General features: G+C 42.8%; 7 protein-coding genes and 1 long non-coding RNA gene across 13 annotated transcripts in view; 3 read left to right on the forward strand and 5 right to left on the reverse strand.

Annotated features, from left to right (window-relative positions):
• Window positions 1-19,727: 19,727 nt before the first annotated feature.
• LOC110493627 (keratin, type I cytoskeletal 13-like) lies at window positions 19,728-24,866 on the reverse strand. Its single transcript, XM_021568007.2, has 8 exons — window positions 24,362-24,866; window positions 23,413-23,495; window positions 22,911-23,067; window positions 22,044-22,208; window positions 21,633-21,758; window positions 20,811-21,031; window positions 20,336-20,382; window positions 19,728-20,130 (listed from the first exon to the last, which is right to left on the reverse strand). Exons 1-8 carry the CDS (start codon window positions 24,770-24,772, stop codon window positions 20,024-20,026), a joined length of 1,317 nt encoding a protein of 438 aa, XP_021423682.1. The 5' UTR covers window positions 24,773-24,866; the 3' UTR covers window positions 19,728-20,023.
• Window positions 24,867-51,412: 26,546 nt separating this feature from the next.
• Window positions 51,413-74,347, forward strand: LOC110493632 (keratin, type I cytoskeletal 18-A-like). Its single transcript, XM_036949618.1, has 10 exons — window positions 51,413-51,456; window positions 51,749-51,953; window positions 54,623-54,705; window positions 56,578-56,731; window positions 58,919-59,200; window positions 62,385-62,519; window positions 63,855-64,075; window positions 66,205-66,464; window positions 67,805-67,907; window positions 72,163-74,347. Exons 2-10 carry the CDS (start codon window positions 51,756-51,758, stop codon window positions 72,392-72,394), a joined length of 1,668 nt encoding a protein of 555 aa, XP_036805513.1. The 5' UTR covers window positions 51,413-51,456; window positions 51,749-51,755; the 3' UTR covers window positions 72,395-74,347.
• A 211-nt stretch (window positions 74,348-74,558) lies between these two features.
• LOC110493630 (tensin-4) lies at window positions 74,559-86,405 on the reverse strand. Its single transcript, XM_021568009.2, has 13 exons — window positions 86,276-86,405; window positions 82,960-83,229; window positions 80,659-81,010; window positions 80,092-80,438; window positions 79,875-79,958; window positions 79,491-79,622; window positions 78,875-78,967; window positions 78,226-78,303; window positions 78,002-78,064; window positions 76,074-76,245; window positions 75,879-75,947; window positions 75,673-75,699; window positions 74,559-75,544 (listed from the first exon to the last, which is right to left on the reverse strand). Exons 2-13 carry the CDS (start codon window positions 83,216-83,218, stop codon window positions 75,412-75,414), a joined length of 1,809 nt encoding a protein of 602 aa, XP_021423684.1. The 5' UTR covers window positions 83,219-83,229; window positions 86,276-86,405; the 3' UTR covers window positions 74,559-75,411.
• Window positions 76,965-82,558, forward strand: LOC118940391. Its single transcript, XR_005036939.1, has 4 exons — window positions 76,965-77,191; window positions 78,627-78,801; window positions 79,453-79,636; window positions 81,633-82,558. It is a non-coding gene; the product is annotated as an uncharacterized LOC118940391 (long non-coding RNA).
• Window positions 86,406-88,413: 2,008 nt separating the features above from the next.
• Window positions 88,414-91,121, reverse strand: LOC101268960 (CC chemokine receptor 7; the record flags this gene model as incomplete). The annotated part of the gene is given in 3 exon segments (NM_001281396.1): window positions 88,414-89,403; window positions 89,983-90,407; window positions 90,835-91,121. Coding segments are annotated over 2 exon segments (1,056 nt in total). The 3' UTR covers window positions 88,414-88,748.
• A 10,064-nt stretch (window positions 91,122-101,185) lies between these two features.
• On the reverse strand, window positions 101,186-109,729 carry LOC110493634 (SWI/SNF-related matrix-associated actin-dependent regulator of chromatin subfamily E member 1). 5 transcript variants are annotated; one of them, XM_021568014.2, is made up of 11 exons: window positions 109,537-109,726; window positions 108,419-108,472; window positions 108,025-108,077; window positions 107,403-107,507; window positions 106,441-106,521; window positions 105,976-106,107; window positions 105,601-105,772; window positions 103,952-104,124; window positions 103,617-103,745; window positions 102,684-102,924; window positions 101,186-102,460 (listed from the first exon to the last, which is right to left on the reverse strand). In XM_021568014.2, exons 2-11 carry the CDS (start codon window positions 108,423-108,425, stop codon window positions 102,237-102,239), a joined length of 1,317 nt encoding a protein of 438 aa, XP_021423689.2. In that variant the 5' UTR covers window positions 108,426-108,472; window positions 109,537-109,726; the 3' UTR covers window positions 101,186-102,236. The 5 variants fall into 5 exon arrangements, with proteins under 5 accessions (XP_021423689.2, XP_021423693.2, XP_021423692.2 ...); XM_021568018.2 differs by having other exon boundaries at window positions 103,617-103,718; window positions 109,537-109,724; XM_021568017.2 differs by lacking the exon at window positions 109,537-109,726 and adding an exon at window positions 109,219-109,472.
• A 5,448-nt stretch (window positions 109,730-115,177) lies between these two features.
• LOC110493635 (insulin-like growth factor-binding protein 4) lies at window positions 115,178-135,094 on the reverse strand. The gene is made up of 4 exons (XM_036949621.1): window positions 133,977-135,094; window positions 123,844-124,007; window positions 123,143-123,268; window positions 115,178-119,316 (listed from the first exon to the last, which is right to left on the reverse strand). Exons 1-4 carry the CDS (start codon window positions 134,335-134,337, stop codon window positions 119,179-119,181), a joined length of 789 nt encoding a protein of 262 aa, XP_036805516.1. The 5' UTR covers window positions 134,338-135,094; the 3' UTR covers window positions 115,178-119,178.
• Window positions 135,095-138,605: 3,511 nt separating this feature from the next.
• Window positions 138,606-144,179, forward strand: part of LOC110493636 (zinc finger protein Aiolos) — a 13,693-nt gene continuing 8,119 nt past the window's right edge. Inside the window, exons 1-3 of one of the 2 annotated variants that reach the window (XM_021568021.2) lie at window positions 138,606-138,752; window positions 139,493-139,557; window positions 139,746-139,904. In XM_021568021.2, coding sequence (XP_021423696.2) covers window positions 138,616-138,752; window positions 139,493-139,557; window positions 139,746-139,904 — 361 coding nt within the window. In that variant the 5' untranslated portion in view covers window positions 138,606-138,615. Of the gene's footprint in view, window positions 138,753-139,211; window positions 139,316-139,492; window positions 139,558-139,745; window positions 139,905-144,179 lie in introns of those variants that run through there. The other variant, XM_036949623.1, reaches the window with a different exon arrangement.

The raw sequence follows: 144,179 nt of genomic DNA on the forward strand, positions 1-144,179 counted from the left end.
TGAGAGCATCCTGTCGGGCTGTATCACCGCCTGGTGCAGCAACTGCACCACCCTCAACTGCAGGGCTCTCCAGAGGGTGGTGCGGTCAGCCCAACGCATAACCGGGGACACATTGCCTGCACTCCAGGGCACCTACAGCACCCGATGCCACAGGAAGGCCAAAAAGATCATCAAGGACATCAACCACCCAAGCCACGGCCTGTTCACCCAGCTACCATCCAGAAGGCGAGATCAGTACAGGTGCATCAAAGCTGGGACCGAGAGACTGAAAAACAGCTTCTATCTCAAGGCCATCAGACTGTTAAACAGCCATCACCACCAGGTTACTCAACCCTGCACCTTAGAGGCTGCTGCCCTATATACATAGACATCTGTCCAAAAATGATGCAGAAAAATGAATCCATGCTTTTGTCACTTCTAGGTTAGAAGTGCTCTACAATGCTCTACCTTCCGGCTACTCGGATAAAGCACTAAATAAACTTCAGTTAGTGCTAAATACAGCTGCTAGAATCCTGACTAGAACCCCAAAATTTGATCATATTACTCTAATGCTAGCCTCCTTACACTGGCTTCCTGTTAATGCAAGGGCTGATTTCAAGGTTTTACTGCTAACTTACAAAGCATTACATGGGTTTGCTCCTACCTACCTATCTTTCCGATTACATACCTACACGTACACTACGGTCCCAAGACGCAGGCCTCCTAACTGTCCCTATAATTTCTAAGCAAACAGCTGGAGGCAGGACTTTCTCCTATAGAGCTCCATTTTTATGGAATGGTCTGTCTACCCATGTGAGAGACGCAGACTCGGTCTCAACCTTTAAGTCTTTACTAAAGACTCATCTCTTCAGTAGGTCCTATGATTGAGTGTATTCTGGCCCAGGAGTGTGAAAGTGAACGGAAAGGCACTGGAGCAACGAACCGCCCTTGCTGTCTGTGCCTGGCCGGTTCCCCTCTCTCCACTGGGATTCTCTGCCTCTAACCCTATTACAGGGACTGAGTCACTGGCTTACTGGTGCTCTTTCATGCCGTCCCTAGGAGGGGTGCGTCACTTGAGTGGGTTGAGTCGCTGACGTAATCTTCCTGTCTGGGTTGGCGAGCATTCATTAAGAGACCATTCATTAAGCTGAAACTGATTAAAAAATACTTGAGGCCCACTTTGTCCCAGAACAGGCTTTGCAGTCTTGCCCTGCTTTTCATGGAGCCCAAAATGCCCTGGCGGCACCCCTGCCTAGTAAACAGTATCTATGCACACCAAAGAAATTGAAATATAACCATTAAACTTCCACCTGAGGTAATGCTTTCATTTTCTATAGTACCCCTCATGTTCAGGGTGTTAAACAGTAGGTAGGTATTTGAGTACTCACAGGAGGGGCATCCATGATGGGCAGTGTCCTTTGTAAGGCCTTAATCCCTTAGCGGACAATATATTGGTCCACAATAGACATCCAAAGACAGTCCACAATAGACATTCAACTGACTTTGGTCATAGGCCTGGATAATGAGACAGTACTGGTTGCTATAGTTCATGAAAGCCATGTCATAGTTAACGATATAGTTTATGTCATAGTTCATGTCATAATGATGTATCATCAGGGCCGCCGGAAAACGTGTGGCGAGGCGACATTTGCCACACCACTTTTCAATCAGGTGTGGCGGCACATCACTTTTCATTTAGTTTAATAAAAATATATTGGCGCAAAGCGTTAAGAGGGGAAAAGTGACGTAATTTCATCATTTCTCTGTCCTTCACATGGGAGTGCTGTTGCAGGTTCTTCGCATGTTGTGCGGGATGGGCACAACGCACAAAGCTCAAGGCGCGCTCTGTAACTTTCCTCTGTTATTTATTTAGCAAGCTGACAACACATACAGTGGGGCAAAAAAGTATTTAGTCAGTCACCAGTTGTGCAAGTTCTCCCACTTAAAAAGATGAGAGGCCTGTCATCACATTGTAGGATTTTTTATGAATTTATTTGCAAATTATGGTGAAAAATAAGTATTTGGTCACCTACAAACAAGCAAGATTTCTGGCTCTCACAGACCTATAACTTCTTCTTTAAGAGGCTCCTCTGTCCTCCACTCATTACCTGTATTAATGGCACCTGTTTGAACTTGTTGTCAGTATAAAAGACACCTGTTCCTGCGATTGTCTCCACCCCCTCCAGGTGTCGCTTATTTTCCCAGTGTATTTATCCCTGTGTTTCCTGTCTCTCTGTGCCAGTTCCTCTTGTATGTTTAGTCAAGTCAACCAACGTGTTTTGCCCGTACTCCTTTTGCTATTATCCTTTTTCTAGTCCTCCCGGTTTTGACCCTTGCCTGTTTCTGGACTCTGTACCCGCCTGCCTGACCATTCTGCCTGCCATGACCATGAGCCTGTCTGCCACTCTGTACCTCCTGGACTCTGCCACTCTGTACCTCCGGGTTTTGACATTTTTGCCTGTCCACGACCATTCTCTTGCCTACCCCTTTGGATTATTAAACATTGTAAGACTCCAACCATCTGCATCTGGGTCTCACATTGTGCCTTGATAAAACCTGCATAAAGCAAGCTCAGCTTTGAGTTTTATTGTCCAATTATATTGCTTTCTCTGTGTATTTGAAACCTCTGTAGTCCTTCTTTAAAATTTAATTAATATGAACAAGCACAAGGTTGCTGCAGTTTGACAGGGTTTTCATCATCCCCAAGGCCAGGAGTTTTTCCATTAGTTATTTACTTATTTAAACCAACTGACCTGATAAAAACAACTCTGGTCCAATCATAGCCCATATTAAATATGTTTCCAACCCAAGGCGCAAAATAAATCAGGGAGATGGACCTGGAGGAGCGAAGAGTGCGTGTGGAGCAGGAGGGTAGAATGAGGTCAGACAGGTACTTGGGTCCAGAGTTGTGGATAGCTTGGTAGGTGTGAAGCAGGATATTGTAGTCGATGCGTGAACATATGGAGAGACAGTGGTTGAACAGCCCTGGAATGATGTGCTCGCAGGAGAAGGTGTGGGTGTGGGCACATGCAGCACAGTTCTGGACATTTTGTAGCCTGTTCAGGCACTTGGCAGATGCGGCAACAAAAAAGGTGTTACAATAGTCTAGACGGATGAAATAAAGGTGTGGATGAGTCACTCAGCTGCAGGTTGTGGCAGCATAAGTCGTAACTTGGAAATGTTCCGTAGATTAAGACATTTTACTTTGGTCATACTCTTGATGTGCGCTTCAAACGAGAGCCGACTGTCAAATATCTCACGCAGGTTGCGAACCTCAAAGGAGGGGAGGACCTTGGCACCATCAATATTGAGGCTGTAGCTTCTGGTGTGGTTTATGATAGTTCGAGAGCCAATCAGGATGACCCTCTGTCTTTTTGCAGTTTACAGTGTATTCAGAAAGTTCTGACTTTTTCCACATTTTCCACATTTTGTTACGTTACAGCCTTATTCTAAAATGGATGAAAATGTTTTTTCCCTCAATCTACACACAATACCCCATAATGACAAAGCAAAAACAGGTTTTTAGACATTTTTGCAAATGTATTAAATATAAAAAACAGAAATATCACATTTACATAAGTATTCAGACCCTTTACGCAGTACTTTGTTGAAACACCTTTGGCAGCGTTTACAGCCTCGATTCTTCTTGGGTATGACGCTACAGTACAGTACAAGCTTGACACACCTGTATTTGGGGAGTTTCTCCCATTCTTCTCTGCATATCCTCTCAAGCTCTGTCAGGTTGGATGGGGTGCGTCACTGCTTGAGATTTTCTACAACTTGATTGGAGTCCACCTGTGGTAAATGTAATTGATTGGACATGATTTGCAAAGGCACACACATGACTATATAAGGTCCTACAGTAATAAGGTCCTACAGAAATTGTCCATAGAGCTCCGAGGCAGAGTTGTGTCGAGCCACAGATCTGGGGAAGGGTACCAAAACATTTCTGAAGCATTGAAGGTCCCCAATAACACAGTGGCCTCTATCATTATTAAATGGAAGAAGTTTGGAACCAACAAGACTCTTCCTAGAGCTGGCCACCTGGCCAAACTGAGCAATCGGGTGAGAAGGGCCTTGGTCAGGGAGGTGACCAAGAACCCGATGGTCACTCTGACAGAGGTCCAGAGTTCTTCTGTGGAGATGGGAGAACATTCCAGAAGGACAACCATCTCGGCAGGACTCCACCAATAAGGCCTTTATGGTAGATTGGCCAGACAAAAGCCACTCCTTAGTAAAAGCCACATGACAGCCAGCTTGGAGTTTTCCAAAAGGCACCTAAAGACTCTCAAACCATGAGAAACAAGATTATCTGGTCTGATGAAAGCAAGATTGAACTCTTTGGCCTGAATGACAAGCGTCACGTCTGGAGGAAACCAGGCACCACTCATCACCTGACCAAAATCATTCCTACAGTGAAGCATGATAGTGACAGCATCATGCTGTGGGGATATTTTTCAGTGGCAGGGACTGGGGGACTAGTCAGGATCAAGGGAAAGATGAATGAAGCAAAGTACAGAGAGATCCTTGATGAAAACATGATCCAGAGCGCTCAGGACCTCAGACTGGGGGCGAAGGTTCACCTTCCAACAGGACAATGACCCTAAGCACACAGTCAAGACAACACAGGAGTGGCTTCAGAACAAGTCTCTCAATGTCCTTGAGTGGCCCAGCCAGAACCCCGACTTGAACCAGATCAAACATCTCTGGAGAGACCTGAAAATAGCTGTGCAGCGACGTTCGCCATTCAACCTGACAGAGCTTGAGAGGATATGCAGAGAAGAATGGGAGAAACTCCCTAAATACAGGTGTGCCAAGCTTGTAGCGTCATACCCAAGAAGTCTTGAGGCTGTAATTGCTGCCAAAGGTGCTTCAACAAAGTGCTGAGTAAAGGGTCTGAATTCTTATGTAAATGTGATATTCCCGTTTTCTTTTCTAAAAACATGTTAGATTGTTGAGGGAAAAAAATATTTAAACCATTATAGAATAAGGCTGTAACATAACAAAATGTGGAAAAAGTTAAATGTCTGAATACTTTAAGAATGCACTGTATAGCCTATTAGCTATGCAATTGTAATGTTATACCCCTGAAAGGGGGGAAATATGAGAAATTATTCATTCTGACACGTAGCATCAGCGAAAGTTCAATCAGATGTAATGATGAATTGCATAAAATAATCAACTGTTTACATAGGTATCTCTTTTTTCAAACTACGTAGCGTTCACATTTTGTATTCCTAGGCATTACCAATAAAACTCTGCACAAACAGACATAAATGGAGCACACATGATTGGATTATCACATTCACATGAATTACTAGAATATTACTTACGATTTTGTATTAATATAATAAACTATAAAGTCCAGTGAGCAAATCGAGATATGATGAACAATCACGGTATAAACGAAAACATGTCACATTTTAGAACTGTATTGTTTGCATTCTGATTGCAATTTAATGGAGGCCGAAAATAAATACGCCATGTGGAGATGTTCATATTGAAACATATCTTCTTTTTTTTCGGTTCCTTACTTGTTTGATAAGATTAGTACAGATTTTCTTAGTGGACCCTGCATGGAGACCAGACTCCAAGTTTGTGAACCACTGTACTAACCTCTCTCTGATTGCTTCCTCTCTCTCTCTCTCTCTCTCTCTCTGTCTCCTCTGTTTCCTTCTGCATGCATTGCAGGCTGCTTCAGCCTCACCACTGACCGCCAAATCACTGTCTGTCTCAGTAGCCTGCTCTCTGTAAAGCAAAGTTATGAGAACTTAGAAGCCTATTTTTTTGCTCCTGCTAAGGTAGGCTCGGTTTAAAGTTAGCTTATTACTTCATCCTTCTAGCTGGCTAAGTAGTAAGAGCCCTTCAACGTTACTGCAATAGATGTAAAAAATAAATAAACACATTTCAAAGCCATGCCTGTGCACGTGACTTTCCCCACTTTAGGATGATTTCTCCTCTTCTCAGCTGTCTATCACAGCCTCCTGGTTTCCACCAATCAGAGTGCCCGAATGCACATTTGGACTCTGACCCCTCCCACTCAAGGTCAGAGTTGTTATCGTTGTCTGCAGACAATGATGCAAATTTGGCTGCCGACCAAGTTATCAGTGTGTTTATTTTAGGAAGAAGTGAGTTGTCGGGTTTATTGTCAGGTGGGTTAATGCTACTTTATGGTGATTGGCTGGAAGCAAGGCCTCATTATCTTGTTACATCTGTAGCTGAATAATACTGCTGCATATTATGTATACTGAACAACAGAAATATATATTTCTGAATGTAATAAAACCCTTTTGTGGGGAAAAATTCATTCTGATTAGCTGGGCCTGGCTCCCCAGTGGGTACATATACAGTACAGCTGTTATGTGAATATCCCTTCGTAGATGCCATGCCTCTATTTCCTGTGTAGATATTCCTTTTGCATAGCTTACAACATTGTATATTTAAGCAATAAGGCATGAGGGGGTGTGGTATATGGAAAATATACCCCGGCTAAGGGCTGATCTTAAGCAAGACGCATCGCAGAGTGCCTGGACACAGCCCTTAGCCGTTGTATATTGGCCATATACCACAAACCCCTGAGGTGCATGATTGCTATTATAAACTGGTTACCAAAGTAATTAGAGCAGTAAAAATACATGTTTTGTCATACTCGTGGTATGCGGTCTGATATACCACGGCTGTCAGCCAATCAGCATTCAGGGCTCAAACCAGACAGATTATAATTGAACCACAAGTTCATCCTATGTAAACTGATGATTTCTGTCTGTGAGTGTGAATACTATAGTGTGTGGTGGTGATGAAGATAATAAAAGTCCTGGTCTAAGAAGCATCCGTACTGTTCTGGCCGGACAGTCTGTAGCGAGTCAGAACCAATTATATCAGCATTAAGTACTAGCGTGTGAGGGTATTCACAGCCAACCACTCAGACAAGCTCCAGCTAGCCATTTTTACAATAGAAGTCTCCTAACTGACTGACGTAAAATATCTACAAGCGACTATTTACCTGTTCTGTACTCATTCTCCGAGTCGTTTTTATTTTTAATTAGAGCTCAGTCAGATCAAGAATAGCTTATAATTTTTCTGAGCTTTGATCAGTGTTGGGAGCAATATTTAGATTTTGACCCATCATTTAATTTCTTTATTGTGTACAAAATATACAGTACCAGTCAAAAGTTTGGACACATCTAGTCATTGCAAGTTTAAAAAAATAACTATTTTCTACATTGTAGAATAAAAGTGAAGAAACCAAAACTATGAAATAACACATATGGAATCATGTAGTAACCAAAAAAGTGTTAAACAAATTACAACAGATTTGAGATGTGAGATTCGCCTTGATGACAGCTTTGCACACTTTTGGCATCATCTCAACCAGCTTCATGAGGTAGTCACCTGGAATGCATTTCAATTAACAGGTGTGCCTTGTTAAAAGTTAATTTGTGGAATTTATTTCTGTCTTAATGCGTTTGAGGCAATCAGTTGTGTTGTGACAAGGTAGGTGGGTATACAGAAGATTTGGTAAAAGACCAAGTCCATATTATGTCAAGAACAACTCAAATAAGCAAAGATAAATGATAGTCCATCATTACTTTAAGAAATGAAGGTCAGTCAATACGGAAAATGTCAAGAACTTTGAAATTTCTTCAAGTGCAGTCACAAAAAACATCAAGCACTATGATGAAACTGGCTCTCATGAGGACCACCACAGGAATGGAAGACCCAGAGTTACCTCTGCTGAAGAGGATAAGTTTATTAGAGTTACCAGCCCCAGAAATTGCAGCCCAAATAAATGCTTCACAGAGTTCAAGTAACAGACACATCCCAACATCAACCATTCAGAGGGGACTGTGTGAATCAGACCTTCATGGTCGAATTGCTGCAGAGAAACCACTATTAAAGTACATCAATAAGAAGAAGAGACTTGCTTGGGTCAAGAAACACGAGCAATGGACATTAGACCAGTGGAAATGATTGCTTTGGTCTGATGAGTCCAAATTTGAGATTTTTGTTTCGAACTGCCATGTCTTTGTAAGACGCAGAGGATGATCTCTGCATGTGTGGTTCAAACTATGAAGTATGGAGGAGGAGGTGTGATGGTTTGTGAGTACTTTGCTGGTGACACTGTCTGTGATTTATTTAGAATTCAAGGCACACTTAACCAGCATGGCTTCCACAGCATTTTGCAGCGACTATCATGTGGGAGTATCATTTGTTTTTCAACAGGACAATGACTGCTGCTCCAGTTTCAACTGTTCTGCCTTATTATTATTCGACCATGCTGGTCATTTATGAACATCTTGGCCATGTTCTGTTATAATCTCCACCCGGCACAGCCAGAAGAGGACTAGCCACCTCACATAGCCTGGTTCCTCTCTAGGTTTCTTCCTAGGTTTTGGCCTTTCTAGGTAGTTTTTCCTAGCCACCGTGCTTCTACACCTGCATTGCTTGCTGTTTGGGGTTTTAGGCTGGGTTTCTGTACAGCACTTTGAGATATCAGCTGATGTACGAAGGGCTATATAAATACATTTGATTTGATTTGATTTGACCCAACACACCCCTAGGCTGTGTAAGGGCTATTTGACCAAGGAGAGTGATGGAGTGCTGCATCAGATGACCTGACCTCAACCCAATTGTGATGGTTTGGGATGAGTTGGACCGCAGAGTGAAGGAAAAGCAGCCAACAAGTGCTCAGAATATGTGGGAACTCCTTCAAGACAGTTGGAAAAGCATTCCTCATGAAGCTGGTTGAGAGAATGCCAAGTGTGCAAAGCGGTCATCAAGGCAAAGGGTGGATAAATCTAAAATATGTTCTGATTTGTTTAACACTTTTTTGCTTAGTACATTATTCCATATGAGTTATTTCATGATTTTGATGTCTTTGCTACATTTCTACATTGAAGAAAATATTAAAAAGTAAAGAACAACCCTTTAACTATTAGGTATGTCCAAACTTTTGACTGGTACTGTATATATTTTATTGTTATTTTTTATTTTTAAATTAGAAAAAATGACCAAGGTCCGGACCTCGGTGTCCTCATATGTAGTTACGGCCCTGATGTTTGTCTAAGGTTGGTGAGGTTGTGATTATGTGAATTTCTATGTGGATGTAGATATGAAAACACGTTTTCCCCTACAAAGATGACAACCACATTTTGTTAAAAGGAAAACACTTATTTTAGTGCAGGTCCCATAAATATTTGCCTTGATGATGACAGAGTTCTCTAAAGCCCTCTCAAAATGATACCATTTGATACTTGGCACCATTGAAAATCAAAGCCAAGACCAAATCATACAGTAGGAAGTGCTTGCTGCCATCTGGTGGAACACAGCTGAATGAGAGGAGAAACTATTTGAGAGATCATGTTCAAAACAAATACACAATGATCAAATACAGTAGATACTGAAACACATCTTTTATTGTGTATTTTGGGACAATTCAACCAAACATCATACATGATCATTTGATCAACACTGAAATATGGTAAAGCATGTTTGTTTTGTCAACTTAAATATGCTAAATTTATCAATCACTACTTTCACATCCCTATCTCACACTCACTTTGTTTTCTCATCCAATATACACTGCTCAAAAAAATAATGGGAACACGAAAATAACACATCCTAGATCTGAATGAATGAAATATTCTTATTAAATACTTTTTTCTGTACATAGTACATAGTTGAATGTGCTTTATCAACCCATGGAGGTCTGGATTTGGAATCACACTCAAAAGTGGAAAAGCACACTACAGGCTGATCCAACTTTGATGTAATGTCCTTAAAACAAGTCAAAATGAGGCTCAGTAGTGTGTGTGGCCTCCATGTGCCTGTATGACCTCCCTACAACGCCTGGGCATACAGTGCCTTGCGAAAGTATTCGGCCCCCTTGAACTTTGCGACCTTTTGCCACATTTCAGGCTTCAAACATAAAGATATAAAACTGTATTTTTTTGTGAAGAATCAACAACAAGTGGGACACAATCATGAAGTGGAACGACATTTATTGGATATTTCAAACTTTTTTAACAAATCAAAAACTGAAAAATTGGGCGTGCAAAATTATTCAGCCCCCTTAAGTTAATACTTTGTAGCGCCACCTTTTGCTGCGATTACAGCTGTAAGTCGCTTGGGGTATGTCTCTATCAGTTTTGCACATCGAGAGACTGACATTTTTTCCCATTCCTCCTTGCAAAACAGCTCGAGCTCAGTGAGGTTGGATGGAGAGCATTTGTGAACAGCAGTTTTCAGTTCTTTCCACAGATTCTCGATTGGATTCAGGTCTGGACTTTGACTTGGCCATTCTAACACCAGGATATGTTTATTTTTTAACCATTCCAATGTAGATTTTGCTTTATGTTTTGGATCATTGTCTTGTTGGAAGACAAATCTCCGCCCCAGTCTCAGGTCTTTTGCAGACTCCATCAGGTTTTCTTCCAGAATGGTCCTGTATTTGGCTCCATCCATCTTCCCATCAATTTTAACCATCTTCCCTGTCCCTGCTGAAGAAAAGCAGGCCCAAACCATGATGCTGCCACCACCATGTTTGACAGTGGGGATGGTGTGTTCAGCTGTGTTGCTTTTACGCCAAACATAACGTTTTGCTTTGTTGCCAAAAAGTTCAATTTTGGTTTAATCTGACCAGAGCACCTTCTTCCACATGTTTGGTGTGTCTCCCAGGTGGCTTGTGGCAAACTTTAAACAACACTTTTTATGGATATCTTTAAGAAATGGCTTTCTTCTTGCCACTCTTCCATAAAGGCCAGATTTGTGCAATATACGACTGATTGTTGTCCTATGGACAGAGTCTCCCACCTCAGCTGTAGATCTCTGCAGTTCATCCAGAGTGATCATGGGCCTCTTGGCTGCATCTCTGATCAGTCTTCTCCTTGTATGAGCTGAAAGTTTAGAGGGACGGCCAGGTCTTGGTAGATTTGCAGTGGTCTGATACCCCTTCCATTTCAATATTATCGCTTGCACAGTGCTCCTTGGGATGTTTAAAGCTTGGGAAATCTTTTTGTATCCAAATCCGGCTTTAAACTTCTTTACAACAGTATCTCGGACCTGCCTGGTGTGTTCCTTGTTCTTCATGATACTCTCTGCGGTTTTAACGGACCTCTGAGACTATCACAGTGCAGGTGCATTTATACAGAGACTTGATTACACACAGGTGGATTGCATTTATCATCATTAGTCATTTAGGTCAACATTGGTTCATTCAGAGATCCTCACTGAACTTCTGGAGAGAGTTTGCTGCACTGAAAGTAAAGGGGCTGAATAATTTTGCACGCCCAATTTTTCAGTTTTTGATTTGTTAAAAAAGTTTGAAATATCCAATAAATGTCGTTCCACTTCATGATTGTGTCCCACTTGTTGTTGATTCTTCACAAAAAAATACAGTTTTATATCTTTATGTTTGAAGCCTGAAATGTGGCAAAAGGTCGCAAAGTTCAAGGGGGCCGAATACTTTCGCAAGGCACTGTATTCCTGATGAGATCCTTAGGGATCTCCTCCCAGACCTGGACAAAAGCATCCGCCAACTCCTGGACAGTCTGTGGTGCAACGTGGCGTTGGTGGATGGAGCGAGACATGATGTCCCAGATGTGCTCAATTGGATTCAGGTCTGGGGAACAGGCGGGCCAGTCCATAGCAGCAATGCCTTCCTCTTGCAGGAACTGCTGACACACTCCAGCCACATGAGGTCTAGCATTGTCTTGCATTAGGAGGAACCCAGGGCCAACAGCACCAGTATATGGTCTCACAAGGGGTCTGAGGATCTCCTCTTGGTATCTAATGGCAGTCAGGCTACCTCTGGCGAGCACATGGAGGGCTGTGCAGCCCCCCAAAGAAATGCCACCCCACACCATGACTGACCCACCGCCAAACCAGTCATGCTGGAGGATGTTGCAGGCAGCAGAACGTTCTCCACGGCGTCTCCAGACTGTCACGTCTGTCACATGTGCTCAGTGTGAACCTGCTTTCATCTGTGAAGATCACAGGGCGCCAGTGGCAAATTTGCCAATCTTGGTGTTCTCTGGCAAATGCCAAACGTCCTGCACATTGTTGGGCTGTAAGCACAACCCCTACCTGTGGACGTCGGGCCCTCATTACCACCCTCATGGAGTCTGTTTCTGACCGTTTGAGTAGACACATGCACATTTGTGGCCTGCTGGAAGTCAGGCACAAAGGCGGAGGTAGCGGTCTTGCTGCTGGGTTGTTGCCCTCCTACGGCCTCCTCCACGTCTCCTGATGTACTGGCCTGTCTCCTGGCAGCGCCTCCATGCTCTAGACACTACGCTGACAGACACAGCAAACCTTCTTGCCACTGCCCGCATTGATGTGTCATCCTGGATGAGCTGCACTACCTGAGCCACTTGTGTGGGTTGTAGACTCCGTCTCGTGCTACCACTAGAGTGAAAGCACCGCCAGCATTCAAAAGTGACCAAAACATCAGACAGGAAGCATAGGAACTGAGAAGTGGTCTGTGGTTATCACCTGCAGAACCACTCCTTTATTGGGGGTGTCTTGCTAATTGCCTATAATTTCCACCTATTGTCTATTCCATTTGCACAACAGCATGTGACATTTATTGTCAATCAGTGTTGCTTCCTAAGTGGACAGTTTGATTTCACAGAAGTGTGATTGACTTGGAGTTACAGTGTGTTGTTTAAGTGTTTCCTTTATTTTTTTTGAGCAGTGTATACATATTTTAGGCATTTAGCAGATTCTTATTTAGAGCAACTTACAGGAGCAATTAGGGTTAAGTGCCTTGCTCAAGGGCACATCGGCATATTTTTCACGTAGTTGGCTCAGGGATTCAAAAGAGCGACCTTTCAGTTACTGGCCCAACGCTCTTAACCACTCGACTACCTGTAGGCCCGTTCTTCACTGTCTCCAATCTCACTCCTAACTCAATAACAGGCCGGCTCAAGCATGAACCATTACATAGAGTACTGTTTATGCCATAGCTCTGAGTCTTACTCAACTGTCCTCAGTCACACTGTTTATATTGGTCTTGTCCCACCCTGTCCCAATAAGAATTCACCATTACAATGCTTTTATTACCCCAGTTCCTTCCCACCCTTGGAACTTGAAACCGTTCAATTGAGTTATTCACCTCCCTGTTTATTGACTCCAGTATCTTTATAATCGTCTGTAATTAAAGTAATTTGTTTGGGGAATTTAGACCGTGACCTCAAATCATATATTTTATTGGAGCTGTCTGACTGCTTCAGTGTCGTCAGCCGAGATCAAACTTTATAGATTATCTCAACCTTATAGATGCAAAAGGTGCTACATGTACAGGGCTGTGATCCACACCCATTAGACTAACTGTCCTTTGACAATGGCCGTCGAAAGAAGTGGACCAAAGTGCAGCGTGGTGAGCGTACATTTTTATTTTATTTAAAATGTCGCCAACAAAACAACAAACGAAGAAACAACCATGAAGCTTACAGGGCTAAAGTGCCACTAACAAAAGTCAACTATCCACACTGAAGGAGGGGAAAAAGGGCTACCTAAGTATGATTCCCAATCAGAGACAACGATTGACAGCTGTCCTCGATTGTGAACCATACCCGGCCAAAACATAGAAATAAAGAAACATAGAAAACAAAACATAGAATGTCCACCCAAATCACACCCTGACCAAACCAAAATAGAGACATAAAAAGGCTCTCTCGGGTCAGGGCGTGACAGTCCCAGGATTATGTTTCTTTAAAGGAATCGCATAAAGAGTTCGCAGCCTATTTATTTGTCCGTGTTGATTTGTTAATGACATCATACTGAATCATACTATCATCTAATGTGCATTTGTTGAAAGAGCATGTTAAATGGTTGGGTGAAATTGAATGATATCAAATATAAACAAAATGTTATTATGAAGATAACATTATTACACTACAGAATGTGTCAAACTCATTCCATGGAGGGCCGAGCATCTGTGGGATTTCGCTCCTCCCTTGTACCTGATTGATGAATTAAGGTCACTAATTAGTAAAGAACCCCCTTCACCTGGTTATCTAGGTCTTGATTGAAAGGAAAAACCCGCAGACACTAGGCCCTCCATGGAATGATTTTGACACCCCTGACCTATAGTATAAAATAAACTGATGTGTTTATATATTTATTTTTTATTTCACCTTTATTTAACCAGGTAGGCAAGTTGAGAACAAGTTCTCACTTACAATTGTGACCTGGCCAAGATCAAGCGAAGCAGTTCGACACATACAACAACACAGAGTTAAACATGGAGTAAAACAAACATACAGTCAATAATACAGTAGAAAAATAAGTCTATATACAATGTGAGCAAATGAGGTGAGATAAGGGAGGTAAAGTAAAAAAAAGGCCATGGTGGCAAAGTAAATATAATATAGCAAGTAAAAATTGTAGATTTGCAGTGGAAGAATGTGCAAAGTAGAGATAGAAATAATGGGGTGCAAAGGAGCAACAAAAAAAAAACATTAGGGGGAAAGGTAGTTGTTTGGGCTAAAATATAGATAGGCTATGTACAGGTGCAGTAATTGGTGAGCTGCTCTGACAGCTGGTGCTTAAAGCTAGTGAGGGAGATAAGTGTTTCTGTTACTTCCCTGAAAAAGGGGAGAAATAATCACGAGAGTGATACGGTATCATTTCCTCAATAATAACTTTTAGTGCAATCATTTTACAAAAGTAACACATTTTACAGAACACCAGATCTACAGGAAATAGATAGTTTTTAGGGTGCAAGGCTTATTCAAGTCACAACAGTATACACTAATTCACTGAAACAGTTACTAATGTCAATATAACTGTCAAGCACAAAGCTTTAACTCAGTAAACCATAACTCAATTTATCAAAAGGCAATAAAGTATTTGAAAAACCATTATACAAATAACACCGCAAAATATCTTATTAACAACGCACATGTTCATTCACAATCGACATAAAATGGCAGCTACTCTCTGTACGAAGCTATTCTTCGCTACAACCGAGCAGGGCTCATATTACTCTCTGCAAACTTAATTCTAACTTCCTCAAGATGCTACTAAGACACACCTTAAACACTCTTGACATGTTAGCGAGTTATTGCATTTAAATTACTATTTTTTTATCATCAATAACGTACCTGAAAAGGGGAGAAATAATCACGAGTGATACGGTTTGTTTCCTCATGGGTGGAGACCAGAGCAATCGATTTTAGGCTTATAAATTAAGAGCATTTAGTAGATCACAGATTAACACTTTTACCCTTCCATTAGGCACCACAAAATAAAGTAATCAATATAACGTTTACACATTCCTCTCACAATTTGTACCCTTTGTACGCTTGACGGATTTGAACTTCAACACAATTATATGAATGTTATCAATCTCTATCCACTAATACTGAATGCATTATATTTTTAACCTTAGATGTTTTAAGATCCTTACATACTATGAACTTACTAATACTTTTTAATGTATAACAGGCTATGAATATTTTCTTTAACCTGTCACATTTCCAGTTTCAGAGATTTTTGCAGTTCGTTCCAGTCATTGGCAGCAGAGAACTGGAAGATGAAGTGGCCAAAGGAAGAATTGATTTTCAGGGTGACCAGAGAGATATACCTGCTGGAGCGGGTGCTACAGGTGGGTGCTGCTATGGTGACCAGCGAGCTGAGATAAGGGGGGACTTTACCTAGCAGGGTCTTGTAGATGACCTGGAGCCAGTGGGTTTGGCGAGGAGTATGAAGCGAGGGCCAGCCAACGAGAGCGTACAGGTCGCAGTGCTAGGTAGTATATGTGGCTTTGGTGACAAAACGGATGGCACTGTGATAGACTGCATCCAATTTATTGAGTAGGGTATTGGAGGCTATTTTGTAAATTACATCGCCAAAGTCGAGGATCGGTAGGATGGCCAGTTTTACAAGGTTATGTTTGCATGAGCCGCAGGAGTGAGGGATGCTTTGCTGCGAAATAAGAAGGCAATTCTAGATTTAACTTTGGATTGGAGATGGTTGATGTGAGTTTGGAAGGAGAGTTTACAGTCTAACCAGACACCTAGGTATTTGTAGTTGTCCACATATTTTAAGTCAGAACCGTCCAGAGTAGTGATGTGGGACGGGCGGGCAGGTGCGGGCAGCAATCGGTTGAAGAGTATGCATTTAGTTTAACTTGTATTTAAGAACAATTGGAGGCCACGGAAGGAGAGTTGTATGGCATTGACGCTCGTCTGGAGTGTTGTTAACACAGTATCCAAAGAAGGCCCAGAAGTGTACAGAATGATGTCGTCTGCGTAGAGGTGGATCAGAGACTCACCAGCAGCAAGAGCGACATCATTGATGTATACAGAGAAGAGAGTCGGTCCAAGAATTGAACCCTGTGGCATCCCCATAGAGACTGCCAGAGGCCCGGACAACAGGCCCTCCGATTTGACACACTGAACTCTATCAGAGAAGTAGTTGATGAACCAGGCGAGGCAATCATTTGAGAAACCAAGGCTATCGAGTCTGCCAATGAGGATGTGGTGGTTGACAAAGTCGAAAGCCTTGGCCAGGTCAATGAATATGGCTGCACAGTATTGTTTCTTATCAATGGAGGTTAAGATATCGTTTAGGACTTTGAGCGTGGCTGAGGTGCACCCATGACCAGCTCTGAAACCAGACTGCATAGCGGAGAAGGTATGGTGGGATTCTAAATGGTCGGTAATCTCTTTGTTGACTTGGCTTTCGAAGACCTTAGAAAGGCAGGGTAGGATAGATATAGGTCTGTAGCAATTTGGGTCAAGAGTGTGTCCTCCCCCTTTGAAGAGGGGGATAACCGCAGCTGCTTTCTAATCTTTGTAATCTCAGATGACACGAAAGAGAGGTTGAACAGGCTAGTAATAGGGGTTGCAACAATTTCGGCAGATCATTTTAGAAAGAAAGGGTCCAGATTGTAGCCCGGCTGATTTGTAGGAGTCCAGATTTTGCAGCTCTTTCAGAACATCAGCTGACTGGATTTGGGAGAAGGAGAAATGGGGAAGGCTTGGGCGAGTTGCTGTGGGGAGTGCAGTGCTGTTGACCGGGGTAGGGGTAGCCAGGTGGAAAGCATGGCCAGCCGTAGAAAAATGCTTATTGAAATTCTCAAATATTGTGGATTTATCGGTGGTGACAGAGTTTCCTATCCTCAGTGCAGTGGGCAGCAGAGGAGGTGTTCTTATTCTTCATGGACTTTACAGTGTGCCAGAAATGTTTTGAGTTTGTGTTGCAGGATGCAAATTTCTGCTTGAAAAAGCTAGCCTTGGCTTTTCTTTTACCTGTGTATATTGGGTTCTAGCTTCCCTGAAAAGTTGCATATCACGGGGGCTGTTCGATGCTAATGCAGAACACCATAGGATGTTTTTGTGTTGGTTAAGGGCAGTCAGGTCTGGAGAGAACCAAGGGCTATATCTGTTCCCGGTTCTACATTTCTTGAATGGGGCATGCTTATTTAAGATGGTGAGGAAGGCATTTAAAAAAAATAATCAGGCATCCTCTACTGAAGGGATGAGATCAATATCCTTCCAGGTCGATCAGAAAGGCCTGCTCGCTGAAGTGTTTCAGGGAGCATTTGACAGTGATGAGTGGAGGTCGTTTGACAGCTGACCCATTATGGATGCAAGCAATGAGGCAGTGATCGCTGAGATCGTGGTTGAAAACAGCAGAGGTGTATTTAGAGGGCAAGTTGGTTAGGATGATATCTATGAGGGTGCCCATGTTTACGACTTTGGGGTGGTACCTGGTAGGTTCATTGATAATTTGTGTAAGATTGAGGGCATCAAGCTTAGATTGTAGGATGGCTGGGGTGTTAAGCATGTTCCAGTTTAGGTGTCCTAGCAGCACGAGCTCTGAGGATAGATGGAGGGCAATCAGTTCACAAATGGTGTACAGAGCACAGCTGGGGGCAGAGTGTGGTCTCTAGCAGGCGGCAGCGGTGAGAGAATTGTTTTTAGAGAGGTGGATTTTTAAAAGTAGAAGTTCGAATTGTTTGGTACAGACCTGGATAGTAGGACAGAACTCTGCAGGCTATCTCTGCAGTGGGTTGCAACAGCGCCCGCCTTTGGTCGTTCTATCTTGTAGGAAAATGTTATAGTTAGGGATGGAGATTTCAAGATTTTTTGGTGGTCTTCCTAAGCTAGGATTCAGACACGGCTAGAACATCCGGGTTGGCAGAGTGTGCTAAAGTAGTGAATAAAACAAACTTAGAGAGGAGGCTTCCAATGTTAACATGCATGAAACCAAGGCTATTACGGTTACAGAAGTCATCAAAAGAGAGCGCCTGGGGAATAGGAGTGGAGCTAGGCACTGAAGGGCCTGGATTCACCTCTACATCACCAGAGGAATAGAGGAGGAGTAGGATAAGGGTACGGCTAAAAACTATGAGAATTGGTCGTCTAGAACAACCGGAACAGAGAGTAAAAGGAGGTTTCTGGGGGCGATAAAATAGCTTCAAGGTATAATGTACAGACAAAGGTATGGTAGGATGTGAATACAGTGGAGGTAAACCTAGGTATTGAGTGATGATGAGAGAGATATTGTCTCTAGAAAGGTTGGATAAGGTATAATGAGCAGGGCTAGAGGCTCTACAGTGAAATAAGCCAATAAACACTAACCAGAACAGCAATGGACAAGGCATATTGACATTAAGGAGAGGCATGCTTAGTCGAGTGATCATAAGGGTCCAGTGAGTAGTGAGGTTGGTTGGGGTAACGGCAATTCAGACAGCTAGCCGGGCCATCGGTAGCAAGCTAGCATAGGATGGAGGTCTGTTTTTAGCCACCTCATGCGTTTCCGTCGGTAGATTAGTGGGGTTCCGTGTGGTAGAGGGGATCAATCCAATTGGCAAAATAGATATAGTTATAGTGACCCAAGAACAATTGTCCGATAGACCTATTCAGATAGCAGCCGATGAGACAGCTAACGATTAACGGGCCGCAGATGGGCATTCAGGTAGCGTCGCGACGGAGTGGCCAGTTGGATAACTCCCTCGGGCAGATAACGTCGGTAGTCCAGTGAAGAAAGGCCCGGTGGGGCTCCGCATCGGCAGTAAAACACGGGTCCAGATAGGTGATTGTAGCTCAGGAGTGGCTGATGGAACTCTTCAGCTGGCTAGCTCCGGAATAATTGATGTTTGCTCCGGGATCGACGTAAACCAATAGTCACACGGATAGCAGCTAGCTAGCTGCGAGATCCAGCTGTAAATGTCCAGAGCTTGTGGTTGAAATCCGGGGATATGCAAAGAAAAATAGGTCCGGTGTGTTCTGGTCTGAGTAGCGTTGTACAAAACTGGTGATAGCTTTTCGAGCTAAAGGATAGCTGATGACCACAAACCGTGGTTAGCTGAATACTAACGTTAGCCAGTAAACTGGCTAGCTTCTGGCTAGCTTCTGGTTAGCTTCTGGCTAGCTTCTGGCTAGCTTCTATTGTGGATTTCAGATCAATTCTTATTTTATTTTTTTAATTGGTGAGGCGGGTTGCAGGAGAGTGTTTTGAAGTTGAATTTTTGGAAAATAAAATATATAATGATATGCGAAGAAAGATGTAAATATATATATATATACACGGGACACGACAAGACGAGGACGTCTGACTGCTATGCCATCTTGGTAAGAAAATATAAGAAAAAAGTTATAAGATAATCTCTTTAAATGTTCCTTGATATTTTATCATCCCCTTTTGAACAATGTTATTTTCCAATGATAAGACAGTGGACTGAGAGGAAAAATTATTTGAGAGATCATGCTCAAAACAAATAGACATTGATCAAATACAGTAGATACTGAAACATCTTTTATTATGTATTTTGGGACAATTCAACCAAACCTCATACATTATCATTTGATCAACAATGATATTCAAAAGCATGTTTGTTTTGTCAATTTAAATATCAAATATGGTCAATTTATCAAAGATTGCACAGTGCTGTACATTCACCGAGCATACAGGCAACACCAAAGCGATGCCATCCAGAGGAGATTAAAACATTTTAACATTCCTGGTATTCCTTTTAGCTGTAGGCGGAACCAGGCTTTTAATGACAGGTTGGTTTGGATGGGCAAGGGATCTATTTTTTCGGGACCTCCATCTCCACATCCTCTGTACGGGAGACCACCTTTCCATCAACCATCTCCTCAATCACCGTCCTCACTCTCTTTGTCACCACTGGCTCAGCTACAAAGTAGGGACAAATAACATTTGGTACACTTAGGGTTGGGCATAGCTAAAGAGGAGAAGCACAGAGCTATGAGAACACATAGCAGCTTAACACATTCAAATCAACCAAATCCTTTGTGTTCTAGAGTGCTTCACAATTACTACCGCTGGGTTCAATCAATATGGAATTTGATATGATAGAAAATGGTCTCGCTCTACTTACGTTTTTTGACCTCAACAATCTCAACCTTCTTGGTGATGACAGCTCTCCTGGTGTGAAGAAGATATTTTAAGTGTTAAGTACCTTCATACTGAACAACTCTACATTAATCTCTCTACTCTGTAACACAGTCTCTATTGCCCAGTTCCAAATTGACCCATGGCCCCTTCCCCTGTGCACTTCTTGTAGATCTGTAATGATCAGATAGGCTGCTGTAGGTCATTTGCGTAATGATGATTGCTCCATCTTGCTCTCTAGTAATATTCCCACCATAGTTCTTGCATGTATCCAATCCTTTTAGATTCAAAGTGCCTACAGCAGGTGTTGTGTCAAAGGGATAGGGGAGGGGTTGATTTGTAATTGGGTATGTAAAATGCACATTTATAATTTACATTGGGGATGTGAAGCCCATGTAAATCCCATTGGGTATGTAACTTAGGGATCTGCAGCCTTCTCTTCTCTCCTCTCCTCTCCTTACCCGACATCCTCTCCGTCCAGCAGCCTCCTGTACTCTGCGATCTCCATCTCCAGCCTGGTCTTGATGTCCAGGAGCATGCGGTATTCGCCGGCCTGCCTCTCGATGTCCGTCTTCATGCGACCCAACTCCTGCTCCAGGCTGTTGACCATGCCCTGGAGCTGGTTCAGCTGCATGCTGTAGCGGGACTCTGTCTCATTCAGCTGTCCCTCCAAGGCTGATTTCTATAGGGAGAGGGGGAGGAAGAGGAAGGGTTAAAGACTTCAGACGATTCAACAAGTAGTGTTGATTTAGGCTACCCACACTGACATCAGTGAATGATTGAGGTGAAGTTCCTGGTGAGCACGTGTTTTTAGAACTGAGTTTTGAGGATCCCAGCTGTGGTATAACAAAAACTGTTATCCTCAACTTAACTTCATATATCCATCAATCAAAGAGCTTGTCAAAAATGAAATGTAATATTATTATAGTTAGTGATCATTACAAAGCTCGGAGTTGACTGGTTGCTTCTCTCTTCTCTCTCTGCAACTAATCCATAATCTTCAGTTTCTAAAAGGTAAACCTGAGGACTCATATGTAACCCGTAGGGTAGGAATGTATTTATGAGGTCTAAATTATCATATTTTTACTGTGAGGTGTCAGTTGTACTGTACTGTTCAACTGAAGGTGGAATCTTGTAAATGTCATGTATTTCCGAATTCCGAGTAATCTTCTACAGTAATTACACCTAGTCTAGCTCTAACTCAAACTCATACGTGTAGCATCAACTAGGAGGCAGAGAGGGGTGTGACGTTAGGGGGGTTGAGGAGGCTTTTGTTTCCTCACCAGGCTGAGCTGGGACTGCAGCTCGATCTGCAGGGCCTGAAAGGTCCTCTTGAGCTCGTTGATCTCACTGCGGGACGTCTGGAGGGTCTCTGTGCTGCTGGTCACCACCTTGTTCAGCTCATCAAACTGGGACGTACACAAGGAACACGGTAAGGGTTGTGTAACTCCACTTGTTCTGGTAATATGCACAAAAGTCATTCTCCGTGGTCTGATATCTCTATATTGACATGATCAAACTAGTATAAGATAGCTTCAAGTATGTGATCACAGTAATTGGTTGTTTATAAGCACTTTAAATACTGCCCTCATAGGACATAGTGCTTTTAAGATGTGCATTTTCATATTTTCTAAAACAGAACAGATGGATCAAGAGTTTCTCCCTAGACAAGGTTGGGCTCTTCTTCTCCTCACCTTGCCCTTGTACCAGGTTTCCATTTCGCGGCGATTCTTCTCGGCAATGCCCTCATACTGAGTTCGGATCTCCTCCATCATCAACGCCATGTCCTGCTGGGGTGCTGCATCCACCTCTACGTTCACTGAGCTGACGTTCATGTGAGCCCGCATGGCAGCAATCTCCTATAAGGGGCACAGAGTGATGACAGAGGTCAACACCAGATGAGAGGCCAATGGAGGTTGCCACTGGGTAGGCTGTCACTGGGTAAGATAAGATACAACTTGACTGTCCCAGACAGGGAAACTGTCTAGCACAATTACATAGGGGTGTGGGGTAAAATTGGGTCACAGACAGGTGGTGTCTCAGGTTCAACCCCATCTTTCATAACCTAGTTACAGTGTTCATGGTCAGCTTCTCTGACATTCTGTATAACCGTCCTAAAGTAAGTATATGATAACTTACACTCAAGGTACTCCAACATGAAATAATACTTGTGACCATGTGATCTCAAGTGTGGTTTTAACATCTATGCCATACTGCTGCAGTGCTTGTGACAAATTTGCTGACAGCTTTAATGCTACCCAAACAGAGACAGCACAGACACTTCAAACAAAGTCTGTTTGATCTCTTGTTTGCATTGTCATTGATACAGCCAAAGACAACACTGCTTGGCATGCGATGAGAATGAATTATGTCTCTGACAACTCCATTTGACTCTCACAAACCACATTGTTTTCATCTAGGTAAAATGTATAAGAATTTTGAACTGTGGGGAGGTCTTGCTATTGACAGTGCTGTGCCATGACTCTTGGGGATATGGTATGATAAAAGAGGGGCTTTGTAGGGGCTTACAAGGCCCCTACAGTGCCCTGAGGAACACCCACCTCCTCATGGTTCTTCCTGAGGTAGACCAGCTCCTCCTTCAGCCCCTCAATCTGCATTTCCAGGTCTGACCGGGACATGGTCAACTCGTCCAGAACCTTCCTCAGTCCAGCAATGTCTGCCTCCACTGACTGACGCATAACCATTTCATTCTCAAACCTTTCCAGAGGGAAATGGAGTTAACCAGCATTATTAACAGTTGCCGCCAACAGTAAACATACCAAATGGCACAAATCCAGTCAGACCAGTTTTATGTGCAGTTGACCGCTGATGATGTATCTAAGGTGTACAGTAATGTGACATTTAACATCACGTCATGGGCTCATTGACCTTGAGTAATGTTATAGTAGGTGTGGCTTCATACTGTAATAATGGTATAAAAGTTGCATGACTCAAGTTTACATATGACGTATAGTTCCCATTCCAATCCTGATTTAAAGTATTATTCTAAGATGAATTCAACAGTTGTTTGCTGCTTCCATCTTATAGACCCTTTGTACTCACTTGACTTTGAAGTCCTCTGCTGCCAGTTTGGCATTGTCTATCTGCAGGAGGATACTGGCATTGCTCAGAGTGGCAGCACTGATCTGAGAACAGGACAACAAAAAATGGTTGGTACATGGTACATAAAAAAGGAAGACAACTACACACAGTCAGGCTTATCACAATGATTACATCATTTGCTTGCGTGCTAAGGAGACGCCTATCAGAGCTATAATAGTGTGTTAGTAACTTATTGATTAGCCTCCTACCCACGCATATAAATACTGTAGCCTATCTATGACAAAGGCCACACCGTTATGTATGGGAAATGAAAATAATCAGCATGACTTGGATCACATCAGATGAAATAATACAAGATGCTATTGAACAGTGGTATGATTCAATCCGTGTCATCATCACGCTCACGGCTCTCCCGCTTGAAAGAAGTAATGTAGGCGGCGTGAGTGTGAGTGTGAATGTAAATGTTGACAGGGAGATAAGTTGAACAGAAGTGGTTTCACCTGCCAAGCCCTTTTTTTGGTAATTGCTTTCTTTCAATAGAGACAAATATACTAAACAACACTCATGACATGTAAGTCCTATAATCCATCACTACTGTAAACGTGGTATGATTCCTCTATTAAAGTCAAGGGTTTACAAATTCACATCCTGAGGGCACACTTATATTGCAGCCTGACAGCTTCATAGATGCAGTCAGTCAATGAACAGTATGACTAGAAGCTAGAACTGAATTGTATATGAGAATATATGTTGTTTCCTGCCTGTGTAGAAATGTTTAGACATTTTACTTTTGTAAATGATATATCCTAATTTAATTTTTTCTCATCATAGAAAACTTAATCCAAACTCAATAGTAAATAGGGGTGAGGTTGATGAAACAAAATGTAATAATATCAATCTCGCTCAATATAGAAATATACTGTATTTATGATGCCCTAAGAATACGCACCTTTCTGCGCAGGTCGGCAAGAGTAGCTTCGTATTTACTGTAATCTCTAATGACCGGTGTCTTCTTCTCGTACCACTCGCGGATTTGACGCTCGAGCTGAGTATTCGCCGTCTCCAAGGAGCGCACCTTCTCCAGGTAGGTGGCCAAACGGTCGTTGAGGTTCTGCATGGTGGCCTTCTCGTTGACCGACACTGCATTACTACCATAGCTGCCATTGTCACCTCCAAGCGCACTGGACAGATCGAAACCGCTCCTGGTGCCCGAAGCATAAGATACGCGGACACTCTGTCCCCCTGCCCCTCCATAGACGCTTGGTGCCCGTGATGCGATGCGACTCTGGTAACCTCCTCCGAGAGACATGGAGGATGAGCCTCGGCTGCCTCCATAACTTCGAAGTGATAAAGCACTCATGGCGACGTTGTGATGATGGGTATGTAGAGCTGACAAAACCCGGAGTGGTACTTCGAAGAGATGGTGGTGAACCAGTTCAAGCCTGATAGCAGAATATATACCCCCTTGGAGGTGGGAGCGGCTGGATGTCGCATTGAGATAATTATGTACGTGAATAGATATTCATTAGGCATCCAACAGGTGTGTCCTTAGTCAGCTCATTAAAAAAGGGAACTAAGGTGTGGTGCGCGTGAGAGTTAGCTGGCATTCTCCCTACATAATTGTTTTCACTTTCCTGTACAGCCTGACATCTGTCACGGCATGATAAACCTCAGATAAGCAAGTTATGAATATGATAAGATAATAGCTCACGTTTTAAGAGATAACAAACGACTGGAACCCGCAACAGAAAGTCTGCTTTCCCCTCTAGTCACCGAAAAATTTAGGATACAGTAAAATAGGCTCCTCTACCTAAACTTTGTAGAACAGTAGGCTAGCTCACATGACATGCTCATGTTGGTAGGCTATATTTTGAGGAGATGGAAGGATCATAAATATTTTTTAAATACAAATTATACATTTCATCAATATTATGTTTATTTTTCAAATGTTATTGGGCAATTATATTATGTTCAAGGGTAATGGTAACAGGTTTAGAAGTCTCCCAAATGTGGAGGCTAATCCAAATCTGACGTCCTTAGGTCTAATAAAAATAGGTAACGTTATTTCCTCATAGTTAGTGAAAATATATAGGTGTTCCATTTAGAAAATGTAAATGCATTGATCATCATACCATAAAAGTAGTCGGTGACGTGACATGGGGCGTTGATAAAGAGGAATTTATGAAATGGTTACCCTGATATTTATTTGATGGTTCACTATGTTAAAGATTCAAATAGGAAGTTACAAATTGTTAGAGAGATGTCACTTGAATCAAGAGGACATTCAGGACATGAGAGAGACTTCAGGAATACAATAACTATTACCTTCAAAAGGGTCTCTAAACTTCACATCAAAGTTATAGTTGGTTGCCCATTATTGCACAAATACAGGTATTTGTGGATTGCCCAAAACAATACACAGAAACACACTCATATACACTGAGTATACCAAACATTAGGAACACCTTCCTAATATTGAGTTAATTTAGCACAGATAGCATGCGGAAAGATTGACATGCCATTTATAAAAAATATTGATGTGCCCTTTATTAAAAAGATTGATATGCCATTGATGTTAACTGAATTACACAGAAAACTGGTTTCATGTTTGGCTTCTGCCGTAGGCCAGTGTTGGTATACGGGCCACTAGACGTCTTCTCCCGTCAAACTCAAGTCTCTGTTATTTTGTCAACAGGTGCAAAGTGTGAATCACGAGCTAGGTGTTTCCCAGATGTTGAGCGTAAACACAACCTTTCCATCCCTCTATGGAGTTGTTTTCACAGACATGTCCTCTAGTATAAGTCATTTGCAATGATATGATTAGCATGTAAAATAGAAAGCAACCACAAACTGGTGTTGTTCTTATTACTTGCCCCTAACGGTTACTGATACTGATGTACTTTTCACCTCTGAATTCAATCCATCAGTCTTTTGGGAAATCAAACACTATTATATGTTCAATAGCATGTTGTATGATTATATCTGACGGAAGGCTGCAAGTCATGCTTAGGTATCATTTTCATTATCCATTACTATAAAGCCTTTGCCATACTGTGGTTATGGTATATCTGTGTGGTTAGGCTAATTAATCACTTACTAACACACCTTCATAGTTCTAGCTGTTTAAGGAAAATTAAACATTCAAACACAGCATCCCTTATCTTTCAATCCCTGTTCTGATTTATATTATATCGTCATAACCTCAGAATAACACAATTGTTTACACTTTGAGAAAGTGTTATTGTGTTTGTGACTGCATGTGACACAAGAATAGTATAAAAAAAAACTTTACTGGCTCAAATAGCCGACCAATCAGCCTGTTACCAACCCTTAGTAAACTTCTGGAAAAAAATAGTGTTTGACCAGATACAATGTTATTTCACAGTAAGCAAATTGACAACAGACTTTCAGCACTCATATAGGGAAGGACACTCAACAAGCATGGCACTTATACAAATGACTGATGATTGGCTGAGAGAAATTGATGATGAAATGATTGCAGGGGCTGTCTTGTTAAACTTCAGTGCAGCTTTTGACATTATCGATCATAGTCTGCTGCTCAAAAAATGTATGTTCTATGGCTTTTACACCCCCTTCTATAATGTGGATGAAGCTGTTTAGGCCCCTTGCTTTTTTCAATCTTTACTAACGACATGCCACTGGCCCGTGTGTCTATGTATGCGGTTGACTCAACACTATACACGTTAGCTACTACAGCGACTGAAATGACTGCAACACTTAACAAAGAGCTGCAGTTAGTTTTGGAATGGGTAGCAAAGAATAAGTTAGTCCTAAATATTTTCAAAACAAAAGCATTGTATTTGGGACAAAACATTCACTAAACCCTAAACCTCAACTACATCTCATAATGAATAATGTGGAAAATGAGCAAGTTGAGGTGACTAAACTGCTTGGAGTAACCCTAGATCGTAAAATGCTACGGTCACAACATGTTGATACAACATTAGCAAAGATGGGGAGAAGTCTGTCCATAATAAAGCACTGCTCTGCCTCTCCAAACAGGTCATGGACAAAGTTGTGAAGAAGTACAGATCAGGGTTGGGTTATAAAAAAACATCAGAACCTTTGAACATCCCACGGAGCACCATTAAATCCATTATAAAAACAAATTGAAAGAATATGGCACAACAACAAACCTGCCAAGAGAGGCCGCCCACCAAAACTCACGGACCAGCCAAGGAGGGGTATTAATCAGAGAGGCAACAAAGAGACCAAAGGTAACCCTGAAGGAGCTGCAAAGTTCCACAGCTGAGATTGGAGTATTTGTCCATAGGACCACTTGAAGTCGTACACTTCACAGAGCTGGGCTTTACAGGAGAGTGGCCAAAAAAAAAGCCACTGCTTAAAGAAAAAAATAAACAAACACGTTTGCCAAAAGGCATGTGGGAGACTCCCCAAACATATGGAAGAAGGTACTCTGGTATGATGAGACTGAATACGCAATGTCTGGCGCAAACCCAACACCTCTCATCACCCTGAGAACATCATCCTCCAGTGAAGCATGGTGGTGGCACCATTATGCTGTGGGGATGTTTTTCATTGGCAGGGACTGGGAAACTGGTCAGAATTGAAGGAATGATGGATGGTGCTAAATACAGGGGAATTCTTGATGGAAACCTGTTTCAGTCTTCCAGAGATTTAAGACTGGGACAGAGGTTCACCTTCCAGCAGGACAATGACCCTAAGCATACCGCTAAAGCAACACTCGAGTGGTTTAAGGGGAAACATTTACATTTCTTGTAATGGCCTAGTCAAAGTCCAGACCTCAATCCAATTGAAAATCTGTGGTATGACTGCTGTACACCAGCGGAACCATCCAACTTGAAGGAGCTGGAGCAGTTTTGCATTGAAGAAAAGGCTAAATTCCCAGTGGCTAGATGTGCCAAGCTTATAGAGACATACCCCAAGAGACTTGCAGCTGTAATTGCTGCAAAAGGTGGTTCTACAAAGTATTGACTTTGGGGGGGGGGGGGTGAATAGTTATGCACGCTTATTTCTTGTTTGTCTCACAATAAAAAATATTTTGCATCTTCAAAGTGGTAGGCATGTTGTGTAAATCAAATGATACAAACTCCCCCAAAAATCATTTTTAATTCCAGGTTGTAAGGCAACAAAATAGGAAAAATTCCAACCAGTAGAATCAGATTTAAAAAGCAAGTAAAAATACACCTTATGGAAGAGCAGGGACTGTGAAGTGACACAAACATATGCACAGACACATGCATACACACTTGATAACGTTTTTCACTATACATACACTTACACATGGATTTTGCATTGTAGATATGTGGTAGTGGAATATGGGCCTGAGGGCAAACACTTAGTGTGTTGTGAATTCTGTAATGAATGTATTGTAATGTTTTAAAAAGAAATCCGGACCCTAGGAAGAGTAGCTGCTGCCAAGGCAACATAAGTCACCATAATGAATACAAATACAAATAACAAACAGCTTTATCTGTAATAGTTCAATGTTGGCAATCCTCAATGCAGAAATATTTTACTTAGGAGAATCAAATCGCTAATAGCCTCAAATTAGTACTTGTGGACCTCAATGAGAATGAACAAAAAACATAATGAAAGAACACAAGCTTTTCCAAAGGAGCCACCTGGTCCATTCAGAACAATATGTACTTTCTAATGAAAACCACTGTATGATGTTCCATTCAAAAAGCATGAATAGCTTTTCAGATGAACAAGACTGGAGAGGAGCACATTCCCCATCCCCACCCTCATAATCATAGCTTTGCCCCATTAAAAAAGACTTGTTTATTTTGGACCTTTGGTTTTGATGCTTACAGGTTTTGCAGCATTGCTGAAAGTTACCCAAGCGTGGCTTAGAGCAGGGTTATTCAACTCTTACCCTAGAAGATCTGCTGGTTTTCTGTTCTACCTGATAATTAATTGCACACACCTGGTGTCCAAGGTCTAAATCAGTCCATGATTAGAAGGGAACATTGAAAAGATGCAATGGAGCTGGCTTTCAAAGCCAGTTGAATTTGAAGGGCTTAGAGTATCTTTAGGGCTTAGAGTATCTTTAATATAATTGCTATCCCTCCCTCCCTGTCGCTCTCTCTCTATCATTTTTAAGGTCAGAGTGGGTTGATGTTAGCTGTTTGTCAACACGCTTTAATTTAATTTCGGTGGCCTTCACACAGGTGTGATGGAGGTCCCTGTCAAGTCCCTACACTTTCCGCTTGTTCATGAGTGACACAGCGTATTGACAGATGGCTACTGAACTACTACCCAATGGGCACACACTGGTTGAATCAACATTGTTTCCACGTCATTTCAATTAAATGATGTTGAACCAACGTGGAATAGATGTTGAATTGATCTCTGTGCCCAGTGGCTAAGTACTTAGCAGTTATTTTCAAGCCCACACAGCTGATGGGGAAATGGAATAAGATGTTGTGTCCTCTAGGCGAAAACAGTAACAGACAGACATAATTCATGCACACTTTGTGCCACACAAACTGTTTACTCATTGCAACACTCATTACAACACACATTTAAAGTGTTCCCATGATCTTATGCGATTTCTTAACATACAGTAATTTATCGGTAAGACGGTCTTAATTAAGACTGTCTTAATTAACCACGCATGGGCCGCATGAAATGGAATCTAAAATGATTGACCGATTACTTTTGGCCAATTGGGTTGGAATAGGAGATCCCTGCTAGAGGGTGTCCTCTCACATTCGCTCTGTGAATTGAACTGAACTGAATTGAGACCTTATTTTTTTATTTTTTTTTATTTAACCAGGCAAGTCAGTTAAGAACAAATTCTTATTTTCAATGACGGCCTAGGAACAGTGGATTAACTGGGGCAGGGGGCAGAACGACAGATTGTACCTTGTCAGCTCGGGGGTTTGAACTTGCAACCTTCCGGTTACTATTCCAACACTCTAACCACTAGGCTACCCTGCTGCCGAACGTGCTAGGCTTCAAAGGATGCAGACAGACAGTATAATTGCTCCATTTTACTCCCTGACCTCCGTAAACCACCTTCAGACCTTCAGGGTGTCTTGTCAGGTCTAAGCAGACAGCCCCAGGGACAAAAAACATACATTTTAGGCTGTATTTAGACAGGCAGCCCACTTTTATTTTCTCACTAATTGGTCTGTTTATCAATCAGATCAGCTCTAAAAAAGATCTGATGTGAAAACATTTAATGTGATTGGTCAATATACCAATTAGTGGAAAAAATATCAGAATTGGGCTGCCTGTCTAAACGCAGCCTTAGTCTTCTTTCCCCCTGGCTATCAAGTTGTTCACTTGCTCTGTGTGCAGTATTTAAAATTAAATTAAACGCATCTACCCCCATGAATAGGCCTATTGGTCATTTTCTACCATTTCTACCTATACGTACACTACAGTATCAAGGTTATCATTCAATCAATCAAATGTGTCTTTAAAGCCCTTTTTACATCAGCCTATGTCACAAAGTGCTGGTTATTGAGGGACCAATCATACAGCTCTAATATAACTGTCTTACACTCCTTGTTGTAGCAAATAAGTTGCTCTCTCCAGTGTTGTGGTTGTGTAAGCCATGCTTGTCTGACCACAATCCTTGTAATGCTTTTGGGCCAGCCTGCAAATATTGTTCTTTTAAGCCCTTAAAGCTAGAATCCATAGTTGAAACAATAACAAAGCCCTCACCCCACCTCTGTTTTTGTAAAAGCTGAGGAATGGGCCTAGAGAAATGTATCCACTCTCAAATTCATAGACAGATGTACGGATTCAACAACTGACCATCCATGATATCAACATTATAGTTTTAACCATGTTTTGAAGCTATACAGTGTTGGTTTACATTTACTTTGTTTACAAACATGGGGTAAAAAAAAGCGTATATTCTGGGTTCTGATGGGGTACAACAATTGAACTGACTCATGCGGCATTTATAAGTCATATTCTTCAAGAATCAATGGGTACATATAAATAATTGTGAAGTACAAAAATGAAGGTAGCAACTAAGGATTCTAGCTTTAACCAACTGACCAAGTTGAAATGATCAATTATAATTTAGGAAGGAACGGTTCATCCTAAATCAGTTGTGATGGCCAGAGGATAGACTAAACCAGATAATGCCAGTGCACACAGACACCGCTCCCTACCTCTTGCTCTTCTGGCGACCCCTCCTGCTGTCTATGGATTGCCTTTGCCTTGACTTGTTTGGACATGTGTAAAGTATGTCCCCATCCTTGTTCAACAGAAAGGTGATTTCAGGAAAGTGTGCCACTCCTAGGTGTAATTGTTTTTTCAGATCAACAAGGACTCCTAAGCCCGGAGGCGCTTTCACAAAACCATGTCGAAGAAGATTATGCTATGGCCTAATCATTTTTTGTTGTTCCTCTCTCCTCAGCTTTAACACTGTAAGTGCACGGAGCGTCATGTGGACGCAAAACGAATTTACATGGCCCCCCCATCCTTGGGTTTTCCTAAATAAGTCTATATAACGTACCATCGTTGTTAGAATCTTAATATCACAAACAGAACCTGCGTTATGACCAGTTTTAGGAGGATATGTCCTTTTTTTTTGCATGGTTTTCCCCCGCTGCCCCTCCTACTCCCGACAGTTGAAGGTACCCTGCCCAGTTGATAATCACTCCGGAACTGAACCTAAACCATATCAAAACTAATTTCACACATATAACAGAAATATAGTACGGTGGGGGAGAATGGGTGAGTTGATGAGCGAGGGGAAGCGAGCGATACATTATTATGTAATCACCAATTGTGAATGACAAACAGGGCTGGCCATTCTATTGTGGTGGGCAGATGCACTCGGAACACCCCTGTGTTACCTGCAAGCAACATGTTTGTGGGAAGTGTTGCAAGCAAGTGAATGTGACGAAGATTTGTCTCGAACAAGGGATAACAGCTAAATGAAATCCAACTGATGCCATTGCGTGAAGATGCACACCGTACTGTAAGGCAAGCATAAGCGAGGCCATGAATAATGTCTCCAATAACTGACAATAAGGGACTATTTTTGACTGCTGTCACATCAACACTTACAGTGCTGGGAAAAAGGTTCTCTACTTTTGCATATTTTTGATACTGAATGTTATCAGATCTTTGACCAAAACCTAATATTATATAAATGAAACCCGAGTGAACAAATAACAAAATAATTACATACTTGTTTAATTTATTTCATAAACCAAGTTATGCAACACCCAATGCCCCTGTGTGAAAATGTTTTTGGACGAGATGGGTCCCATTATGCCTGGCGAAAACCAAACACTATTTTCCACAGTAAGAACCTAATACCAACAGTCTAGCATCGTGGTGGTAGTGTGATGGTTTGGGGACGCTTTGCTGCCTCAGGACCTGGCTGGGTTTTCTGTGCATTGGCAAGACAGAACAGCTACTTCCGGTAAGAAGAGGGGTGGTGGTCTGTGTCTGTTTGTCAATAACAGCTGGTGCCCGATCTCTAATATTAAGGAAGTCTCAAGGTTTTGCTCGCCTGAGGTAGAGTACCTCAAAATAAACTGTAGATCACTCTATCTACTGTACCTAGAGAGGTTTCATCTATATTATTTGTAGCTGTCTATTTACCACCACAAACCGATGCTGGCACTAAGACCACACTCACCAAGCTGTATAAGGCCATAAGCAAACAAGAAAGCAGAAGCGGCACTCCTATTGGCCAGGGACTTTAATGCAGGAAAACTTAAATCCATTTGACCTAATTTCTACCAGCATATCATATGTGCAACCAGAGAAAAAAAACCTCTAGACCACCTTTACTCCACACACAAAGATGCGTACAAAACTCTCCCTCGCCCTCCATTTGGCAAATCATACCATAATTCTATCCTCCTTATTCCTACTTACTAGCAGAAACTAAAGCAGGATGTACTTGCTCAATACGGAAGTGGTCAGATGACACAGATGCTAAGCTACAGGACTGTTTTGCTAACACAGACTGGAATATGTTCCGGGATTCATCCAATGGCATTGGGGAGTATACCACCTCAGTCAACCGCTTCATCAATAAGTGCATCAATGACATCATCCCCACAGTGAGCAAGGGTACATATCCCAAACAGAAGCTATGGATTTACAGGCAACATCTGCACCGAGCTAAAGACTAGAGCTGCTGCTTTCAAGGAGTGGGACACTATTCCAGATGCTTCTAAGAAATCCCGCTATGCCCTCAGACGAACCATCAAAAAGGCAAAGCGTCAATACAGCACTAAGATTGAATCCTACTACACTGCTCTGACGGTCATCAGATGTGGGAGGGATTGCAAACTATTACGGACTACAAAGGGAAACCCAGCCGCGAGCTACCAAGTGACACGACCCTACCAGAAGAGCTAAGTGCTTTTTATGCTCACTTCGAGGCAAATAACACTGAAGCATGCATGAGAGCACCAGCTGTTCTGGACAACTGTGTGATCATTTTCTCCATAGCCGATGTGTGTAAGTATTCACAAGGCCGCGGGACCAGACAAATTACCAGGACATGTACTCAGAGCATGCACGGACCAACTGGCAAGTGTCTTCACTGACATTTTCAACCTCTCCCTGACTGTGTCTGTAATACCTGTAAGACCACCATAGTCACTTGTGCCCAAGAACGCCAAGGTAACCTGCCTAAATGACTACAGCCCCGTAGCACTCACGTCTGTAGCCATTAAGTGCTTGAAAGGCTGGTCATGGCTCACATCAACACCATCATTCCAGAAACCCTAGACCCACTCCAATTCGCATAACGCCCCTGCAGATCCACAGATGACGCAATCTCAATTGCACTCCACACTGCCCTTTCCCACCTGGACAAAAGGAACACTTATTTGAGAATGCTGTTCATTGACTACAGCTCAGCGTTCCACACCATATTGCCCACAAAGCTCATCACTAAGCTAAGGACCCTGGGACTAAACACCTCCCTCTGCAACTGGATCCTGGACTTCCTGACAGACCACCCCCAGGAGGTAAGGGTAGGCAACAATACATATGCCACATTGATCCTCAACATGGGGGCCCCTCAGTGGTGCGTGCTTAGGCCCCTCCTGTACTCCCTGTTCACCCACGACTGTGTGGCCAAGCATGACTCCAATGCCATCATTTAGTTTGCTGACGACACACCGATGGTAGGCCTGATCACCGACAATGATGAGACAGCCTATAGGGAGGAGGTCAGAGACCTGGCAGTGTGGTGCCAGAATAACAACCTTTCCCTCAACGTGAGCAAGACCGTAAGATGCTGACCAAACCGGACGGCATCTGCGTCTACGTGCTCATGCACCATCGCTCGCACGTTGATTTTCTTCACCCACACCAGAAGATATCAGGACACGCAGGTTGAAATATCAAACAAACTCTGAACCAATTATATTAATTTTGGGACAGGTCAAAAAGCATTAAACATGTATGGCAATTTAGCTAGCTTGTTGCTAGCTAATTTGTCCTGGTATATAAACATTGGCTTGTTATTTTACCTGAAATGCACAAGGACCTCTACTCCAACAATGAATCCACAGATGAAACCAAATTAGTTTCTCGTCATCTATTCTCCTTCCTTCAGTCGTCTTTTTTTTCTTTGGACTTCATGTGGCGGTTGGCAACCAACTTTACAGCATTACTACAACCGACCGGAGTGTGGACCTTAGTTCATTTTTTAATCACCCACGTGGGTATATGCTCCTAAAAACCAATGAGGAGATTTTTATTTAAATGTATTTTGCAACGCTCGCACACACGACGCAAGTGGTGTGGTCAGCATGTAAGGCGCTACAGAGGGTACTGCATACGGCCAAGTAAATCACTGGGGCCAAGCTTCCTGCCATCCAGGACCTCTATACCAGAGCGCCAAGTCTAGTTTCAAAAGGCTCCTTGTGTCACGCCCTGGTCTAAGTATTTTGTGTTTTTCTTCATGTATTGGGTCAGGCCAGGGTGTGGCATGGGTTTTTGTATGTGGTGTGTATGTATGGGGATTGTAGCTAGTGGGGTGTTCTAGCTAAGTCTATGGCTGTCTGAAGTGGTTCTCAATCAGAGGCAGGTGTTTATCGTTGTCTCTGATTGGGAACCATATTTAGGCAGCCATATTCTTTGAGTTTTTCGTGGTTGATTGTCCTATGTGTCGTTGTTCCTGGCTATGCGTTAGTTTTCACTAGTATAGGCTGTTTCGGTTTTCGTTACGTTTATTGTTTTGTATTGTTTGTATTTAGATTCGTGTTTCGTTTGTGGAATAAACATGGATCGCAATCTACACGCTGCATTTTGGTCCGACTCTCCTTCACACCTAGAAAACCGTTACACCTTGAACTTCTTCGGGATCGGTGTCCCATCCACGGGACGATTGAGCTAATATAGGTTAATGCGATTAGCATGAGGTTGTAAGCAAAAATAACATTTCCCAGGACATAAACATATCTGATGTTGGCAGAAAGCTTAAATTCTTGTTAATCTAACTGCACTGTCCAATACAATAGCTATTACAGTGAAAGAATACCTATATGCTATTGTTTGAGGAGAGTGTACAATTTTGAACACGAAAATGTATTAATAAACAAATTAAGCACATTTGGGCAGTCTTGATACAACATTTTGAACAGAAATGCAATGGTTCATTGGATCAGAAATCCAAGATGGCGTAGCAGTCAGATGTCGTTTGTCCTCGTCTTCTCGTGTCCCGTGTAAAATACATTTTTATATATTTTTCTTCCCATATCTTTTTATACATTTTTTTCTAAAACTCAACTTCAACTTCAAAACTTCACTCTCCTGCAACCCGCAGCACCCAATGTGGTGCGGATCTGTTTTTTTTTTCTAAAGTATTATTCACCTCGAATCCGGAATCCCCCCCAACAGAAGCTAGCCAGCTCACTAGCTACTAGCTAATAGTCAGCTAACCACTGCTAGCGGTCATCAGCTAACCTTTAGCCCGGAAAGCTCTCACCAGTTTCTACAACGCGACTCAAACCAGAGCATACTGGACCTATTTTCTCTCCATATCCCAGGATTCCTACCACAAGCTCTGAACATTTTCACCTGGATCCTCGCAGCTAGCTAGCTGCTATCTGAGTACTGGCTAATGTCGGTCCCGGAGCAAGCACTAATTAGCCTGAAGCTAGCCCATGCTAGGCCTTTTCTCCCGGCTAGCTAAAGACGTCCATCAGCCACTCCTGGGCTACAATACCCGGACCCCTTCTACTGCCAGTACGGGGCACGGAAACCTGCCGATCCTTTACAACTGGACTATGACGTAATCTGCTCGAGAGGGTACTCAACTGGCCTCTACATCGCAACCACCCCTGAATGACCATCTGCTAGCCGCGGCCTGCTAGCTGCTAGCTGTCTAGAGCATATTGGACTGTAAATCCTTCGTCCAATTTCTTTGGCCACTATACCTATTTTGCCAATTGGACTTGGACTCCCCTGCTACTCGGAACCCTACTAATCCATCAAGACTGGTCTATCGACGTCACCGTATGCGGATTCCAAAACAGACTTTAGTCCGTCGAGACGTCCATCTAAGGCCCTCCTGCTAGCTTGCTAGCCTCAGTCTGCTAGCTTGCTAGCCCCGGCCTGCTAGCTGTCTGGATCGCCGTATCTCCAACCAGCCCAACCACTCACTGGACCCCTATTGATCACCCAGCTATGCATGCCTCTCCCTAATATCAATATGCCTTGTCCATTACTGTCCTGGTTAGTGATTATTGTCTTATTTCACTGTAGAGCCTATAGCCCTGTTCAATATGCCTTAACCTACCATTTAGTTCCACCTCCCACATATGCGGTGACATCATCTGGTTTAAACGTCTCTAGAGACAATATCTCTCTCATCACTACTAAATGCCTAGGATTACCTCCAATGCACTCACATCCTACCATACCTCTGTCTGTACATTATGCCTTGAATCTATTCTCTCACGTCCAGAAACCTGCTCCTTTTACGCTTTGCTCTGAACGCACTAAACAACCAGTCCTGATAGGCTTTAGCTACTCCTACTCCTCCTCTGTTCCTCTGGTGATGTAGAGGTTAATCCAGGCCCTGCAGTGCCTAGCTCCATTCCTACTCCCCAGGTGCTCTCATTTGTTGACTTCTGTAACCGTAAAAGCCTTGGTTTCATGCATGTTAACATTAGAAGCCTCCTCCCTAAGTTTGTTTTATTCACTGCTTTAGCACACTCTGCCAACCCGGATGTCCCAGCCATGTCTGAATCCTGGCTTAGGAAGTCCACCAAAAACACTGAAATTTCCATCCCTAACTATAACATTTTACGACAAGATAGAACTGCCAAAGGGGGCGGTGTTGCAAACTACTGCAGAGATAGCCTGCAGAGTTCTGTCTTACTATCCAGGTCTGTACCCAAACAATTCGAACATCTACTTTTAAAAATCCATCTTTCCAGAAACAAGTCTCTTACTGTTGCCGCTTGCTATAGACCACCCTCTGCATCCAGCTGTGCCCTGGACGCCATAGATTAATTGATTGCCCCTGTCATGTCTTTGGCTATGCCGGATTAAGGGATATGCCATGCTATTCTATAAAATCATTTCTCTGTAATTAATATTACCTGATTAAGCTAATTAGGTAAATGTAATTAACCAGAAAGTCGGGGCACCACAAACAAATGTTTAATGAGCTGTTATCTTCCAAATAAACTCTTAAAGACCTAGTAATCTTTTACATCTGTCACGATCGTCGTAAGAAGCGGACCAAAGCACAGCGTGGTTTGAATACATTCTTCTATATTTAATGAAGAACATGAAGAACACTTAAACAAAAAACAACAAAACGAATAAGACGAACGTGACCGCTATATAAACACTGTGCTAACATGCAACATAACATAGACAATCACCCACAATGACAAAACAGGCTACCTAAATATGGTTCCCAATCAGAGACAACGACTAACACCTGCCTCTGATTGAGAACCATATCAGGCCAAACACAGAAACAGACTAACTAGACCTACAACATAGAATGCCCACTCAGATCACACCCTGACCAAACAAAACCTAGAAACATACAAAGCAAACTATGGTCAGGGCGTGACAGTGAAGGGTAGCTCAGGAGTGAGGGGCAGCTCCGGACTGAAGGGCAGCTCCGGACTGGCTGACGGCTCTGGCAGCTCCTGACTGGCTGACGGCTCTGGCAGCACCTGGCTGGTTGACGACTCTGGCAGCTCCTGGCTGGCTGGCGGCTCTGGCAGGCCCTGGCTGACTGACGGCTCTGGCAGCTCCTGGCTGACTGACGGCTCTGGCAGCTCCTGGCTGACTGACGGCTCAGGACATACTGGCGGCTCCTCCCCCCAATAATGTTTTGGGGCTGCCTCTCGTGCTTCGTACCGCGCCGCCTTGCTGACTCCATTCGCCGGTATCCCTCCTCACACTGCTCCAGTGAATCCCAGGCGGGCTCCGGCACTCTCCCTGGGTCGACCGCCCACCTGTCTATCTCCTCCCAAGTAGTGACACAGTCCAGATCTCGCTCCCATGTCCAGAAATCCTGACATCACTGCCTCTCCTGCTGCTGCCCGTTACCACGCCGCTTAGTCCCTTTGTGGTGGGTGATTCTGTCAGAGATTGAGAGCAGAGTCAGGCGCAGGATGGTTTGAATACATTCTTCTATATTTAATAAAGAACACGAGGAACCCTTAAACAAAAAACAACAAAATGAATAAGACGAACGTGACCGCTATATAAACACTGTGCTAACATGCAACATAACATAGACAATCACCCACAATGACAGGCTACCTAAATATGGTTCCCAATCAGAGACAACGACTAACACCTGCCTCTGATTGAGAACCATATTAGGCCAAACACAGAAGCATACAAACTAGACCTACAACACAGAATGCCAACTCAGATCACACCCTGACCAAACAAAACCTAGAAACATACAAAGCAAACTATGGTCAGGGCGTGACAACATCAGTAGCAGTCAACATTTAATCGTCACTTCACGAACCCTGGCTAACAAGTTGAATCAGCAATACAAAATTTGGTTTAATTATTTATTTACTAAATACCTAAATAATCACACAGAATTACATCTACACAGAATGAATCATAGTGCAGTAGAATCGAACAACCCCCGTGAAATGCAACTTTTCAGATAAGTTAAGAACAAATATACACAGGCAGTTAGGAAAGCTAAGGCTAGCTTTTTCAAGCAGAAATTTGCATCCTGTAGCACAAACTCAAAAAAGTTCTGGGACACTGTGAAGTCCATGGAGAATAAGAGCACCTCCTCCCAGCTGCCCACTGCACTGAGGCTAGGAAACAGTGCCACCACCGATAAATCCACTATAATTGAGAACATCAACAAGCATTTTTCTACAGTTGGCCATGCTTTCCACCTGGCTACCCCTAAACCAGTCAATAGCCCTGCGCTCCCCACAGCAACTCGCCCAAACCTCCCCCACTTCTCCTTCACCCAAATCCAGATAGCTGATGTTTTGAAAGAGCAGCAAAGTCTGGACCCCTACAAATCCTCCGTGCTAGACAATCTGGACCTTCTCTTTCTAAAATGATCTGCAGAAATTATTGCAACCCCTATTACTAGCCTGTTCAACCTCTCTTTCGTATTGTCTGAGATTCCCATAGATTGGAAAGCTGCCGCGGTTATCCCCCTCTTCAAATGGGGATACACTCTAGACCCAAACTGCTACAGACCTATATCTATTCTACCCTGCCTTTCTAAGGTCTTCGTAAACCAAGTTAACAAACAGATTACCGGCCATTTCGAATCCCACCGTACCTTCTCCGCTATGCAATCTGGTTTCAGAGCTGGTAATGGGTGCACCTCTACCACGCTCAAGGTCCTAAACAATATCATAACCACGATCGATAAGAGACATTACTGTGCATCCGTATTCATCGACCTGGCTAAGGCTTTCGACTCTGTCAATCACAACATTCTCAGACTCAACAGCCTTGGTTTCTCAAATTATTGCCTCACCTGGTTCACCAACTACTTCTCTGATAGAGTTCAGTGTATCAAATTGGAGGGCCTGTTGTCTGAACCTCTGGCAGTCTCTATGGGGGTGCCACAGGGTTCAATTCTCAGGCCGACTCTCTTCTCTGTATACATCAATGATGTCGCTCTTGCTGCTGATGATTCTTTGATCCACCTCTATGCAGATTACACCATTCTGTATACCTCTGGCCCTTCGTTGGATACTGTGTTAACTAACCTCCAGATGAGCTTCAATGCCATACAACTCTCCTTCCGTGGCCTCCAACTGCTCTTAAATGCAAGTAAAACTAAATGCATGCTCTTCAACCAATCGCTGCCCGCACCTGCCCGCCCGTCCAGCATCACTACCTTGGACGGTTCTGACTTAGAATATGTGGACAACTACAAATACCTAGGTGTCTGGTTAGACTGTAAACTCAAATTCCAGACTCACATTAAACAACTCCAATCCAAAATTAAATCTAGAATCGGCTTCCTATTTCGCAACAAAGCATCCTTCACTCATGCTGCCAAACATATCCTCGTAAAACTGACCATCCTACCGACCCTCGACTTCGGCAATGTCATTTACAAAATAGCTTTCAACACTCTAGTCAACAAATTGGATGTAGTCTATCACAGTGCCATCTGTTTTGTCACCAAAGCCCCATAAACTACCCACCACTGCAACCTGTACGCTCTCGTTGGCTGGCCCTTGCTTCATACTCGTCGTCAAACCCACTGGCTCCAGGTCATCTACAAGTCTCTGATAGGTAAAGCCCCACCTTATCTCAGCTCACTGTTCACCATAGCAGCACCCACCCATAGCACGCGCTCCAGCAGGTATATCTCACTGGTCACCCCAGAAGCCAATTCTTCCTTTGGCCACCTCTCCTTACAGTTCTCTGTTGCCAATGACTGGAACAAACATCAAAAATCACTAAAGCTGGAGACTCTTACCTCCCTCACTAGCTTTAAGCACCAGCTGTCAGACCAGCTCATATATCACTGCAGCTGTACATAGCTCATCTGTAAATAGCCCATCCAATCTACCTCATCCCCATACTGTATTTATTTATTTATCTTGCTCCTTTGCACCCCAGTATCTCTACTTGCACATTCATCTTCTGCACATTCTACCATTCCAGTGTTTAATTACTATATTGAAATTACTTTTAAAAAATGACTATTTATTGCCTATAAATTTTTACTACTGTATTATTGATTGTATGTTTGTTTATTCCATGTGTAACTCTGTGATGTATGTGTCAAACTGCTTTGCTTAATCTTGGCCAGGTCGCAGTTGCAAATGAGAACTTGTTCTTAATTAGCTACCTGGTTAAATAAAGGTGAGATCAAATAAAAACAATTAAATCAGTCTAAAACTTTGCGCATACACTGCTGCAATCTAATGGCCAAAATCTAAATTTCACCTGGGCTGGAATAATACATTATGGCCTTTCTCTTGCATTTCAAAGATGTTGGTTTTTTCTTTTTATTATCTTTTACTAGATCGATTGTGTTATATTCTCCTACATTCCTTTCACATTTCCACAAACGTCAACATTTTTCCTTTCAAATGGTTCTAAGAATATGCATAGCCTTACTTCAGGGCCTGAGCTACAGGCAGTTAGATTTGGGTATGTCATTTTAGGCGAAAATTGAAAAAAAGGTGCGGATCCTTAAGAGGTTTTAACAGCTTCTACTCCCAAGCCATAAGACTGCTGAACAATTAATCAAATGGCTACCCGGACTATTTGCATTGACCCCTCCCCACCCGTTTTTTGACCCTACTGCTACTCGCTGTTCTACTATCTATGCATAGTCACTTTACCCCTTCCGACATGTACATATTACCTCGACTAACCTATAACCCCCCACATTGACTCGGTACCAGTCCCCCATGTATATAGCCTCGTTATTGATATTTTATTGTGTTACTTTTTTAAACTTTAATTTGTTTAGTAAACATTTCTTAACTCTTATTTTCTTAAAATTGCATTGTTGGTTAAGGGCTTGTAAGAAAGCATTTCATGGTAAGGTCTACTACATCTGTTGTATTTGGCACATGTGACAATAACATTTGATTTGATTTCATTTGATGCCAATTGAGATGTTGTGGCTGGATGTGAAACGGGCAGTTCATGCTTGAAAACCAACAAATGTCGCTGAGTTAAAGCAGTTATGCATGCAAGAGTGGGCCAGAATTCCTCCACAGCGATGTGAGAGATTGATCAACAACTACAGGAAGCATTTGGTTGCAGTCATTGCGGATAAAGGTGGCACAACCAATTATTGAGTGTAAGGGGACAATTACTTTTCAAACAAGGGTATTGGGCTTTGCAAAACTTTGTTAATTAATTAAATAAATAAGTATCAATTTATCTAATATTAGGTTTTGGTTGAAGATCTGATAACATTCAGTATAGAAAATGGGCTAAAATAAAAGGGGCAAATACTTTTTCACGGCACTGTGAAAAACTTTCTGCCCTGGACCTTAAGCTGCATCCCTGCGCCTTCTTCTCCCACCGCCTCAACGCAACAGAGAGGAACTACGATGCGGGGAATTGAGAGCTTCTCAAAGTGAAGATGGCGTTGGAGGAATGGAGGCACTGGCTGGAAGGGACGGAACATTCGTTCATTGTGCGAACCGACGACAAAAACCTGGAGTATCTCCGCACCGCCTAGCGCCTCAAATCCAGGCAAGCAAGACGGGCCCTGCTGTTTACCCGGTTCAACTTTTCCCTCTCTTACCGGCCAGAGTCCAAGAACGTCAAGCCGGACACCCTGTCTCGCCGCTATAGCCCCACAGTTACCACCCCAGAGCCTGAGACCATCCTTCCCACCTCGTGCCTGATGACGGCACTCAGCTGGGGTATAGGGAAACAGGTCAGGGAGGCGCAGCAGTCCCAGCCGAACCCTGTGGGGGGCCTAGATAACCAGATGTCTGTGCCTGATGCTGTCCGCTCTGCGGTCCTGGAGTGGGCCCATTCCTCTAGGCTTGCCTTCCACCCGGGCTCCCGTCAGACCCTAGGCCTTCGTGCGACAATGCTTTTGGTGGCCTATCATGGTTCCGGATGTCGCCGTTCTTGGTGCCGCCTGCACAGTCTGTGCTCAGAACAAGACTCCTCGGCAAGCTCCGGCTGGTTTTCTGCAACCACTGCCTGACCCTCACCATTCCTGGTCCCACATATCCTTGGATTTCGTCACGGGTCTTCCCCCATCGACCGGTTTTCCAAGGCTGCTCACTTCATTCCTCTCCAAAACTACCCTCGGCCAAGGAGAGAACCCAGCTCATGGTGCAGCACATCTTCCGGATCCATGGACTGCCCGTGGACATGGTCTGCGACCGGGGCCCTCAGTTCTGGAAGGCGTTCTGCACGCTCATTGGGTCGTCAGCCAGCCTGTCCTCTGGGTTCCACCCACAGTCGTCCAATGGCCAGTCAGAGCAGGCCAACCAGGACCTCGAGACTAGCCTGCGTTGCCTGGTCTCCGCCAACCCCACCATCTGGAGCCAGCAGCTTGTGTGGGTGGAACACACCCTTCCCTGCTCTTCCAAGGCCCTATCGCCATTTTATTGTTCCCTGGGGTATCAGGCCGCTCTTCCCCAGGCAGGGAAAAGCGGTCGGCATACCTTCTGCCCAGATGTTTGCCCGCCGCTGTCGTCGTACCTGGAGGAGAGCCCGGTCGGCCCTCCTCAAGACCACCTCTAGGTATCAACGACAAGCGGATCGCCATCGGATCCAGGCTACCCAGTATCATCTCGGGCAGAAGGTATGGCTATCCACCTGGGATCTGCCCCTCCGGGTGGAATGGCCTCCACAATCACCCAAACTCAACCAAATTGAGATGGTTTGGGATGAGTTGGACTGCAGAGTGAAGGAAAAGCAGCCAACAAGTGCTCAGCATATGTGGGAAATCCTTCAAGACTGTTGGAAAAGCATTCCAGGTGAAGCTAGTTGAGAGAATGCCAGGAGTGTGCAAAGCTGTCATCAAGGCAAAGTGTGGCTACTTTGAAGATTGTAACATCTCAAATATATTTTGATATGTTTCACACTTTTTGGTTACTACATGATTCCATATGTGTTTTTCCATAGTTTTGATGTCTTCACTTTCATTCTATAATGTAGAAAACAGTAAAAATACAGAAAAACCCTTGAATGAGTAGGTGTATCCAAACTTTTGACTGGTACTGTATATATATATATATATATATATATATATATATATATATATATATATATATATATATATATATATACACTGCTCAAAAAAATAAAGGGAACACTAAAAAAACACATCCTAGATCTGAATGAATGAAATATTCTTATTAAATACTTTTTTCTTTACATAGTTGAATGTGCTGACAACAAAATCACAGAAAAAGTATCAATGGAAATCAAATGTATCAACCCATGGAGGTCTGGATTTGGAGTCACACTCAAAATTAAAATGGAAAACCACACTACAGGCTGATCCAACTTTGATGTCATGTCCTTAAAACAAGTCAAAATGAGGCTCAGTAGTGTGTGTGGCCTCCACGTGCCTGTATGACCTCCCTACAATGTCTGGGCATGCTCCTGATGAGGTGGCGGATGGTCTCCTGAGGGATCTCCTCCCAGACTTTGACTAAAGCATCCGCCAACTCCTGGACAGTCTGTGGTGCAACGTGGCGTTGGTGGATGGAGCGAGACATGATGTCCCAGATGTGCTCAATTGGATTCAGGTCTGGGGAACGGGCGGGCCAGTCAATAGCAGCAATGCCTTCCTCTTGCAGGAACTGCTGACACACTCCAGCCACATGAGGTCTAGCATTGTCTTGCATTAGGAGGAACCCAGGGCCAACCACACCAGCATATGGTCTCACAAGGGGTCTGAGGATCTCATCTCGGTACCTAATGGCAGTCAGGCTTCCTCTGGCGAGCACATGGAGGGCTGTGCAGCCCCCCAAAGAAATGCCACCCCACACCATAACTGACCCTCCGCCAAACCGGTCATGCTGGAGGATGTTGCAGGCAGCAGAACGTTCTCCACGGCGTCTCCAGACTGTCACGTCTGTCACATGTGCTTTCATCTGTGAAGAGCACAGGGCGCCAGTGGCGAATTTGCCAATCTTGGTGTTCTCTGGCAAATTAAAAACGTCCTGCACGGTGTTGGGCTGTAAGCACAACCCCCACCTGTGGACGTCGGGCCCTCATACCACCCTCATGGAGTCTGTTTCTGACCATTTGAGCAGACACATGCACATTTGTGGCCTGCTGGAGGTAATTTTTCAGTGCCCTGGCAGTGCTCTTCCTGCTACTCCTTGCACAAAGGCGGAGGTAGCGGTCCTGCTGCTGGGTTGTTGCCCTCCTACGGCCTCCTCCACGTCTCCTGATGTACTGGCCTGTCTCCTGGTAGCGCCTCCATGCTCTGGACACTACACTGACAGACACAGCAAACCTTCTTGCCACAGCTCGCATTGATGTTCCATCCTGGATGAGCTGCACTACCTGAGCCACTTGTGTGGGTTGTAGACTCCGTCTCATGCTACCACTAGAGTGAAAGCACCGCCAGCATTCAAAAGTGACCAAAACATCAGCCAGGAAGCATAGGAACTGAGAAGTGGTCTGTGGTCCCCATCTGCAGAACCACTCCTTTACTGGGGGTGTCTTGCTAATTGCCTATAATTTCCACCTGTTGTCTATTCCATTTGCACAACAGCATGTGAAATGTATTGTCAATCAGTGTTGCTTCCTAAGTGGACAGTTTGATTTCACAGAAGTGTGATTGACTTGGAGTTACATTGTGTTGTTTAAGTGTTCCCTTTATTTTTTTGAGCAGTGTAGATAGATAGGTAGATAGAGAGATAGATAGATAGATAGATAGATAGATAGATAGATAGATAGATAGATAGATAGATAGATAGATAGATAGATAGATAGATAGATAGATAGATAGATAGATAGATAGATAGATAGATAGATAGATAGATAGCTAGATAGATAGATAGATAGATAGATATGTCTAAAACAGCATGTACAGCAGAAGGCACATTTATGCTCTAATGGTTTTCCGTCCTTCAACTCAACAACCTTTTAACACTTTTCCCCATGTCAGTTCAACATCACCTGACGCTTTGGGCGTTTCTGTCTGAATAGTGGACTGGAATATGATCTCTTTCCCTTGCCTTCGTTTCTAATATAAGTCTCTCTCATGCAACAAGAAATACCTCACACACACAACTTAGTTTTTCTGGCTCGGGCTGAAAATGTACGGAATGACTAGTATGTCTGCCACCTACAACCACAGAAATGGTTGGATCTCACCTGTCTGAATACCTGTCGTGGTTATCATTTATGTCTAAGGTGTGGCGGGGAGAGTAGATAAAAGCATGTACTATCTGTGATTCACTAGAGTCATCTGATGAGTGTGTTCACCTGTAGTAGGATTATAAGGGGTTTAAGGTTCACGGCTGTCACTCTACAGTATATACAAACTACCTGAGGTTCAGGGAAATAATCTGACAAAAGGGCATTCTCACAGGATTAGAATGGGTGTTGGTGGTCTAAAACGCACACTCCCTTAGTGACAGGAGAGATGGACCCAATGCATACAGTAGGCCTTACTCTAGCCTTTTGAACTCTCTGAACTCTCTGATTTATTGACTAAGTGACTGAAGCTCAACGGTTCATGATGAATTAAGATTGAAAGTTCACACAAGTTAGTTTGCAAAGGTTTGTGGCCCACCAAGTGAAGAAAACAGATGTTTTCTAACCAGGACCCAGTCAGCAGCCGTGAAACGCTGCTACATATGGTTGTCCTGAATATTCATTACCAGTTCAAAAAGACGTCCATTTTCACAATGTGGTATAGCTTCGAAAGTAAGCTATAACAACAACATATTTTACAGCAGAGCCCTGTGGAGCATTGCAGGAGAAGGTAGATAGGTTTTAAATGAGCCATTTGGAAGCTGGGGATAATTCGGTGGCCATGGTAATATGGTAGGCCAGTTTAGGAATTTGGCCCAGACAGACATTATTACCCCTACTCTTAAAAAGTGTGTTTATGAAGTATTGTAAATGTATGTATGTCCCAAACCACCTTCAACCGTATAATAATGGTTTACTGGTTTACAATGGCATGTCAGGTATGTGGAAGCCAAAACGTGACCAGTTACTGAGATAATGCTAAAGAGTTTAACTCCATGGTTTGGATTAATACCATAATAACCTACAAATCAGGGCTCTAGTCTCAGAGGTTGCATAATGATATCATGCTCAGACAAAACCCTCTCGGCTTTAACACAGTACTGTGTGCTACAGTGTGTTTCAAATGACACCTGCAGGTCCCACTGTTGGTTTAATAAAGCTTAAATGCCTAAAGGAATATGTAAAAAAAGAACATATGTCAGTTGTCAGAATTGCTTGTGCTCTTTTGCTGCAGAAAACATGTAGAGCAATGAATTTACTGTAAGAGGAGCAACGGGTTAAAGAGTATGGACTTTAAGGTCTTCAGTAGCACTGTCAAGATCAAGATCAACACTCGATCAGGTTTTTACTTGTTTGTCCCTGCAAATGTCGTGCGACGAAACTGCTTCCTCGGCTTGTGGGAGCAACGCAACGCGGTGTCCTGACTGGAACAGGCTAGGCCGCATTCCCCGTGCGCATTCACTCATAGGTTGTCCCAGGGCACAGACACAGAAGAGCTTGCTGCCTGTATTGTTTTCATCCTGTTAACGACGGCACTATCAATCGCCCATCATCATAGACAGAAAACCATCAACGCCCTCTATACTAGGGGGATAGGCTGCGGGCCAGCGCTGCGTGGGCGGGTGTGTGTGTGATGGCAAGAGCCCTAACAGCCACCTGCTCTAGTTTTCCCTTTGACAAGCTTGTTAGGTCTCACCTGGTTTCACATTTTGGTCTGGTGGATGTGTGGGTCTAACGTTTCTCACCTCTCTCTCGACCCTGTCCGGATGGACTGTCCTAGGACTCTCTCTACTAGTATGCACTTAAGCCAAAACCACAGCACTGGCATGCTCTGAGGGAAACACTTCAATTTGAACCAAGAAATGTGATCACATTACTCCAGTGCTAGCCTCCCTACACTGGCCTCCTGTTAAGGCAAGGGCTGATTTGAAGGTTTTACTGCTACCCTACATAAGCATTACATGGGCTTGCGCCTACCTATCTTTCCGATTTGGCCCTGCCGTACATACCTACACGTACGCTACGGTCGCAATACACAGGTCTCCTAACTGTCCATAGAATTTCTAAGCATCCAGCTGGAGGCAGGGCTTTCTCCTATAGAGCTCCATTTTTATGGAATGTTCTGCCTACCCATGTGAGAGACGCAGACTCAGTCTCAACCTTTAAGTCTTTACTGAAGACTCATCTCTTCAGTAGGTCATATGATTGAGTGTAGTCTGGCCCAAGAGTGTGAAGGTGAACGGAAAGGCTCCGGAGCAACAAACCACCCTTGCTGTCTCTGCCTGGCCGGTTCCCCTCTTTCCACTGGGATTCTCTGCCTCTAACCCTATTACAGGGGCTGAGTCACTGGTTTACTGGTGCTCCTCCATGTCGTCCCTAACAGGGGTGCGCCACTTGAGTGGGTTGAGTCGCTGACGTGGTCTTCCTATCTGGGTTGGCGCCCCCCCTTGGGTTGTGTCGTGGCGGAGATCTTTGTGGGCTGTACTCGACCTTGTCTCAGGATGGTAAGTTGGTGGTTGAAGATATCCCTCTAGTGGTGTGGGGACTGTGCTTTGGCAAAGTGGATGGGGTTATATCCTGCCTGTTTGGCCCTGTCTGGGGGTATCATCGGATGTGGCCACAGTGTCTCCCGACCCCTCCTGTCTCAGCCTCCAGTATTTATGCTGCAGTAGTTTATGTGTCGGGGGTTAGGGACAGTCAGTTATATCTGGAGTATTTCTCCTGTCTTATCCGGTGTCCTGTGTGAATTTAAGTATGCTCTCTCTAATTCTCTCTTTCTCTCTTCCTTTCTTTCTCTCTCTCGGAGGACCTGAGCCCTAGGACCATGCCTCAGGACTACCTGGCATGATGACTCCTTGCTGTCCCCAGTCCACCTGGCCGTGCTGCTGCTCCGGTTTCAACTGTTCTGCCTGCGGCTATGGAACCCTGACCTGTTCACCGGACGTTCTATCTGTCCCAGACCTGCTGTTTTCAACTCTCTAGAGACAGCAGGAGCGGTAGAGATACTCTCAATGATCGGCTATGAAAAGCCAACTGACATTTACTCCTGAGGTGCTGACTTGTTGCACCCTCGACAACTACTGTGATTATTATTATTTGACCATGCTGGTCAATTATGAACATTTGAACATCTTGGCCATGTTCTGTTATAATCTCCACCTGGCACAGCCAGAAGAGGACTGGCCACCCCTCATAGCCTGGTTCCTCTCTAGGTTTCTTCCTAGGTTTTGGCCTTTCTAGGTAGTTTTTCCTAGTCACCGTGCTTCTACACCTGCATTGCTTGCTGTTTGGGGTTTTAGGCTGGGTTTCTGTACAGCACTTTGAGATATCAGCTGATGTAAGAAGTGCTATGTAAATACATTTGATTTGATTCAAGGAGAGAACATTATTTTTGCCCATGAAGTGTTTCCATGGTGATATTGTACTCTAGACTCTAGACAGACGCAGTGTTTGTAGCAGGTTTATGTGTGACCTCATATTAATGATCCCTAGTGCAAAGGACTGGAAAGGACTTGAAAGTGCCTACTCCAAGAGAGAGAGAGAGAGAGAGAGAGAGAGAGAGAGACGAATAGAGATGACTATGAGTTGTGTTACCTTGACTCACATTCCAAACACCATGTCAGAGTGGCTTAAACGGGATGTTTTATTGTGCTTTTTCCGTCAGACGTTCACTGGCTTCTTTAGATGCCGCACCCACACCTTAACTACCTCAACCATGCGTCTTATCTTATTACCTCACCTGACTTAAAGCTTGTATGACGTATGTGCTGGTGCCAAAATGTCTAAGATCTTGGTTAGATTAATTGATAATGGAAATAACACCCTCACATTACTTGAGGTAAGTCATAAAAAAAAGTAAGCGAAAGACTGAAAGAAAGCGTGGTGGTTGCCATGACGACTCAACACACATTTGGTATCTCCTATACAAGTAGAACATTGTTGTCAACTTCAAGAGGATGAAAAAGTCGTGACCTGCGAGAATGTCTGGTAAATGATCTCACTTGCCCCCCCAGACTGACAAACACACACACACGCACGCACACACACACACACACACGCACACGCACACACACACACTCACTCACTCACTCACTCACAAAACAGGCCAATGAGAGGGTAGTGGTAGTCAAGGGAGGAATTGAGCAACCCATGTGACACAGCACAAAGTTCAGTGTTTATTACAGGCTGTTGATCTGATGAGTCAGTGGATAGACATTCGTTTCTCACTATTAATTATTGGTAGATACTAGATATGTTGTTTACACACACACACACACAACTGCAAACAAACACACACATACGCAAACAGACACAAACAGACACACACTCACACAAACAGAGAGTGTTGTCGCAGTGTGTGCCTGAACTTTCCCTCCACACAGGGCTCAGTAATCCTGGATCAGAGAACACAAAGGGCCTCAGAGCGCTGGTGATGTAAGCAACAGTGTGTCCAGCAAGTGAGCGCTTTGCTTTACCCCAGCACTCACACCTACAGCACTGCTGCAGGCTGTATTCGTGGGGGGAAAGAACAGGGACAGTACCACTGGCCCTGTCATGGCTGACCCCATGATAGCTGGCACATAGTTGGTGCGAGAGCAATAGCGAGACTAGCCCTAACCCTACCATTCCTATCTGATCTGTCACAGACAGGGGACCGTCTCTGACCTGGGACCCAGTGGGAAAGTGAAAGTTGTTGAAGCAGTGGAGAAGAATGTGGTCCAGCTCCGTCTGGGAGGGGAGGATCAGGAGCAGCTCGCTGCAGTGACCAGGAGCTACTGAGACTGGTGCTTAACTTACCACTGCCAACACACGGTGCTGCCTAGCCTAGAGAGATAGAGAGAGAGAGGGGGGGGGGGGGGGGAGGGAGAGAGAGAGAGAAAGGGACGCCACATTGCCTCACGGGTGAGTATTGCTGGGTAAATATTTACCCAGTAACCACCTCATGGGTCCGTAATCTCACCAGTATCGGTGGCAGGCAGGGTACCGCCTGCCAGCGTTGCAAGTGGGTAGAAGTGACTGTGGTGTGGACATATGCTGCAATAGTAGTGAAAGAGTTTTTGGATAGCATAAGTAGTTACCGTACGTTTGGGTTGACACTTTTTATCAGACACTCTCCTGAGTTGGCGAGCCTGTAAGTGTTTGATAGCACCCCTGAGAGGATTCTGTGTTTTTCTTTTGGGTGTACACTGCATAGGAGCACCATGGATTTGCTGCAGGACTCTCGGTGGACAATGCAGGGCCTCAACAGCCGTCTGAAGGGCTTCCTGGAGCAGGTAAACAAGCTGCAAGAGGCAAACTGGCATCTGGAGGGCCAGATTGCATACTGGGGCCTAAAGAACGCCCCGCACCTCCAGGAATGGACCCAGCAGGAAAGGACTGTGGATGATCTCCGTGCCCAGGTGAGACTGGCATCTATTACCTTTTTAACTGGTCCAAACATTGAGCCCTGAGGGACCCCAACTCATTAGACAGTGTTTTTTCTTTTGTCCACTGACAGTAACTTTATTTGCGAGTGATTATGCTGAGGTACTGTAATGCCTAGATTTGTTTGAGCAGCTGTGTTCTAGCCATACAGTAGCTATTAGGACTGACTTGGACTAACTTGTATTGTATATTCTCCGTATAATTTTTTACCAGAGTAGAGCAAAGCAGATGATATGTGTTTTCTTGCGTGCAGGGTTTTGGCTTTGAGACAGATACAGCACTGACTGAGCAAACCAGTTAGATTTTCAGTCCTAGCGATGATTACACTTAATAGCAGTCAAATTAAAACAGACATTTGACAAAGTGGTTCCTACCAAGACAATGTCAACTGTTCCAGAGGGTGAGAAGTAGTGTCATACTGTATGTCAGGACATTTGGAAACAAGCCATCACTCCATTGTCACACTCAAGAATGTGGATCCTTTTATTCCTTTAAAGGCCACTGCCCTAGTAGACCATTAACACGGGCTGCTGTAATTGTCAGCTCACTCGCATGAGCTGATTGGAGGTTTTGCAACCGCTCCTTGATTTATTGTCTCTGAATGTGAATGGAGACAAAGGCAAAGAAAGCACCAAGATCTGACCTATTAGTATTGAAGCCAACGGGTGGGTTGACTTTTATGCCCAATTTCACTTTCAGCGAGAGTGTTGCGTAAAATATGAGCGATTGCCAATCCATTGGATCAATATAAAGATCCATCATGCATAGCAGCACTGATACGATATCTGCAGACTTTCCCATGTGAGAACCTGTCATGTACAAATGTACATATGTGGGACATTTCCTCACACTTTCGCCTGAACTAATACCTGGAATGTTGACTTCTATGGAACCCAGGACTCCCTGTAAAACAGTGGCAATTGTTACTGAGTGGACTATCCTGGCTAAATAAATCAAATCAAATGAAAAATGTATGACTTGACATATACGCATAACTGATAATGTTCTTCAAATCATCCTTTGACATGAATTCGTGATTTGCTGTAACAATTGTCTTTGTTATGTGCATCTTCCTCAAGGCCGGTTTCAGTCCTAGACTGCTGTTATTGTTGTGGGTTTAGGTTTTAAGACCTGGCGCCACCCTCGTTCCATTGAGAAGCGTTGAATAACGAGCCATAATAAGGAATTCCTGGTACCAGTGTATATAGCTAAGTTATCATTACTCACTGTGTATTTATTCCCTGTGTTATTATTTTTCTATTTCTCTGTGCGTTGTTGGGAAGGGCCTGAAAGTAAATATTTCACTGTTAGTGTACACCTGTTATTTACAAAACGTGACACATTTCATTTGAAATCAATCAGTTAATGTTCAGTTGAAGAGTGCCCTGTTGGAAGACAAAGTGCTGATATCTGGTTTGTACTCTCTCATGGCTATGAATCAACACAGTCAGAGATGAATAACTGACAGAGCTAAGATACTGGAACGGGTAATTACAATGAAAATATGATGATAATCTTTGAGGCACTTCTGTGAGCAAAAACACAATTGCCCAAGTTATTTCAGGTTTTCCTCCTTCAGTACGGGTGTGTTTGTCTTGAGTAAGCATTGTGATGCTGTGATTGGCAAAGGAAGAGTCAGCATTGAAACTCCAAATGGCCCTAGGTTATACAGTAAACATTTCCATATCAAAGATGCAAGAGATTTTGGATAACATTTGTTTAAGTTTCATGTACTTACATTGCAGTTAACGCCAAACATTTAGGGGTTTTGAGGTCAAGTACTAGAATTACTGTGAGAGGCTCTTTGGCTTTAATATCTGTGCCACGGCTGCTTCAGGCCTTGTCTTAATGAACCCAAATCGTGGGACATCATCATGTAATAAAACTGACTCACTGAGCTGGTGGCAATCTGACAAGTATGAACAGGCAGAATATAATTATGCAGTCTTTTAAATGAATGTGAAGTGGATCTATGGGTATCTGCTAGCATGCTGGTAAATACCCATAGACTTCCAGTCATTGCTCTAACGCTAGTTAGCTTTGGCTCGCAAAACGACCTCTAACTTCCTTCATACTGGACACAGAGACATAACAATGGTATCCACGATTTCATCTGACTCTGGGGAAGTAGATAAAGGGCCTCATTGCCAACAATCCCGAAGTATCCCGAACTTCCGTATCTTATCTCTGTTCCAACTTCCTTTCTTTGATGATATTTCAAAGGCTTCTATCTTCATGCTTGTGCTAGTGTATTAGCCTTGTCCCATGCTCTATGTGCTATAGCCAACTCTTCCATTGGTCAATGTCATGCCACACAGTATGAGACGAGGCTAGTGTAATTCAAGGAAGCGAAACCTTTATTACAGTTGTTCTAAGACTGTGATAAGACTCACCCACATGTTTTCACATTTTTGAGAAAGACCCCGTTTGATGCAGCACCTGGTAATGTGAACTTCCAGTGTTCTGAGGTGTATTCGTATGTGATTTCATGTTTCATCGTGTTTTTTTTCTACCTATTGGGCCAATGACATTACATGGATCAACCAGATTGAACACATTCTGAAATCGATCATGTTTTTCACGCATCGTATTCCCTTCCTTGTTATTTTGTCTTGTGTGTGTTGACTGTGTTTTGGTTCTGTAGGTTGGTAAACTGCTGATGGAGAATGCAGAGCTGGTGCTGCAGTCTGACCACATGATGTCCAGGGCTTCTACCATCCAGGCCAGGTCAGTAGTGTTTGGGACATTCTAGGTGAGGCCTAGAATACTACAGTATACTAATATAGTAAAACATACCCTCATAGTATTTATGTTCATCATATCTAAAGAAAACACAGATATACCATAGCAGTTGTGAACGACTTCTGGAAACAGATGCAAAAATCCATCAAATCCTACACCTACTGTTAGTATAATACTAACAACCAATTTCAGTCTATAACACTTTAAATGCACCTCTTGAATAACAATCAGATATCTTATTTTCCCCTGCAGAGATACTTTATCTCTTCTCTACTGTAGCAGCAGTACAGTCCGCACTTTGTTCTAACTCGGCTAGTTCCCACTCCTGTTCAACAACCTGCATACAAATCGCAGCCTGGCTGTGTTGTGCCTGGTCGGCACTTTCCCATCTGTATTGATGCAGAGTGACACACCGGCCCGTCTGCTACTGCCAGAGACCTGTGTCCCGAATGGCACCCTAATTCTTATTTAGAGCACTACTTTTGACCAGGAACCATCAGGGTACCCATAGGGTGTGGTCAAAATTAGTGCACTAAATAGGGAATAGGGTCCCATTTGGGACTCAGCTGGAGATCCATTAACCCCTGAAGGGCAAGGGAGGGCAACAACATGCAGGCAGCTATGAGCTATGAATACACACCTCCTCTATTTATATACGGTGTCCTACTGGCCTTACCTGGGTCACTGTCATGATGTTGTCTGCAACTCTGTGTCACAAGGTTTATATTGTATTTAAAAAATATGTAGATATTATTTGTGTACTTTTTGACATTTTACTGCATTGTTAGGAGCTAGTAACATAAGAATTTTGCTATAACATCTGCTAAACTGTGTACGCAACCAATAAACTTTGATTTGATGTCTGTGACTGTGACTTTAGCATCTGTTGGGAAGTGAGGACTATTGCAACTACTGAATGACTGCTGCAAGATGTTTTCCCCATAAGGTCTTATACATGATTAGGTTAGATCTGATGAAGGGTCACTAAAACACATGGGAGCATAGATTGCTGTGTGCAGTCTATTTACCTTGACCTGAAAACACTTGTATATCTTAAAACCTTTTACTAGAGTGGGCTATATCAGGGTCACACAGAGTGATTCTTGGTGGTCTTAAACAAATCTACTTTGAAACAAAAGTGTACACCTCACACACATGGTTATAGGCTTAAGAAAAAAGAAAACACCTGTACCATGTCAGATATATGAAATGTATTCAATTTTGAGTTTGCATCCCAATATTACACATTAAGTGCATCACAGAAGACTGAAATATAACAAAACCGTTTGACATACTGTAGAAACTCTGGATTTTCGTCAGTTAAAAAAAAAATTACTTGATTAATTAAGACATTTTGAAAAATATTAATAACATTTCAGCCATGAGACCAACGAGGGTGCTTTGAGTCAGTGACTGAAGGAAAGGGCTAGGCACCTGCTTAGATACAATGGATGTGCGGCTGAAACATTTCCATATACTGTATCACAGTGTTTACCTACAGTACATGCACAGTACGTGTAGCTCTTTCACCACCCATGTAAAGTACCCTGACTAGTTGACCCAGAGTAGGGAACATTCAGTAGCTGTACATTGAAAAACACTTCCCTATGTTACCATCACCACCTCTTGGTAAAATGGAGGCCTATAGCTGCTTTGCATAGACCACTGTGGTCATGGCTAATTACTAGTCAATATCGCCGACTGAAACATGGTAACAGGAACGACCCGTCCAGTAAGAAACACACATTTGTTTTTTCAGTTTTCCCATTTCAAAAAGTTTTAATACATTTTCTATTAAGTGCTCTAATGAACACAACCCAGTTAATAGGATGAGATGTGTTCTGTGTCCTGTCATAGATGTGAGTTGGAAGAGTGGCAGACCAAGTGTCTGGAGCAACAGGTGGCTCTGCTGAGGGAGAACAAGACGAGGGTGGAGCATACCAATGTACAGCTGGAGGCGGAACTACACAACTGCATGACAGAGCTGCAGGACATGCACCAGGACTATGTGGTACGGTCTTGTGCCAGTGTCCGTGCGGTTCCGTACACCTGCATTCGTTCAGTAAAGACATCCGTAAAAAGGTTGAATAAATGTGGCCATGGATGTGTTACTCATTTTAAGGTTGAACGTTACATTAGTTTGTAAGATAGCCTTAACATTAGGCTATTTACTGTAAAAGTAATATTGAATTGTGTTTGGTTGACAGTGCAACAAAATATCAACATTTAAAATAGATGTATCTACTGCTTGGATAGTTCCATCTGAGCCACTGGCTTAATCCCATTCTTCAACTTGAGTTGAGGACATGAATCCAGCATCATTTGTTAACATCTCGCCTATTGTATTTTAAAGATAATATTGACTTGTGTTTGGTTGTTAACGCAACCAAATATCAACATTTGAAGGAGATTTATCTCCTTGGATAGTTCCATCTGTGTCAATGACTTAGTCTGGCTTTAATTGCAGTTTGTCTCCAAATTAATCATTGATATGTTGGATTCATGTCTGCATCTCAACCAAAAATCTAAGTAAAAAAAATAGGACTGAATCAAAACAAACTTTGATTAATGGGCATTTAAATGTTGGTTTGTTTTGGATTCAGTCCTTTGATTTTTGGTTGAGTTGCAGATGTGAATCCAACTTATCAACGATTCATTTGTAGACAAAATGGAATAAAAGTAATTGGCACAGATGGAACTATCCAAGCAGAAGATACATCTCCTTCAAATTTTGATATTTGGTTGTGTTGACTACCAAAAACACTCCAATATCACTAAATATCATTACATTCGAAATCAACCAGAGCTTGAAGCCATTGGCCTATTTTATTGTCTATTTTTAGTTCTGGTTTGAATTAAAACAATAACTATTGATGAATATCATAGCTAAGCAGGGCTGGGCTTGGGAGACCAAACGGTAGCTGTAGATATATACATTCTCCAGGAGGAGGTGCTTCCCAGCCTATAGTATTTTTTTTCTGATCCTGGATATAATGTTGAAGATCTGACATTGTTTTAAAGTTACAAATTCAACATGTTTTATGCAAGGTTTGTCTCCATTGACATTTGGTTACCATGGTTACATAATAATTGAAGTTTCACCCGCAAAACAACATATTACGTTGATTTCTTTTTTCAAATCCAACGTATTTCCCACGTAGATTGCACATCACAACATGTTGAAAAATGACATTGAAACAACGTTGATTCAACCAGTTTGTGCCCAGTGGGAAGTGACTCTGGCAGGGGTTATCCAACTCTGAGTCTTGTTCCAATTAGGAGGAAATTTCTTAACTTTTTACTGATCAGCATCCATTGTGTTTGCACAGTATATTCCACCTTTGATAATTCCCATTGTCTCATTCTTTTTTTAATGTTTATGTGCGGAGGGGAGAGAAAGGTGCGACAAAAAAGAGAGAGGGAAAGAGAGAAGAGAGAAAGAGAGAAGGAAGAGAGAGAGACATTAGAGAGGTGAGAGAAGAGAGAGAGAGAGAGAAAGAGAGGGAGAAGAGAAAGAGAGAAGTGAGAGAGAAAGCAAGAGAAAGAAAAGAGAGCGAGACAGACAGAAGGTGAAACAAGAGAGAAAGAGAGAGAGAAAGACACAAGAAAGCTACTGTAAAGAAAGAACAACGTCTCAGAACACCTTTTCCCTATTAGCTCATTAACCAGAAGAATGCCTGCTCCTGTTTTCTCACACCTCCCCTATTGATCTCAGTGGAAAGGCGTGTTAGGTTTCACACCATCCTTTCCCTTTCAATGCTTTCCTGTCATCCTCCCACCCTTCTCTCTCTCTCTCTCTCTCTCTCTTTCTCTTTTACTAACCCCTTTTTATTCCTGCTGACTAATACTCCCCTTCCCTTCCTCCACTCAGGTCTTTACGTGATCCAGCTTCTCTCTCCCACACACACACACATGCACACGCACGCACGCACACACACTGTCCCAGACTCACAGGCTCAGGCTCAATAACAGACTCTACCCCTCCCCTGCATTGCGTGTGTCTGCTCTCACACTGTTCTCTCTCTCTCGCTCTCTTCCTCTGCCCTCGTTCTCTCTCGGTTCCCTTTTCTCCTTCTCTCTCAGATCCATCACCTCTCGCTGTCACACACACACTCTTGTATACTCTCTTACATTCATATATCTCCCTGTCTCTCTCTCCGTCTTCTCTCTCCCTCTCTCTGGTTGGCTCATTGTGCAGGCAGCCCGTGCTCTGCAGCAGCAGCAGGCCGACTCCTGCGATGCGCTGCTAGTGACGGCCACAGCGTGGGAGGAGGATGGCACAGGGATGGAGCTCTCCCAGCTCCTCGACCGAATCAGGACGCAGTGCGACCGCCTCAGCCTCACCGGCCTAAATCAAGTCCCAGATGACCGACACCCCGGCCTGGCCGCCGGCCCAAATCAAACTCCATGCTCCGCTGCCGGGCCAAGCTGTTTCGGAGCCAGACTCAGACCCCGAGCCCATGGAGGGTCTCTCCCACAGGTACGCAGTGTCCCACTGCCTTCGTCCCTCCCCCTGTCTTTATTTCCTTCCTTCCATCCATCCCTCTCTCTGTCTTTTCTTTCATCCTCCCTTGGCTTCCTGCCACCTAGTCACACCCTGATCATAGCTCTATCTCTGCTGTTTCCAGGCAACGCAGTGATATGTGGTAAGAAGAGTTGGTTGGTTTTTGATTTGTTGTACTGAATTAGTGTCGGAGCTCTGAGGTGGTCTGAGGTCTGAGATGGGTTGTTTACCTCTCTCCCTCTTTCTCTCTCTCCTTCTCTTTCTCTCTCCTTCCCTCTTTATCCTCATCACACCCCTACCCACACAGAAAGGTGCCCCATAGACAATCCATTACCTCCAAAGAAGAGATCAACTTTTACTACGATATTGAAACGCTGCTCCTCTTTAGATATTGATATGTCGTAAACCACAACTGCAGCATTGTAATACATCACTTGTAACGGGCCTCTCTGATCTGCTTACTGCTAAGTCCTTATAAGGCATCAGCTGAGGACAGTATTCTTTTCAGTCTTTGAAATAGGAGCATTAGGATTTCAGTTGAAAAGGATAACTTGCAATTGGCATGTAGCATATGTAGCCACCTTCCATAGCTGTTGGTTTTGACAACATCACATCGGATGGGGACAGTATTTCAGGCTTTGAAATAGTAGCATTTTGATTTCAGGGAATATGATATATTTAGCAAATACTGTATATAGCTTTCTCTCATAGCTATGTTGTTTTCAACAATAATGCAGCCCGTCTAGACAGTTTCGCTTGTTACCCATTTCCGCTCATATTTCAGGTTTTGAAATAGGATCATTTCGGTTTCATTGGAATAGGGGGAGCAGAATGAGTCACTCATCATGGCTGTGTTGTTTCTGTCTGGTCAGTTTCACCGTCTGTGGCACACTGGCTGCATCCAAATTGGCACCTTATTCCTTAGTTAGTGCATTACTTTTGACCAGAGCCCATAGGGCTCCAATAGGGCTCTGGTCTAAAGTAGTGGAATTTTTAGGGAATAGGGATCCATTTGGGATGCAGCCAGTGACTTTGAAGTGACAGGCGTGATTAAGCATCTTGGCCCATGGCTGCAAGCAGGCAGCGACTGATACTTAACCAGCGTCTGCTCTACAGAATGACTTTGTTTGTTGCCTTTTATGTCAGAGTGGACTGGAGTCTGGAGTGGAATACAGCCCTGTTACAGCCTGGTTCCAGATCTGTCGGGGAAGCAGAGTTGGCTAAAGCACAAACAATGCATTCAGAAAGTATTCAAACCCCTTGACTTTTTCCACATTTTCTTACGTTACAGCCTTATTCTAAATTAGATTACTTTTTTTTTTATCCCCCTCAATCTACACACAATACCCCATAATGACAAAGCAAAAACAGGTTTTTTGAAAATGTTACAAATGTATTAAAAATAAAAACAGGAATACCTTTTTTAAATAAGTATTCGGACCCTTTGCTATGAGACTTGAAATTGAGCTCAGGTGCATTTTGTTTCAATTGATCATCCTTGAGATGTTTCTACAACTTGACTGGAGTCCAACTGTGGGACATTCAATTGATTGGACATGATTTGGAAAGGCACATATCTGTCTATATAAGGTCCCACAGTTGACAGTGCATGTCAGAGCAAAACCCAAGCCATGAGGTTGAAAGAATTGTCCATAGAGCTCAGAGACAGGATTGTGTCGAGGCACAGATCTGGGGAAGACACTCCTCGGTAAAAGGCACATGAAAGCCCGCTTGGAGTTTTCCAAAAGGCACCTAAAGGACTCTCAGACCCTGAGAAACAAGAGTATCTGGTCTGATGTAACCAAGATTGAACTCTTTGGCCTGAATGCAAAGCGTCACGTCTGGAGGAAACCTGGCACCATCCCTACGGTGAAACATGGTGGTGGCAGCATCATGCTGTGGGGATGTTTTTCAGAGGCAGGGACTGGGAGACTAGTCAGGATCGAGGGAAAGATGAGCGGAGCAAATTACAGAGATATCCCTTGATGAAAACCTACTCCAGAGTGCTCAGGACCTCAGAGTGGGGGCGAAGGTTCACCTTCCAACAGGACAATGACCCTAAGCACACAGCCAAGAAAACGGAGGAGTGGCTTCGGGAAAAGTCTCTGAATGTCCTTGAGTGGCCCAGCCAGAGCCCAAACTTGAACCCGATTTAACATTTCTGGAGAGACCAGAAAATAGCTGTGCAGTGACGCTCCCCATCCAACCTGACAGAGCTTGAGAGGATCTGTAGAGAAGAATGGGAGAAACTCCCCAAATACAGGTGTGCTAAGTTTATAGCATCATATCCAAGAAAGCTCAAGGCAGTAACCAAAGGTGCATCAACAAAGTACTGAGTAAATGTCTGAATACATAGGTAAACGTCATATTTCAGTTTCAAAATCTAAAATCTAAATAACAGTTTTTGCTTTGTCATTATGGGGTATTGTGTATAGATTGATGAGGACATTTTCTTTAATCCATTTTAGTATAGGGCCTGATTGGGGGTCTGAATACTTTCCGAATGCTCTGTACACACTGTATGGGACAAATGAACTAGCTATTATGTTATGCTTCTCACTGTAAAATGACTGGTTAAGGTCAACACTTACAATAATTGCCCCTAATAGGTTCTTGTTTACATGGTAATTACAGAGTAATGCTATGATGTCGACAGGTTCGAGGAATCCACTGAGCACAATCGTCAGTTTCTGACGTTTAACTAACAAACTTGATTCCACATGTTTGCGCCCTGTGGGAATCTGTGGGGGAAATGATTACAGGTAGATTTATAAAGGTGTGGAGCCTATTTACAATGTTTTATCAAGTTTAAGTCTTTTGGTTTAGAGTTGTTTTACTTTGTGTACCTGATAGTTCATCAGTTCGTGTTAACGCCTAGGGTGTCAGATTACCCTCCTCAACCTGTCCCACATGTGCCCGGAGTCCTCTGGCTCTGTGCCAATGTGTGTGGGTACCAGTTTTTATGAGTGTGTGTGTCAGCTCCATGTGAACTGTGTGAACTGTTCCTGTTTGTGTGTGTGTCAGCATCTATCTCCATCAAAACTTTAATTTTGTGTTCTTCCATGTGAATGATGTGTGTGTGTAGGTGCGTGCATGCGTACTTGCGTGCACACGTGTAGGTGTGTGTGTGTGTTTAATGACCTCCTTCTCTCTCCCCCAGCTCAATGCAGAAGAGGCAGCATGGGCCCAGGTGAACCTCGGAGGGACTGCCCTGAGGGAGGCGCGGGCAGAGCTAGCCGAGGCCAGGAAACAGTGGCACTGCCTGCAGGTGGAGATCGAGTCCCTACATGCTCTGGTGAGCACACACACACACATGCACAGACACACCACTGTAGCTTCAGCATTGCGGCAGACACATACAGTACTTCCCTGTCTCTGCCACACACCCATAATGGATCAGTAGAGTTTGGAGAACATTCATCTTTATTGATTCTGAAACACTATTGGTGATTCTCTCAATCTTATTCTCTTATCTTGCCTCTTCCCCCTCTACCCCGTCCCCTCTCACTCTCTCTTCTGTTCCACATTCTGTGTCATCCTCTCATGACCTTTTGTCCCTATCCACTCTCTCCTCTATCGTATTCCCTCTTTCCCCTCTATGCTGTCCTCCCTATCCATCGCTGTGCTCCACCTTCTTCATCCACTCTCTGCTCTCTCCCCCCCTCTCCATTTTTACAATGATTTAATCTCTCTGATCCTGCTTTTTCCCTCTCTCCTCCATCCCCTCTCCCCTCTCCCCACCTCTCCTCTCTCCTCTCCCCTCCGTCTTCTTTCCCCTCTCTCCTTTCCCCTCTCTCCTCCATCTCCTCTCCCTTCTCTCCTCTCCCCTCTCTCCTCTCTCCTCCATCTCCTCTCCCCTCTCTCCTCTCCCCTCTCCCCTCCATCTTCTTTCCCCTTTCTCCTCTCCGCCATCTCCTCTCCCCTCCATCTCCTCTCCCCTCTATCTCCTCTCTCATCTCCCCTCTCTCCTCTCTCCTCTCCTCTCCCCTCCATCTCCTCTCCCCTCTTTCCTCCATCTTCTCTCCACTCTCTACTCCATCTCCTCTCCCCTCTCTTCTTTCCCCTCTCTCCTCCATCTCCTCTCCAATCTCTCCTCCATCTCCTCTCCCCTCTCTCGTCTATCTACTCTCCCCTCTCCCCTCCATCTCCTCTCCACTCTCTCCTTCATCTGCTCTCCCCTCTATCTCCTCTACCCTCTCTCCTCTACCCTCAATCGCCTCTCCTCTCTCTCCCCTCTCCCCTCTCTTCTCCATCTCCTCTCCCCTCTCTCCTCCATCTCCTCTCCCCTCTCTTCTTTCCCCTCTCTCCTCCATCTCCTCTCCAATCTCTCCTCCATCCCCTCTCCCCTCTCTCGTCCATCTACTCTCCCCTCTCCCCTCTCTCCTCCATCTCCTCTACCCTCTCTCCTCTATCTCCTCTCCCCTACATCGCCACTCCCCTCTCTGCCCTCTCTTCTCCATCTCCTCTCCCCTCTTTCCTCCATCTCTTCTCCCCTCTCTCTCCTCCTCTCCCCTCTCTTCTCCATCTCCTCTGCCCTTTCTCTCCCTTTTCACCTGCTCCCTATCTCCTCTCTCTGTCCCACATCATTTTCTCCTGTCCACCCTCTCTCCCACATCCTTCCCTTCCCCAGGAGAAAGGTCTAGAGAGTTCCCTCCACCACACCAAGCGTCAATACTCCAGCCAGCTGCAGGGCCTGTCAGAGGTCATCCAAGGCCTGGAGGGCGAGCTGGAGCAGGTGAGGGGCGGCCTGGCCACGCAGCAAGAGCGCCACGGTCAGCTGCTCAATACCAAGATGAGGCTGGAGAAAGAGATTGCCACCTACAGACGCCTGCTGGAGCGCGAGGAGGGCAGGTGAGGGGGCTAACGGTCACAGACAGGGGCTGTATGGGCCCTCAACAAAAATGTTGCCATTTGGGACAGTTCCTGGGGCAGATGTAGCAGAGGAGGTTTGGTGAACTACATGGTGATGAGTAACCTTTCTTGAGAGTTGAGATGTGTAAACCCCAGAGCAAAAGGCTTTACTCTAGAATGGAGCAGCTGAGCTAGATTCGATTTCTGGTCAATTACACAGACATAGATGCTCACAGATGAATACACACTTACTAAGGGTGAGGTAGCTGATATAAAGGCAAAATGTTATATTGTGATATTAAACTGTTTGAGAAACTTGTATGAGAAACTTTTTGAGGGCACTATACATTTGAAAGAAAAGGGATCGAAAGTGGAGGTCGTGAATCATTAGTCAGTATGAGAAAGATGATCTCAGGATCTGTGAGGACATGAGGCAGGGGGGAGACCCTTTGAAGTCGCATGAACTCTCCTTCAGTTTGCAAATGAAACGAAATGAAGATGCCCCAGTTGTTTTTAACAGAACATGAAAACATGTTCTCTCCCATGATCGTCCCACGCCTATAATGATCCATCCTTTGTTTCCCATGGACATTCAGACAGTCATAACCTCATCGGAAAAAGCAACACCTTGTTCCCAAACATGCTCAATGAAATTAAACATCCAAACCATCCAAAAGGAGCTTAAAGGATGAAGTTCATTTAAAAAAGGATTCCTCTTATTTTATCCCTTTTGTTTCTCTGTCAAAACAGCTACATTTATGTGTTGTCTTTCTCTTTTGTTGAGGAGTGTGACAGATGACTTTCTTTACTGTAGCAGCTTAAGAAAGCCTTATTTGCATAGAGAATCCAAAATAATTGCAGGTTGAGACAGAGATGTTTTGGCAGTGACTCAATATAATAGCGAAACTGCTGGTTACTGGAAATTCCCCAGACTTGTGCTAATGTACACTGAGTATACAAAACATGAAGGACACCTGCTCTTTCCATGACATCGCCTGACCTGGTGAATCCAGGTGAAAGCTATGATCTCTAATTGATGTCGCGGGTTAAATCCACTTCAATCAGTGTAGATGAAGGAGAGGAGAACAGGTTAAAGAAGGATTTTAAAACCTTGAGTGGGGTATGGTAGTAGGTGCCAGGTTTGTGTCAAGAACTGCAATGCTGCTGGGTTTTTCACGCTCAACAGTTTCAGGAATGGTCCACCACCCAAAGGACATCCAGCCAACTTGACACAACTGTGAGGGGGTGCCCTTAATGTTTTGTACACTCAGGTGTATTTACCTACATACAGTACAGGCAGATAGACAGCCATGCAGGAAGGCAGACAGGCAGGATGACAGGCAGGCAGACAAGCAGACAGGCAGGCAGGGAGACAGACATGAAGAAAGGCAGACAGACAGACATACAGGCAAACAGACAGACACATTTCTCTGCATTGTGTGTACAGATATAAGACCGTTTTAAACTGCCAGCTGTTCTGTACCAGACATCCCCACATTCACCTCATGGCTTTCATTCACTTAGATCTTTAATGTCGTTTCCTCTTAACATTTATTAGGGAAGATTCCGGTCGATTTACAGGCCTAAAGATAATACTCAGTTATCATCACTGAGGCATTCACAGGCTGGTCACACGAATGCATTCAAGCACAGACAGTTCACGGCCATTATGTTTGTACATCGCAGATCTGTCCCTCTATTGAGCACACTCAGCCCAGCAGGCCTCATAATTATGTTTTTATTACCACCTTCTATTTATCTGGGAGGTGCCCAGCATGATCTAGTTTTATGACCATCCAGGTTGAGAAAGATGACACTCGATGATGCATCCTAGATCTTCTCCCAGTCTATTGGATTTATATCTATATTCTCAGAAGATCACAATGCACTTGCTCAACTCAAGATGCCAGGCTCTGTATTGATTCAATCTGCTCTGTCATATCGTGATTCGGATGTGCTGATCGCACTATAAGACATCCTTCCGCCACGCAATTTCTTTGAGTGCACAGAAATGGCTATAGTTATCCATCAAATATGTAGACAGCATCTGAGACAGCTGCCGAAGGAGTGTCCCCCCCCACACAGATTTCATTGAGTCCTACTCACCATGTTTTCTCATATATTCACAGGTACCCAGGTGGGCGTAACGGACAGGTCATGGGGCTGCGGCGCTGGAGGGGCCCCAAAAGAGAGCCAGGCCCCATAGGGGAGAGGCCTAAAGAGAATGGAGTGGAGGAGAACTGCCTCAGTGACCCCGCGGTGACCCCTGAGGAGCCACTGTCCGAGCCCCTGCCTGAGAGACATCAGCGGTGGTCTGTGACAGAGAACGGCCTGAGGAAGAGCCCTGCACTAACTCTGCATAGGCAACAGAGCCTGGTCATCCTTACAGGTGGGGGACATGGTCAGACACATACACAAACAGAATGGTATACACATATTCATGTTAATGGTCATACACACACTCGTAAACACACAATCAGGCAGGAGTACCATACACACACACACATTCAGTATGCTAAATACACTATATATACAAACATTTGTGGATTTGGATCATTCAGCCACACCCATTGCTGACAGGTGTATAAAATCAAGTACACCGCCATGCAATCCCCATAGACAAACATTGGCAGTAGAATGGCCTTACTGAAGAGCTCAGTGACATTCAAAGTGGCACCCTCATAGGATGCCACCTTTCCAACAAGTCAGTTCATTACATTTCTGCCCTGCTAGGGCTGCCCCGGTCAATTGTAAGTGCTGTTATTGTGAAGTGGAAACGTCTAGCAGAACGGGACCGCCGAGTGCTAAAGCGCATAAAGATCGTATGACCTCGGTTGCAACAATCACTACAAAGTTCCAAATTGCCTCTGGATGCAACGTCAGCACAATAACTGTTCGTAGAGAGCTTAATGAAAAGGGTTTCCATGGCCGGACATCAGCACACAAGCCTAAGATCGCCATGCACAATGCCAAGCGTCGGCTAGAGTGGTGTAAAGCTTGCCGCCATTGGAGTCTGTAGCAGCGGAAACGCGTTCTCTGGAGTGAGGAATCCCGCTTCACCGTCTAGCAGTCCTACAGACGAATCTGGGTTTGGCGGATGCCAGAAGAACGCTACCAGCCCAATGCGTAGTGCAAACTGTAAGGTTTGGTGGAGGAGGAATAATGGTCTGGGACTGTTTTCATGGCCCGGGCTAGGACCCTTAGTTCCAGTGAAGAGAAATCTTAACGCCACATTATTCAATGACATTCTAGACGATTCTGTGCTTCCAACTTTGGGGCAACAGTTTGGGGAAGGCCTTTTCCTGTTCCAGTATGACAAAGCCCCCATGCAAAAAGCGAGGGTCAAACAGAAATGGTTTGTCAAGATCGGTGTGGAAGAACTTGACTGGACTGCACAGAGCCCTGACCTCAACCCCATCGAACACCTTTGGGATGAATTGGAACACCGACTGTGAGCCAGGCCTAATCGCCCAACATCAATACCCAACCTCACTAATGCTCTTGTGGCTGAATGGAAGCAAGTTCCCGCAGCAATGTTACAACATCTAATGGAAAGCTTTCCCAGAAGTGTGTAGGCTGTTATAGCAGCAAAGGGGGGATCAACTCCATATTAATGCCCATGATTTTGGAATGAGATGTTCGACAAGCAGGTGTCCACATACTTTTGGTCATGTAGTGTATGTGTGTGCGACCAATTAAATTTGATTTGAGTATGTGTTTTATGTGCAGAGCCAGAGAGAGACAATGATCTGAGGATTTCCACAGTGAAGACCCAGGAGATCCTCCAAGGCAACGTGGTGAGGGAGAGCGCAGAGGGCACTGGTACCGTGGAGTAAGTATTTATCAGACATAGGGCTGTTGAGGTGACCGTAGTGCCGCCACACTGGCGGTCACAAGTCACGAGGGAAGTCAAATTCCACATGACCGTTTAGTCACGGTAATTAGGCTTCTCTAAGCTCTGATGCTGCTGGTGGTCATTAGTCAACCAAACTTGCTAACTCCCTGGTACTCCGCACTCCATTGTCCCTCTAATCACTCTGACATCAATAAAAAAAAATATCAAACACTTCATGAGAGCCCATAAGCTCATGTTGCGCAACGTTTCTATAGGCTATGCAATTGTGTGAGAAAACAGAATGATGGCTTCTATTAAAAAGAGGATCCCATAAGCTTTCTATAGGCTTGGCCTACTATACAATGGTCCATTCTGAATCAAAACTCATTTCACACATACTACCATTCAAAGGTTTGGGGTCACTTAGAAATATCCATGTTTTGAAAGAAAAGCACATTTTGTTGCCCATTAAAATGACATCAAATTGATCAGAAATACAGTGTAGACATTGTCAATGTTGTAAATGACTATTGTAGCTGGAAACGGCAGATTTTTTTATGGAATATCTACATCGGCGTACAGAGGCCCATTATCAGCAGCCATCACTTACCTAATCCAAGTTTAGCATTCTAAAAAGGCTAACTGATCATTAGAAAACCCTTTTGCAATTATGTTAGCACAGCTGAAAACTGTTGTTCTGATTAAAGAAGCAATAAAACTGGCCTTTAGACTAGTTGAGTATCTAGAGCATCAGCATTTGTGGGTTCAATTACAGGCTCAAAATGTCCAGAAACAAATAACTTTCTTCTGAAACTCATCAGTCTATTCTTGTTCTGAGAAATGAAGGCTATTCAATGTGAGAAATTGCCAAGAAACTGAAGATCTCGTACAACGCTGTGTACTACTCCCTTCACAGAACAGAGCAAACTGTCTCTAACCAGAATAAAAAGAGGAGTGGGAGGCCTAGGTGCACAAATGAGCAAGAGGAAAAGTACAGTAGAGTGTCTAGTCTGAGAAACAGACGTCTGACAAGTCCTCAACTGACAGCTTCATTAAATAGTACCCGCAAAACACCGGTCTCAACGTCAACAGTGAAGAGGCAACTCCGGGATGCTCGTCTTCTAGGCAGAGTTCCTCTGTCCAGTGTCTGTGTTCTTTTGTCCATCTTAATCTTTTCTTTCTATTGGCCAGTCTGAGATATGGCTTTTTCTTTGTAACTCTGCCTTTAGCCTTTTAAAACTATAAACTTGGATTAGCTAACACAACGAGGCATTGAAACATAGAAGTGAAGCTTACTGATAATGAGCCTCTGTACGGCCTATGTAGATATTCCATTAAAAATCAGCCATTTCCAGCTACAATAGTAATTTACAACATTAACAATGTCTACACTGTATGTCTACACTGTATGTCTACACTGTATGTCTACACTGTATTTCTGATCAATTTGATGTTATTTTAATGGGCAACAAGGTGTTTTCCCTTACAAAACAAGGACTTTTCTACGTGACCCCAAACTTTTGAACGGTAGTGTATATTATTTAGTGTATGGAAAGACAAGATTAAATCAAGAATGGTTTGATCGGTGACAATATTAGCCTATCACTTGTGAATTATATATCATCACTTGTGAATGATGCCTAGCGTATGGCAAGAAACAATGTATTTTTTTCATATTTTTCAAACCATAGTCACACACCTCATGTAGCCTTGCCCATAGGCCTATATTTTGATACGATTTGTATCAAAACTAAAGTGGCCAAATGATTTCTTAAAATTAAGCACATTAATCCACTTTACAAGGGGTGTAGAGCCTAACTGGCATACATAAGCAGTGAGTGAGTTTCAAGTTTGGGGAAGATCCTTTTCATCATAAAAATGCACATTAATAATAAAAGCATTACATGCATAATCTCATTTGCGGTCACTTTTGATAATGGTGTTTTCCCGCTAATGGAACATTCGTGCTTATAGCCTACTGCCATGTGTGCATTGACGTGCTTATAATGTGAATAAACAGCCTAATTTTAAGCTAAACGTTATGATCTGTTGCGTCAGCCTTTAATTATGTAAAAAGTTTTTTTTTTATGCTAGTGGTTGTATTAATTTTGGAATCTATCACATCCCACAACTGTCCCTGACTATGTTTGGAATATTTATTTCTTGCACAGAATAGAATAGGTCAACTTTTGTACAATGGGGGATAGTAGATTGACATAGGCTAGTGTTTTTGCTTGTTGTTAGTTCTACTCAACTTGTTGACTGACAAAAAGTAAATGTGGATAGTTCATCCAATATCTTCAATATACACCTTGGAATTGGATAAGGACGTGTGCAGTTTGCGTCCCCGATGTGTCTGTCTTCACTTGTAGCCTGTGAAAAAGACCTGATCATGTGAATGAGAGCCATGTGAGTGAGAAGTGCTTCGGAGCACGCAGCACTTAGGGAGAAGAGAATTGTAATTATTATATTTAGCCCAAGGGCACAACAGTCACAAAAAGCATGGATTTCTTAAGAGTGCATTACAGTCTCACAAAGGGGATGCCACCGGGAAATTTTAGGCATTATGAAGTGCCTCGAATTGAATGAGAGACTGAAGAAGTGTGTACAGCCTGTGCAAAAAAACAAAACAGAGTTCATGCCTTTCAAGCAACTTTTTTCAAATCATCATTAGAGTGGCGTCATGCCACAACGTATTAAAAATCCAAACAAATAGCCCAACGTTTTTCTAGAACAACTACATTTATATTAATAACTCTAAATTAAGCATATAAGAGTAGATATTTCTTTGTTAACCGCTCAACACAGAATAGCTGCATGTGCACACTCCCTCAAATTGTTTGGAGAAAATATAATTTACATTTTATTCAGCTTTGTTCCATTGTATTCTTCATACTATAAAATACTATAAAATAATGCCACGGAATTCTAAGCAAGTCTTGTCTGCTAAATGAACTAGTGTAGCCCATAGCTATATGGCAAAGCCAGATCACACATAAGGTCAACTCAGAGTTTGCTATTCTGTTCTTGTGAAATAGACCAAATAAATCTTCATATCACGTTTATTTATACCTGTCTAAAATAAAGAATGGATTTATTGTTAAGGTGTAGGCTATATTACATTGACTTATTAGACTTTTTAAAATGTAGATGTTCCAAAGGTCAGCATCAGTGGCTTGTAGGCTATGTGTGGAAGCCTGCAGATGCTAAATGTGTTTATGTTAATTAATGGTCAATTACCGTGAGACCGGCAGTCATTTGGTTGACAATCACCGGCGGACAAAATTTCGTCATCACCACATCCCTAATCAGACCTATTAATCGTGATCTTTGAACCAATGTCACCACCACGCCTGCTTCAGTCAGTGTGAAAAGTAATCGGGCCTTAGTGCCAGAAAGTGTCAATTACAATGAAGGGAGCAGGGATGCTTTACTTATGATGTTATTCAAGAGACTATTATGGGATATGTTTACAAACTGTCAAATTAGGTATTCTAAATAGCAGCTGAACGCATCTTTCACATGAACCACCTTTCCCTGTGTATTGTCTTTGTTAGACTAATGATGACACCAATAGTCACACCCACCCACAGGGAAGTACCTCTGCAAGCCTAAGCCAGGAGTGATTAACAGCAGTTTATTCAGTTACGAAATGTGGCATACATTTGGCATGAGCTCTCGGTCTGGGGGTTGTTGGGAATCTTTCTCATGGAGAGACATTCCTTAATGAGCTCCATTAGATGTGGAGACACCGGCGTCTCCCAAGTGGGAGCGGCGTCTGTCATTCCTAAATTCTTTGTGCACACAACAGGAGTTAAAAGCACACACCGTACCAACCGGGATGGGAATGGCCGCATAAGTATTTTTGCTTTCAGAGTCATCGTTGCCCAGTTGTTTTACTAACTGTGTCATCTCGTAAACTTTCCTCGACTCTGAATTAGATAATTATCACAATTAATTGTTAACGAGGCATGTACAATCCTTGTGTGTGTTTGGGAAGGGTTCTCTGACTTATACCTATACCTGTAAAAGACCCACCCATACAATCATATAGGACTAGTCATCAGTTAGAGATACCATATTACAATTTACCCCAGGTCTACTGTGGCCAGGGTACAATTCACAACACCAGCTTTGTAAAGTATTGTCTGTTTGATTGTTTCTATACACATAGTCTACATTTCTAGTTGTAGTCTAGCATCTATTTCATTTTAAAACCTAACCCATTGTTTCCACCCCCCCACCACCCCAGGACGGACAGGATCGACAAGGTGATTAAGCAGTGGGAGGGCTCCTTCTTCAAGGGGAACCCCAAGCTGCGGAAGAAGTCAGTGTCGCTACGATTCGACCTGCACATGGCGGCGGCGGATGAGGGCTGCGCCCAGACCAAGCAGGACAGCCTGCCTGATGTGGAGGTCCGCCTGGTGATGAAGAGGTCCCGCAGTATCCCCACCATCGCGGCAAATGTCGAGGCAACAGTATAGTCAAGGCAACAGTATACCTATCATTGATAGGTGATATCATCATTGAATTGACTCCCTCATAAATGTTGTGATCTGGCAACAGCATCCCTACCCTTGACTGTGATATCACCATGAGATCAGCATTGTTTCCCATTGAACTAGGTTGAAGATGAGAAGGTTAAGACAATGAAGTAATTCCATGCGGAAGCTTTCGAAAATATGGGACCGACCAGCTCCATTAATAACTATTAGCGCCATTGCTAACTAGCAATGCTGGTTTTATGAATTGCAAAGAGTTATGAAATATTATAAACTGGGTGGTTTGAGCCCTGAATGCTGATTGGCTGACAGCTGTGGTATATCAGACCATACACCACCGCTATGACAAAATATTTGTTTTTACTGCTCTAATTATGTTGGCAACCAGTTTATAATAGAAATAAGGCACCTCAGGATTTGTGGTATATGGACAATATACCACGGCTAAGGGCTGTGTGCAGGCACTCCGAGTTGCTCATAAGAACAGCCCTTAGCCGTGGTATATTGGCCATACACCACACCTCCTCGGGCCTTTTTGCTTCATTAGAATCCTCTTGTATTAACCTGTATATTTTGAACCTAGCCATTGACCAGAGTGGTATTGTCATGTCATCAAAGTTCCTGCAACTCCACTATCACCCACAATCATCATTGTGACATCAGCATTACCAGCAGCCATTTTGCAACCCCCATGACCAAACCATCCTGGTGACATCCATACAAAACCACATACATGGGGGGTTAATGTGTGATTCAGAAAAGTGAATGCCATTAATTTGATATATCAGCATTTCTCAATCATGAATAAAAGTAGAAAGTCGTATTGCCTACTTATGATTTTGCCATCAAGACAAATGTGAAAACATGCCATGCTCAAGAGATTTCCCCTGTGGTCAATAATACATCATACCAGTATATAATACTCACTGTTGTCACCACATTTAACAAATGTATAATCCAACCATTCCTCAGTAACAACTAACAATTTATACAGGTGGTGAAAAATATAAACATGAAAAAAGGCGGAACCATCAGAGTTGTATGTGACATTCTACTGTGGACTATTTAAGGGTGGTTATTTTCTTCTCAATTCGCTGTGTGTAAAATGCTAATGGTTTTGCTATGCTGTCATGGATCAACCCAGCACTGAGAGTTCGCCTATGGCTGAAAACGGCTTTTTCCTTATAATGCTGTAAGTTACTGTAGTCTATATATTATCTATATATGGACAATATGGCCACAATCAAAACAAAGCAACAAAGATAGAAATTTATAGTAAAAAAAAAAGAAAAAGGTATTTATTTCCCCCACACTGCTCACTGTGACCCGAAATTGCAGTGAGGCTTCTTCCTGGAGAGCAACCCCTCCTGTAGGTTTTCGTTTCAACCCCAGTTGTAACTAACCTGATTCAGTTTTTCAACCAGATAATTATTAGAATCAGGTGCGCTAGAATAGGATAGGCGCGAAAACCTACAGGACGGTAGAGCCCTGTTCTAATCTAACCCTGCCACTTGTATCGCAGAGATATACCCTGGTTTAGCCAGCAGGGGGCAGTATTTGTAAATAGTTGCTCTACAGTATCCTGAATGCTTTATTTTGGTATTGTTGTGTCGTATACATAATATCTATCTATATGACTGATTACACTCTATATGACAATATCTTTATTTTATTTTTATGCTATGTTTTTGAGTTGGCACCAAATATATTACGCAAAAATAATACCATTGTGCATTGCAGTTGGGTCCCTCCTGTGTACAAATGTTAAAAACAATTATCTTCTATGCAGTTCTTCATGCGCTTGGTTTGCTCTGCTTCGTGGAGTACTTGGGACTAAATCTTCTTTTCGTTTTTGGAGCTCTTTAACTTTAGAATGAATAATTATGCTTTTATCTAACAATGTATTCATTTAAATAAAACACCAAAAACGCTGTCTTCAGTTGTTTTTTTAATCAATATAGAATAGGATATTTCTCTAGTCATGGGTTTTGTACAAATGCTGCGAATTTTTCAGATAATGTATTTCCAGAGTCTGATTATTCAATGTATTTCCGGAATATTTAATGTATTTGGCAGGTATGTTTTTGGGGTATGGGTGCAGCCTGCAGGGATATTAAAGATCCATTACGGGACAAGACACAAACACTCTTCTCACTTTAAGTTTATTACTATCCTAAATATCAAATAAATATGACAAAATATGAAACAGATACGTTTTGTATTTAATACACAAGAATATACAACATCTGAGAAAATAGATATGATAAAGTTAGTGCAGGAAAAAATATAATTATTGTCATGAAGCATAGCAATAGGCTATACATAATCAAATTACCCATATTAGGGCCCAATTCTAACTTGCATGCCCATAAATCGCATTTTCTCATGCATCAGTGTAAATGGGAGAGTTGTGCCAAAATGCAGTGACACATGGATATCAAGTTAGAATTTGTCCCTGAGAGGATATCTCTACTTATCTAATGAACCTCTAGTGCTTTTCAACCTCGTTATGATAACTACTACAGATTTATATCACCGTTTCCTGTAGAAATGAAGATAGCTCAAGTTACTGTCCCCTCCAACATAACCAGGGGGTGACTATTAAATAAGGTACTGATCTACAGTTCATCCGCAGTGTACTTTGTGGAGCCCTTTCCATCCAAACTATACAATGTTATAGCTTGCAACATCTATGACCTATCGATTTTGAAATCTACAGTATCTTCCTACCTTGTATGAAATTAATTGGGGTACCACATTTTTATGAACGGACACCACAGTCTTAGCTTTGGTGGAAATAAAGCTTTTTGGCCTCAGTGGGTCATCAGATCTGCAACATGCTACAGGAATCCCTGTTACGTGTCTTTATGATACAATCAGAGTATCTGTATCAGGTCTGGCTCTGGGCGCCCTCGTTGACGGAAGTGACTTCAAGGGTTTCCGGCATTCAGTCTGGTGATATTGTCTTATCTCACCTTCCCAAACTGGACAGAGTGATGTTATGGTTTGAAAATGATGCCCTGTGTCAACTCAATGGTCGGATTACAGGGCTGAAGAGGGTCGTATTCTGCGAAGACGTGGCACACATTCTCCATACCAGCTTCAGTGCCTTTTGCCACTATACCAAATATCCTGGAGGGGGGGAAAATAATCAAAGTTGGATATTTGCCTACATTGTTGTTAGCTTTCCTTCACAAAATCATACCTATTATAATATGGGCATATGCATGCTGAAGCTATCTAATAATGAAGAACATTACCTTGCTGGTTTGGAACTCTTGTGCCACCTGTGAAGATAAAAGGGGTAAATTAGAGATTAAAACTATGTTTAAAAATGGATAGGGATACAGTCCATTCAAGTGGACTTCATTTCTGATTTGTAGGCCCAGAGTTTTTCCTGACCAGATGACCTTACCAGGAAAAACCCAGGGCTCTTAAAAACAAGCTTTTGAAAGAATCAACTCACAGTCTCTTGTCTGGATCTTCACCACTGTAGCTGAGCAGGTGTGCAGGGTAATGACGTCTGAAGAAGAGTCTAATGGGAACACACACGTTCATCAGGTTTCACTTAATCAAGAAAGGTCTTAGAAGTCATTACCATAATTTGATCATTGTTGAATGCTCAAAAGAAAATGTAATTCAGAAAATATACTTTTCTTACTTTCTCTGGATGTCTGTCAAAGTGACACCTTTGGGTGACACCTTCAGGTTGACTATGGTGGGTGTGATGGTGCCCTGGTCCATCGTGAAGGTGGAGGACACAGCCTTTTGTACAGCGCATGGCCCTGTCAACATCTCAGTGGGGATTGCACTCAGGTAGAGGAAATTGCAAGCTAGGGAGAAGACAAGGAAGATATTTCATTAATTTGAGAGAAGAGAAACCAGTGTGATGCTTTTTATCACAGCTGTCTACTGCGGCATGTAGGACAACCACTACATTGCATTGCAGATTTCGACACTTACCAGTCATTTCCTAAATATTATAGGAGTCCAAATGCTGTGTGCAATGTAGCCTACTGTGACTGTTTATAATGTAGCATAAATTATTTAATGCAAAAAGTTGCAATATTGTATAAAATCTGTCCACGTTAAGCAGATTCTTAATTAATAAACTGGTGGTGAGTTTTTGTATGAGAGGCAATGAGAGTGTTGAATTTAGTCAAGATAAACATGAATTGCTATTTTGATACGTGAGGCTTATTTGATCAAATATAAGGTAACGACCCTGGGTTTATAAGCGCGGAAATCGACTCTGCGCACGATAATGCTTTTGCTGCACAGTCGATAGCGCGCCGGACCTCGAGCTCAAAGGTCGAGGGTTCGAGACCTGCTCCCTGCCTGTTTTATTACACTGGTGTCAGAAGTGGGATCGGACCTTGCATCTACGACAGTGCGTGTGCTTGGTCGGTGAGCGCGTTCCTGTAAGACGTGGCGTCTCAAGCTAGCGCGGGCTCAAAGGTCGAGGTTTCGAGACCTGTTTAGGTTGTTACGAGTGTACTGATTTAAGTGTGATTCACGTGACATCCTGGCAACTTTGAGAAAACTTTATAGAGTTGTCCCTGTTGAAATTCGAGACGGTCAATGCATATTGAGGCGAGCATAGAATCTCACTCTCCATTAAACACAGGCAGTTGACGTCAATACCCCTCATCGAGTATTCAAAATAGTTTTTAAATAACTAAGTGTATCCACCAATCCAAATAGAGGATTAGGTGGGAACTTGACAGCACGCCATTCGGCTCTGTGGACAACGAATCCATTGTTGAGCAGTATACATAGGTATTTCGTCAATATCGTGCTTCTACACCTGCTTTGCTTGCTTTTTAGGGTTTTAGGCTGGGTTTCTGTACAGCACTTTGAGATATCAGCTGATGTAAGAAGGGCTTTATAAATAAATTTGATGATATCCACATTTCTGGCTGTATCAAGCATACTGCGTTGATCCAGATAATTAGCGGGAGTCGCGAGAGGTCAGGTGGTCACCTCACCTGTGAGCTTTCTTGGCATGCACGGCTTGGGAATCCCTAAAAACATGCTACTTCGATTCAAGTGACTTTTTAGAAATCATTTTCGCTAACCCTTAACCTTCTGCTTAAATTATCCTAACCTATTACACCAAATTCGGGGCTGTATCAAAGTGGCGTGTTTTTAGGGAATCTGCACGGTTTACCTGAAGATGCCGTTCGCTAACATTGTAAACATTTAAATATGTTCCTAAAGTATATTACGGGGGAAATAACTTAGTTGAACTGAAACAAGTTGAAGATAACCAATGCAGAAATGTTTACCCTATATGGAAAAAGATTGCAGTATGCTGCAATTATTTCTTCCAAAACACCACAGTCAACTGCATTTACTGTTCTTTTACTGCAGTTTTAAAACTGCAATATTTTTTTGTAAGGGCCAGTTTGCTCAGGTAAGCCATTAATAACAGATAATTAGCCAATATCTTTATATATCTTTAGCCAGTCACCATTAAGGCCTATTAATGTCTTTAGAGACAGAATAATATAAAACTACCTAGCTGATTGGCAAATTGATACCACAACTAGATAACCTAATGATGAATGTTGGGGGCACAATTCTCACCAGTCTTTGTCTTGTCTTCTGGTGCTGACCTGTCAGTTGTTCCCTCCTGTCCTTTATTCAGATCTGTAGACCAAACAGATACTATTTAATTGCCTGGTTTAGAAATAAAAAGGTTGCCTTATATGTGGAATATGCAATTATTCAGATCATCATACAATTTATGTAAACATCTGTGGCTTGTTGCCTAATAGATTTAGGCTATTTGTTAAATTATTATAGCATACCATGTGACTGGAGCAGAAGTTTGCAGGGTAGGGCATATGCAGTGATGGTGTGTTGGAAGACCAGGGCAGACAGACTACCTGCAAGGGGATAAAAAAACAGTCCAGTTGTTTTAACTAAATGTGGTTGAATATACATATCAAGTGATAAAGTATTAATGTTGTTTCAAGGAATGGCCACAAGAGGGCATGGGTGATCTTTCTGAGTCATGGCATTACGTCTGTGCATCAGAGTAGCTTTGATGACCCAAGGCAGCAACAAAGCAACCTCAACATCACAAATGTGTTTGAGATCTACATAGATTATCACAATCAGACTCAACCTTGTTTTTTGTTTTTCTATAGTGTGATTGTTTGAGTTGCGGTACAGCCAATATAAATCTGATCTACTTTCTTTCTTACAGGACATAGGATAGAAGCCCACATCTCTCAAAGCCCTGAAAAGCAAACCGCTCCATCCCTCTGCCTCCCAATTTTCAGGACACCGACCAGACATAGCTGACTCAAGTCTTGTGATTCATGCTTCTCCTAAACCAGGGTGTGGGCCTTTTGTCAAGATTGACAGATTGTTCATTCATGGTAAACAAAGAAGTATGGGATTGATAGATTGTTACACTATGAATAAACAAAGTAGACGTAGCCCACTTCTTACCAAAGTACGGTTCCTGTGAGGAGCCCTTGATACGGACGCCCTTGGCCGACGATTCAATGAGAAAGTGCCTCACGAGCTCTGAGCTGCCCTCCGCTATCATAAAGAAGCCAAGAGTCAGGAAAAGAGACAAGGCAGATAGGCAGTATAGTATTTACTGTAAATTAATCTAATATGAGATATGACAGTTAGACAACATACGGACAGATGCCTTTGATTCTACTGTGACTGGTATTGTTGATGATGTGGTGTTGTGATAATAGTATAATATTGATAATAGTTACTGTTGATATAAGAAGCCAGGATTTAAACACTATAATAACATTCTGGTAATTAAATGCTATGGAGTGTTTGCACTGCCACAGAGGTAGATATTATGAGTAATGAGCAGCCTCCGGTTGCACCACAGATTTCAGGATAAACACAGACAGACATGCCCACTCAAGTCAGCAGCAGAGAGAGTTAGGTAAGTCCTATCAGGTCTTTTCAAGACACATTGGTATTGATCGTGTGCTTTAGTTGTGTATACTCTGTTTATAGGACTGTGTAATGTGGTGTGTGTGTGTGGTTTTTCTGAGCAGCAGTGTTGAACGGGGAGAAGGACTTCAGGATTGTTTACCTGGTTGGCCAGTAGGGGATATATTGATGGGCACCTGGTCCACCTTCATAGCCAGCCCGAAGGAGCCTCTGAAGGACGTGCTGTCTCTCACCACGAAGGTCCCCGGCTCCTTATCTATCACTATGGCCTCAGCTACAATCACACAGGTACCACAGATACAGCTCAGACAGTGCAGGGGTATCCCCATAGAGTCACCATTGTTTGTCACTGTTGTAGACCGAGTATTAATAAAATAATTCATTTTAGTCTAAGATAAGTTTTGGTTTTCTATTTAAACATACATTTGCTTTGCGTCTTTAACTTAATAAAGGACATCAAATGCAACAACGTACATACAGTTGTGGCCAAATATATTGGCTCTCCATTTCTTCTCAAAATGCTTACCCTGAACTCTGTTGATGTGTGGGCGGAACCAGAACTGAGAAGTGTCCATGACAAACTTCATCGAGTGCTGATTGCCTTGGAAAGCTAAGGGATCATGAAAATAAAATGCACATTATTTTATTATTGAATACGCACAAACCTTTTCCCAGCAGAGGGCACTGGACAGAGATTTGAGATTTTAAACAGATTAACGAGGATCATCATCATCAGGACTCACAGTGAGAGGGAGATGGCGAGGATGGCCTGGAGCTGGGCCTCTGCTTGATCTTTACGTCTGGGACCATTGCCTCTGGAGGTGACTGGGGGCTGAGCTCCCGCTCTGGAGCTCCGTTGACCAACACCACAGGGATGTCTGTCAGTGAACCGGCCAGGGAGGCAGGGCTGCTGTGAGGGCTGCTGTGGATCCCCTGGAAGTGGCCGAGTGGTGATGGGCCGGTCAGCAAAGGCTTGTTGGTGAACGGCCTGGTCGAGGACCTGGACACGTCGCTGAAGGAGCTGGATGTGCGGTAGAGGAGGAGAGACTCGGGGCTGTCGCCTTCACTGTCACTGAGCAATGACTGATAGCTGTGTAAGAGCAGAAGCACAGTTGAAGAGAAGATGTTTATGGCACTGTTGAGTCCAGACAGGGGATTGGTAGAACTTTCAAGTGTCAAGCTGTGACAACACCAGTTAGTGCTGCTCTATGGAGTCAAGAGTGGTCTAACTTGCCATTATCTTTGCATAAAACTAAGATATTAAAGTAATTTCCAAAAGCATGTATTAACAGAGTGTGGAGGGGTCTGACCTGCCCATTATGTAACTGGTTTCTGAGCCGGGCGACGTGGAGAGCATCGAGACGGCACTGTTCCTGTGAGAGTGTGACATGCGCAGGGTAACCGGGGATGAACACATGCCCACATCGCCTCCCTGCGTTGAGGGCAGCCGCCGGCGGACGACACTTCCACACGGCAGTGGGGGGCGAGAGGAGGCATCAGAGAACACCAGGGAGCCTTGGGGGCTGCACCTGGAGCCAGAAGCAGAGGACAGTGGGATGGGAATGCTGCAGGAGGTGGAGACGGAGGTGGAGATGGTCCTTGGAGAACAGCCTCTGGGGACCAGCACACAGTTGGAGACGTCTTCATCTGGAGAGAAGTCATCTGGAGAGGAGGGAGAACGCCAGAGGAAGTTGGAGCAAATGGTGCTAAATATCGAATAGATAAAGGGAATGGAAAACCTAATAGGTCTATACAATTTCTTATATCGTTAATGTTGTGTTATCTGAGAGGAGAGAGGAAGAACATCCAAGAGAAGCGTGAGAAAGGAATGTTCAGTGGCTCAACCAGTGAATGAACTGAACTTCCCTTTTTGGAGAGCAATAAGTCCCACAATTCGTGGGATTTGTTCTCCTTGTGTTTCTAACATAGTCACTTACAAGAAGTGATCACACACATTTAAAATTGGAGGTCTTACACGTTTCCTTCCCCATAATATGAATGAGAAGTGTTGAAATAGTCTTCTTATGATCAAAAATCATATCCATTGCGTGCCGTTACAGATAAAATGTATTGCCTTTTTAAGACCCACATACTCTACAGTCAGAGCAGATTGTGGAGACTCATTTAATCTCGTACGTGTACTCACTCATACATCCCATTCCTTTCCCTTCTATGGCTATGTGTCTGTATAATATGGGCGTGGCTTTATGTCAATGCTACATTGAGTATACCAACATTTAGAACGCCTTCCTAATATTGAGTTGCACCCCCCTTTTGCCCACAGAACAGCCTTAATTCGTCTGGGCATGTACAACAAGGCATCAAAAGCGTTCCACAGGGATGCTGGCCCATGTTGACTCCAATGCTTCCCACAGTTGTGTCAAGTTGGCTGGATGTCCTTTGGGTGGTGGACCATTCTTAACCAGTGACATCAATAAGGGATCATAGCTTTCATCTGGATTCACCTGGTCAGTCTATGTCACGGAAAGAGCAGGTGTTCATCATTTTTTTGTTTACTCAGTGTATACCACACAAGTGTTTTCCTGGGAGGCTAAAGACAGAAGGTTGAAATTCCTCCACATCATGCAGGCTTTTACTTGTTCAAATGAGTCCCAACCCTCCCTTTTCAAATACATCAAGCAAACACTGCGTTCCTGCTGTGAGGGTGAGAATGCAGTACTTTGCCATGGAGAATTTCCCCGGATAAGTTTGAACTTGTCCCCCAAAAATTCTGTCTGACTGTATGATCTACCCGCCTGTCAGTAACGGCGGGAACCTATTGAAATAGATGAGTCTGTTGCCCCATGCCACTGATGTGAGGTGTCCTGTGGTCAGGGTGAGTGAGACAGGCGGGTCACTGTTATGTAGTGACGAGAGTTAACGTGGATCGGTGACAAGTACTAAGGGGGAGATCCATTGATGAGTAGGTAGTACCAGTAACTATATCCATCACAATTACTGTAACCTCATTCAGTACATCCCACACCATTTGTTCTTTGGTTGTTTAAGAATGAATACTTCTATATATGGAATTGTGCTCACTTCTGTTTCAGTTGTTCAGACCATGTCAGACAGGTACTGTTAAAGGTTGACTGTATTTAAAGCACCACTGTGTGTCTGCCTCAGATGTTCTGGGTGTGGTATGTTTTTTTGTCTGGGCAGTAACCCCAGACAAATGTACTCTATTTTGTAACATTAAACTGATGTGAAATAATGGGTGGATTTTTACATAGCCCCGGGCCATGGGCACATGAATGGGGCACAATGGAAGTTGCTATTCAAGGTTCTTAGGCTTGGTCTCCAGCCAACGTAACTGCAGATGTTTCTAGCCATGTTTTACGACGGAAAAGTACCCTAGGTCTAAACTCCTTCATTGACTAAGTTTGACATTTTTCTATGTTCAAAACTGTTGAATTGAATGACCGAAAGTAATTCAGTAGGCGTAGGCCTCCTGACAGGTCTACGTGGAAATATCAATAAAAAATATATATGTAGATAAACTACAGTTGAAATAAAGCATGTGAGCTTGTACTGAAATAAAATAAATAGGCCTATATTACAGCATATGAATCAATATTGGGCTTTATATGCCCTCTCACTCATTGTCCTACCTGTGTGGAGGCTGCTGGACTGGGACCTCTTGTTGAAGTGGATGGGCTCAAACGTGGGGTCCAGTTCCAGAATGAGCTGGTTCAAGTTATTTAGTGAGATGTCCAGGTCATCCTGTTCACTGCAACTCCCGTTGGGGTCCATCATGGCGCTCGGACTGCACCCCAGAGCCGCCTCATGAGCGGAGTCCAGGCAGGTACTCTGACCCACCCTCAGAATGTGATTGGGTATTATGTGGGACATGGCTCCAGCTATAGGCATCACGTAAATCTCTGAAACAGACACACCAGTAGGATTAACTCACTCTAATACATCTACTGCTGTAAATATCGCTCTTAGTATAGGTTGTGTAAATTAATCCGATGCCAATACAGTACCAGTCAAAAGTTTGAACACACCTACTCATTCAAGGGTTTTTCTTTATTTTCTACATTGTAGAGTAATAGTGAAGACATCAAAACTATGAAATAACACACATAGAATCATGTAGTAACCAATAAAATGTAAAATGTATTTTTTTCAAAGTAGCCACCCTTTTCTTTGATGACAGCTTTGCCCACTTGGCATTCTCTCAACCAACTTCAGCTGGAATGCTTTTCCTACAGTCTTGAAGGAGTTCCCACATATGCTGAGCACTTCTTGGCTGCTTTTCCTTCACTCTGCGGTCCAACTCATCCCAAACCATCTCAATTGGCCCAAGCAAGTCTCTTCTTCTTATTGATGTTCTTTAGTAGTGGGTTCTTTGCAGCAATTGAATCATGAAGGGATGATTCACACAGTCTCCTCTGAACAGTTGATGTTGAGATGTGTCTGTTACTTTAACCCTTTGAAGCATTTATTTGGGCTGCAATCTGAGGTGCAGTTATGTCTAATGAACTTATCCTCTGCAGCAGAGCAAAATATGGGTCTTCCTTTCCTGTGGCAGTCCTCATGAGAGCCAGTTTCATCATAGTGCTTGATGGGTTTTGCAGCTGCAATTGAATAAACGTTCAAAGTTTTTGAAATGTTCCGCATTGACTGACCTTCATGTCTTAAAGTAATGATGGACTGTTGCTTATTTGAGCTGTTCTTGCCATAATATGGATTTGGTCTTTTACCAAATAGGGCTATCTTCTGTATACACCCCTACCTTGTCACAACACAACTGATTGGTTCAAACGCATTAAGAAGGAAAGAAATTCCACAAATTCACTTTTAACATGGCACACCTGTTAATTGAAATGCATTCCAGGTGACTACCTCATGAAGCTGGTTGATAGAATGCCAAGAGTGTGCAAGGCTGTCATCAAGGCAAACGGTGGCTACTAATAAAAAATATATTTTGATTTGTTTAACACTGTTTTTGGTTTCATGTGTTATTTCATGGTTTTGATGTCTTCACTATTGTTCTACAATGTAGAAAATAGTACCAATAAAGCAACCCCTGGAATGAGTAGGTGTGTCCAAACTTTTGACTGGTACTGTACATATAGATTGAATTTGGATTACTGTAACAGCGCTTTTTGAGTTGTTATTTGGATTCGTTCCCACGTCCCATATTAAACTTTGACTTGATTATAGGTGAGATCACTAACATTGGTGTGTCAATGGGATGAATGGAAGTTATTACACTGTGTCCAAACTGACCTAAATAGGACAGCTGTGCCTACCCTACACTTGACCGTTGCTACTGTGCACGTTATATTTACACTTTGCTAAAATGTACATGTATGTATACAAATCTCCATTACAGATAAAATGTTTAGTTTCCCACCGGGGAAAAGTTATTAAAACTGTATTTTTGTAAGGAACGTAATTTCAACCAGAGTTGCCTACTTAAGAAAAAGCTGTCAGTTAAATGACATTGCAATTCAACAGAACCCAAGTAGAAGGCTCAGTACTAAAAGTTCAGATATTGTAGATGATTTACTCGTTCGTTTTATGATTCACACACATTGTTATCGTGACACAATGTTATCTTGAGTGAATTAAGTTCAAATTTCACTCTTCCACATTGTGTGAACTCCACCCAGCCTTTCCCAGTCTCAATAGACCTGCAGCTGTCCCGTGAACTATATGAACCTTCCACAAACTTTCATTGTATTGTTGATAGTATTGTCAACAAAGGTCAACTCTTTGTGAACCCAGTGAAAGGAGCGGCATCTAAATATGAGTAATATTTAATTATATGAGACCTGTTTACTGTTGGCTTAACAGCTACTGGCGATGAACAAATACTCATATCCTTCTCTTCAGGTTTTCTGTCTACCAGTTGCTTACCAATACTGTGGTTAACTTTACAGCACCACACATGCAAAAGTATAGGTAAGGGCCATAGTAATTTTGAAAGTTACATATTTGACCTAGAAGTATGACGCAATCTCTTGAGAAAGTGAACGGTTTGCGTACAGTGATAGTTGAGGGGATAAAGGAAGCAGTCAAGAGGAAGGGTGTGGAGTGTGTAAGAGGGAGAAGGACTCTACCCCCTCGTCTCAGACAGGGCAAGGCACCCAGTGAGTCACAGGGCCAGAGGGAGTCGCCATGACAACACAACCATTGTTGTCCCCCCAACACTTCCATTGCTGATACAGCAATCAGAGACCATACATTTTCTATACTGATTTACCACTGGTATTTACAGCAATTAAAAGATGTGCAGATGTTACTTCTAAGAACAGCTTCCTATTTATTTTTTATTTATCCTTTATTTAACTATGCAAATCAGTTAAGAACAAATTCTTATTTACAATGACGGCTACCCCAGCCAAACCCTTCCCTAACCCGGACGATGCTGGTCCAATTGTGCGCTCGGGAGGCCCTATAAAGACCCCCTTTAGTGTTGCTGTAGTGTACAGTAGCCTACTATTTCCACATTCCAGACAGAGTGAGGAAAGTTGATGCCTGAGGCTCACTGTTATGTGACACACTTCAACATCGTTCTATCAGCCTTGGGGGCAAAACATACTGTAGTTGCAGTAGCATGAGGTTGTAGCATTAGATTGCGACCCTGCGAAGGACATCCAATCTCTATGTGCAGGTAGCGTGTGCATGAGGTCCTGACCCACCTTCACCACAATATACTTATGGGAATAATAGATATAAGTCTATTACTGAAAAATCACGACCCTAACATTTGGAAATACACAATTATCTATCCTTGATGAATACAGTACTAATGTTTTATGATACTTGTTTGCATAAATCTATTTTTTTTCTCTCCAAAGTGTAACAGCAGAAGTATAAGTAAACATAGTATACATATTCTAATTAAATGCATTCTTAATCTACCTCCGTCACGTATGAGATTCTGTATACTGAAATATAGTTGAGGTATCTTACCTGTTTTTGTTGTTCTCTTGTCCTCAATGTGTAAGGAAAGGGGTTGTCTATATCCCTGAGGTTTCAAAGTAAATTAATCCAAGAGTAGAATGCTTTTATTGATAGCTCCCAACTCCTCCTACTGTCATCCAGTCAGCCGACTGTTTCACACGCCCTTGCTTGCAGCTCTAATATTCTGGGTTAGGTCTGATGCTGCCATCAGTTGTAGGATATTCATTTGAGGCAGAAACAGGAATTATTCATTATCACGGGGAATATAATTCATGGAGATTTAGAATTTTCTCAGTGGATTTTACAGATCTGTAACTCGAATGAGTGAAAGTTAAAGGATGGGTAGTGTTCTAGAGGACACATTTGTGAAGAGGGCACGAGTGTAACCCATGTCTTTTACTGTATTTTTTGTGTGCAAATTTTGCACTGAGATACAGTAAATTGGACAACTTCCATAAGCTTTACATTTTATGCTGAAAGCCAATAAATGTTCTATAAAACTTACAATTGATCTCCATATATTTTAGCGTCTGTAAAACAAAATGCTGTGGAATCAATAAAAGCTTATCTTATCACTATTACAGTTGTTAGAAAGGAGTATTAGGTAACTTTCAGAAAGGATGTAAAGGGATAACCCCTTTCTTACAAACAATAGCCTATTGTCATTTGCATTTCTGGGGAACCGAGTCAATTGCTTTTCTGGGGAACTGACCTCCCAAGGTTTGTTTTGAAACTAGTAAGTGAATGAGACGATGTCTGGAAATGTCTGACTTGTGCTAACCTCCTCTGTAACCCCCTAGTTTGAATGCAAACCATTTATTAACCATTTATTAACCATGCCGTGTGATGTTCTTTTTTTGTCCTGTGGAAGCCTTCAAGGTTACACTTTATTTGGATAGTCCATCTGTAGATGCTCTGCAGATGATCATACTATCAACAAACTATATTTTGATAAGCAACTGCTTGCTAAGATTACGGTTAAGGGTAGGTTTAAAAGAAAGATTAGGTAAGGGTTAATGTTAGGGTAAGGGTTAAGGTCAGTAGATAGTTAGCTGAAATGTTACTGATAGTCTGTAGATAGTCCATCTGCAGATGTTCCATAGACTATGCAAATAAAGTGTTATGGGCTTCAAAGACCCATTTTGAAGCAAGGTACTGTAAATTGGTTGAAATCTAACATGTCAAATAGCCTAGACGTAGGGTTCCCACATGAAAAAATACTACAGTTTACTATGGAATACTACAGTACTTGCTATATAATTCTATAGTAGGCTGCAGTATACTGTTAATCAGTTCAGTGACTGCCTAAATTCAACACACCTGGTCTTCCAGGTCAGTTAAACCAAAAACATGAAATGCCTGTGGCCCTCCAGGACCAGGGTTGTCTACCGCTGCTGTAGAATACTATGCCACACTGTAGAATCCCTCGATCATGTGTAGTACTTAATATAGAATGTTGTAGTATATAGTAGATACTACAGTATTAACTGCAAAAGAAGCACTGTAGTAAATACTACAGCAATGTCAGTAAAAACACTACAGTCCACAAAAACACTACTTTTTTTACTATATTAAACACTGCAGTGTTTAATTTGCATATACCCTGCCCATTCCCCTCCCCTGTATCGCAATTTGTGCCACCTATAAGTGAGAAACATACATGCCAAGTATAGACCATATATTAATTTCCCTTCAGGTTATTGAAAAGAGCAGAAGCACCGAACTAGCTGTTCAGACCCCAGTCCTACCTACTTACAGGTTATGAAAAATGTGCTGTTTTAATATTTCTCCAGTAAGTTTCTTGAAGGAGAAAGCCTCCACTTCTATTTCAAAGATAGTAAAACAGAAACACCATGTCTACAAAAACAGTAATATTACTACAGTATAGTCTTCAAAAACACTACAGTAAATACTACAGTATACTAGTCTGCAGAAACACAACAGTAAAGTACAATACGCAGAAACACTGAATTTTTTTTTTTACTTCAGTATTTATACTATAGTTAACTGTAAATACTACAGTATAGTATGCAAAAACACTGCAGTGAATACCACAAAAACACTACAGTATTTATACCATAGTATACTTTCAGTCTTTTATCATGTGAGTTGTTGAACAAGTGGTCAAATGAGACCAGAGCGCACCTTTTTTTTAAAATTCTTATTTATTTACTAGACTTCGGAAATAAGACTCAAAACAACAGAAATAATACAAAGACATTGAGTATTTACAGTGCTAGTCCTCCACTAACAGCTCTATAACAGGAAAAAATGGAATGGTACAGACTTGATCTAAATCAATACCTAGTGGCGACAAGTAAGCTGCCTGATAATTTATGCATACATGTCCTTTAGACCTTTTCAGTGATCTATAGAACACTTACAAAAAAAACTATTTAAATATAGTCAGAAATAAACATAGGCTGTGTACAAGATCTTGTCCATGTTGAAAAGGCTGACAGATTAGGCAGCATTGGCAGCTTTAGGGGGAGAAAGTGGTTGTGGTCTCTGTTTCCATGGCGGCCGCTGAGCTCCTCTTGCCGCAGGTGTACTGGAAGAATCTCTCCTTGCTCATACAGCCCAGATCCTTCAGCAGCTTCAGGAGGTCGCGGCGGAACTTCACCCCGATGAATGCATACACAAAGGGGTTGAGGCAGCACCTCAGGAAAGCCAGGCACTGGGTGATGTCAGCGGCGTAGAGGAGGCTGTTGTCATAGAGGCAGTCCTTGCTGCCCCCCTTAGCCGCGTCGAGAGTGGTCAGCAGCAGTACCAGATTATAGGGCACCTGGCAGAGCAGGAAAACCGCCACCAAAGTGAAGATCACCTTGATGGCCTTGTTCTTCTCAAAGCTCCGGGCCTGGCACAGGGTCTTCACAATGGCGCCGTAACAAAAGGCCATGATTAGGAGCGGCAGAACGAACCCCAAGACCATCTGGCTCACCTGGATGGCCACGCGCACCTGGTCTGAGCCGGCGGTGTAGGGGGTGCAGGTCTTGTTGCTGATGTTGGTATAGGACATCTCGGGCACAGAAAAGACCAGCGCCATCACCCAGATGACCACAGAGGTCACCTTGCTAATGAACACTGCCATGGAGCGGTGGCGGTGGGCAGAGACGGCCTTGGAGATGGCGAAGTACCTGTCGGAAAAATGACATAAAGTAGGCTTTATATAGCAGGCTCATATAATACTTTAGTGAACCATATACAAATATTTACAGAGATAAAGCAGATCAGCCTATTTGGTCACAGCAGAGATAAGAGCAGATCAGCTTATTTGGTCACAGCAGAGATAGGAGCAGATCAGCTTATTTGGTCACAGCAGAGATAAGAGCAGATCAGCTTATTTGGTCACAGCAGAGATAAGAGCATATCAGCTTATTTGGTCACAGCAGAGATAGGAGCAGATCAGCTTATTTGGTCACAGCAGAGATAGGAGCAGATCAGCTTATTTGGTCACAGCAGAGATAGGAGCAGATCAGCCTATTAGGTCACAGCAGAGATAGGAGCAGCCTATTAGGTCCCGGCAGAGATAGGAGCAGATCAGCCTATTAGGTCCCAGCAGAGATAGGAGCAGATCAGCCTATTAGGTCACAGCAGAGATAGGAGCAGATCAGCCTATTAGGTCACAGCAGGACGCACACTGCAACACGTTTCGATCAGGCTTTTATTTAACCAGGTTAGTCTTTGAGAACGCTTTCTCATTTGCAGTAACGTACCTGTCCACGCTGATTGACGCGAGGAGGAACATGCCGCTGTAGAAGCTGACCTTATAGATGGTATGCATGGCCTTGCAGATGAACAGCCCCAGCACCCATTCCGTCATGGAGTTGGTCGCCCAGAGGGGCAGCGACACGACAAACAGCAGGTCGGCGACGGACAGGCTGAGCAGGAACACGTCGGTCCCGGTCTTCAGCCGGTTGAAGTAGACGTAGGTACCGATCACCAGGATGTTACCGACCAGACCGAGGAAGCAGATGAGGGAGTAAAAGGTGGGCATGAACCAGGAGCGGAAGTGGCGGTTGGATTCCTTCTGGCATTGCTGGGTCCAATGATCATAATCCAAGTCAGTATTGTCTGTGGGGTAATCAGTGAAATCAGTGATGAACTCTGTAGTCATTTTTTCATTCTGAGAGAAGCAAGTCTGAAAAAAAGACAATGGGACATACTGTAAATCAGGATAATTGATGATTGACTGGTGTAATCATATGCCTTGAATTCTAATAACATGTCATTCTAATAGATTAGTGTTCAGGTTCAGGGAACTGGGTCCAAAATAAAGCAGACACAATGTACCCTGCATCTGGCCCCTTGATAAACTGGCATGCTTTCAGATAAGTATACCACTTCCTGAGAGGAAGATGTGCTATACAGTATGCTCTCGAATGAAAGACTGTGGTTAGTACCAGTATAGTGTTTGTGCGTTTCTGTGGGTAGATTGTGTTAGAGTTATAAAGATATCAGTTAATTGATTGTCTAAAACAAATTATATCGAAAGACTATTAATAATTCACACAAATGATATTGTATGGTATGGTATACTGAAGACTGTGTTCATACATGGTTCTTACCTCAAAGTAGGTGCAGATCAGCAGAGCTGGTACTAAGATTCGTGTATCTGAAAATCAGATAAGGTGTGGAGTATCAGTTGATCGATAAATAGACTGATATGTTAGTTGACTACAGTGCCTTGCAAAAGTATTTATCCCCCTTGGCGTTTTTCCTATTTTGTTGCATTACAACCTGTACTTTAAATAGATTTTTATTTGTATTTAATGTAAAGGACATTACACAGAATAGTCAAAATTGGTGAAGTGAAATTTTAAAAAATTACTTGTTTCAAAAAATTCTTAAAAATGGAAAAGTGGTGCATGCAAATGTATTCACCCCCTTTGCTATGAAGCCCCTAAATAAGATCTGGTGCAACCAATTACCTTCAGAAGTCACATAGTTAGTTAAATAAAGTCCACCTGTGTGTAATCTGTGTCACATGATCTGTCACATGATCTCAGCATATAGACATACACCTGTTCTGAAAGGCCCCAGAGTCTTCAACACCACAAAGCAAGGAGCACTACCAAGCGGCACCACGAAGACCAAGGAGCTCGCCAAACAGGTCAGGGACAAAGTTGTGGAGAAGTACAGATCAAGGTTGAAGGAGCTGGAGGAGTTTTGCTTTGAATGATGGGCAAAAATCTCAGTGGCTAGATGTGCCAAGCTTATAGAGACATACCCCAAGGAACTTGCAGCTGTAATTGTTGCAAAAGGTGGCTCTACAAACTATTGACTTTGGGGGGATGAATAGTATTGCACGCTGAAGTTTTCAGTTTGTCTTATTTGTTGTTCGTTTCACAAAAAGTATTTTTCATCTTCAAAGTGGTAGGCATGTTTAAATCAAATGATAGAAACACCCAAAACATCTATTTTTAATTCCAGGTTGTAATGTTACGAAATAGGAACAATGTGAAGGTGGTAAATACTATGGCAAGCCACTGTATAAGAACAACCTTTGGAAAGAGTTCAAGACACGTCACTTATGATGACACGTAGGAGTTGATATCCCTTGTTATTAGCATAAATTGTTTTTCTAAGTGTCAATAATACATTTGAGTTGTCTCAACTGTTCGGTATTTAGCTTGTACTGCAGTGTTCCCCAATAAGTGGCCAATAGGCCAAATTCATCCCACAGGTGATTTTATTTGGCCCCCCAAGTTTTCTGATCTTAGTGTTTGTTGTTGGACATAACACTAGAAAATCAGCTCAAAGTGTTTGGGATTTCTGCAATAAATTTGCAGTGTGCAAATCTTTTATGTTCTGGACCTGTGACCATTCACCCAAGGAAAAATATTCACACTGATTAATGTAATTGAGGAGCCCTGTTGTCCAGTGTGCAACAAAGACATAGCAAGGACATCTGGTGGTAACAGAAGGGGATGCACCAACCCAAATATGAAAAGCATTACAAACATCATTTTTCTAAAGAGGCAAAAAGAAAAACAAAAAACACGGTCAAAAATACCCCTTTGGCACGTCCCCCTGAGGCCCATCTGCTAGCCTGCTGTACCCGGGCTGCTAGCTGTCTGAATCGCTGTGCCTCCAGCTTAACATTATTAATGTTAACATTAGAAGCAACATTAGAAGCCTCCCCCCTAAATTTGTTTTATTCACTGCTTCAGCACATTCCGCCAACCTGGATGTCCTAGCCGTGTCTGAATCCTGGCTTAGGAAAGCCACCTCATTAGGGAATGAGAGTCCCTAACTATTTTTTTTCTGATAAAATAGAACTGCCAAAGGGGCGGAGATGCAATCTACTGCAGAGAAAGCCTGCAGAGTTCTGTCATGCTATCCAGGTCTGTGCCAAAACAATTCTAGCTTCTACTTTTAAAAATCCATCTTTCCAGACAAGTCTCTCACCATTGCTGCTTGTTATAGGCCCCCATCTGTGCCCAAGACATTGATCGCCCCCCATCTATCTTCAGAGTTTGCACTGTTAGGTGACCTAAACTGGGACAAGTTTAACACCCCGGCCATCCTACAATCTCAGCTAGATGCCCTCAATCTCACACAAATTATCAAGGAACCTACCAGTTACAACCCTAAATCCGTAACCATGGGCACCCTCTTAGATATCATCCTGACAGACTTGCCCTCTAAATACACCTCTGCTGTCTTCAACCAGGATCTCAGCGATCACTGCCTCACTGCCTGGGTGTGTAATGGGTCCGCGGTTAAACGACCACCCCTCATCACTGTCAAACGCTCCCTAAAACACTTCAGCAAGCAGGCCTTTCTAATCAACCTGGCCCGGGTATCCTGGAAGGATATTGACCTCATCCCGGCAGTAGAGGATGCCTGGTTGCTCTTCAAAAGTGCTTTCCTCTCCATCTTAAAGAAGCATGCTCCATTCAAAAAATGTAGAACTAAGAACAGATATAGGCCTTGGTTCACCCCAGACTTTGACTGCCCTTGACCAGTACAAAAACATCCTGTGATGTTCTGCATTAGCATCGAATAGCCCCCGCGATATGCAACTTTTCAGGGAAGTCAGGAACCAATATAGTCAGTCAGGAAAGCTAAGGCTAGCTTTTTCAAACAGAAATTTGCTTCCTGTAGCACTAATTCCAAATAGTTTTGGGACCCTGTAAAGTCCATGGAGAATAAGAGCACCTCCTCCCAGCTGCCCACTGCACTGAGGATAGGAAACACTGTCACCACTGATAAATCTATGATAATCGATAATTTCAATAAGCATTTTTCCACGGCTGGCCATGCTTTCCACCTGGCTACCACTACCCCGACCATCATCTTAAAACCCCCTGCAGCAACTGGAAGTGACACAACTAAAAGCCAACACTTACTTTGGCCGCCTTTCCTTCCAGTTCTCTGCTGCCAATGACTGGAACGAATTGCTAAAATCTCTGAAGCTGGAGTCTTATATCGCCCTCTCTAACTTTATGCATCAGCTGTCAGAGCAGCTTACTGATCACTGTACCTGTACACAGCCAATCTGTAAATAGCACATCCAACTACCTCATCCCCATATTATTACTTACCCTCTTGCTCTTTTGCACCCCAGTATTTCTACTTGCACAACGTCATCTGCACATCTATCACTCCAGTGTTAATGCTAAATTGTAATTATTTCGCCTCTATGGCCTATTTATTGCCTACCTCCATTTGCACACACTGTACACAGATTTGTCTATTTTTCTTTTCTATTGTGTTATTGACTGTACGTTTGTTTATGTGTAACTGTGTTGGTTTTGCCGCACTGTTTTGCTTTATCTTGGCCAGGTCGCAGTTGTAAATGAGAACTTGTTCTCAACTGGCCTACCTGGTTAAATAAAGGGGAAATAAAAAAAATATATATAAAAGAAATCTCATGATCAGAAAACTGGAAATTCTCAATCCGTCAAAACAGAAGTGACTCGGTTACAAAACATATTATGAGTGAACTGGGGCTGTACCTGCAACCATCTCAGTCTTACAAACCTGGTTCCAGTTTCAGTATTTCTATACTCAATTGATTTGAAACACTTAAAAAATGAATTAACACTCTCCCTAAACATTAATTTAACAAGGGCAGCAGATGTCAGCGATTCACAGATGTTGTGTTAATAAGAAGTAGAAGCTCAATTTAATGATCACAGCCTACTGTAGCTATACAGCTGTATGGCTTGTTATCAGCCTTTCCATCTTAGCACCCTACATCACATACACTATGTTCACCTAACGGAAGCACATTTACTATTTTCGTATTTTATTGTCTACATGCATGCAGCAATTGACTGGGCACACTGTTTTGCTAAACTTGCCCCACAGTAGAGCTAATATCCTATGAATAATCAACTATTTAAGAGGTTCAAATCACTTTTCCACAGTTATGAAATTGTTTGAAACATTGAATGATCTTCTCACCTTTGACAGCGGTCATGTTGATTGAGAGTTACTACTGCGCTTTAGTTCAGTACACAGGTTGTGAAAGTAGAGAGACAGCCCGCAAGTCTAGATGAGGCTGTGTGAGGCGCTAGTTTCTCCTTTGAACTATACTAAAAAAAAGGGCCCCTGGATCATAGTTACTCTCTCAGTGTCTTGTAAAAAACAATGATTAGGAATGAGAGTGAATGCAAATGTTGTTGGTTTTACGCATTGTGCAGGAAATTGACAAATGAACAATTTGAGGTATAATCTATGACAGTACAGAGAGATAGAACTGCATCCTGTGTATGTTGGTGATTTACTACCTATTAAACATTCACGTTGAACTGTTGCATACAGCAATTGCACGCTATGAGAGGAAATTAGTGTTCATGTTGTTCAGCACAGACACTCAGACACACAAAGATCTCAGTGACCACAGTGGTTGAGGGAAAATGTATTGTCTGTTCTATTTTCAACACACAGTCACTAGAAAGATAACACCATTACGCTTGTGCTGTTGAGGCTTATTTTTGTAGTCCACAGTGAAGAATAGGCTACATCGGTCCTAAATCGGTATAGACTTGGTTTCTCATCTCGCCATTACAACCCCATTACTTAACAATAGGCTTAGATGTTGATGAAATTGGCCATGCCATCTCCGACTCCGAGTTTACAGCTGATGTTGGATTAAAAGCCATTAGACATTGATTTTAATTGTATTTTGTATTGTATTTTAAAACTTTTGTCTACTATTTTCTATTGTCTGCAGTTTATCCCCACACCTGCCTGTACTTTCAGGTGGAGCAGGGATGAAGGTAAGGAAAAGCTCAGTGTCTGGGTCAAACAGGGCATACTGCTTATCATTACAATACATGTACTGTATGTACTCTTAGAAAAAGGGTTCCAAAAGGGTTATTCGACTGTCCCCATAGGAGAACCCCTTTTGGTTCCAGGTAGAACCCTTTTTGGCTCCAGGTAGAACTATTTTGGGTTCCATTTAGAACCCTCTGAGACCAAAGGGGTTCAACATGGAACCAAAAAGGGTTACTCAAAGGGTTCTCATATGGGAACAAACGAAGAACCCTTTTAGGTTCACCTTTTTTTTTCTAAGAGTGTACTAATATGTTGGATGAAAAGGCTGTATTACAAAGTCTGTATTAAAATGAAATCTTTAGCATAGCAAATAACCCACTTTGAGTTACATTTAGCTAGAATAAAAGTACAAATATAACTAAAAAACAAATACTGCACAAGTAAGTAACAAACAAGAGCGATGCTCATTCTGTAAACCTCATGCATTGAAGGGACTATTTTTAAGTGTCTTACCAATTCTGGGTGTTTGCCAAACCAACAGCTACAAAACAGCCCTCCCAGAGCAAGTGGCTGATATGTACTTCTAAGGTGAGATAGACTCATTACAGTCAACGCTTCATGCGTGTCTAATCCAAAATAATATAAATATGCTAATGTTTCTTCATGTCCCCTTTGAGAACTTTGACAAATAAGTGATTTACACAAAAGTCTCAGTAATTTCTCCAAATGTCCCCAAATGTTCACCAATACTCATACAGTATACGTTTGTCATTGTGTTTACCACCACAACACTTTTGTTTAGGCAGTGGTGGCAGTTCCACTGCTGTCTTGGTTTATCTTGGTCAGTAAAGGGCACGTTCAGTCTTATTCTCCCCTACTTTCCATCAACTCTGCACAAGCTGCACACCTGTCTGCCTGTGCGGTTGCGGCTTTGAGTTTTCAAGGCGCTCAGGAAAAGAACCCAGCAAAGAAACACTAACCACAATTCTGTGCAACAGGTGACTGCTGCAGAGGGACGACTGTGCATCTCTGCACCTAAGGTAAAGCTGTGACAAATCTCATCACTATTGCAAAAGGCTGATCATAGAAATATAATTACTATAACGGACAATTATGAGCTGCAACAATTTGACTGGTACACTCATGGGTAAACTCAATAGGTCACCGGCCCACCCATCATGGATGTTGATTTGAATGAGAATGTCTTTTCTACTAATTAAAATTATATGGGGCTGCTGGTATGGTTCCTACACATGGTATCTAGCTGCAAAAGTGACAGACATTTTTTTTTTTAAGTGTGTTAGCAGGAAGACGACTGTAGCTGTACCTTTATCAGTTTATATTCTACCGGTCTCTCTTATCTGTTTATCTTCTACCTGTCTCTTATCTGTTTATATTCTACCTATCTCTTATCTGTTTATCTTCTACCTGTCTCTTTTGCTCACATCAGGTCAATACAATATAAATACTGTTGGTTAAAATGTTAACTACAAATGATAACACTACTAAGACCGCTGGAAGTGTGGTGCAATATTGAAAACAGGAAACCCACTTCCTTGTACCTTGCAGATCAGAGGACACAGACCAGTGGACCACATCTTTAACAAATAGTATCAAATCTGTGATCAGTATTGGGTGCCATAGATTGTGTATGATAAGCTGTTGGATAACACAGTGCCACCGATTCGGCCCGCTACCAAGGACTGTGGGTTCTCTTCCGTGGCCGACGTAAGTAAGACATTTAAGCGTGTTAACCCTTGTAAGGCTGCCGACCCAGACGGCATCTCTAGCCGAGTCCTCAGAGCATGCGCAGACCAGCTGGCTGGAGTATTTACGGACATATTCAATCTCTCCCTATTCCAGTCTACATGTCCACATGCTTTAAGATGTCCACCATTGTTCCTGTACCCAAGAAAGCAAAGGTAACTGAACTAAATGACTATTGCCCTGTAGCACTCACTTCTGTCATCATTAAGTGTATTGAGAGACCAGTCAAGGATCATTTCACCTCTACCTTGCCTGACACCCTAGACCCACTTCAATTTTCTTACCGCCCCAATAGATCCAGAGAAAATGCAATCGCCATCAAACTGCACTCTGCCCTATCCCATCTGGACAAGAGGAATACCTATGTACCCTCCAAGCTCATCATTAAGCTTGGGGGCTTGGGTCTGAACCCCGCCCTGTGCAACTGGGTCCTGGACTTCCTGACAGGCCGCTCCCAGGTGGTGAAGGTAGGAAAAAACACCTCCACCTTGCTGATACTCAACACTGGGGCCCCACAAGGATGCCTGCTCAGCCTCCTCCTGTACACCCTGTTCACCCATGACTTCATGGCCATGCACACCTCCAACTCAATCATCAAGTTTTTTGTTTACCCCCTTTTTCTCCCCAATTTCGTGGTATCCAATTGGTAGTTACAGTCTTGTCTCATCGCTGCAACTTCCATACAGACTCGGGAGTGGGGAGTGTCAAGAGCCGTACATCCTCCGAAACGCAACCCACCCGCACTGCTTTTTGACACGATGCCCACTTAACCTGGAAGCCAGCCACACCATTGTGTCGGAGGACACACCATACACCTGGTGACCATGTCAAAATGCACTGCACCCTGCCCGCCACAGGAGTCACTAGTGCATGATGGGACAAGGACATCCCTGACAGCCAAACCCTCCCCTAACGACGCTGGGCCAATTGTGTGACGCCCCATGGGTCTCCTGGTCGCGGCCGGCTGCAACAGAGCCTGGACTCGAACCCAGAATCTCTAGTGACACAGACTGTAGCTGTACCTTTATCAGTTTATATTCTACCGGTCTCTCTTATCTGTTTATCTTCTACCTGCCTTAGACCACTGCGCCACTCAGGAGGCCACAATCATCACGTTTGCAGACGACACAACAGTAGTAGACCTAATTATCAACAATGACAACACAGCCAACCCTCCACAGGAGGTCAGGGCCCTGGGAATGTGGTGCCAGCAAAATAACCTCTCACCCAACGTCAACAAAACAAAGGAGCTGATTGTGGACTTCAGGAAACAGCAGAGGGAGCACCCCCCTATCCACATCGACAGGACCGCAGTGGAGAAGGTGGATAGCTTTAAGTTCCTCTGCGTACACATCACTGACAAACTGAAATGGTCCACCCACACAGACAGTGTGGTGAAGAAGGCACAACAGCACCTCTTCAACCTCAGGTTGAGAAGGCTGAAGAAACAGGAGGCTGAAGAAATTTGGCTTGGCACCTAAAACCCTCACAAACTTTTAAAGATGCACAATTGAGAATATCCTGTTGGGCTGTATCACCGCCTGGTACGGCAACTGCACAGCCCACAACCGCAGGGCTCTCCAGAGGGTGGTGCAGTCTGCCCAACGCATCAACGGGGGAAACCTGCCCTCCAGGACACCTACAGCACTTGATGTCACAGGAAGGCCAAAAAAATCAAGGACAACAACCACCCAAGCCACTGCCTGTTCACCCCGCTATCATCCAGAAGGTGAGGTCAGTACAGGTGAATCAACGCTGGGACCGAGAGACTGACAAACAACTTCTTTCTCAAGGCCATCAGACGGTTAAATACTGTTAAATAGGCGTCACTAGCACATTAGAGGCTGCTGCCCTATATACATAGACATGGAATCACTGGCCACTTTAATAATGTAACACTTGCCACCTTAATAATGTTTACATATTTTGCATTACTCATCTCATATGTACAGTTGAAGTCGGAAGTTTACATACACTTAAGTTGGAGTCATTAAAACTCGTTTTTCAACCACTCCACAAATTTCTTGTTAACAAACTATAGTTTTGGCAAGTCGGTTAGGACATCTACATTGTGCATGACACAAATAATTTTTCCAACAATTCTTTACAGACAGATTATTTCACTTATAATTCACTGTATCACAATTCCAGTGGGTCAGAAGTTTACATACACTAAGTTGACTGCGCCTTTAAACAGCTTGGAAAATTCCAGAACAGGATGTCATGGTTTTAGAAGCTTCTGATAGGCTAATTGATATAATTTGAGTCAATTGGAGGTGTTCCTGTGGATGTATTTCAAGGCCTACCTTCAAACTCAGTGCCTCTTTGCTTGACATCATGGGAAAATCAAAAGAAATCAGCCAAGACCTCAGAAAAAAAATCTGCTTCATCCTTGGGAGCAAGTTCCATATGCCTGAAAGTACCATATTCATCTATTACAAACAATAGTATGCAAGTATAAACACCATGGGACCACGCAGCCATTATACCGCTCAGGAAGGAGACGCGTTCTGTCTCCTAGAGATTAATGTACTTTGGAGCGAAAAGTACAAATCAATCCCAGAACAACACAAGGACCTTGTGAAGATGCTGGAGGAAACAGGTACAAAAGTATCTATATCCACAGTAAAAACGAGTCCTATATCAACATATCCTGAAAGGTCGCTCAACAAGGAAGAAGTCACTGCTCCAAAACCGCCATAAAAAAGCCAGACTATGGTTTGCAACTGAACATGGGGACAAAGATAGTACTTTTTGGAGAAATGTCCTCTGGTCTGATGAAACAAAAATAGAACTGTTTGGCGGGGAGGCTTGCAAGCCAAAGAACACCATCCCAAACGTGAAGCACAGGGGGTGGCAGCATCATGTTGTGGGGGTGCTTTGCTGCAGGAGGGACTGGTGCACTTCACAAAATAGATGACATCATGAGGGAAGGAAATTATGTGGATATATTTAAGCAACATCTCAAGACATCAGTCAGGAAGTTAAAGCTTGGTCGTAGATGGGTCTTCCAGATGGACAATGACCCCAAGCATACTTCCAAAGTTGTGGCAAAATGGCTTAAGGACAACAAAGTCAAGGTATTGGAGTGGCCATCACAACGACCTGACCTCAATCCCATAGAAACATTTTGGGCAGAACTGAAAAAGCGTGTGCGAGCAAGGAGGCCTACAAACCTGACTCAGTTACACCAGCTCTGTCAGGGGGAATGGGCCAAAATTCACCCAACTTATTGTGGGAAGCTTGTGGAAGGCGACCCAAAACGTTTGACCCAAGTTAAACAATTTAAAGGCAATGCTACCAAATACTAATTGAGTGTATGTAAACTGGGAACCCACTGGGAATGTGATGAAAGAAATAAAGGCTGAAATAAATAATTATATCTACTATTATTCTGACATTTTACATCCTTAAAATAAAGTGGTGATCCTAACTGACCTAAGACAGGGATTTTTTTTGGAGGATTAAATGTCAGTAATTGTGAAAAACTGAGTTTAAATGTACTTGGCTAATGTGTATGTAAACTTCCGACTTCAACTGTATATACTGTACTCTATCGTATTCTACTGTATTGTAGTCTATGCCGCTCTGACATTGCTCGCCGAAATATGTATGTATTCTTAATTCCATTCCTTTAGATTTGTGTGTATTGTTGTGAAATGGCTAGATATTACCGTTAGATTTTACTGCACTGTTGGAGCTATAAACACAAGCGTTTCGCTACACCCGCAATAACATCTGCTAAACACGTGTATGTGACAAATACATTTGATTTGATTTTAATTCCAACATAGATTTATCCTCTGTCACCTCAGCCTGAGTGTGGGAATAATTGTTAATATGAACAAACACGTCACCTTAAATGATTACCATTCTATACACAATGCGTGAGACATTGAAAACAAACCTATCATCAACAACTCCATGTCAGGGTAGAAAAGTTTATTGGTATAAATATGTCAAACAAAATTGATTTTAAGACAGTATGTTGATGACTCACTCTGCTCTTCAAGTTGCTTTAGGATGAGATGGAAAACCACTCATGTTCACGCAAACCTTGCAACACTGCTTATTACATTGCATATTAACATTTAAGAGTTTGTTCTGGGTTGAACATTGTACTTACTGGTCATAATAACATAACACTGAAAGGTTGTTCTAAGCATACAGCTTTTGATTTGATTGAGAGCTAGCAGACTTTGGAACACTGACTGGTAAAACTGTACAGTATGGATGAACTCGTGGCATTACAACAGGTTGGTGGACGGATGGACTGGGCCCAGGACTCACAATACACAAGAATATTAATAAATAATGAAAACAACTACTTATTTCTATTAACTCCTGAGACAATACTGTCACTTAATACTGATACTTAGAGTAAACATTAAAGAATATTGGGCAGAGGAGTCGCCCCACTCCCTCCGCTACTAAAGCAAACTCTCCCATTAGAGGAGTTGCGACACCATGCAAAAATAACATTGAAAGCAACATTACACTCCAAAGAACAAGTAATTAAACATTGAACAACTCATTTTTTTGTGACAGTTTTTACAACCAGCCTCAATTGGTAAGATCTGGTGTCTGCCAGATATAGTACCATAGAATAAGACAGGAGATATGTTTTGATATAGTGACAGGTGATGGATGGTTGCTTTCGACTGGCACTGCGGTCTGTGATGGAATTACGGGGAATTCACGTGGGCTTTATTGTGACTCAATTTAGACATTCACTTTAGTTGGGATAATTGCTTTGCTTTGAGGACTTGAAGCGCTTTGCAAATTGACAGCAGGTCTATTTTGACCCTGCCAACAGAGCTCTGAAGATTCAACCAATTGCATAAAACCCCATAAAACACAGCTTTTGTTCACATAGATACTAATGTGCAATGTGTTATCATCAGAGTGTGACTGTAGAGATGGAGTGATGCATCATGGACATTTCTCGGCCCAAAGGTCATAGGTCGAAACCTCAGTGGGCGGTAGAGCGTGCCCTGCTCGGCCCCTCTGAGGCTGCTGGCTCGCTGGGCGGGGCGTCCTCCGTCACGGCAGAGGTGGTCTCCGACCCTGTGTTACTGTCACTGGTGCCCTCCTCCATCACCCCTTCTGGAACACTCTCCTTGTCCTCTGACGGCGCCCCCTCCTCAACCTCACTGGCAGGACGAGCCATTGACTCCTCCGAGGCCTTTGACTTCTCTGTAACCAAGAAAGCAGGAAATATTAGGAGACAGCAAACACGTTTGGACCAATGTAGTTTCAAGTGTGAAATTAACATTGTCTGATGAGCGCATTTTACAACCTCCCAAAAGAAGCATCTACCGAAGAGAGAATACCTCACTCAGGGGACCTGACCAGAACCTGACCAGAACCATACATTAAAAGACCATACGGTTTAGTGATTAATACTTTTGGGCCTCACCACCAGTATCCATGGGGCTGGGTTCAGTCTCCTCTCTCTCCTTGTTGCTGCTGTCACTGAAAGACTCCTGCTGGCTCTTGCTGCCGTTTGACGGGCCAACTGGTTTCTCCTCCTCCTCCAGGCAAGAGGACGTGGACGCCTCCTTCTCCCGCTCCGACAGGCGCCTGCGGGATGCATCCTCTGCCGCAGCGACCTCTGCAGATATCTTCTCCATGTCCACCTCCACTTTCATACAACACAGCTGGGCACAGAGTGGCAACATGTTGAGTCTCCCCACCGGGGGATTAATTCTGGGGATTAATGCTCTTAATCTCACAATCAATCTCACACCTGTGCAACTGTGATTAGTAACATGGACTGTGATTTAGTGAGTACACCGTGATTAATGTTGCCACCTTGATCAGATTTCCTATTTCCTCTACAATGATACTACATTGCAAGGCAGTTAACCCACTGTTCCCTGGGTGCCATGGATGTTGATGAAGGCAGCCCTCCACACCTCTCTAATTCAGAGGTGGGTTAAATGCGGAAGACACATTTCAGTTGAACGCATTCAGTTGTACAACTTACTAAATAATCCCCTTTCAATCATTTTATTTCATTGAATTGCCCATTGTGAAGCATAGAGGAAGTAGATGGACTCTAAGTAAATAGCGCCACCTGGGGTATGGACTACACAGTGCATTCACTATACAGTGCAGTATCTGGATTCAGAACTGCAACGAGTCAGTCTACAAATTCTAAGCGACGACGCCGCAAGTTAGCCAGGACACATGGATAAAGTTAGCCGCTGTGGATCTCTACAATGCAGAACTGGTCTGAGGTCAACACTGTAATATTATAGGTCAACACTGTAATATAGGTCAACACTGTAATATTTACTATGTGCAACACAATGGCTTGCGTACAAGTTCCTGGATGATGATTCCATACCCTTTTCAGCTCGCTGGTGAAAGACTCTGTGGCATCGATGAATTTCCTTTTCTTGTCCTGGTGGCGGTCTTCAATCTGAAGTAGCTCCGCCTCCAGCTTCCTCTGTGGACCAGACACACAGAGAGAGACCTGCCAATTTACCGGACTGATTACCTGTTTTTAATGATTACTCAATTATCAAATAAGAAGAAAGGATTTGATATCCAGGTTACCATGACAATAACACCATGACTGGGAACATCCAACTTAATAGTGCTAAGTAGAGTAACATCTGTATTTCTGTAGGAAGACTGATAGAAGACTGACTGAAGACTGACAGACCCAGCGTAGCGTACCTGGTGCACCATAAGAGACTGGACCTGCCGTTTTAAGACCTGCATGCGGGCGGTAGTGACGACGGAGCGCACGTCGGGGACCACGCTCTCGCTCAGGATCTCGCTGATCAGGCGGTGGTTGCGCTGGAAACGGGCGGCAGCCGAGTGCTTCATGGAGAATCCATCGTCGTAATCTGGGAAGGAGAATGGAAAAGGCATGTGGCGGGTGCTGTGTGTCTATCAGAGCTCAATGAATACAACTGTCCATGGGGAAAGAGCGGAGAGATCCCACCCAATAAGTATAGATGTGGTCGGCCTCAGGAAAGAAATCTGATCTGGCATATCTTAATCGGACATAGCTTAACATTGACATACCTACGTTTGGTTAAATCATTTATAGCAGTAGGAAATGTCTGCATATTTGGCTGTTTGCATGTTTGTTGTATGAATATACTTGAATATACACATTTGCAAAGGAAGTTTGAACATCGTTGTGGTGAATGGTATTGATATTCATGTGTGGGTGGGTAGAGAGTTAAAGATACATCTTTCTCTCTCTCTTAACTCTGAAAAACCTTCCTCATTTACTCCATAAACGTCTTAGTGGTTTTTACTGGCGCTCATGCTCTTATTATTTCCCAGAAAAAGTAGAGGATGTTGCGAAAACTAAGGGAACATCCCAGCTCTAAGTACGTGAGACTTTTCTTTTAAATCCAGAGTCAAATGAAGCTGTCCTCTATAACACTAACATCAAAGTAAGTCATAAATGTAGGAGAAGAAATTGTCTCTTTTAATAAGGTCAACTTCTTATTGAACACATGGAGAATTCATTCATTCCACGTTGGGCCAAAAGTCATTCAACTGACAAAACAAAAAATCCCAAACTGCAGTGAGTAAATAAATAAAGTGATTTATTGTAGTAGTCAAACACCTCTTTCATTTGAGGTCTGTGAAGGATGCTACCCTTTGAAAATCGCAGTGGGGGTAAGATGGATTGTCTGTGCATTTGGGAGCAAGAAATACAATTTTGGCTTCATAATAACATCGTACATTTTATGGTGGAGAAAGACGTCATTCGAAAAATGATCATCTTCATCCAACGGTTCCATCGGTTGATCCTCACTTATGATTTTTTTTTTTTTGTGCTTTTTCTCCAACGGAACAATTTGTTCAGACTCTCCCCGTTCTCTGCATCTATGAAGCAACTGATGTGGCAAATCTTTCTGAAGTCGTCAATGTACAGCTTGTTGAGAAATGAATCCATAGGGATACTAACTATCACATTTTTACATCTTGGGTGTTTCCAATTACCACAAGATTTTTTATGCATTTTCTGTATACCATTATCCAGCTCGATATGAGACAAGCATCATTTCCTATAGGGTGTAATTCAGAAGTCCAGTTTTAATGTATGTTTCTATGTGATGTGCGTTGCCTTGCTTCTTACTGGAACTCAGTGAAGCCATTGATCTCAAATACAGGGCCCAGACTTATACTACAGAACTGAAATGGAGTGTGGCCTATAAGGTGAAGTAGCAAGTGTGACAAACACGAAGAGGTAGTGTAGGGATAGAAATTGACACCAAGGTGATGTCACAGTTGCTGAACCATGGTGTGGGAACCAGAGTGTGACTGACATGGTAATACTAGTAGTGCTGAGAGCGTCTTACCATCTGGGTCGTCTGCTGGCTGGATACTCATGTACGGTTCGCCTTTGTCGAGACGAGACTGGCGCTGTCGGCTTTCCTCCTCCAGAGCGGCTTCGGCGCGGCTCTTAGCGTTGACGTAAGCCAGGTAGGCTGGAGAGTTGTGGTAGGCCTTCATGCTCTCATTGTACTCAATCTGTAGAGGAGAGACAAAGATGTGACACGTGCCCCTTCAATGCAAAACAAACTATTCAACATTGAAGAAAAGTTACTCAGTATTTTTTTTTTACAAAGGAAGGAATGATGACTGGAGGGACCCTTCTGACAACTGCTGGAGACACTTGTTACTGGTCACCCGTAACAACCCCGTAAATAAACGCCCCGGTAAAACAAACCAACCTTCTCTGCTTCGTAATCATTCAAGTAATCCTGTTTCTCCTCATCAGTGAGGTCCCTCCACATGCCACCGATTATCTTCCCAATTTCCCATAGCTTCAGATCGGGATTGGAGGCTTTTACTTGATCCCAAACCTGGTGATGAGAACCAGACAGGGGCTCATTATCTCTAAGCAGATAGGTCATAAACCTATGGAGGCCGTGTTTAAACTCCATCTCCAGGGAGATATCCCATAATCTGTCTGTAGTGCTCTTAATGGCTAGGCTGCTGTATGTCTAGTTTCACAGTTCACACCTACCTCCATGGACAGGCAGATGATGTGTTGTGTACATTAAGAGTGCTCGTCCCTAACCCTGGCTAAAGTGTTGCGTGTTGTAAGGGTATAGTACAGTATTTTAATATGTCTTGCAATGGTGTGCACGATGGAGTAGTTTGGGTTTAAGTAATGTTACGTGTAGACAACTTACCTTGCGACTATATCGCATGTATGGCATCAACGGCTTGTCTGGCGGCTTGGGTGGCTTTGGAATGTTTATTCCTGAAGAATTCTGGGAAATAAAAAGGCACTTATTAGATTCAAAGTTAGGACACCAACAGGTGCTAAAAATGTCTAGTCATACAATTTGACACTATGCAAAGTCTCGACTGAGAACCACCCTGCAGGAAAATATGCATCCGCATAGTTAATCATCCGACCTTCAACAAAGTACATGTAAAAATAAAACTACAACACCCTCAGTCCAATCACCTTCATTTAATTAAAGCCTGTTTGAGCCCAGCCAGTGCACAGAAGTCACACGGAGACTATGATTGAGTAACACTGATTGAAGAAAATACAAAATCTCCCTAAAGCTGAGATTTGCACACTGCGTGACATGATGCCATTATTAGAATCCGAGTGCCAACCACAGCTTACATGCAGCGACTGTATTATTCCCGTAGCAGCCCGAAACCCATGCCAAGCATTGGGTCTATAATGCCATGGCAACACTGATGGCATGGGTTACTTAGCATGGCTGTCAGCAATGCAGACTTTGAAGGGCAGGATCGAGCAATTTTGAATACACACAGATGGACACTTGGCCAGTCTGCACTAGTATGATGAAGGCAGCAGAGGAGCGTTGGGATGGCATACATCTCAGAAAGCCTTGGTAATGGAATGGGTTAGACGAATCATACTGTCTGTCTGTTCAAGAATGTCCGCTCTTATAAGCCCTGGAAAAAGTACTATTTCTAAACAAAGCCAAAGAGCAAAGTTGTCAAGAGCTGTTATAGCTTATATCTGCCTATACGTTATTACTGAGTTTTACTAAGCAAGCTAGATTAGGCTGTTTCAATCCAACTAGATAGTCATTTTAAATATTGATGTTAGTTTCCTTCTGTGTCTGGCGTTTTCATCCCGGTGTTTTCTCTATGTCATTATTCCTACCGTTGCCCGACTGTTGTTGCTTGTTGTCCCTCCCAGCCTGTAGTTGTTATAAGCCAGATGGCTGTAGGGGTTGTACCCCACAAACCCAGGGGTGTTGGGCAATTGCTGATGGAAACAAATGAGACAGAAACACAGATGAGAAATGACATAAAATAATGGGGTAAAGCATGACAAAATCAATGAAAAACTGGCGAAAACATGAATGTTGAAAAGCTGTAAAAAAAAATCAACTGAAAAAGACTTGCACTCATGCTAAACCAACAAGAAGGATCATCAAGACAGCAATGTAATCTATACATTAGTGTTGTTTGTAAGGAAAATAATGTATAGTCTACAGTATGTTGTATATGGTACCTCACATCTTAGGGAGTGGAGCTTATTATCTGAGACTGCAAAGCGTATTGCATTGACCAATTCTACTGTGGTAACAGGACTATCTGCAGGGTATACCGTATTAATTGGCCAAATGGATTCCACTTTTAAAAACAAGTTAGCCCCCAAAAATGTATGCCTCTCAAAATGGACAGTAGCAAGTTAACATTGAAAGATAATAGATGGCATGAATGTTATTATTGGACATCCCTTTCCAAATGGCTTCCCATGTGCCATCAGAAATACTTACTGTTGTAGGGGCTGGGGGAGGGGGAGGGGCATATGGCCTTTCTCTTTCTCTTTCTGTTATGAAAGAAAAGGTCAGATGTTAAAATCAAGGCAAAAATGACCCTTTTTACATCTCTCAATGTTGATTAAATCAATCCTATCAAGGTAGATCTGAATTTTGTGATTTTCTATTTCTCTCTCAGCAAATACATGACGGATAATTATTAACCTATCAATTATAATACAAGGAAATCATATAGCCTACCAGAAACTAATATTTCATGCAGAAATTACATTTATTTTATTGTGATCACTTTTGTAGCCATAGTTGCCCAGCTTTGTCAGAGACCTAACAGAAATACTCATATTTTCATTATCTGATGGCTAAACTTGTATAAATGCAAACAATTTCTTACTTGACATCTTGGCAGAGAGGAAGAATTATATCAGTTTATTCCAGTCATTTGGGTCTGTAATAAACACATTATAATGGGGGAAAGCATTTAGGTGTTTCATTAACTTCATTTGTTATTACAGTACTTCTACAATTGAATAGAAAAGAAAGTTAATAGCTTGAGAGGGAGAACAAAAGAGATGTTGGTGCCAAAATGATGTCAGGCGACGTATGTGCAACATCACAACAGTGTCAGTGGACAGGCATGAACATGACAGAGGTTTGATGTGACTACTAGCAAGCTGTTCGCGTCCAAAAACATCGCTTACACTATTTGGAATGGCATTTGCTTATAATTGCATATACGCAAATAAATCAGATAAATGGAAATGCATTTGCTGAAAAATAAAGCGCTGTCATCTTGCGTAGTTGGCTGACACCCAGCTGTGCTAGCTAGCGAGGCTAGTAACGTTGAGCTAACTACTTCATTAGTAGTATGCAGCTACTAGCTATAGCTAGCCAGCTGGCTAACTTGGACCATCTGATCAATAGATGATGAGTATGCAAACGTAGATAACACAATCAGTTAGCTTGCTAACTTGTGGAGAAGGCGAATCATCTGCAGTTTAAATTGTTTAACCATAGCTAAAATACAGAATATTGTATTTGATACTCCGCATACGTTGTCAGGTAGCTCGCATTAGCTAGCCACTAAGCATTCAGATTAAAGCAATCTAACGTTAGCTATCTAGCTGTCACTGAAACAATTTGATTTTGATTTGAGGCGGTAAAACAGCAGATTAACAGTGACTATACCCGAACCGTTTTGGATGTGGATTGAGCAGTGGAAAACCTTGGATCAGAGAATTTAGCAAGCACCATGCTAGGTTGATAGCCACTACCTCATACGCTATATATGAATAAGCGCTATTTTCTAGCTAGAGCTGTCACAATATAGTCACATCATCACCTTGCATGCATCTGTAAATCTGTTATTTAAACAAAAGTGGCATTTTATATAAATTCTTGACATACAATTGAAAGACAATTCAACATAAATCAATTAATGAATATTATTGCTTTTCATATTTTGGTTAGTTCACATAGCAAGCAAGTGAAAGTAATGGCCAGCAAACTCACCCCAAAATCCTTTGTCCCCCACCAGTGTGTGTGTGGCTAGAATCAGGTTTAGTTAGCTAGCTAGCAGAAACAGTCCTCAAAATGAAAAAATAAATAAATAAATGATGTGGGGTTCACACAGATTTCAGTCGAATTTTCCAGAACTATTCCTTTCTCCTCTGTTAAGGGCATCATGTTTGCATTACACCCCAAGGCTAGTCTACTCTAAATTGAATCATCTAATTTAATTGCTAACATTTTTCAATCAATCTATTACTAAAATAATTGCTACGTAATGAATACACATTTGTGATGATTTTGCATTATAATACTGAATTTGAGACTATCAAATTCATAATTAACCAATTACTGATTTGGAATCAAATATTCTGAATACACACGGGTTCAATATAGTGAACTATGAATGAATCAGTGATGAACATGAACATACAATAAGGAGGACATTGCAAGAATTCATTGACAATTTATAATTTATACATAACTCATATAAACTGCACTAATTGAACTATGCTGCTGCAGTTACATGATGACAGGTCTTGTCATCAGTGCACTGATCCAAGGTTGAGCTGCTGCTGGTTATGGCAGAAGAATGCATCTTGCTAATTCATTCTGACCATACATTTTCATATTCCATTGCTTGCAAAGAGCTATTATCCTTAGCTTCAAATTCCATATGATAAAAATGCAAAAAATAATAATATTATGTCACCCAAGCATGACATTTAGCTGCATTCATTCTGCATCACTGACAAAAAAGGGTTTTGAGAAAAGCCAAGGCTGGCCCATTTGTATCTTCTATATTGTTAGCAGTGGTGACCTGTCATTCAGGGCAGGTTGGGCTTACCTTTTTGGCATGTTATTTTGGCATTAATACATGTCACATATCAGTTTGCAGACAATGTAAGACATAAAAATAATAATTATTGAGTCAATAAAGTTGCATACAAACACAGTCTCTTTTTTGCTTTCTTGAGTAAGGCAGCTCCAAAATACAGGTGTTTCCGCCTAGCTAAATGCTTTCTGTGGTGGTGGGAGTGCTAGCAGAAAATACATAGCTTAGGTGTTGGTAATGTTCTCTAGTTGCACCATGATTAGTTCAGTGTTCTGTCACTCGTGAGGACAGTACGTCACCACCAAGTCTAAGGGTAGACCTCTAAAATTCAAGATCCTTGGGTGCTGCTATAGAGTTACATTAGAAGTGTCGATCCAAGAAGGCTCAAGGTCATCGGCCATTGGACATAAACATTACACAAGTTGGAAATCGCAAATTCAACAATGAGTGGTTGGGAAGGAATCAGTGACAGTGGCTAACTGAAAGCATTGCAAAGCAATCACTAGCTTGCTATTCAGTGGCTGTGTGGTCCCAAATCTGGGATTAAGTATCTCTTTTCCAAGTTTAAAATGGTAAACATTCAACATTGGCCATGCTGTCAATGAAGCATGATTGGTGCTGCGCTCAAAACAACTATTAACTCGGAACAGTGAAAACTCGACTTCAGTGAGTTCAAGACAACTGGGAATTCCGGAAAAAAACTAATGAGAAATATGTTTTGAACGGTTATCCAACTCGGAATTGTAAGTTGGGAACTCTGGCATTTTTTTAGAGCTATGACTGGAGATCAATGATGTCATCATGATTCAACCTTGTTTTTTTTCCCAAGTTCCCAGTTGTCTTGAAAGCACCATAAATCCAAAGAATGCCAGACTTTGATGACAACATTTTCCTACGAAGGACAGCCGTACCACCTTTCTGTTCAAGTGAGCACAGAGTCCAAAAATCTCTTGTATGCTGTTGCATAAATTATGTAATATGCCAGGGAGATACAGTTGAAGTCGGAAGTTTACCTACACTTATGTTGGAGTCATTAAATCTCATTTTTCAACCACTCCACAAATTTCATGTTAACAAACTAGTTTCGGCAAGTCAGTTAGGACATCTACTTTGTGCATGACACAAGTAATTTTTCCAACAATTGTTTACCGACAGATTATTTCACATATAATTCACTGTATCACATTTCCAGTGGGTCAGAAGTTTACATACACTAAGTTGACTGTGCCTTTAAACAGCTTGGAAAATTCCAGAAAATTATGTCATGGCTTTAGAAGCTTCTGATGGGCTAATTGACATAATTTGAGTCAATTGGAGGTGTACCTGTGGATGTATTTCAAGGCCTACCTTCAAACTCAGTGCCTCTTTGCTTGACACAATGGGCAAATCAAAAGAAATCAGCCAAGATTGTAGACTTCCAAAAGTCTGGTTCATCCTTGGGAGCAATTTACATACACCTGAAGTTACCACGTTCATCTGTACAAACAATAGTACGCAAGTATAAACACCATGGGACCACGCAGCCGTCACTCTGCTTAGGAAGGAGAAGCGTTCTGTCTTCTAGAGATGAACGTACTTTGGTGCGAGAAGTGCAAATCAATCCCAGAACAACAGCAAAGCTTTGCGAAGATGCTGGAGGAAACCGGTACAAAAGTATCTATATCCACAGTAAAACGAGTCCTATAACGACATAATCTGAAAGGCCGCTCAGCAAGGAAGAAACCACTGCTCCAAAACCGCCATAAAAAAAGGCAGACTACAGTTTGCAACTGCACATAGGGACAAAGATCGTACGTTTTTGGAGAAATGTCCTCTGGTCTGATAAAACAAAAATAGAAATGTTTGGCCATAATGACCATCATTATGTTTGGTGGAAAAAGGGGAAGGATTGCAAGCCGAAGACCACCATCCCAAACGTGAAGCACAGGGGGTGGCAGCATCATGTTGTGGGTGTGCTTTGCTGCAGGAGGGACTGATGCACTTCACAAAATAGATGACATCATGAGGGAGGAAAATTATGTGGATATATTAAAGCAACACATCAAGACATCAGTCAGGAAGTTAAAGCTTGGTCGCAGATGGGTGGACAAATGGACAATGACCCCAAGCATACTTCCAAAGTTGTTGCAAAATGGCTTAAGGATAATAAAGTCAAGGTATTGGAGTGGCCATCACAAAGCCCTGACCTCAATCCTATAGAACATTTGTGGGCAGAACTGAAAAATCGTGTGCGAGCAAGGAGGCCTACAAACCTGACTCCGTTACATCAGCTCTGTCAGGAGGAATGGGCCAAAATGCACCCAAATTATTGAGGAAAGCTTGTGGGAGGCTACCCGAAATGTTTAACCCAAGTTAAACAATTTAAAGGCAATGCTACCAAATGCTAATTGAGTGTATGTAAACTTATGACCCACTGGGAATGTGATGAAAGAAATAAAAGCTGAAATAAATTATTCTCTCTACTATTATTCTGACATTTCACATTCTTAAAATAAAGTGGTGATCCTAACTGACCTAAGACAGGGAATTTTTAGTAGTATTAAATGTCAGGTATTGTGAAAAACTGAGTTTAAATATATTTGGCTAAAGTGTATGAAAACTTCTGACTTTAACAGTATGTATACTGTAGCTAAGAAAGTAATACTAAGCGTATGTTATGTAGTAAGCTGTTAGTAGCCCATGTGCCTCAGCCTATAATTTTGTCTATTTACCCCTCTTAATTTTGCCTACTGTTCTGACTTGGTGGTGCACATGTAGTCCATAACCTGTTTTAGAGAAAAGTAATCATCGAATTTTGTAAGAGCTTCCATTGTCTGCATGTATGCTCCCTTTATTTATCCTACGGTTCTGACTTGGTGTACAGGGAGAACACTGTAAGAACGGCCCATGTTCTGAATTCGGTCGCTGTACATTTCAAAAGTGCTAAACAAATAGTTATATAGATTACGTCCACCCTAGCTCGCTCATTAATGTCTTTATCGAAATTACAGATTGCCTCTTATCTGCTTGTCGTCACCTTATTCCATAGTTTGTACATCTCAATTATCATTAGGAACCACATTTGTTTTTAGCAGGTCAGCCATATCAGTAATGTTTTTTTAAAAGGCAGTAAATGAGGCTGAATTAACTGTTTCTCTGCCAGCAAAGGCTCCGCTGATAGCCAGGTGGAGCAGTGGTAAAATGTTGGGACTGTTGTTGGGACAACTTTATGTAGGCCTTAACAGTTTGTGGGCACCTTTGTCACCTTTATAGTGCAATTAATGTATTGTTTAGTGTTGTGTAGTGGCTTTGATGGTATGCATCCCACTGTTTCATTTGTTTTTTTTGCCCCACCAAGATGTACATGCTAAAATCGTCACTGATTGTTAGAACTCAAATACTTTGCATTCTTGCTCACATTCTTTGCAATCTGTACAATGTCAACAGTAATGCTTTATTTGCTTGTTGCCATCTTTATAATAACACATTAAGCCTCTTCTGACCTGGATTGAAATGTTTGTCATTTTTTTATTTATGGCTCTGCCATAATCCACTTGTTGTTTGATTTGTCAGGCTATTGATTCATGGTGTGACCCTCTATTTGTATTGTCTTCCAACACGACCTTGAATACAGTTCAAATACGTAGAATACAGAAAAAAATGACATTTTCTCTGCGACAGTTATTTAGATAGTACTGTTCGATATCTATGGATAGGCCAGCTTGCGAACGTTGACCTCCATCACTGCATCACTTACTTGATGTGTGGCACCTGTTATGCAGTACTCCATTATATTTCGTAAGTATTTCATATAGCCTATTGTTCATGTACTGGGGAGAAGTGTGCAGAGATGGATGACCCCCTAGACTAAATGCCAGATGTAAGGGCTTAACTGACACACCCCCAGGCCTCCTTGGCACAGTCCTGTGATTCTGGATGCCTGCAGGCTGGGAAAGTCCAATCCCATTTTAAATCAAGCAGAGGATTCCACGTAAATCCCTTTTGACTTCCCATTTTTGGATTAGGCACATGATTTTTTTCTGAAAGTTCTGGGGTATTCTGATTCAGGCTCAGTTCTTCTTACGCCTGTAGGGCTCACCAATAGACTCAGGCAGTGGAACTAAGCAGCCTTGAAAGTTGACTCTGGTGGTGGACCATGCAGGTATTTTTAGAAGCGGTGGCAGTCACATTATTATGCTGTATCATTCCTAAGGTATTCGTTGGACATGCCTTGAGTATTACTGTTAACGACGTGTATATTTAAGTGGAGTTAGAAAATACATTTCTGTTAACAAGTCTTCAAAAGTTACATCCGGCAAAATACATTCTTGAGATTTTCAGTTGACAGAAACCTCAGCCTTTCTGGTTGGTTGACCTGGAGCTATGATTGTGTGGTGGACCTGGACCTGGAAAACAGTAATGAGATTATGTTTTTCTTAGCCTTTGATGGTCCAGACATAATGATAGAAACAACCCGTTTAGAAGTATACCCTTGGTTCTTGTGCAATGTATGGCCTACATACAATGTATGGCCTACACTTAGCACAGTATGCACTTTCCCTGAACTCAGTATTTTATTTAACTAGGCAAGTCAGTTAAGAACAAATTCTTATTTTCAATGATGGCCTAGGAACAGTGGGTTAACTGCCTTGTTCAGGGTTAGAGCAACAGATTTTTACCTTGTCAGCTTGGGGATTTGATCTTGCAACCTTTCAGTTACTAGTCCAACGCTCTAACCACTAGGCTACCTGCCACCTCAGTATCTCCTGTGTGGTGGAATATTTTATATGCCATGCAGCCGTTTAGAGAGGAAAAGAATCAGGCGAGAGATCAGATGCTACACGTTTATGATTTCATTCGATCTAATACAATGTATACAATTCTCTCATAGAGTAAACATTTTACTAATACCCAAATTATTATTCCATAATAAGCACAAATTCTTGCTGCGTGTTCTTCAATGTTTGTAAAGCATGGCCCTGTTCTGGACCACACATACAAGATCTTGACATGTTTAAACCCAGTATATAGCTAGGCTACACATGCAAAAGTTACTTTGAATCTTTTTACAGTAGAATTAACAGGTAAAGTCCAAGGCAAACAGGAATATCCTTCAGAAATACAAAGACAGTAGAGCAAAAGATAGAGATCAAGTAATATAGTGTAAGTATACACAGTTGAATGTAAATGAAACACCGAAGGTCTTGGATCCAAAAGGAAAACCAGGACCATTGACTTGAAACATAGCACTATTTTACCTAGAGATAATATCTACAGTAGCACAGAAATGGAATGTTCTTCTGTATGACCCATGTGACTTTTTAAACCTTTATTTAACTAGGCAAGTCAGTTAAGAACCAATTCTTATTTACAATGACAGCCTGCTTGTAAAGATAAGGCCTTAGACTTATGTATAGTGTTCTTCAGTACATGACAAGGGAATACAATGTAATGTACACAAAGCACTCCTATAGTTTTTGGGGTTTCATGCCTCAAAATACCTTCGCTCATAACATCTTTGGAGATGCCTTTCGTTGTTCATGTCACTTCATTGTGTTTGGAATACAATCAACTCATCAGCTACAGTATATCCTCCTTCCTTAATACCATTTCCTATGTCTTTCTAGTTGGGAATGACATCAGTAGCTTTGTTGAAATTATGTGTGATAACGGTTAAGAACAAGGAATTTTTACAATGACAATTCAAATATGACCAGCTTTTGGAAGATGGACTTTTCATTGGGTGCTGCTGGGGTGGAACTGCTCTTGTGTAGTCTAGGGGAATAGTGGATGTCATGGTGGAATGTGGCGGAAAGTAAGAGCATCCCGTTTCATTGAATTGCCTCAGAGAGCCAAAAATACACTTTAGGGACTTGTCTATTGGAGAAAAAGCTAATATGAACTATTAGTGATCATCAAGAGGCTCCGTTTCAAGGTTAATGACCCAGAAGCATGCAAAACTGGATGTCGGTTCAACCAGCCCACCGGGGATGTTTGTCTGTTTGGTCACAGTTTAGGTCAAAGTTTACCATATGTAGGTTAAGTAAATGTCTACAGGTTAGTAATAAGTTCAGAAGATAAGTCATCGATTGAGGGACTGCTAGGTAAACTACAACAGTATTAACATACAATATCCCATAGATCCTTTGGATAACTTTGGCAGTTTTTTTATTATATATATATATTTTTATACAAGGAAGCAAGTTACAGATACAGTACAGTTGGCTAAGTCCGCAATAATTGTCTTTGGCCCGGCTCATGTCAGGTCATGTCACACATCGACCCAAATGTCTTTGATATTGTGATTCTGAATGGCAATGTAATACAGCTGGTTTTCTATCTACTTTGTCCCCAGGCTGGGAGGTGTGAATGTTCAATGTTGCCTAATGAAATAAGATATTTCTGTCCCAACATTTACTACCCATGGTAGGTAGCAATGACAGCACAACCATGATGAAGGGCGTTGCTATGATGGGCTTAGTTGGACTTGCTACAGTATGTGTTCTGCTGTTCTGGATAACAGCCAGAGGAAAGGCCTTGAATGACTTCTAGGCTCCTCTGTCAAACCAGAGGGGTGTGTGAGAGAAAGAGTGAATGGTAAAAGTTGTGTGCCTTACAGACACAATGTGGCTTTGTGAGAGCAAATCAGTGCAATCCCAATGTAGCTTGGACTCTCTAGCGCTCTATCACTCACACGGTCTCTATTCCCTCTCCCTCTAGTCTATCTACTCACATCTCTGCTGACAAAAAGAGCTGCCTATCATTTGTAGGAGTCAGTTTTCGGACAACCTGTTCTGCACTCTTCTTTCAGTTCTTGAAAGAGGAAGCAGGACAACTGTTGCCCCCGTCCGTCTGGTTTACCCCCTCGGCACTGTCCCTCGCCTCTACATGAAGCTAACTGTGCCAGTGTACTGTTAACACCAATAATGAATGTCCAGTCGAGATGAATCCTTCCTGGAGTCAATTAGTAACCCAACTCTCTCAGGGGAGGATTAAGTGCACCATCCGTTTCTAGAAATGACAAACGACCGACCTCACTGAACTCACTGATCAGACTGTCCTGTATTCAAGGGTCGTCTTCTCTCCTGTATTCCCTGTCGTCCACAGGTTTAGCCTGAGTCAGTCAATCAACCAATCACATCATAGATCATATTCTGAGGGAACCAGTCATGATCTTTTCCACCCATTTGCAATACAGTACAATCAAATCGCTGTAGGGATGTTAACAGTCTTGTCCACGTAGTGTATGTGGAAGATATGTAGAGTATGATGCACTAGTAAGTTTGTCAACATAATAATTCAAATCAATGATTCCTTTGCTTCATCAATGATGTCAAACCTGATAACTGGCTCTGCCAGAGTAAAAGTCAAGGGTGTTCACTTATTTATACTGGAGGGAGTCCATGTATGACGATGATGCTATCTCTCTGTAAGGTTTCTAATGTTATTATATAGACACCTGATGTTTCTCCAAACATTTCAACTAGCTAGCAATTACAAAGGATGTCTAGAGCGTGTTTTTTCATCATGCAGTCATTAAGTCCTCTTCTCTTATAGCCGTAAGGAGTTTTCACTAGCCACACATGCTACAATCATGCAAAGTCACTACATTAGTCCATGAAACAGTCAGGCGGTTAACTATAGTAATGCTCCCACTGATATCTGTGTATTTAGTTGTATGTTTTATTTCATCAATGTAGTATAAAAACTTGGAGATATTTGTGTGACAGCTAGACAGTATTTGTGGTCAGTCACACATTTAGGCTATTCTAAGATTGTCCCCCTCATCTGGGAGTTTGTATCTCTGTCTCCTTCTGAAGAAACAATCCCCCTCAAAAAGCACAGGGGGAAGAAAAAAAAACATTTTTGGCACAATGAGTGTATAGCACCACTATAAACTACACAATACTGCCAACAAGCAGTCTCTTGGTTGGAAAGAAATCCTGTATATAGAAGCATATTCATACAAACATGAGAGCAGCAGCACTGGCGTCTTAGTACTTCAGCCCCAGCTGGAGAAACAAGATTATCCTATCAGCAGTGTACAGAGTCCCGAGCCCAGCTATGATGCCAGTCCCCCTGGACAAATAAGCCAGAGAGAGAGAGAGCTCCCAGTCAAAGAGAAGGGGGGGAAGCGGAGAGGAGGGAGAGAAGGGGGGGGGGTAGCGATAAAGCACATCTATTCTGGGCTCCTCTCAGAGGTACAGTTTATTCTTTCAAAAGTAATCTCTCTTTTCACTACATGTCTCCAAATGTTGTGAAAAGCTGTGGCTTATCATCAATTGGTAATTCTCTCTCTCTCTCTCTCACACACACACACTCCCAATATTAATTATTTTCTACAGCTGCTGCTGAATGGTTGATGTTGAGCCATGTTAGGACACTTAACTCATGCAAAAAGGTTTTATGTTTTTTTGTTTCAAAGATGCTAAGAGATGGAAATCAGAGTTCAACTAAACTATACAAAACCAACGTTGTCCTGTTTTGAGAAGAATGATTACAACACTTTTATTTGGGGGCCTGTTGTTTGCCACCTGTTATTTAAAGCAAGAGCATCTTCCCAACTTCACAGAATCGTAAAATACACACATGTGCTCAAAAAGATGCATACAGACATACACTCACACACGGAAACAAACGATAATAAAATAATAAAATTCTATGGTTTCCTTTTATCTTTTTCATATCAAGCAAGTACCGTTAGCCTCACGTGGAGTGGGGCTTTAGGGTTAAGTCCTTTCCTTCCATAGTTGTAACTAAACAGCACCAGTAGAATTTGGCTGGCCCTAAGCCCTAGCCCTGGCCCCCCAGGGGCCCTGCCGGTCCCCTCCTCACTCTCTCATGGTTGCAGTCATTAGCTGGTGGCAGTCCAGTTCCCCACGCAGCTCCAGGGGCCCCGGCAGCCTCATGCCCGTCTTCTGGTCGACACACCAGCACTTTCCCCGCTGCCCGTCACGTGCTGGCTGGCACTGTAGACACAGGAAACAAGACAGGTATCAGTCAAAAGCCAAATGATATACTAGTTTATACTATTTGACAAAAACAGAATCATGTCTATGTATGCATGGGAATACTTCGGAACAGATTTCCTAAATTGAATCATTTTGAGCTGATTTCCTGGTGATTCTATAGTATTTTATGTCCAACAACGAAATATATATTTTTGTCGCTGAAAACTTCAGCACAACATGGAGCTTGAGGAAGACCAGTGGAATTAGTTGTAAATCTGTTCAGCGATCATTCCGCTCCTTGCCACTCCTGTCATGCTAATCTTTGGCAAGGAGTGGAACGTTAGCTAAACAACCTGGTACCCAGGCTAGTGTGGCCCATGTACAGTTGAAGTCAGAAGTTTACATACACCTTAGCCAAATACATTTAAACTCAGTTTTTCACAATTCCTGACATTTAATCCTACTAACAATTCTTAGGTGTCTTAGGACAGTTAGGATCACCTCTTTATTTTAAAAATAATGAGTAGAGAATTATTTATTTCAGCTTTTATTTCTTTCATCACATTCCCAGTGGGTCATAAGTTTACATACACTCAATTAGTATTTGGTAGCATTGCCTTTAAATTGTTTAACTTGGGTCAAACGTTTCAGGTAGCCTTCCACAAGCTTCCCTCAATAAGTTGGGTTAATTTTGGAACATTCCTCCTGACAGAGCTGGTGTAACTGAGTCAGGTTTGTAGGCCTTCTTGCTCGCACACACTTTTTCAGTTCTGCCCACTCATTTTCTATGGGATTGAGGTCAGGGCTTTGTGATGGCCACTCCAATACCTTGACTTTGTTATCCTTAAGCCATTTTGCCACAACTTTGGAAGTATGCTTGGGGTCATTGTCCACTTGGAAGACCCATTTGCGACCAAGCTTTAACTTCCTGACTGATGTCTTGAGATGTTGCTTCAATATATCCACATAATTTTCCTCATTCAGGATGGCATCTACTTTGTGAGGTGCACCAGTCCCTCCTGCAGCAAAGCACACCCACAACATGATGCTGCCACCCCCGTGCTTCACGGTTGGGATGGTGTTCTTTGGCTTACAAGCCTCCCCCTTTTTCCTCCAAACATAAGGATAGAATATGGCCAAAAAGTTAAATTTTTGTTTCATCAGACCAGAGGACATTTCTCCAAAAAGTATGATCTTTGTCCCCATGTGCAGTTGCAAACCGTAGTTTGCTGAGCGGCCTTTCAGGTTATGTCGTTATAGGACTCGTTTTACTGTGGATATAGATACTTTTGTACCTGTTTCCTCCAGCATCTTCACAAGGTCCTTTGCTGTTGTTCTGGGATTGATATGCACTTTTCGCACCATCTCTAGAAGACAGAACGTGTCTCCTTTCTGAGCGGCATGATGGCTGCGTGGTCCCATGGTGTTTCTACTTGTTTGTACAGATGAATGTGGTACCTTCAGGTGTTTGGAAATTGCTCCCATGGATGAACCAGACTTGTGGAGGTCTACAAATGTTTTTCTGAGGTCTTGGCTGATTTCTTTTGATTTTCCCATGATGTCAAGCAAAGAGGCACTGAGTTTGAAGGTAGGTCTTGAAATACATCCACAGGTACACCTCAAATTGAATCAAATTATGTCAATTGCCTTATCAGAAGCTTCTAAAGCCATAACATCAATGTCTGGAATTTTCTATGCTGTTTAAAGGCACAGTAAACTTAGTGTATGTAAACGTCTGACCTTCTGGCATTGTGATACAGTGAATTATAAGTGAAATAATCTGTCTGTAAACAATTGTTGGAAAAATGACTTGTGTCATGCACAAAGTAGATGTCCTAACCGACTTGCCAAAACTATAGTTTGTTAACAAGGAAATTTGTGGAGTGGTTGAATAACGAGTTTTAATGACTCCAACCTAAGTTGTTTGTAAACTTCCGACTTCAACTTTAGATGTTTGGAAATGTACGCCCATGTATGGTCATATACGTCCGTGTAGGTATCTGGAAATGGTAAACAGTTTTATACTACCCTTTTGTTGTTAACGAATAGGTTACATGCCTTTTGTAACTTAACTGCTAAGCTCATGGATTTTGATCTGTAAAATAGTCATTGAAAACACCTGTTAGACACAAGAAACCAGACAGGTATCAGTCACAAGCCAAATGGCATGATAAGCATATGATACAGATAAATGGCATCAGGTATGGTGCCTAAATACATTCAGCCGTGGGACGATTTTTCTTTGAAAGGATCGTCGGAGGCTGGAAAATAGTTATAAATATTTTGTACACTGCAAATTGGCCGCAAGAATCTCAAACAGATATACTATTTGACAAAAACAGAATCATTTCAAACCTTGATTACATTATGATACGATCACATATGCCTCTCTATGTATGCATTCTATAGTATTTTATGTCCAACAACGAAATATATATTTTTGGCTCAGAAAACCACAGGAATACATAAGGTATTGCAGTTTCTTAATAGCACTGGATTATTTAATGGTGAAAGAGCCACGTCCGTTTGTGATATTACAGAAGTTACTGCAAACACCAAACACTTTTTGGCATCCTCGGACATCATTGCACGCACGATAGAAGAGAGCAGTATGTACTGCAATCATTTTTTTCACCATGCTGCACGACTCTCCTCAGGTCGGAAAAACCAAAACAATAACAACGGTGGTAGGGCGGCCAGTGGCAATGTTTCCCCCCTACTGCGGATTCCATCTTTAAGGTACCTTAAATTTCAAACCTGAGGTACCTTAAAAATCAAACCACTGTTATATTTGACATTGTTCCCTTGGTGAATAACTTTCTCTCAAGCCCCTCATTCTCACCAGTGCGAATATGAAGCAATTGAATAGAAACTTGTATGAATCATAACCACTGAGTGATACATTTCTGTACATAACCTTGGGTGGTTTTGAAACACCCCATCAGCTTGGCTCAACTTTCCTATTGAGATTCCTCCTGTGCAATGAAAAGATGCCTGATGACCTCTCATAACCTTAGTTATGCTCAAAAGGGGTGCCGTAAAGCTCTACCACAATGCAATTATAGATAAACAGTAAACAGATGCCTTTTACACACTATACCGAGCAGACAAGGGTACTTTAACTGTGTTACACAATCAAGCCTGACCCCAGACTCTGATGCCCTTGGCAGGGTAAGACTTTTACCACTGACTGACTCTGCTACGCCTGTTGCTTCGTAGCGTATTCAGCTCCACAGAGCAACGAGCCATATCTAGCTCCGTGTTCTCAGATTCGTCCCGGTCTTATCTACAAAGTCGCCCATTTCAGACATAACAAGAAATAATTGCTTCGAAAAGCTAATGACATCTACCCCAGCAATGAAGCGATTACTGTCAACCATTTCAGGTTAACCACTGTGTTGTATGTAGACGGTTCAGTTTGGATTTTCTTTGATAAATCACTGCTTGTCTGTAGATGTAGAGTCTTGGCAGGAGAAAATGCTCACGTAAAACAATGCTGTTACACAGACTTGTTGTGTTTTGGCTAATAGAGCAGTGACGAAGTTAGAGGGGATTGTTCGCGTGTGCCTGTCTGATGCCAGACGGAGTGAATGATAGGTGATCGGATCTCGCTTGCTAAAGACCTTCTCCACAGACTACCTGGATAAATGTCTGCATCCAAAATGGCACGATATTCCTTATAGTGGTCTACTTTTTTGGTAGTGCCCAATATGGCTCTGGTTAAAAGTAGTGCACTACATAAGGAATAAATAAGGTGCCGTTTTGGAGTATGTCAAGGAGTACTTCCTGAATAGTGCATCATATAGATAACAGTGGGATAATGACTACTTGTCAGTCGACAAACCTGCTTGGCATGGAAGTCTCCGTTCTTGTCACAGTTGGGTATGGGGATGCTGTAGAGATCCTCGTGAGTGCGAGTGTTAGACACCAGTCGGTCCAGCGCTCTCTGCAGCTCAGCACGGCATGGAGCCTGAGGACAACCAGTGGAATTAGTTGTAAATCTGTTTAGCGATCATTCCGCTCCTTGCCACTCCCGTCATGCCAATCTTTGGCATATGAAACGGAGAATAAGGAGCTGAACGTTAGCTAAACATACTGGTACTCAGGCTAGTGCGGCCCATGTAGATGTTTGGAAATGTACGCCCATGTATGGTCATATACGTCCATGTAGGTATCTGGAAATGGTAAACAGTTTTATACTACCCTTTGTTGTTGATTTCAGTGAACACCTGGGTTACGTTTCATGAGATGACCATGAAATGTTGAGTGCTGCAAATAACGAATAGGTTACATGTCGTTTGTAACCTAACTGCTAAACTCATGGATTTTGATCTGTAAAATAGTCATTGAAAACACCTGTTAGACCTGCGTCGGTCTAGTAACTAGACTCCACTAGACTCTAGTTGAACGTTATGGGGTGACATTATTTTTTACATCCAGCACCTGCTCAAATACTTTAAATGTGCATATGTTATGTTTTCCTATACGTAATCTTTATGTGTAATCTTTTCTTATACGGAGGTGAACGGTGGTTGGTGCGCTCACCAGGGCAGCCTTTGGGTCCTCCCTGGCGTTATTGCTTCTCTGATTGGTGGATTTGGCAGGGTGGCGGGCCAGGGTCTTCTGAATGCAGCGTTTGTCCTGGGGACTGCAGCGGATGTTACTGTTATTTGGGTGCTCAGGGATGATCTCATCCTGTCTGTCCATCGCTGTGGGGACACAAGAGTTACCATTGAGTCACAGCACTACAAGTCACACACTTTTTATTTAAACTTTTATTTATCCAGTAAGTCCTATCAATGTCAAGAGACCTCTTTTACAAGGGAAACCTCTAGAGCTACAACCTACACAACACATGAAAGACTCGCAATCCCAACCCGTACAAAGTCGCAAATCATACGTGTCACAACACAAGAGTTAAAACACTAGACCATGCCATTTTTGACAGGCTTCTCTGTAAATTACACTGCCTCTCAGAGGCTTTACGCAATTTGTTGATTGCATGAAAATGTATAATTTAATGTACCAAATTTACAGCATATTACTGATCTGACCCAACGCAAACATTGTCATACCGACACAGAGCTATCTTTCCATTAATATGTGTATGGGACCAATAACATTTGATTTGATGAAAACACAATGGGGAATTGTAGGCTAACAACCGGGCTTAGCATCAAGGACAAACAGTGGTGTTCCCACTCAGGGGGGTAAAGTACAGTAATCTCAATTTGGACTTCAGCTCTCTTGGTCTTCCTTTAACCACTGGCACCACACTTCTGCCAAGGAGAGCTATTGATGCATTTGAAATGACCACCCCCTCTCTCCTCACTGCCTGCCTACCCATTGTGGCCTGTGCCACATTTACCTTGCAACAATCCCCCAGTTCTTTGGCCCTGCAGGCAGCCAGCTGTTTCCTAAGGAAACTGCCCCCCTCCACCCCTCCACCTCCCCTACAGCAAAATAAAACCCTCACTGTGCCAGATGGAGATTGGAAGAGGGTATTTTGCAGTGTCACAAGGTGCCGGTGGTCAAAGGTATGGAGTGTGGAGAGATTTACAGCTGTTTTGTTCTGGCTTGACTGTTCACCTGTGGCCTTTGCAGGGTTGGTTGGTAAAACCCAAACAACTTTTTTCCTGGATTGGCACTGCAACCATAGCACCCGGAGCCTGGGTTTAAGTGCTGCCTTGAGCTTTTTCTGCCAGATCACTGGAAAGATCAAAGCATGAATGGTGTCTCACGTTAGTGTGGCGTAATACCAGTTGCTTCTGGGAACCTACTTTCTCTCATAGTCAGATCTTCTGCATTGCCCTCTCTGACCTTTCCACGTTTTCCAAGGTAATCCACTCTGTAATTAGGATTAAATAGCAATTAGCTTTCAACAGGTTTTGTTGTGAAGTTATTTTTGCTATTGAACAACGGATAGACAAGCCTACTCATGAGGTAAGGTGACCTTTGTCTGTTTCAGACTTGGGGTAAAGGGCTTTGCCATTAGCTATTCTAGTCATATTCTAGTAATGAGACGAGATGTTTACATTTCTATACCGTACCTCTGTACGTGAGGTTGAGGTGAGGGAGTTGCTCTGAAGTTGATTGACAGGCTGTGCTCTGCTGACCGGGGGTTTGTATATTTCCGTTGGCCTTTCTCATCTGCACTTTTTTCCAGACCCAGTACGACTTCAGCTGTTTTCCCGTCTCCCCATAAGTTGTTCTTTCCCTCTTTTGCCATTTAGCGGTTTGCCGAATCCATGCTCTTTTGGAGTGCCATTTCATACAAGCCCAAAGTTATTTAAAAGTGGGTCAGGGGTGCCATGTCCTGTTTGCTGCCACCTCTGTTCTCCGGGGAGGAAGCTGCTGCTTCATTGTGTGGTTTCGGGAGGATTGTATCAACATCTCAGTTTCAAACACAGGCAGGCTAAGGCACAAGGCAGGCTGCTGTGATGAAGAATAGAAAGGGTGGGACGCACTCCAGGAAAAAAAATCCAAGTATAATCTTCTTTTTAATAAAAAAAAGTATAATGTTAAACAAACAGAAGAAAAAAAAAACAGGGCCAAAACCATTTCAGCTAGATTCCTTTGTCAAGAGTTATGACGAAGAACACAAGTACGAACAGTGTGCAGTATGCACTCGGATCCAACCCCAGCCACAGGTGCATAGCCAAGATAAAGAAAGACTCAATTTTAAGACTGTTCTGATGAAGGCTCTAACATTTCCCTCTGTTTTGACAGCGTTTAAAAACCAAAGGCCATGAATATGTCAACCCGGGAGGTTCGTGTAAAGTTACTGTGTGTTCAAGAGCTGCAGGATCCCTCAAACCATCGTCATCTTCCGTCATATCATTGAATTAGTGCAGACTAGTCTACAACCGACCGAGTTGCAAACCATTTTTCAGTCATTTCCTCTGACTTAACCGTCCTCCAGTGAGGTGTTTGCTAGGGAATGTTGGTGGTGTGTTCCCACTCCCAGCCCACAGAGGTTCAGAGGGTGGCATGGAACTCCACTGTTCCAGTTGCAGCTGTCACTGGGAGTCTGGATGGAGCATGTGTACTAGTCTCAACACTGTCCTGGGGGACATGTCTGGCTCCGTAGGCTGGACTTTGTTACACTATATAGCACTATAGTATGTCAGCTAGCGAGATGCTTATCGTCAGCCGCCATTGCATCAGTGGAAATCTGGGTGAGGAGACAGTGGGCGTTTGGCACGCTTGAATGTAAATAGTGCACGTTTGACACAAGTTGTCTCCCACTGCATAGCCTATGTCAACTCTTTGCTCTATATGTAAGCTGGCATTAGCAAGAATGTGTACAGTCTGTTTAACTAAAGTGTTACCCTCCACTTTTTGGGGTGTATTTTAAGCTTATTGGTCCATAGTGCTTTGTGTGGCATATTTCTATACTGTAAAATAATACATGTGGACATTATTACAATAAAAAGGGTTGTGCTCAACTACCCTTCCCCTTTTTTTTTCTTAAACTTCCATTTTACTTCTCTGCTTAAACCATAGAGCAGCCATAAATAGAGGTAGGTATACCCCACAAAAGTAGGCCAAAAATGAATTATCCATGAAATAAGAACTGAACCATAATTACTGGTTGGTTTGGGTTGTTTTTGCTCGTGTACAGTAAGAATATCCCACAAAACAGGATCATGCACCAAAATACAACATAAAACATTGCAGCAACACACCACTCGTGCCAATAGCATCACTGCTCGCGGTGATTAAGCACATTTTGATTGCAGTATATTTGAGTCTCTAGTGTGCAAACCGCGCGTAAATACAGACAACAGGCTTAATTCAAAATTAATGAGCGACTGTTCAAACAATGCACCATGGGCTGAGTCCCCTGCCAGATGTTCCCCTGCCAGATGTTCCCCTGCCAGATGTTTGTGATATACGTGTTTACATGGGATGTTTCCAAACAAAGCATGATGGGAGTGGTTGCAGTTTAATACGTTCACACATGAACTCACACAGTTTACGAGGGACTTTTATTTCACTGTGCTCCGAGGATTAGGCGTATTTGAAATTTGACGGCCAGCTAGCGAGCGCTCATCGTCGCTCTGTGTTGTTACTCAGCGCCAGTTGGTTTGTTTGTGTATCTCTGTCTCCACAGCTCCAACACCAGGAGGGGGTCCTAAATCCATGGTTCCATGGAGGGATCAATTAGCTAATCACATTTACTGAGTTCTGCTGCAGAAAGCCCAGCTGTACAAATGGGATAAATACCCAAAGTAAGCAAATAATAAGGACCAAAACATGCCATCAGGGACATCTGCAGTTTTTTCCTCCAACATATCCTCATTGGCCACAGAGAAATGATTGAATCAGTTTCATCATTCCAGTGAGCACACAGACAAGTGTTTTCCTCACATCGTAAGAAGAACAGGAGTTGTGGGATGGTTGACAAGAACAGATGGTTGACTAGAAGTGCCACTGATCAGGCCTGCCTAAAACGCAGATACATACTGTGCATCAGACACATGTGGCTCCTGTCAGCTTACCACCGGCGTGAATGGCATTCGCAACACCTCCTTTCAGTAAATGACATTTCCATTGACATCTGTATCTGCTTGTGAATACTATTACATGTCCGAGTTTCTAAGGTTCGTGAAGCATTTGAATATGACACTAAAGGAGACCCAGTCGGAATGTTGGAATGGATTCCAAGCCCTCATAATGATTTCTAAGAATTAGGATTGAGAGAGCGTTTCTAAGAATCAGTTATTAAGGAACTGCATTAGACCTGCAGGACATGGTAAGATGCAGAATGTACTCCAGTGCTTGCGGTTGCTATGGAAATTGAGTTTCCGAAATACTGTAGCTTTGAACTTGAAGGAAAGTAACAGAATGTGCACAGTAGATTGAATCTGGATATGTATTCCTCAGATTTAAATGGTCTGTGCGCCGATCCATGGAAATGGCAGGCTAGCTTTGGGAAATGTTTATTGACAAAACATATGAAAATGTTATATTCTGAGTATTGACCGTTTCATCGGGATATGAGGCAACATCTCAGTCTCTGGGACTGCTGCTTGATGGTAGCAAGTCATCTGTACACCTACTGTCAATTCAGGATCAGTCATACACCTTCCCCCTACGGTGTCCTTTTCTTTGGGAATCTGTTCCATTAAAAAAATAAAAAAAACGATTCTATTTTTATCAGACATGTTCACTGTTGCTAGGTCTGGGGCAGTGCGGGAAGCGTCTCAAGGAGATGTACCCCTCGGTTTAATAATGGATAAACCCGGCAAATGTGCCACAAAGGAACTCATATACTTGTGGCTTGGGTTTTTCTCTTCCTCCCTCTCTCTTCCTCTCTCTCTCTGTTCTCTCTCTCTCTTTCCCTTTTCTTCCTGTCTCTCTGTTCTCTCTCTCTCTGTTCTCTCTCTATCTTTCCCTTTTCTTCCTGTCTCTCTGTTCTCTCTCTCTCTTTCCCTTTTCTTCCTGTCTCTCTGTTCTCTCTCTCTCTTTCCCTTTTCTTCCCGTCTCTCTGTTCTCTCTTTCTCTTTCCCTTTTCTTCCTGTCTCTCTGTTCTCTCTCTCTCTTTCCCTTTTCTTCCTGTCTCTCTGTTCTCTCTCTCTCTTTCCCTTTTCTTCCTGTCTCTCTGTTCTCTCTCTCTCTTTCCCTTTTCTTCCTGTCTCTCTGTTCTCTCTCTCTCTTTCCCTTTTCTTCCTCTCTCTCTGTTCTCTCTCTCTCTTTCCCTTTTCTTACTGTCTCTCTGTTCTCTCTCTCTCTTTCCCTTTTCTTCTTCTCTCTCTGTTCTCTCTCTCTCTTTCACTTTTCTTCCTGTCTCTCTGGCGCATGAGGTTTCAAAGGCGCTGCACCGAAGTGTTGATGTAAGACTTATTGAGTAGGGCTACGTTGGGGGGGTACTTTCCTTCATGACAGGACCCAGGGGGGGTCAACCAAAGCTCAACACTGGGATAGTGGGATTCCAGAACACTGAAAACAAAACATCCAAACATTTCGACACCATTTAGCATTTCATCAATCGCTGACACTCCCTATCTTGTCAAGAGAGTTTACGAGAACTCCCAAACCGCTGAACATTCACACTTTAGCCCACTTCTGCTTCAGCGCTGCTTGCCTCAAACAGACAACACAATGGTGGGGATGGGGAAGTCAGTCAGTAAACAATGTTTAGGGAAAAACATTCAGCCAAATTAAGCCATGCAGAACCAAAACCAAGACAGTCAACCTTTTATCATGCACTAAACAGCTTTCCCCCTGTCTCTGATTCCGTTTAGTCACGCTATGTGCTGGCCTAACCTAGGCTGGCCTCGCACAGAGCAGAAGGCTCTCATTTCTGCTCTGGCAGCAAGCGTGCTGATGAGCTCATCCTAGCAGAGCTGGACGGTGGGCGATGCGCTCCAGGGCAGGGGGGGGGGGGGAGCAGCAAAGTCACCCAGGCCCAGGGGGAAACTGATGCAGCAGAGCTGGACGGTGGGCGATGCGCTCCAGGGCAGGGGGGGGAGAGGAGCAGCAAGTCACCCAGGCCCAGGGGGAAACTGATGCAGCAGTGCTGGAGACGACTGGAGACTTGGGTCTCTGGAAGTGCATCCAAAATGGCACCCTATTCTCCCTAAAGCAGAGCACTACTTTTGACCAGAGCCTTGAGAATAGAGTGCCATGTCAGACGCAGCCTGGAAGTTGAGGGCTGTTCAAGTCTGTCCAAAGTCTTGCCTTGCTGTGCTGCTTGGAACTGGGAGATAGTTCACCTTCATTACCGATAACCGTTGGAGGTCCCGGCAGCGGCGGTGCTGGTAGAAGAAGCGATGTTGGAACAATCAGTGTGGATGAGATCTGGAACAAATGAGTGAATTGCTTCGTTCGCGGTACGTTCTTACGATCGCCACTAAACGTCTTTGGCATAATGGAAATCGCCACCATGAAAAACTGCCTACGAGTTCCCCCTGCTTTGGAAGGGGAGAGAGGAAGAATTAAAAAGCAGGAACAGTTTCATCTGCTGCCATCTGAAGAATACGATGGAACAGGAATAGCAGATAAGCCATACAGTATTAGATGTTAAAGTGGAACCAGACCTCTGCTGCTGCAGTAGGAAGAAGAATGTGACTACCGTGAGAGGAGAAAGACAGGGGTTGTATCAAGATGTCTGCAGAGGGAAGTGAACAAGACATCTCCAGTAAAAGAGGAGTCAGTCAGTCAGACATCTGCAGTGCCAGTGAAGAGGGGGAGGAATGGGGCCATGAAGAGAGTGAGAATGAATTACTGATTGCAGAGAGCTCTAATAGCCTGAGACTGGCCGCACTCCATTACAGAGTAATTTCATACAGGCAGACAGGCAGCTTTTATTACCTCCTCTTGTTAAACACACACACCCACCCACACACACACACACACGCACACACATGCACGCACATACAGTTCCCTGCAATACAACACACACACGCATGGCCACGTATTAACATGCTGAGATCGATAACAGGATAAACACAGAGATGGACATACATTCACATATATGGTGCATACGCCCACATATACTGCAGCTACATCAATACACAAATGCATGCACTCACAAATATATACAAATACACTTATAATGCATTCTCACACATTTCACATTCAGTTCACACAGACACTACATGACCACAAGTATGTGGACACCTGCTCGTTTGAAAACTCATTCCAAAATCATGGGCATTAATATGGAGTTGGTCCCCCCTTTGCTGCTATAACAGCATCCACTCTTCTGGGAAGACTTTCCACTAGATGTTGGAACATTGCTGCAGGGACTTGCTTCCATACAGCCACAAGAGCATTAGTGAGGTCGGGCACTGATGTTGGGCGATTAGGCATGGCTCGCAGTCAGCGTTCCAATTCATCCCAAAGGTGTTCAATTGGGTTGAGTTTCAGGGCTCTGTGCAGGCCATTCAAGTTCTTACACACCGATCTCAACAAATAATTTCTCTATGGACCTCACTTTGTGCAACAACGCGGCTGAGCCGTTGTTGCTCCTAGACATTCCCACTTCACAATAACAGCACTTACAGTTGACCAGGGCAGCTCTAGCAGGCCAGAAATTTGACGAACTGACTTGTTGGAAACGTGGCATCTTATGACATGCCCTGTTGAAAGTCACTGAGCTCTTCAGTAAAGCCATTCTACTGCTAATGTTTGTCTATGGAGATTGCATGGCTGTGAGCTTGATTTTATACACCTATCATCAACGGGTGTGGCTGAAATAGCCAAATCCACTAATTTGAAGGGGTGACATACTTTTGTATATATTGTGTACGTACACACACACACACACACACATACATATACAAACCCACACACAGAGCACGGAAATGTGATCACGCTCTCCACATCCGATGTGAGTAAGACCTTTAAACAGGTCAACATTCACAAGGCCGCAGGGCCAGACGGATTACCACGATGTGTACTCAGAGCATGCGCTGACCAACTGGCAAGTTTCTTCACTGACATTTTCAACCTCTCCCTGTCTGAGTCTGTAATACCAACATGTTTCAAGCAGACCACCATAGTCCCTGCGTCCAAGAACACTAAGGTAACCTGCCTAAATGACTACCGGCCCGTAGCACTCACGTATGTAACCATGAAGTGCATATTATCCAAACAGATCCACAGATTATGCAATCTCTATTGCGCTCCACACTGCCCTTTCCCACCTGGACAAAAGGTACACCTATATGAGAATGCTATTCATTGACTACAGCCCAGTATTCAACACCATAGTGACCTCAAAGCTCATCACTAAGCTAAGGACCCTGGGACTAAACACCTTCCTTTGCAACTGGATCCTGGACTTCCTGACGGGCCGCCCCCAGGTGGTAAGGGTAGGTTACAACACATCTGCCATGCTGATTCTCAACGAGGGGGACCCTCAGGGGTGCATGCTCAGTCCTCTCCTGTACTCCCTGTTCACTCATGACTGCATGGCCAGGCACGACTCCAACACCCTCATTAAGTTTGCCGATGACACAACAGTGGTAGGCCTGATCACCGACACCGACAAGAAAGCCTATAGGGAGGAGGTCAGAGATCTGGCCATGTGGTGCCAGGACAGCAACCTCTCCCTCAACGTGATCAAGACAAAGGAGATGATTGTGGACTACAGGAAAAGGAGGACCGAGCACACCCCCATTCTCATCGAAGGGGCTATGGTGGAGCAGGTTGAGAGCTTCAAGTTCCTTGGTGTCCACATCACCAATAAACTAACATGGTCCAAGCACACCGAGACAGTCATCAAGAGGACACAACAAAACCTATTTCCCCTCAGGAAACTGAAAGGATTTGGCATGGGTCCTCAGATCCTCAAAAGGTTCTACAGCTGCATCATTGAGAACATCCTGACTGGTTGCATCACTGCCTGGTACGGCAACTGCTTGGCCTCCGACCGCAAGGCACTACAGAGGGTAGTGCGTACGGACCAATACAACTGTGGCCAAGCTTCCTGACATCCAGACCTCTATACCAGGCGGTGTTAGAGGAAGGCCCTAAAAATGGTCAAAGACTCCAGCCACCCTAGACATAGACTGTTCTATGACTAGGATGGCAAGCTGTACTGGAGCGCCAAGTCTAGGTCCAAGAAGCTTCTAAAAAGCTTCTACCTCCAAGCCATAAGACTCCTGAACATCTATTAAAATGGCTACCCAGACTATTTGCTTTGCCCCCCCCCCCCTTTACACTACTGCTACTCTCTGTTATTATCTATGCATAGTCACTTTAATAACTCCTCCTGCATGTACTTCGACTAACCGGAGCCCGCACACACTGACTCCGTCTGTATCTGTACCCCTTGTATATGGCCTCGCTAATGTTATTTTAATGCTGCTTTTTAATTATTTGTTACTTTTTTTTCTTATTCATATTTAATTTAATTTTTTTAACTGCATTGTTGGTTAGGGCTTGTAAGTAACCATTTCACTGTAGGGTCTACACCTGTTGTATTCTGCGCATGTGACAAATTACATTTGATTGGATATTTCCATACAAACACGCGCCCAGCCATACTATCCCCACAGTGCTTCTCTCTCTGACCGATAGCTTTTCTGCTCTGTCTAAGGCAGAAGGTGTCCTTTTACTGTGTACGGCCGGGCGCAAAACAGCGGGGGACTGTGTGCTCTCGGGTCAGGCCATGCGTGAAGAGCTGGTGTGTGTGCTCTGGGCCGAGGCTTAGCAGAGATTAGAGCAAACAAGCAGCACATTGCCACACCCTCCCCAGCTCAGGTAAGAGCAGGGAGCAGGGAGAGAACACTCTGGCCCTGCCCCGGCACCCTGGCCCTCTTAAGTGCGTATGGTCCAACCGGACCAGCTATGATCCAACATGAGAGAGGGAGAGAGAGGAAGAGAGGGTGTGAGAGAGATACCAACCAGTCCACCAGGCTTGATTTACAGTTACATCATATTATATACAGTACTAACCTGGAAAACGACTGAGGCTATTGTTGAGGTGTCCTAATTCTGGGTAGGCGTGCCAGTGCGCCACTAAGAGTGTTGCGCACAGTAGCCTAAAATACAATATGGAGAGTCGGACCACAACTGAAGAAAAGAAGGTGGGATAACATAATGCATCACCCATTTTTAACAAAGGGTGACCACAAGTGATGCCACCTGCACATACAGCCACATCAGTGGACAAGCGTTAAAGATACCGGTATCCCGCAACCACACCTTCCCTATTGTCTCACCTGAGTTCTCTTCCACATCCCTCTCGTCGTTGCACACTCCCTGGCCATGCATGAGTGAGTGGAGGGGCCTCTCCACGTTCCGCGGTGGGTAGCAGCGGAGCCCCGTGCCGCAGCGGGGCGAGTAGACGCCGCAGTGCACCCCCTTGGCCAGGGCGCAGGTGGGGCAGCAGCCGCAGCCCGCCTCCCTCACCGTCTCTTCGCAGCTGCCATCAGGCAGCTGACAGCTGGCCAGCCGCTCCTCAGAGCACACGGGGCAGCGGATGGCCTCCTCCGTCAGACACAGGGTCGCCAGCGAAAGGGCACCCACTGCCCACAGGCCCCAGCAGGGCGGCGCTATAGCCGCACCGCGACCTCGCACCATGGCAGTCCCGAAGGCGTGATCTCAAATCTTTGCCCTCGATTTCTCTTGCACTTTCCCGCAGTTCGTTTGTTAGTATTCCTTCTGTTTCTCTGCTCTCTCACCCACAACTGTTTGGTCTCTGCTTTAGTTTTGGAGGGTAAGGAGGAGGAGGGAGGCGGTTGGAGGGTTTGGTCTTTGATGTTGCCCGCTGGTTGGTGTTTCGGGTGGCAGGGGTTTTGGCAGGAGTTGGAACACAATGTCCCCGCTGTTTTACCTCGCCGTTTCTTAGGCTCGATTTCCTAGCCCTAGGATGTTTGGGAGGTTAGAAAAAGAATGCAGGTAGATCAAAGAATGCTAAATATCTAGTCCTTGCTCTCCCATGTGACGAAAGTCTTTACGTCTTTGAGTCGCACAAAGTGGTTATTTGTTGGGAAGTAGAACAAATGTCCACTGGTCTATTTAGGTGAGTCTTTGTCCCTTCAAGTAGAATTCACACAGAGCCCATGAAGCCTCTTATAGTGCAAAGAGAAAAGTCTGTGGTTTGCCAATGTCCAGGTGTAGGGAAGGGGCATCAAGTTTTTCAAGTCGAGTAGCAATTTCGTCTTCCATATGGGGTGTAGGGCAATGGGTTGCTCTTGAGAATGGCTCTACACGAGTGGTTCCTCTTGGAATTTATACTGCTGGCCAATGGACACGCCTCCTTCTTCAGGGGGAGAGGAGCTGAAAGGCACAGGGAAGAAATGCCAGGCTAAAGCGCTCTCGCTCTTTCTCTCTCTCTCTCTCCCTCACTCTTTCTTTTTCTCTTGCTGTCTCTCACTCATGCTCTCACACAGAGACACACACACATACTCTCCCTCACTTTTTCTCTCTCAATCTTGAATGCTCACACAGAATTGCAGGGAAGAAATACTGGGCTGAACCACCCTCCACACACACACACACACACACACACACACACACACACACACACACACACACACACACACACACACACACACACACACACACTCTCTCTCTCTCTCTCTACCCACTCTCACTCTCTCTTTCCCTATGTTGAATATTCACACAATGAGTATCTCACTTTTTGTCCCTTTATAACACAGAATCACAGGGACAAAATATGTAACTAAAGCCTTCTCCTCTCTCACATTCAGACTCAAGAGCTGGCAGCACCTTCACGGCGACTGTGTACACACATTTCTAACTCGCATCATTACAATAGCTTGCCTTGAACCACTAACCCCTACTCCCCCCCTCTCTCTCTCACCCCCCCCCCCCCCCCCCCCTCTCTCGTTCTCTCTCTAAATACACACTAGCCTGAATGTGCACTTGCACACTGACACACAAACCCACACACAGAGAACAACGTATCTGGAAAGCTATTATTCTCACTCGCAGTAAAAGGCATTCATACACACACAAAGGGGATAAAGGAAACCACTTCCAAGCCATCTTAAACTCTCTTTCACAGACACACACACACACACACCTCCAGCTAATGACAAAGCATTGTTGAAATAACAAAGCTTGGGCAACCTCATGTCCCTTTCCTGCACATGGCCGTGGTTAGCGTGGCCAGTGTGTGTGTTGTGTGAGAAGACGAGTCCATTAGGCACCAGCATCCCTCTTTTCCTCCCTCTGCATCTGCCCTTTACTCTCTCTCTCTCTCTCTCTCTCTCTCTCCATTCAATTCAATTCAAGGGGCTTTATTGGCATGGGAAACACATGTTTACATTGCCAAAAGCAAGTGTAATAGATAATAAACAAAAGTGAAATAAACTCACTCTATCTCTCTCTCTCTCCAACTAGCTGTGCGGGGCAGCTATAAAAGGCAAATTGACAGTAGCCCTGCCCCCGCAGGTCTTTAAAAAGCCTCCCCTTTCCAACAGAGGGAACTTTGAACTACATCGCTAGCTGGGAGGTTTTTAATTGTGGGTGTGTGTTTGCAAATTAGAGAATGTAAATTAGTAGGCCGCCTACGTGTGTGTTAGTGTCTGTGTATTTTGTGTATATGTGTGTGTCCAGGCTCTTTCTCATTCTCAACTATTTGGTTCCAAAGCTTACAGAGCTGGGATGACGCCAATTCTCTTTTATGTTCCTCTGCTTGTGTTTTACCATGGTAACCCAGCATGTATTGTAATGCCTTTGTGTCTTTTCCTTCCCTCTTTTTTTCATTCTTCAGACTGGTGGCCTGCTGCCATAGGCTGGGGCATGGGCCATGGGCCATGGGCCAAACCTCACTAGGCAGTGTAGTACCACTCAGGTGGGTGGTACGTGTTGTTAGCGATGTGATTCCTTCCTCTCTTGATATGCAGCAAATGTCTCAGCGTTCTGAAAGATATCAAAGTCTAGTCTGGCACAGTGAATATAAGTATTTTTCATTTTGGACTACATCAGTAGTCCTCTTTGCTGATGTAGTGGGCCTCATTTATATTCAGTACAAATCCCCATGAACCATTATTGCTTTTTGGTAATACCTTTTGTAATTTCTATCCAAGTCTATTGGTATAGGGGCCATTAAGTAATGAATAACAAACTATTACAATATTGGAACGTGTACTGTAAATAGTACAATAAAACCTTTCTTCAACTGTTTGCTTTTGGCATGTCAAATATCTTGTTCAAGACATAACTGGATTAAGTGAATACGCCTGTACTGTAACAGTGGTAGAGAAATCCACAGGTGTCATCTGTGGAGGTGTTTATTGGTCTCCCATCTCTCATGAAATAATAAGGCCAACTGTAGTGAGGTGTGTGTGTGTGTGTGTGTGTGTGTGTGTGTGTGTGTGTGTGTGTGTGTGTGTGTGTGTGTGTGTGTGTGTGTGTGTGTGTGTGTGTGTGTGTGTGTGAGCGAGAGAGACAGGGATACAGCATTAGGTGCTGCCTGGGTCAGTTGGTGGATAGTTAGCAATGAGGCCGGGAAAGGGGGTGAGTCGGTGATGTGCGGTCTGCTTCAGCCCTCACAGCAAATTTCCAGATACGATTGTGATTCTGTTAGTCAGTGTAATACAATACACACACACTTGATTGCTTGTCCCAAGCTGCAGTAAAGCACTTTTTGCTGCTCTGTATTAGTCCAAAATGTCCAATGCCACAGCTCTAATGAGCACATATTCACACACACAGTATAGGCTATAGAAAGCGATGATCCCGCTATAACCAAAAAGCTTCCTGTGGTAGACAGAACAAAAGGTTACCTGTGGTAGACAGAACAAAAGGTCACCTGTGGTAGACAGAACAAAAGGTTACCTGTGGTAGACAGAACAAAAGGTCACCTGTGGTAGACAGAACAAAAGGTTACCTGTGGTAGACAGAACAAAAGGTCACCTGTGGTAGACAGAACAAAAGGTTACCTGTAGTAGACAGAACAAAAGGTTACCTGTGGTAGACAGAACAAAAGGTTACCTGTGGTAGACAGAACAAAAGGTTACCTGTGGTAGACAGAACAAAAGGTCACCTGTGGTAGACAGAACAAAAGGTTACCTGTGGTAGACAGAACAAAAGGTCATCTGTGGTAGACAGAACAAAAGGTCACCTGTGGTAGACAGAACAAAAGGTTACCTGTGGTAGACAGAACAAAAGGTTACCTGTGGTAGACAGAACAAAAGGTCACCTGTGGTAGACAGAACAAAAGGTCACCTGTGGTAGACAGAACAAAAGGTTACCTGTGGTAGACAGAACAAAAGGTCACCTGTGGTAGACAGAACAAAAGGTCACCTGTGGTAGACAGAACAAAAGGTTACCTGTGGTAGACAGAACAAAAGGTTACCTGTGGTAGACAGAACAAAAGGTTACCTGTGGTAGACAGAACAAAAGGCTGTTTGAACCGGTAGACAACAACACTTCACATAAATGCATCAATATCCTTTACCCAAACAACATTTTCTTCTGACAGCATTACCATGCTTGGTCATGGTCTATTCATTCAATCACTGGATATACTTACTGGCAAATTATTAAATCATTGGCAGGGATACGTGCACAAAAACACCTTGAATGGAAAGAGGATGTAGTAGCAGTCTTTGGCCACAAGGTGGATTACTTGTATATTATATGGAGCCCGTCGTTGAACATATATTGTAATATCCTGTTTTGATCAGTCGTAATCATTCATATCATAATGATAAATCTATGCATACATGTATAACGCATATTCACCACTTCAACAGTTTCACTTCACCTCCATTCTTAAAATGTATTCAGTCTAGTCTTCCTATACAATTACAAATTATTTCCATCGCTTCGTTTTGTCAAAAATCAGCCGCCTGTTCCTTTAAGACGGTCTCCAAAGTTTAGCGTATGACGTCAACATTGGCATATCCATACCGCGAGCCGATCCAGTGGCGGAGAAGGGAATCTGAACGGCGGGAGAGACAAGTGAATTTAAAACTGGACGTGAGCGCTTCAGTATCAGGAGGAAGATACACACGTTACAGGTAGGACATTTTAAAAAGAGATGAGATAAACTGCTGTTGTCTTCCTTGAATTAAACATATTTTTAATAGGAACTGGAAATGGGAATAGGAAGATAAGACTACTGTATAAAAAACGGAATAGTTCACATGAAAATAGGTGCATTTAGCTATAATTCTAAAAGTCTTATGATAAGGAGAGTTTTATATTATTTTAAGCATCAACTATTAGCTTTAATGTATCCTCAAAAACAGACGAAGGTGTGCTGTAAGAAATAGGGCTTAACTTTGTCAAATATATTAACTACTTCAATGGCAAAGTGTTTTTTCTGTTGAAAATAAAATAATATTCTGGAGAATAGTATGGCTACATTGCCGTAGAAGTTGGACGTCTCTTTCACAGTTTTCTATTTGCGTCAATTTGGCAGGAAATGCATGTTCAGTGAGCTCATATTTTTTCTTCTTCATTTGAATGAACTGCTAGGGTTGAGCAATGGACCATGCATGAACAATTTACCACACATTGTTTTGTAGTTTTCACGGTTATTTTCATAAAAATGTTTGAATTTATATACATATTGCATTGAGTATGTCCTACTTAATGGCTTCTTGAATGAAACGTCACTAATTCCATGGGAATATGCCAAATTAAATGATTATTATTTTGCATATAATAACTGATTTAGAACTTTCTGAGGTAAATGTTAACTTTTGCAGTGATGGGTTGATTGACAAACTGCTTCTTTTGTGTTTTATTTCCACAGAGAATCATTGAAGATGAACACAGAGGTAAAACAAGAGCTGAAGTCATCACAATATGAAACGATGGGTAAGAACTTTCACTATAAGACTTAGATTCCATACCGTAGGCTAATATTGTTGCAAAAACAATGTTGTGCGCAGTGCAATGGTCATAAGTTGACTTACAAAAACAATGGTGGCCCAAATAACATATACGGTTTGAGATGTGTGTTAGGTTCCGTATTAAAGACTAAGATGGTGATGGTCTCTTCACAGACGTTAGCACCGCTGTGACAGATGAGAGGTCACAGACAGAGGAGGCGGAGGGAGGAGAAGAGGCAGTGGAGAGGCAGGGAGAGGAAGAGGAGGCCCCAGAGAAGACCTCAGAGAGTGGAATGGAGTGCTCAGAACCCACAGGAAACGAGGGAATGACAGGTACGAAACACATGTTGATGAGTACATTGTCCCAAAACCATGCTGTATTGACTAGTTTACCCACTTGCGTTCAATACTCAACCGACCTATGGTATGATATGCAACAAGTCATTGGGCTTAACAGAGGCTGGGAACAAAGGGGGTCAGACGCCCAAGACCACCAAAGTGTTAACCAGACATTGACTCCATTTTACAAGTTAGAGGAGTTGCTGGTAATAAGGCATTATTAATCATTACTTCCACATTTATAAACCATTTATTAATCATTGGTAATCATAAGTATACATCGTTTATTTTTGCAGTCCCTAATCTAAAGTGAGCGCAATTAATACTTTATGTGTACTTTATAAATGTTTTGAGTGACCAGTGTAATATCTCACAAAAAGACGGGCATGCAATTGGTGGACATTCCTGCAGTACCTGGTAAAATAATAGGTACACAACACAGGATGTGTAAGGAAATATATATACATGTGTGAATAACTCACTTACTAACATTTACAGATGTGGGAGCAATGATAAATGAAATGGTGAGTAAAGTGTTTTTAAATGCCTTATAAATGGTTTATTATGGCCCCTTAAATAAAGTGTTACCGATTTGGTGTCTACTGGAGCTACTACTGGAGGCCTTGCTCTTCCTTATTTTAGTCTTTTGCCACAGCTACACGGTCCGGGTGTAACCATGTAGCTCTGAATTTCTACTGAAGCGTGCCCCGAGGTTCACTGCTCTCAGGTCCTGGACTCTATATGGGGCCTCTCTCACTGTGCAAATTTTCCATCGCACCTCTGAGCGCTTTGCATGACAACGAAGCACAGCTTTTCAGCACATCAGCCACCGCTGAGACCACAGTGTGGTTTCTGGATGGAATATAACTTGACTCTCAGCAGGGGCAGGCATTGCAGGCCAGAGCCCAGGACTTGAGGTATACACAGTTGCAGCTGTAGGATATATAGACTGTAGGACTTGGGGGATAGCCTATACTCTGCAGGTCTTGAGATGTACTTGTATGGTATGAGGTGCACACTTGCAGGGTTTGGGGTACACACTTGTAGGGTTTGGGTCTTAAACTTGCAATGCTTGGGGTGTAGGCCTACTCTTGCTGGGCTTATTGGTGTGGGGCTGGGCAATACAGCCAAAATATAATTTCACTATATTTTTCTCAATTTTGATGATTGGCGGTATTTTACAGTATTTTATGTTTCTGAGTAATACAAGTTCCAAATATGTTTTAGGAGTAGTGCATGACCCTAGAATGACAACAAATTCTGATCGCTTTTATTCACGATCAAACTAGGACAAAACTGACAGGTGAAGTAGTCCAATATGTTGAACTTTTAAGTTATTTAGCACTGTATAAAAAATATCTTTAAATATGGTATTGTAAAAATCCATACCAGTATGTGGGTGTTCACAATATATTGTCCAGCCCTATATTGTTGTACATTTGCTGGGCTTGAGTTATGCACTTTTAGGACTTAGGGTGCACACTTGCATGGTTTGGGGTAAACACTTCTAACTTGAAAGGCAATGCTACACTTTTGGGGAGGGCTATGCTCTCAATCTATATGTTCAGAAGAAGATGAAGCGTGGTTGTTGTTTTCTTTTCTTCAACGTTGACTGAGAGGTTTCTCTATGCCGCTTTGTTCTGCCCTGGTTCTGGTTTCTGAGCATTGAAAGGAAATGCCTTGCTGTTATCTCAGAAAACATCTCCTAAATATTTCTCTGACACTCTGCCTTGTCCTAAATTAGCCTAACCACACTAGGAGATGTGCTAGTATCAATATATTAAAATATTCTACAAATGTAGAAGTGGAGATGTGGCATTTATCACAAAGCCTTGTATAAGTTTCTGTCTGATGATTGGCCCCGTGGAGCTCTGCTAACCAAGCTAGCACATTTGGTGCCTTGGAAGTTGTGGGAATGTACAGTACCAGTAAAAAGTTTGGACACACCTACTCATTCAAGGGTTTTTATTAATTTTTACTATTTTCTACATTGTAGAACAATAGTGAAGACATCAAAACTATGAGCTAACACATATGGAATCATGTAGTAGCCAAAAAAGTGTTTAAAAAAATATTCAAAGTAGCCACCCTTTGCCTTGATGACAGCATTGCACACTCTTGGCATTCTCTCAACCAGCTTCATGATGTAGTCACCTGGAATGCATTTCAATTAACAGGTGTGCCTTGTTCAAAGTTAATTTGTGGAATCTCTTTCCGTCTTAATGTGTTTGAGCAAATCAGTTGGGCTTTGACAAGGTATGGGTGGTAAAGACCAAGTCCATATTATGGCAAGAACAGCTCAAATAAGCAAACAGTCCATCATTACTTTAATACATGAAGGTCAGTCAATGCGGGACATTTCACAAACTTTGAAAGTTTCTTCAAGTGCAGTCACAATAACCATCAAGTGCTATGATGAAACTGGCTCTCATGAGGACCGCCACAGGAAAGGAACACCCAGAGTTACCTCTGCTGCAGAGGATACATTCATTGGAGTTAACAGCAGCCCCCCCAAAAATTCAAGTAACAGACACATCTCAACATCAACTGTTCAGAGGAGACTGTGTGATTCAGGCCTTAATGGTCAAATTGCTGCCAAGAAACAACTACTAAAGGACACCAATAAGAAGAAGAGACTTGCTTGGGCCAAGAAACACGATCAATAGATATTAGACCGGTGGAAATCTGTCCTTTGGTCTGATGAGTACAAATTTGAGATTTTTGGTTCCAACCGCCTTGTCTTTGTGAGACGCGGAGTAGGTGAACGGATGATGTGTGATTCCCACCGTGAAGCATGGAGAAGGTGGTGTGATGGTGACACTGTTGGTGATTTATTTATAATTCAAGGCACACTTAACCAGCATGGCTACCTCAACATTCTGCAGTGATACGCCATCCTATCTTGTTGGCGCTTAGTGGGACTATCATTTGTTTTTCAACAGGACAATGACCCAAAACACACCTCCAGGCTGTGTAAGGGCTATTTGACCAAAAAGGAGAATGATGGAGTACTGAATCAGATAACCTGGCCTCCACAATCACCCGGACTCAACCCAATTGAGGTTGTTTGGGAGGAGTTGGACTGCATGAGAGAAGGAAAAGAAGCCAACAAGTGCTCAGTATATGTGGGAATTCCTTCAAGACTGTTTTATAAGCATTCCAGGTGAAGCTGGTTGAGAGAATGCCAAGAGTGTGCAAAGTTGTCATGGCTAATTTGAAGAATGTAAAATATATTTTGATTTGTTTAACACTTTTTTGGTTACTACATGATTTCATGTGTTATTTCATAGTTTTGATGTCTTCACTATTATTCTACAATGTAGAAAATAGTAAAAGTAAAAAACATTTTTTTTAAATCACTGAATGAGTAGGTGTGTCCAAACTTTTGACTGTTACTGTATATGTTTGGTTTCACATTGGTTGTGGGAACGAAGCCATATGTTTCCTGACTGGTAAAACTGAAAGTTTTTTTTACGTTATGAGAATGTTTTATTTTTAAGTTGCACTGAGTTTATGAGAATGTTTTACTCTGGTTCCTTGAAAGTTTTCCTGGGATCTTTTATTAAAGCTCTGAGAATGGAAATTATAGGTTATTTGTAGGTGTTTTAATAACTTCCTTAAACATTTCACAAAATGTTTCATTAACACTGCTAGCTTATTGTGGGTTAACTTTTTTGAAATCCAAGCACAGATAGGACACATGAAAATCCATTTCCTTAAGCAATAATTATGCAAATACATGTATTTTTTAGTGACACACCATGAGTGAGATTTGAACCTATAATCTTCTGTTCTCTATCTATGGAACTAGTCCACTGCACCACCAGGATGGAGCTAGCATGTCATGCAAGCACTCATTAAGTTCAGAACACCATTAACACCTGAACACCATTAACAAGATAGAGGATAAAGAGAGTTTTGTGGATGCTGAGGACGAAATGTAAATGTAAATCTCTGAACATTACGAAAGTGTTCTTGTGTTTTTTATGGAACGTTTTCTTCACGTTCTGAAAACAGAATGTATGTTTTTAAATAACATTCTTAGAACGTTCTCTGAACGTTACAACATTTTGGTTCTCGGGAACAATTGGAGAACATGTTTTTAAATAGAACCATGAGGAAACTTGTATGAAACATAATTGCTGAAGTACTGAAATTCCCACAGAAGAACATTGTTTCTTAATATTCTTGGAACAATTTGAGAACATTACTTTAACCTTCCTGTTGTGTTCGTTTCATGTTAATTAATTCTGTGTTCCCGGTCCAAAA

Source organism: Oncorhynchus mykiss, chromosome 17 (genome assembly GCF_013265735.2).
Source record: "Oncorhynchus mykiss isolate Arlee chromosome 17, USDA_OmykA_1.1, whole genome shotgun sequence".
NCBI lineage: Eukaryota > Metazoa > Chordata > Actinopteri > Salmoniformes > Salmonidae > Oncorhynchus > Oncorhynchus mykiss.

What these genes read in the sequence shown, in the direction of transcription:
- LOC110493627 (XM_021568007.2), bottom strand. Translation starts at nt 24,772, where the DNA reads ATGAGTGCTTTATCACTTCGAAGTTATGGAGGCAGCCGAGGCTCATCC. An exon ending in GCAGAGGACTTCAAAGTCAA is followed by an intron (nt 23,068 to 23,412) that starts GTGAGTACAAAG and finishes CCCTCTGGAAAG; the next exon opens with GTTTGAGAATGAAATGGTTA. An exon ending in CTGGACGGAGAGGATGTCGG is followed by an intron (nt 20,383 to 20,810) that starts GTAAGGAGAGGA and finishes TCTTCACACCAG; the next exon opens with GAGAGCTGTCATCACCAAGA.
- LOC110493632 (XM_036949618.1), top strand. Translation starts at nt 51,756, where the DNA reads ATGGATTTGCTGCAGGACTCTCGGTGGACAATGCAGGGCCTCAACAGC. An exon ending in ACATGCACCAGGACTATGTG is followed by an intron (nt 56,732 to 58,918) that starts GTACGGTCTTGT and finishes CTCATTGTGCAG; the next exon opens with GCAGCCCGTGCTCTGCAGCA. An exon ending in ATGGAGGGTCTCTCCCACAG is followed by an intron (nt 59,201 to 62,384) that starts GTACGCAGTGTC and finishes TCTCTCCCCCAG; the next exon opens with CTCAATGCAGAAGAGGCAGC.
- LOC110493630 (XM_021568009.2), bottom strand. Translation starts at nt 83,218, where the DNA reads ATGCCTATAGCTGGAGCCATGTCCCACATAATACCCAATCACATTCTG. An exon ending in GTCCAGCAGCCTCCACACAG is followed by an intron (nt 81,011 to 82,959) that starts GTAGGACAATGA and finishes CCTCCTCTCCAG; the next exon opens with ATGACTTCTCTCCAGATGAA. An exon ending in ATCCCCTACTGGCCAACCAG is followed by an intron (nt 78,968 to 79,490) that starts GTAAACAATCCT and finishes TCTTTATGATAG; the next exon opens with CGGAGGGCAGCTCAGAGCTC.
- LOC110493634 (XM_021568014.2), bottom strand. An exon ending in CTCCCCCAGCCCCTACAACA is followed by an intron (nt 107,508 to 108,024) that starts GTAAGTATTTCT and finishes TGTTTCCATCAG; the next exon opens with CAATTGCCCAACACCCCTGG. An exon ending in ATGATTACGAAGCAGAGAAG is followed by an intron (nt 105,773 to 105,975) that starts GTTGGTTTGTTT and finishes TCTCCTCTACAG; the next exon opens with ATTGAGTACAATGAGAGCAT.
- LOC110493635 (XM_036949621.1), bottom strand. Translation starts at nt 134,337, where the DNA reads ATGGTGCGAGGTCGCGGTGCGGCTATAGCGCCGCCCTGCTGGGGCCTG. An exon ending in GGATGTGGAAGAGAACTCAG is followed by an intron (nt 124,008 to 133,976) that starts GTGAGACAATAG and finishes GTGTCCCCACAG; the next exon opens with CGATGGACAGACAGGATGAG. An exon ending in AGGACCCAAAGGCTGCCCTG is followed by an intron (nt 123,269 to 123,843) that starts GTGAGCGCACCA and finishes GGTTGTCCTCAG; the next exon opens with GCTCCATGCCGTGCTGAGCT.